The sequence below is a fragment of the Rhinoderma darwinii genome, chromosome 4, assembly GCF_050947455.1.
Source record: "Rhinoderma darwinii isolate aRhiDar2 chromosome 4, aRhiDar2.hap1, whole genome shotgun sequence".
Taxonomy (NCBI): domain Eukaryota; kingdom Metazoa; phylum Chordata; class Amphibia; order Anura; family Rhinodermatidae; genus Rhinoderma; species Rhinoderma darwinii.
In genome coordinates, this window is record NC_134690.1 from 353,774,060 (window position 1) to 353,918,238 (window position 144,179).

The 144,179-nt window shown below is 41.1% G+C and overlaps 1 protein-coding gene across 2 annotated transcripts in view; it reads right to left on the minus strand.

The window, feature by feature from the left end:
- Positions 1 to 3,382, minus strand: part of NKX2-2 (NK2 homeobox 2) — a 13,888-nt gene extending 10,506 nt beyond the window's left edge. Inside the window, exon 1 of one of the 2 annotated variants that reach the window (XM_075864497.1) lies at positions 3,162 to 3,382. The gene's annotated coding sequence lies outside the window, so the exon portion shown is untranslated. The remainder of the gene's footprint in view (positions 1 to 3,161) is intronic. The other variant, XM_075864496.1, reaches the window with a different exon arrangement.
- Between the last annotated feature and the right edge of the window lie 140,797 nt (positions 3,383 to 144,179).

A 144,179-nucleotide genomic window follows, 5' to 3' on the forward strand; every position in this document is an offset into this window, starting at 1 on the left:
CAATCGTCTATCTGTCTTTTCTATATGTTCAATTTCTCGACTTCCTGCCATAAAGTGAAAATAAAAAATGATTGATTTCGGGTCCCTCCGTTTACAGCAGTTCATGCAACCATTTATATTTATAGTCTATAGTAATATTTCCCTAACTCCCATCACACTCATTGCCTCATGCCTCATTTTCCTATCTCATGCCATCTTCTTCTCATCTCTCCAATACTCAGCTCCATCTCTCTCTCTCTCTCTCTCTCTCTCTCTCTCTCTCTCTCTCACCAGCCAGTTCTCTGTCTCTACATGGCTTTATTTCTTAATCTCTCTTAACACCTCTCTTTCCCTTCTCCCACTATTATTTCTCCTATATATTGAAAGTTCCTAGATAATGACCTGTCTTTTTGACAATTGGATTATAACACCGCTAGAGTATTTCAGAGCAAGATGCATTTTTTCCCCATCTATCAGAAGATTATCTCATCTAAAATTCATGACTCCCCTGCATGAAGCAGGGACATGACTGTTTATTTTCCTTTAATGAAACTTGTTGTGACTGCATTTTTATAGCATGATAGGAAACACAAGAAGAGTCTTGTACAAAATCCAAAAAGCTGCACTATACAGGGCACCACCAGAAAACTAACACCCTTTAGTGATGGCTCATGAAAACGACACAATGCCAGTCTGCAGAGTTCTGCCCTTCTCCTGGCATATAGTCATAATATCTGATGTGAGCATAACGGATGTGCATTGATAAAGCTAATGTAATTTCGTTCATTAAAGTGCTCAATAGCATCATTATATCTCCTACAGTATGACATATAAGGCTGACCCGCTGCTCATCACACAACACAGCTCAGATAACAAGCTTCAAGTGGATTAGTCTATTGTTTGAATAGTTCCAAGGTGCAAGCAATTGTTTTCTTTTTCATTCACTTCAGACAAACAAAACATATTACACCTTAACGCTCTGCTGAGGATTACTGAAGCTGACACAAAGGCTTTGTTGGGATGGATACTCTTCTCCATCTAGGACTTGATATTCTGAATTGGTGCAACACTTAAAATCAACTTGGAGGCAATCATAGTCTAGTTCTGCCAATTATTTTATAGACAATATTTGCTAAAAGCACAACAAATGACACATAAACAAGCACAGGTGGAAATCAAAAGGCTTCAATGAAAAGTTAAAATAATAACCACACGATGACACTACTACTGACAATACCTTCAGCTATCTATTAAACTCATAAAAGGCATCCAAAACCAAAACGACCATACAACATAACAGACCATACATTCATTGAGAGTCGTTAAGAAAGCATTTAATAAAATCCATACAACTCTGATAGGATTGTGGCCCTCAAGGGCTGTCTTGGACAACCCTGATAAATCTGTGATTTGATGCCAATTCTCTACTCTGCAGATATAATAGATTGTATTAACTATATACAAACCGTTAAAGACTATACAGGTTTGACTGCACCTTCTATTAGGGGTTAGATCAAATGCATATAAATCAATGCAAAGTAAACTCATTCACCTTAGGCACTTCCCCATGACAAGCTATTAATTATTTGTTCAAAATACAACAATCTAAATTGGAATTTTTATTCTATTTCACCAAAGTGTGATAAACCCATTCTGAGGAAATAAGCTGAGGATTTATTCTTTGTATCAGTCACATTCCATGATGTGGATATATCCTGAGGCTACACAGGAGGATTTAGCTCTGGGATTGCGCATACTGTAGGCTACATTAATGAATGCACCGGCACCAGCTTAATGTATAGCCTGGGTATATTTAAGGGCAAAACTATGGCATAGCCCTAGGGTTTTTATTTTATGTGCTGTCCATTATGAGCGTTTAATATGAAAATCAAACCCTTTGTTTCCCCCAGGCAAACATTTTCTCTTTATTCATCTTCTCCGCTCCAGGAATGATTAAATATGTCACAAGGAGATTAAGCACCGTTATTTTCCCTGCGGAAATAGCCATTTCAAGCCTAGAATGATAAAACTCAGTATTTTATGGCCTGATTTCACGTTTATTTTTCAAAATGAAATACAATGCTTTAAGCATATCCTTATCTAAACGTGGCTGCTACAAAACGATCCCCTGCAGGACATCTGTGTGAGGTTGGAGCCAAACTGTGATAATGAATGAAGGACACAGAGGTGCACATGTTATATGTATTATTTCTGGATAAACAGGATTTGCTATGGAAAATTAAGATACCAGTAAAGTATGTTCTTTTTAATACATGCCGTATTCATAATGATAATTGCTGTGCAAGTCATAAGGGATATGAGACAGGAGAGAAATCATCTTGGTGAAGAAGGAGTCTACCAGAGATGGTGCAACATTACTGATCATCCAGCGGTCTCTGCTGACTCAAAAGAGAATTGCTCAAGAGTTCCCATCACACTTCACTGTCTGCAGAAGGACAGGGTAATACTAGAGGGATCTTGGTCCACTGACATCTTAAAGTGTTCTGCAGGACTCTTAAGCCATTAGCCAACGCAGGTCTACAATATAAGTCAGAAGTATCCATCATGAGCAAGGATGGTGCTTCAGCAACACAGGTAAATAAAAATGTATTTTCACTACATGAAGACCAAAGGAGGAAAATAACCAGCAGCACTAACCCAACAGATAGGATCTCAAATCACATACAGTGGAAGCCCAGACAGAGAAGTGAGCTTGATTTATTAACCAGTTATCTAACAGACCATCTGCAGGCACTAGTGCTACTTGTAATGTATGTCACCTGTCTTCTCCACTGCTCCAGTAAATTACCGGACCCTGGTCAGCAGAAGCTGTATAGTCCATGCACAGTGGCTGAGCCACCTGCTGCCCCACAGAGATGAGGTTTTCCCTGCCAACAATTGTTCAAGTAGGATTTATAAAATGTCATTACTTGTGCATTAAAACCCACATCACATAGCAACAAAATTAGCGGCATCTCAGCCCATCAAAACGATGACAGATAGTTTAGGTTTTCAATCCACAGCTCAGATCAAACGATTTGCAGCCTCTTTGTGCACTTGCAAATAAACTTATCCCTTTAATCCAGTCTTTCAGAGGAAACAACTGCTCAAGAATAGAGATGTAAGACTTTATTTCAGCTAGAGTGCAAAGCAGAGAGACAGCGAAGAGAAAATCAGCTCACCTGGTGGCAGATGAAAGTAGGAAGCCAGTAGAGGAACAGCTGGGGACAGTGATGGGTTTCAGCTTTCTAGAGGTAAGTAAGGAGGAGTTGGAGAGACAGATAAGGTGGCACTCTAGGCACAAGCTCACATACTCTGCTGCACTTCTCTCACTGTGCAAATACATTTATTTGTCCTTCTATTCAGTTGACCCACATGTCTCCTTCTCTCTCACATACAAACTCCCCTCTGCTCATATCTGTCTATTACTCCCTAAGTTCCTCCTGCAGACTGACTGTCACCCACCCCCACTCTCTCAAATTGCAGGATCTATTTGTTTTTCTTCCCTGTGACGTGAGGCAAAATATTGGCCATATGTTCATCGGTAATAAATTGGTTATAAGTGCAAACACCCTTTCTCTCTTGATAGCGTTCATCTGGCATATACCTGTCTATGTTTTCCAGTAGTTGCGCCTGCTTCAATGCATATTGTCACTCTCAAGGACTGTGCACACTGTTCAATATACAAAGGGTTCATAGATAGCTTCATGTCTCACACTGAATAGTTGTGACTTGGATTCTTTAGTTGTGCTTTGCCTGTAATAAATATTTGGGTAGCCAACTAAGTAGCCAGCTGTAGCAGCAGATTTTACTGTGGGGCACAGTTTGCATTAGATTTGCAGATATGACCTGTGCTAGCACATGCTTTGGTAGATATAGACCTATGGTTAGTTTCCACTGACCAGTAGGTATGAGCAACATTTAAGCTCTGTAACTTGGAGCCGAGGAATGATTGTCTGTATGTAGCTGGCTTATGTAAAATCATCTCCAGGGCTGGTAAACAGTGGAAAAGATTGTAAATCCTGGGGTTGCTTTATGTATAGATACCATGGGCATTAAGTTTCAAGTGTACATTATGAATTACATTTCCAAGTCATTTATTACCATTTTATATTATATCTTAAGCTGCTCGTTGATGTAACAATATCACAAACTAAAGATGTCCATACATTGGAAAATGTGTCTCTAAACTGGAGTGAATACCAATATTATTTGCTCTTTTGATTTTTTTTTTAAGGAAAATGGCATGCAGGAAATAGATTTTACTGCTCTATATACAATATCATATTCTTGCATTCTCAAGTTAGATTGAAATGTACCCACATACACATAATATTAATCATTAAGATTGTCTTTTCTGTGTGAATGAATTGTATTATTGTTACTTGTGCACACCATGATACACTAGGTCCAGACTATGGAAGTCTGTTCCCTGGTTTGGCAAATTATTAGACATGATTGAAAATGTTCCTGTGCCCGTATTTACTAACACTACTATACTGAAAAATGGCTCCATCTATGTCCAGCTTTACTAACCAGGCCAAATACAAAAATGCAATCTACCACATGTCATTGCATGTCAGCAAACTGGAGGCTATGATTGTACTACATGTCAAGCCTGTCACATTTGTATGCCAATCTCATGTGTCATTTTGGCCACTTTTCCTGTACAGTAGCATGTAGCCATTTCAGTTTTCCTTGTTGTGTTAAGGACATGTAGTGAACAAAACACCTTGGAAACATGCATTTGAGGGACCAGAGCAAAATAATACTGACTTCAGAAGGTTAAATCACCCTAGTAGATAAATTTTATTATGAAAATTGACTAAGATTTTCCTTTTTAGTTTTGGAAAATTTCTTTATTTGGAACACATTTTGCAATAAAACAAGGCACAGATGATTCCCAGTGTAAATATTGGAACCAGTTGTGCCAGTAGTTTTCCTTCAACTTTTTAGCCACTAAGGCTATATTCACACACTGCGTAAACATTACACCATGGAACCAGTATCTGGGGTTTAAACGGATGCAACTGATGCCAGAGTTAGGGGTGAGATCTGGCCGCTTCTCCCCAGTTCTCCCAAGTCAGTTGGTAAAATAACAGCCGGTTCGCAGAACTGGGAGAAGAAGGATCCCAATCTGGGTCCCCCTGCACTCAATTGTATCCAAATCCCTAGGACATGAATACAATTAAGCAGTTTTACTAGCGCTGGCGAGGCAAGAGAACTATCAGTTCCCTGTCCTGCCATTTGTCGCTTTACCTGTGCTGCAGGTGGTGCAATGACGACATTGCACCACTGCATCATTTTGCTGGAGCAGGCTTGGTTAGAAGAGACCAGGCTGCAGCGCTGGAGGACATAGAATGTGGAAGTGGGGACAGCTGAGTATGTAAGGTTTATTTTTTTTAGTGGGCATTGTGAGTGGGACTATATACAGCCCACACTATGAGTGGCACTTTATACAGCTCTTACTGTTTGTGGCACTATCTACAGGGGGCACTGTGTGAGTGGCACTATTTACAGGGGCGGCTATGCGTGGCACTATCTATAAGGACACTATGTGTTGCACTATCTACTGGGGGCATTGCGTGTGGCGCTATTTACAGGGAGCAATGTGTGTGGAGCTATATACATAGAGAAAGAGACCAGCAGCACATCACAATCCCAGAGACTTATGGAAATAGTTTTGTTCAAATAAGGCATATAACCGGAACATGCCATATCGAGTTGTAGCCAATCCAACTCCAATACAAGTACAGAAAATAGAGAGACCACAGCACACATTTTTTTAAAGTATGGAAAAGTCCTAGAAAGATCCACATTGGGGTCAAAACGTCCCTGTTTATTATTAAAAGTTTTTGTTACTTTTTTGATTCTTTGAAAAAATGTGTACTGCGGGCTATTTTATGGAGCTATATACAAGGAGCACTGTATGTGGAACTGTTTACAGGGGGTACTGTGTGTGGCACTATCTACAAGAGGCACTGTGTGTGGCACTATTTATAGGGGGCATTGTGTGTGGAACTATCTACAAGGAGCACTGTGTGTGGCACTGTCTATAGGGGCACTGTGTGTGGCACTATCTACAAGGGGCACTGTGTGTGGCCCTAGCTAAATGATGCATTGTGTGGCACTATCTATAGGGTGCACTATGTGTGGCAGTTTATTTTATAGGGCACAGTGTGGCAGTATGCTTAGGGGCACAGCGAATGGTGGTATATTCAGGGGCACAGCGTGAGGCACTATATTTATGGGGCACTCTGTATGTTGTGCTTTTTTCACAAAGTGGGACACTAATGTATTCGGGGCACAGTGTGATTAGTACAGATTAGTACTGTAGTCACTGTATGATCTGCCTCAAGATAATGGGTGGTTTCATTCTTTTTTTGTGAAACAGGAACTCCAAGCATATCCTTACCATTGCAAAACTAAAAGTTGCAGTTCTGCATGATACAAACAGGGTATAAACTGAATATTGCAGGGTATGAACTAAATTAGCAAATGATCTATTTACCTAGCTGTATTTGTGGTGGTGCTGCATATATATATATATATATATATATATATATATATATATATATATATATATATATATATATATATATATACTTAGCTCAGATCCTTTTTTTAATTTATGTACCGAGCATTGTTCTGGTGCTGTATTTATGTACTGAGCTTGTTTCTGCCTTTGTATTTATAGACTGAGTTTGGTACTGGGGCTGTATCTATGTACTGAGCTTGGTTTTTGTCCTGTAATTGTTTTATTTAATTATTAGAATTATGATAATTTTCCATGGCACGACATATTGCCCTGGCAAATTAGAGAACCTGTTTTTAAAAATTTGATTAACACCCCTGGCCAGAACTGCTTCCATAGAAAAGAATGGGGACAGTTCTGGCATCAGTTTCTGCCCAACGGGTTTGTACAGAGGGAAACTATGCCAGGTCGCCAGTATATGAAAACGAGCCCTTAATGAGTGGTGAGGGTCACAGGACACTGCTGCCTGTGGAAGTCTATGGGGAGGGGAGCAGGGACACATACACACACACACACACACACACACACACACACACACACACACACACACACACACATGCTTCTGTCCATAGAAGTGTATTGAGAGTGGAGGGGGTGCTAGAGGAGGGAGCAGGAGCAGAAAAAGAGACACAGACACTGCTGCTAATAGAAATCTATGAAGAGGGTAGGAGGGAAAAAGAACAGGGAAGACACAGACACAGACTGCTGCCCTGTCTATTGAGAGGGGAGGGATGATCAGGAAGAGGTAGCAGAGAGAGAGAGAGAGAGAGAGAGAGCAACAGATATAGAGAGACAGGCCGCTACTCATAGAAGTCTATTGAGAGGGGAGGGGCATGCAGGATGACGGAGCAGGAGCAGAAAGAGAGAGATACACAAATGCTGCTACCCATAAAAATATATGGATAGGTAAGGGGGAGTAGGTGGAGGGAGAGGGAGCAGAGGGAGACACAGATGCTGCTGCCCATAGAATTCTATGTAGAGATGAGAAGTAGGTAAGATCGAGGAGACACAGGCCACTGGTAAGAGTTACACTGTGTTCCAAATTATTATGCACATTGAATTTAAGTGTCATATACATTTAATTATTAGTTTTTCAATGAAACTCATGGATGGTATTGTGTCTTAGGGCTCTTTGGATCATTGTAATCAATCTCAGACACCTGTGATAATTAGTTTGCTAGGTGTGCCCAATCAAAGGAAAACTACTTAAGAAGGACGTTCCACATTATTAAGCAGGCCACAGGTTTCAAGCAATATGGGAAAGAAAAAGGATCCCTCTGCTGACGAAAAGCGTGAAATAGTGTAATAGTGTAATAGTGAAATAGTATGAAAACATTGGATATTTCAAGAAAACGTAAGCGTGATCATCGTACTGTGAAAAGATTTATGGCTGATTCAGAGCACAGACGGGTTTGTTCAGATAAAGGCATAATGAGGAAGGTTTCTGCCAGACAAATTAATAGGATTAGGAGAGCAGCTGCTAAGATGCCATTGCAAAGCAGCAAAGCCGCTGGTGCCTCTGGAGTCCCACGAACCTCAAGGTGTAGGATCCTCCAGAGGTTTGCAAGTGTGCATAAAGCTATTATTCGGCCACCCCTAAACAATGCTCACAAGCAGAAATGGTTGCAGTGGGCTCAGAAGTACATGAAGACTAATTTTCAAGCCGTGTTGTTTACTGATGAGCGCTGTGCAACCCTGGATGGTCCAGATGGATGGAGTAGTGGATGGTTGGTGAATGGCCACCATGTCCCAACAAGGCTGCGACGTCAGCAAGGAGGTGGCGGAGTCATGTTTTGGGTTGGAATCATGGGGAGAGAGCTGGTAGGCTCCTTTAGGGTCCCTGACATTGTGAAAATGACCTCTGCAAAGTATGTAGAGTTTATGACTGACCACTTTCTTCCGTGGTACAAAAAGAATAACCGTGCCTTCCGTAGCAAAATTATCTTCATGCATGACAATGCACCATCTCATGCTGCAAAGAATACCTCTGTATCATTAGCTGCTATGGGCATAAAAGGAGAGAAACTCATGGTGTGGCCACCATGTTCCCCTGACCTCAACCCCATTGAGAACCTTTGGAGAATCCTCAAGCAAAATATCTATGAGGATGGGAGGCAGTTCACATAAAAACAGAAGCTCTGGGAGAATATTCTGACATCCTGCAAAGATATTCAAGCAGAAACTGTCCAAATACTCACAAATTCAATGGATGCAAGAATTGTGAAGGTGATATCAAAGAAGGGGTCCTATGTTAACATGTAACTTGGCCTGTTAATTTTTTTTTGATTGAAAGAGCTTTTGATTTCTGTAAATATGACCTCCTGATGCTGCTAATTCAACAAATTACCATTTTAGTTCTCTTTACAACTTTTAAAATGTTTTGATCTCTGTTGTGCATAATAATTTGAAACAGTGCATTTTGAGTTTTTTACTTCTAAAAAAAAATCTGTTATCATTAGGAGATTTGTTCAATAAAATTTGCATTATACTCCAATGGTTGATGGCTTGAAGATTATACTGACTATCATTTGCATCGCCTATTTAGGAAAATCAGCGAAAAATAACATTTGCATAATAATTTGGAACGCGGTGTATATATCACCCCAGTGCTAGATTCTCAACTACACCTATTATTGCTGTATGATGTCCAGTGGCGGATTAATTAGACCGTTGACCCTGGGCTGTTCCCCAAACTTGGGACCCCCTTATCCACTGCCACGCCATGTCTATAGTTAACACCACCTTTCTGTGCGAGCATTGACAAATAGGTGTTTTGAATCCCCTTGTCAAAGGGCTGTCTCTACATACTGTCAGTCTCCAATTATTGCTGACAGCATCACACTGTATAGGGACACATCCTCGTGACAAGGGGAATAGTAACATCCATTTGTATTTTAGTCCTGGACTACACAAAGACTTTTGTGGAATACAAGGATTTCTTATAACAGACATGTCAAGAGAGGTGACAGCTCCTCTATAAATCCAGTGATGTCTTCTCAGGATTCTAGTCGTTCTTTTTCTCTCTACTTCTCCACCTGGTCCAGACCTCATGATGACTTCTGGCCACGACCCATTGCTGCAGCATTTCCTACTCAGATGTCTTCGGTTCCTCACTTTTCCAACATTTCCGCACCTATAAATGAAGATAAAATTCTCATGGTGCCACAAAATGTGCCCCTAAATATAATAGAACATACACTGTGCCCCTGAATATAATAGTACCCATACAATGCACCTCTGAATATAATAGTACCATACACTGTGCTCCTGATTATAATAGTACCCATAAACTGCACGCACGCACGCACACACACACACACACACACACACACACACACACACACACACACACACACACACACACACACACACACACACACAGAGTGCCAGATAGCGCCACTCACAATGCCCCTGTAGATAGTGCCATTTACAATGCCCTCTGTAGATAGTGCCCCCATAGAGCCCTCTGTAGATAGTGCCCCCTGTAGATAGTGCCCCATGTAGATAGGCTCCCCATAGAGTCCCTTGTAGATAGTGCTCCCATAGAGCCCCATGTATATAGTGCCCCTTGCAGGTAGTCCCCCCCATACAGTCTCCTGTAGATAGTGCCCCCAAATAGCTCCATGTAGATAGAGACCCTATAGATAATGCTGTATAGAGCCCCAAATAGATAGTGCCCCCTGTAAATAGTGCCTTCATAGAGTCCCCTGTATAGTGCCCCATAGAGTCCCCTGTATATAGTGCCCCCAGCATTGCCCACTCAAGAAAAAAACAAAAACCCATTACATACTCCCTTGTCCCCATTCCCGCGCCATCCCCCATCGATGCAGGCCTGGTCCAAGACCTCATCCAGCGGAACGACCCAGGCGGCGTAATGATATCATTGCGCTGCATACATCTTTCGTAAAGCGCCGAATGTTGAGGCAGGGAATTGATAGTTCTCATGCCTCGCTAGCGCTATCCTAATTAATGGTATCTGCATCCTAAGCATGTGGATACAATTGAGTGCCCTTCTCCCTGATTCTCTGAACAGGCTGTAACTGATTTGGGAGAACCGGCGCAAACCGGCCAGATCCCATAGGCACCCCAAGAGCCTCAGGTGCTGGGCGGCCGCCAGAATTGGCTATATTGGGAACTGCCACTGATTGATGTCCTCCATACTTCTCCTCCTAAGGTTGAGATAGTGGACCAGGATGTTCTCTGATCTCTGTGTACAGTTTATGGTAGACATAATAGCAGTTAGGCTCCGCCCACTAGCTCAAAGAAATCTGAGAGTTAGAGAGAAAGAGGGAAAACTGCTAAAAATGCAGAATACAAGTCATATAATGGTCAGGAATTGTGTTATTCCTCATGTACACACATATGACAGCTTATTCTGAAAAGTCACCTGAGATGTTAGGTTCACTTTAAATAAACTATATTCCTTGTATAATGAGAAGTTATGCACCTTTCTAATATACTTTGTGTGTCAATTCCTCACCACTAAGATTTATGCATGCTGTCAGTGAATGGAAACATTCCTTTTACATATAGAAGCTGAAACCCTGTCCTGACCCAGTCTTTCTCAAATAGGTGCATGGCTTGTTACATGTGAAACTTATGATGCACTTAACAGGTTGTGCATCTGTGTCAGACATGATCTGAATTTGATGTATGAATCACATGTACAGTGGAGGAAATAAGTATTTGATCCCTTGCTGATTTTGTAAGTTTGCCCACTGTCAAAGTCATGAACAGTCTAGAGTTTTTAGGCTAGGTTTATTTCACCAGTGAGAGATAGATTATATATAAAAAAAAAAAAGAAAATCACATTGTCAAAATTATATATATTTATTTGCATTGTGCACAGAGAAATAAGTATTTGATCCCCTACCAACCATTAAGAGTTCAGCCTCCTCCAGACCAGTTACACGCTCCAAATCAACTTGGTGCCTGCATTAAAGAAAGCTGTCTTACATGGTCACCTGTATAAAAGACTCCTGTCCACAGACTCAATTAATCAGTCTGACTCTAACCTCTACAACATGGGCAAGACCAAAGAGCTTTCTAAGGATGTCAGGGACAAGATCATAGACCTGCACAAGGCTGGAATGGGCTACAAAACCATAAGTAAGACACTGGGTGAGAAGGAGACAACTGTTGGTGCAATAGTAAGAAAATGGAAGACATACAAAATGACTGTCAATCGACATCGATCTGGGGCTCCATGCAAAATCTCACCTCGTGGGGTATTCTTGATCCTGAGGAAGGTAAGAGCTCAGCCGAAAACTACACGGGGGGAACTTGTTAATGATCTCAAGGCAGCTGGGACCACAGTCACCAAGAAAACCATTGGTAACACATTACGCCGTAATGGATTAAAATCCTGCAGTGCCTGCAAGGTCCCCCTGCTCAAGAAGGCACATGTACAGGCCCGTCTGAAGTTTGCAAATGAACATCTGGATGATTCTGAGAGTGATTGGGAGAAGGTGCTGTGGTCAGATGAGACTAAAATTGAGCTCTTTGGCATTAACTCAACTCGCCATTTTTGGAGGAAGAGAAATGCTGCCTATGACCCAAAGAACACCGTCCCCACTGTCAAGCATGGAGGTGGAAACATTATGTTTTGGGGGTGTTTCTCTGCTAAGGGCACAGGACTACTTCACCGCATCAATGGGAGAATGGATGGAGCCATGTACCGTCAAATCCTGAGTGACAACGTCCTTCCCTCCACCAGGACATTAAAAATGGCTCGTGGCTGGGTCTTCCAGCACGACAATGACCCGAAACATACAGCCAAGGCAACAAAGGAGTGGCTCAAAAAGAAGCACATTAAGGTCATGGAGTGGCCTAGCCAGTCTCCAGACCTTAATCCCATCGAAAATTTATGGAGGGAGCTGAAGATCCGAGTTGCCAAGTGACAGCCTCGAAATCGTAATGATTTACAGATGATCTGCAAAGAGGAGTGGGCCAAAATTCCATCTAACATGTGTGCAAACCTCATCATCAACTACTGAAAATGTCTGACTGCTGTGCTTGCCAACAAGGGTTTTGCCACCAAGTATTAAATCTTGTTTGCCAAAGGGATCAAATACTTATTTCTCTGTGCACAATGCAAATAAATATATATAATTTTGACAATGTGATTTTTTTTTGATTTTTTTAATATAATCTATCTCTCACTGGTAAAATTAACCTAGCCTAAAAATTCTAGACTGTTCATGTCTTTGACAGTGGGCAAACTTACAAAATCAGCAAGGGATCACATACTTATTTCCTTCACTGTATGTTCACACTAGCATTTGTGTTGATAATTTTTTACAGATATTTTGTAAAAAAACAAATATAAGGAAAAGGGTTTCATTTATTTCTATCCATCTATTTCCATTAGATATAAAAATACATCAGTTTGTTTTATTTCAGACAGAATTTGTTATTCGGCAGGATCCAAATGGTACTGTATGCTCTGTGTTTTTGGTCTTTATTTCCTGGTGCTTATATAGTGCTAACATATTCTACTACGCTGTACAGAAATGGTCATCACTCCCTGTCCTCAATGGGGTTTACAATCTAATTTCCCTATCTCAGACACACATTCTTAGGGCTCGTCCACACAGAGCGGAATTGCTGCATATTTTCCGTCCGGAATTGCGGATGGAGAATATGCAGCAAGATACAGTAGCAGCAAAGTGGGTGAGATTTAACAAATCTCATCCACACGCTGTGTAAATATTCTGAGCAGAAATTGACCTGCGGTGCGTATTTTTCGTACCGCAACATTTCAATTCCTGCTGTGGAAAGTGGATGAGTTGAGTTGCTGCGTTTTTCAGAGGAGATGTCACCATCTCCTAGCATTGTGAAAAACACAGCAAAATACGCACTATTTTCTCCAGTCAAAAACGCAGGAAATGGTGCGTATTTGCAGCAGCGGAAAGTCTGCTACTTTCAATGGAATTGCTGCAGAAATTTTCTGCAACGATAAACACCATGATGCAAATCAACAGACCCCGTTATAAATAAAAGGAGTTTGTTTTAGGATGTGGATGTGTGTGCGGGGGGGGGGGGGCACAGTCATTTTAGATGTGTAGTGTTATATGTGCCCATAGGGCTTTTCTCCTGGCTATCACAGCTATTGTTGGTTAGAATTGTTTCTAACTATAATATAAGTCTGATACCTACAAAGTATCTGCATTATACACCATATAAAGTCTTGCAGATCTGACTTGGGATAAAGCAAACAGGAGTCAGCATGTTAGATCATATACAAACACTGCAAGGCCGATATCTTTTGGCAGACTCAAGCTTCCACACCTGTGCATAACAGATGGCTACTCGACGCTATTGTTTGGTGCAAACAAAGTACAAAGTTCTTTATCCAAGACTATAAAGATGGGTATCTTTAAGTAGCTGCTTCAATAATAAGTACATATTACAATTTAGTATTCTAAATTATTTTAATATACAAGGATCCCTTCTAGGGATAAGCGAAGGTATGAAAATATACTTTATTAACGTTTTACCGGTGGGCAAATTTCCTATTACGGAGAAGTATTTCACTCTTATCAGACAATGGAGGCTTCAATGAGGATCTGTATTAAAGCATTTTAGCTTCCATTGTCTTACATGGAGGAAAGTACGACTCCATAATAGAAAGGCAGGTGGAGAAAATCACAGATTCACTGATTTCCAAACCCTTACATCTCTTTGACAAAACATATGTCAAAAACATGATATGGACCTAGTCTTAATACGCTACGCATTTAAGAAAATGGCTGCAGTTTTTTTACTACTTTCTTTTACATGCGTTTTCAGTGGCATTTTATAATTTGTGTCTTATTGTACAAACCTTTTTCCTGGCATTTTTAAATTTCTGTTGAGAAGCCTATGGAAAAAAATGGCAAGATACCTAGAGCACGCTGTGTTTTGATAAAAACGCTACTGACCCCAAAAACACCACTTAAAGGCTACCGACTAAAATACTGTGTAGGAAGTCATCTGGTGACTGCGTTTAAGACCCCAAAATACACCACAAAAAAATCTATGAAAAATGCAGACCTATATGTTATGTTTAGTTTAACCCCTTAACCCATTATGATGTAAGTGTACGTCCTGATGGGTGAGGAGAAGTATGTAGCGCGCTCACAAGCTGCGGGTGTTAGCTGTATATAACATTTGACATCCTGCTCAAACGGCCGGGATTTGAGATAACTACGTTCCCAGATGCTTAACCACTTAGATGCCATGGTCAATAGCGACCGCAGCATCTAAGCCGTTAGAAAGAGCAAGACCCACTCTGTCATTCCATTGGCCCCCTGTGGCACGATCATGTGGCGCCGATGGGTTGTTATAGTAGCCAGGAGCTTGGTACTTAATCTGTGACATGGACACACCAAATAAAAAAAATATGTGTAAATTCACTGATCTGTAAACACAACACTGTACATTTTTTCCTTTGTGACACGGAATTTCATTGCTCTGTAGGATTACAGGTTTTTTTCATGTCATGAGAATGGCCAAATGAATAATGAGTGTAATTTGCTGTGTTTGCATCATACAGCTTTGTTTCCAAGGAAAGACAACATTGCCAAATAAATAATTAGCATAATTTTGTGCTTCCCCAAAAAGATTGAGGAGTCTCTGAGTATTTGTTCTCAGCGGAGAGCTGAGTGAGTGAGTGAGGGACGTTGTCCACTGCTGGTCCCCATACTGGTTTAGGATAGGTTTGTTTGTGAGGAAATAATACAGAGAAATCCTGCGGATTTGTCACAAACACCCTCACTGGAGTTCGTGAGACTTGTGCGTGTGACAGGGTTAATCATTAGAAAACCATCTGGTCTGTCTGAAATGATTAAAATCCCCCAATTTATATCTCACACTCACTATTAATCACTCGAATCTGCCCCCACTAAGGTTTGTTTCAAGAGCTAGCACTCTTACAAGAAACCTTTAGTTACTCCCGCACTTTTCTGCACATATGAACCCAACTTAATACTATCCCCCGAACAATTATCTGCCTTAAAATGTAGCGCTATACGTAACTATCTTAGCACATGAATTTAACAACACAAGGCAGAACTTATTAAACGTCGTTTGATATGACAAAAAAAGTCACAATACTTGATCAATAAAAAAAAATAAAAAAAAATTATAAAACACGACATACAGTAATATAATACAAAACAGCTTCTTTAAACAAAAGGAAATAAACCAGAAACCTAACACTTACATTTTTGGTATAGGATCCAGCGCCTGGGGGAGAAAGAAACCAGGACAAATCTTCAATTCGATTGACCCTCCAAGAAGGAATTTCAAAAATATACAGATAGGGAATTTAGATTGTGAGCCCCAATGGGGACAGTCAGTGATGATAACTTCTGTACAGCGCTGCGGAATATGTTGCGCTACATAAGCTACAGAAATTAATAAAGGAACAGAACTAATGTTTAGAAAAGTTAAACCTGAATTAACAATGACCCAGATGTAACCACATCCTATGTAACCAAATAACTATGATACATTAAATGTCCTGTTATATGCCCAGTTTAAAAACTATGCCCGTCCAGATTCCCCAAGCTACCCCCTTAGCTACCCCCTTAGTGAGTGGGAAGATGGATTATGAAATGCTCTGCTCAATCATGGTGAGATCTACACCTCCTCTCTATTCTTTGCCCATGAAGTAACCCATTGGACACCAGGTATGACAAAGTGACCCCCTTCTCTGCCTTAAAACAGGAATATAATAAAGACATTAACCCCTTCTCTATAAACAACCTACAAATGACCATCAATATAAAATCTCTACGGCACCTTCCAAAAAGTAAACCAAAACGAATTAAAAGCAATACATCCAAATTACACACATTTCTAGGAGAATATAGCAGACAGAAGGGTCCTGATCACTCACCCCTAGAAATGGTGACTGTGTGATTGGTTTTCTACCATTGTTACCCTCTATGGGCAGCATGTAACATAATCCCTCAGTGAGTTGATAGTCCGTCTTGTCTTGAGGAGATGGAAAAAGCAGCCCGATAGCATTTTTCTCTAATAAGATATATAGTTTCTTATATTCGCTTGTATTATTGCCTGTTTGTTTATACTATCTTGTCTAGCTACTATATCATGTATCATGTGTAGGCTTCATATGCCCTGCATTTTTGTATATTATGCCTTCTTATTAAGTAATGTATAGGGAGGCCATTTTGGCCATAACATTTGTTACATCCTAAACATGTGTAACTTTTTTTGTGCAATGTCTGAATTAGTATCAAAGTGTGCTTTCCGTTTTATGCAGTTTATGGGTTATATTATCTAAGACCTATACATCTCCTTTATATTTTACTTACTATTACATTTTGTTATTGTTATTTAAATTAAAAAAAAGATAATTGTCTTATTCATACTTCTTTGGGTGTATTGCCTTTAATTCTTCTGGGTTTTGATTAACACTCTTTGGCATCCTTGACCAACAGGGTTTTCCCTAGACCGCCAGAGATGCAAATATTTTTCCCTTTACTGCTCTAGTTATATTTTAATTGACCCCTTCAATACTCCAGACCACAATAGATTTTGGCATTAACTTCTTCTGAACCCTAGACCAGAAGAGAAGTGGACAGTAATGCCTGCACTAATGTAAACTAACAAAAAAGTTGGCATTAACCACTTAACTTCCCCAAAACATTAGGGATTTTGGTATTAGACCCTTCACTACCACAGTCCACCAGGGAACCTGGCTTTAACTCCTTCACTGCCTTAAACCGCCATGGATGTTAGTATTTACCCCTTTACCACCCTTGACCACTGAAATTTAGTACCGTTAAAGGGGTTGTATAGGATTTGAAAAATATGGCTGCTTTTTTCCAAAATAGCGCTACACCTGTCCATTGGTTGTGTCTGGTATTTTAGCTTAGCTCCATTTAATAGAATAAGGTTGAACTACAATACCACACAAAATCTTTGGACAGGTGTGGTGCTGTTTTTGGAAGAAAGCAGCCATTTTTTTCCAATGTTGTCATCCCCTTCACTTTAACTAGACTTATCTATCTGCTGTGTAAAACTATTTACCAGGACGTTATAGCTGCTTTATGGCTGATTGTTTAGGTGCTGTAAAGCAATATTGGACATGATTCACTGTGCCGAGTAGGAAACAGAAGGGGCATGGCAATTAAAGGGCACTTACACTAACTAAGACATGAAGTGATAGCGCAGGAGGTAGAAGTGCACCGCAAACAAGTTGTAGGCTGAGAAGAATTGTGAAAGATCAGGCTGCAGAATTCATGAAATATCGAGTTTCACACATAGTCCTTGGTTTTGAATGAACATACACTGACAGAACTTATAAAACAGGTTTTGGTGGAAAAAGACTTCACATACTGACTACACATGTGAATTTTGGATGGAGGAATCTTCAGAGTTTCTGTCACTTCTTTATGCTGCCCTCAGACAGGGCAGCATAACTATCTGACCAATCCACTTTAAAGCGTACCTAACCTTTCAGGTGACTTGCAGAATAATCTGTCATATGTGTGTACATGAGGATTAAATTTGTGTTAATTATATGACTTAAATTCTGCATTTTTAAACAGTTTACCTCTCTGTAGGCTCTATTTCTATTTCTCTATTTTCCCTGAGTTAGTGGGTGGAGCCTAATTGCTATCATGTCTTCTATACACTGCATACCGAGAAGAGGAGAATCCTGCTCTCCTATCTCTATATCACATATCTAGAAACATCAGCAGCATGGAGGGGATTATACATCAGTAATTAGCAGTGTAGCTGTGATTCTAGCACTATGGTGAGATTTAACACTTACTAGTAGCTGCGGCAGCATGGAGGACATCAGACAACCTCCAGGACATCATACAACATTAACGAGCAGCGTATGTGAATCCAGCACTGGCGTAAGATATAAAATGTACTAGGAAGGTGATGCAGCGTCTGCTCTCCTCCTCCCCCTCCCTTCTATGGGCAGCATGTAACAGAATCCCTCAGTGAGTTGATAGACCGTCTTGTCTTGAGGAGATGGAAAAATCAGCCCGATGGCATTTTTCTCTAATAAGATATATTACATTGTTTCTTATATTCGCTTGTACTAATGAGTTATACAAAATTTGTTGAAAAGTTAGTGATTTAAAAGAAACATAGTTTAGGCCATATTTTGTATGTAGAATAGACGGAAATGGCACAAACTTTGGCAATTTCATTTCCTGACTTTCAGACAGGTAACATTGCACCAAATTTATTAAAAGTCATGCACATTTTATTAGATTTTGCGTAAGCCACTCAAACTATATTCTTTACTTAGTCTGCATACAAAACACTAGTTTTAGTAAAGGTGCGCTACAGTTTGAAATCTAAGGAAATCTTGGCTGAAGCTTTTTCTCTAATTTACTACTTCTGCCTATTATCTATGGAAGATGGGGCATCTTCACATCAAGCTCAGAAAAGGATTGCACACAACTCTTTTTAAATCATTTCCCCCTCAGTCTACTGAGTGATAAATATCCCTTAGTCCCCTGTATATTTCCTATAAAAAGTTTAGTGAGTTAAAGAAGATCTGTCCGATCTTCTGAATAGTCTGTATTAATAAATAATTGTATTCCTCATGAAAAAACAATTCTGGAGCATCTTAGAACGGTGTGTTTTACTGTTCCTCTGTTATTCCTCCTAGAAATGTATGAATAAGTTAGAAACTGAGTGTTACCAGTTGGGGGTGTGTCCCAACACAGACTAAAAATGTCCAATCAGTGCTGATAGATTGACACTGTGTAGGGACACACCACTTTGATAAGGGGGATGGTAACACCCTGTTGTCAATCTATTCATTAACATGTAGGAGGAATAACAGAGGAATGACCCAATGCATGGTTCTCAGAAAAGATGTTCCAGAATTGTTATTTCATACAGAACACATGAGTTTTCCTACATGTCAGGAGAAGCGACAGGTACTCTTTAAAATACACATTAAAATACCACTTCCCTTAGAAATAGGCTGCAGCACAGAACGGTACAGTACGGAGTCTCATCATGAAAATGCCTTTTTAGATTAGAGTCAGCCAACATTCAATGGGTTCGGCTACAGAAACCCTTGAAAATATCAGCTGGTATTGCAGGGGGAAGTTGCGTAGTGCCATAAATTCTACCTGCAGCAGCTGTTGCAGGAAAATTGTAGTATTACATGCCGGCCATTGAAATGATTTATGCCGACTATGTAAATCATTCATGGGATGCTCTTTGTTAGCAGCTCTCCGATTTAACTAGTAATTTGGTATACCCCCTCCATATGTCTCAGATCTTCATATGGGACAAACCATTTAAATAAGGCTGTGGGGGTAGCAGGTTAGGCTCCCCATGAACACATGTGAATACTGATTTAAAGGCCTTGGAAGAGCTGCCGAGTTTATCTTCCGCTCATATCTCCTCTCAATTATTTTATGGTATTTATGTTATACATTTTTTGTGGATCAGAGTCCTTATGTTTCAGTCTATACAATTAAATTGGGTCAGTGTCATTCTTTTCAGTAAAGAAAGAGCCCTGTTGTATGATACCAAGGACAATCATTGCTCTTTGATTCTCAATAGAAACATAGTAGCACTTTGGTTTTCTCAACACATATAAAATCCATTATACACTTGACTTAAGTAATCAGAATTTTCGCCCCTCTTCTGTAATTCTCAACATATTTAAATTACTTGTATAAGAAGTATCAATGAACAAACATGTATTTTATTGGATTTACCAGTGCTCTTATGTGACTTTCATTAAATATCTTAAAACTTTAAACTAAGTTAATTGTTAATTTTGATATTACATTGAATGTGAGTTGCTTCTTGTATAGAGAGTCTGATTTAAAGTTTTAGTAAATAATTGTATTCCCCATTAAATAAAATTTCTGGGCATCTTTTCTTAGAATTCTAGGTTGTGCTGTCCTAGAAATTTATAAATAAATGGACAACTGGGTGTTACAATTTGGGTGTGTGTCCCTACACAGACTGACAAAGTCCAATCAGTGCTGAAAGAGTGGAACTGTACAGGGACACACAATTTCACAAGGGGAATGGTAACACCCAGTTGTCAATTTATTTATACATTTCTAGGAGGAATAAAATAGAAATGGCACAACGCAGAGTTCTAAGAAAATATGTTGCAGAATTGTTATTTCATGGGGAATATAAGTATTTACTAAAATAGACATGTCAGGAGAAGTGATAAGTCCTCTTTAACCTGGCTAAAGATGTAAAGATTTGGCCACGTAGCATTCAGTATTCCTAAATTTTCTTTTATATCCGAACTCTCATTGGGAAAGGGACATACACGACAAGATATTGTAAATACGTTTGTATCATGCAAATATATTGAGCATTTGAATTGCGCCATGTGTTTTACATGGATAACCGTAAAGATAAGACTATGGCTGTAACTTTTACCACTAATGACTTCGAAAAAAGTTATAGCATGAACAACTAGTTTCCGACCAGTCTTAGAACCATATACAAAACGCTTATCATTAATGATGATAAAATACAGATTTACAGAAGAGGAAATCAATATGAGAAAATGTAGTTTGCAACCTACTTACTACCGTGTAACATCTGTCTGCTGCAGTTATGTAATGCAGTGGTAAAAAGCAGCCAAACCTCTGTGCGTGAATACGACCTAAAAATATGGTAAGTGATACTATAACAAGACACCAGTCGTGCATACCTGTTCACCAACGTCCATCTCCTTGACTAACCGCCACCAGTCTTTCCATAGTTGCGCAAGTTCTGGCAGATTCAAACTCCTTTATGATCGAGTCTTTTTTGGCCTTCAGGACTGCAGAAGTTTTCTCATTTTTGTGTCGTCTCATTCCGAGAGCCATTGCTTTTTGTTTTTTCTGTCGCAACAAATGTGCCATGGGTGAAGATAAACTTAAGGTGGCCATACACATTAGATGGATGTCAGCCGTACTCGCCAACCAACCATTTATTGTGTATGGGGCCTACTGATTCTCCCCCAAGAAGGAGGCAGAGGAGTCTGGAGGTGGGACAGAGGTGTCTAAGGGCGACTGTAATGATGGGGGTAGGGAAACAGACAGGTGAGCCCTAATCTACCCGCCACTCAGTCCCTGCCTACTTGCAACGACCCGCCCTAGGCGACGGGGTACAACTGGGCGACGGTCCGTACGCTCAATAAGTGCACGACAGACAAACAGACAAGGGTACACAGAAGCTAAGGGAAATGGGGCAGTTGCCCATGGCAACACCGTGAGCAACAAGAGTGGTGAACGAGCCAAGTCAAACCAGGAGTGTACGAGGTACCAAACGCAGAGCAGGAGAGTAGTGAACAAGCCGAGTCAAACCAGGAGTGTACGAGGTACCAAACGCAGAGCAGGAGAGTAGTCAGTAAGCCAGGGTCAATATGAAGCATGGTCAAATAGTTCAGAAGCTGCAGCAGGGCCAGGAAACCAAACGAGAAGAATCACAAGCAAGGCGGAACAGGAAAGGCAGGTATAAATAGACAGAGGGCGGGAGCTAGCTCCGTCTGGCCAGGCTGTGATAGGCTCTCCCACTCCTAAGCCTGCCATCCTGAGTGGTGGAAGATGGAGTCAGTCTCACAGACATAGAAGCAGGTGCAGACTGATTACCTATGGGTGTTGACACAGAAGCTGTGCCTGGCAGATCCTTTACAGTACCCCCCCTTTTATGAGGGGCCACCGGACCCTTTCTAGGTGGACCTGGTTTATTGGGGAAACGAAGGTGGAACCTCCTGACCAATACCCCAGCGTGAACATCCCGGGCGGGTACCCAAGTCCTCTCCTCAGGCCCGTATCCTCTTCAATGGACCAGGTACTGGAGGGAGCCTTGGACCATCTTGCTGTCCACAATCTTGGCCACCTCGAATTCCACCCCCTCAAGGGTGAGAACGGGGACAGGAGGTTTCCTCGAGGGAGCCAAGGACGGGGAGCAGCGTTTAAGGAGGGAGGCATGAAACACGTCGTGTACTCGAAAAGATGGGGGCAACTCCAGTCGGAAGGAGACAGGATTGAGGACTTCAATGACCTTGTACGGCCCTATAAACCGGGGAGCAAACTTCTTGGACGGGACTTTAAGGCGCAAGTTCTTTGACGATAGCCACACCAGATCCCCGACCATAAACAAGGGGTTAGCAGAACGTCTTCTATCTGCCTGAGTTTTTTGTATGCTCTGGGACGCCTCTAGGTTCTTCTGAACCTGGGCCCAGACTGTGCACAGTTCTCGGTGAACGACCTCTACCTCGGGATTGTTGGAACTACCAGGTGAAACGGAGGAGAACCGTGGATTAAACCCAAAATTACAGAAAAAGGGGGAGACCCCTGACGAGTTACTGACCCGGTTATTAAGAGAAAATTCGGCGAGGGGAATGAATGAGACCCAATCATATTGACAGTCAGAGATAAAACTCCTTAAATATTGTTCTAGAGACTGATTAGTCCTCTCAGTTTGGCCATTAGTTTCAGGATGGAAGGCAGAGGAGAAGGACAGATCAATCTCCAACTTTTTACAGAAGGATCTCCAAAACAATGAAACAAATTGTACCCCTCTGTCAGAAACAATATTGACAAGGACCCCATGGAGACGCAGGATGTGTTTGACAAACAAGGTAGCTAACGTCTTAGCTTTGGGTAGTTTCTTGAGGGGCACAAAGTGGCACATCTTACTGAAGCGGTCTACTACAACCCACACCACCGACTTGCCTTGAGATGGAGGCAAATCGGTGATAAAATCCATGGAGATATGGGTCCAAGGTCTCTGGGGAATGGGCAAAGAACGTAGTAAGCCCGCTGGTCGGGACCTGGGAGTCTTGGACCTAGCACAAACCTCACAAGCGGTGACGTAGGCCTTAACGTCTTTAGGCAACCCAGGCCACCAATAGTTTCTGGCAATGAGGTGCTTGGTACCCAGGATGCCTGGATGACCAGATAGTGCGGAGTCATGATTTTCCCTAAGTACCCTTAGCCGGAATTGCAGGGGAACAAACAGCTTGTTCTCAGGAAGGTTCCCGGGAGCTGAACCTTGATCAGCAGCAATTTCAGAGACTAAATCAGAATCACTAGAGGAAATGATTATACCTGGAGGCAAAATACAAGCAGGATCTTCCTCCGAAGGAGGGCTGGCCATGAAGCTATGCGACAGTGCATCAGCCTTAATATTTTTAGACCCAGCCCTATAGGTAACCAAAAAGTTGAATCTGGTAAAAAATAACGCCCATCGAGCTTGTCTCGGGTTTAGCCTCCGGGCAGATTCGAGGAAAACCAGATTCTTGTGGTCGGTAAGGACCGTTACCTGGTGCCTAGCCCCCTCCAGGAAGTGGCGCAACTCTTCAAATGCCCATTTAATGGCTAAGAGTTTGCGGTTGCCAATATCATAGTTACTCTCAGTGGGCGAAAACTTCCTGGAGAAGTAGGCACAGGGACGGAGATGGGTGAGGGACCTGGTACCCTGGGACAAGACAGCCCCCACTCCCACCTCGGATGCGTCAACTTCCACGATAAATGGCTCCATTTGGTTGGGTGAACCAGCACCGGGGCCGAGATAAAGCATTTCTTAAGGACCTCAAAAGCCTGGACAGCCTCAGGAGGCCAGTGGAGGAGATCAGCACCTTTGCGAGTGAGGTCCGTAAGAGGCTTAGCGATGACCGAGAAGTTAGCAATAAATCTCCTGTAATAATTAGCGAACCCCAAGAAGCACTGTAACGCCTTCAGGGAGGCAGGTTGGACCCACTTCGCCACAGCCTGGACCTTGGCAGGGTCCATGCGGAATTCATGAGGAGTGAGGATTTGACCCAAAAATGGTATCTCCTGCACCCCAAACACACATTTTTCGGTCTTCGCAAACAGTTTGTTTTCCCGGAGGACCTGGAGCACCTTCCTGACATGCTCAATGTGGGAGGACCAGTCCTTGGAAAACACAAGTATGTCATCAAGGTACACTACAAGAAATACCCCCAGGTAATCTCTTAAAATCTAATTTATGAAATTCTGGAAGACCGCAGGAGCATTACACAACCTAAAGGGCATGACGAGGTATTCGAAATGACCTTCGGGCGTGTTAAATGCAGTCGTCCACTCATCCCCCTCTTTGATGCGGATAAGGTTATACGCCCCCCGTAGATCAAACTTAGAGAACCATTGGGCCCCCTGAACCTGATTAAAGAGATCAGGAATCAAAGGAAGGGGATACTGGTTCCTTACAGTGACCTTATTCAAGTTACGGTAGTCAATGCATGGCCTAAGACCACCATCCTTCTTCCCTGCGAAGAAGAAGCCAGCACCTACCGGAGAAGTAGAGGGGCGAATGTAACCCTTGGCCAGGCATTCCTGGATATACTCTCTCATGGCTTCACATTCGGGACAAGAGAGATTAAATATCCTACCCTTAGGGAGGGTAACACTTCGGAGGCCTCCTTAGAGAAAACATCAGCGAAGTCCTGAACAAACTCAGGTAGCGTGTTCACCTCCTCAGGGGGAGAAATAGAATTAACAGAAAAACATGACGTCAAGCATTCATTACCCCATTTGGTAAGCTCCCCAGTATTCCAGTCAAACGTGGGATTATGCAACTGCAACCAGGGAAGGCCTAAAACCAAATCGGACGATAATGTCTGCATCAACAGTACAGAGCACTGCTCCAAATGCATGGAGCCAACAAGGAGTTCAAAAACAGGGGTATGCTGTGTAAAATAACCATTAGCAAGAGGAGTGGAGTCGATACCCACTACCGGGACAGGTTTAGGCAAATCAATCAAAGGCATAGCTAAAGACATAGCAAATTCCACAGACATGATATTAGCAGAAGACCCTGAATCCACGAAGGCACTGCCGGTAGCAGACCTACCACCAAAAGAGACCTGAAAGGGAAGCAAGATTTTATTACGTTTCATATTTACGGGAAATACCTGTGCGCCCAAGTGACCTCCCCGATGATCACTTAGGCGCGGAAGTTTTCTGGCTGCTTATTCTTACGCCTAGGACAGGTGTTCACTTGATGCTTGTCATCCCCACAATAGAAGCAGAGACCATTCTTCCTGCGGAACTCTCTACGTTGTCGGGGGGACACGGAGGCCCCGACTTGCATAGGTACCTCCGAGTCTTCCGTGGAAGAGCGAAGCAACGGAACCTCGGGAGAAAAATGTGGTCAACAAATTTAATATTTATTTGTGAAAAACACCTAAATTTATTGAAAATGTGCAAAGAATAGTATTTTTCTAACTTTAAATGTACTGTATCTGCTTGTAAAACAGATAGTAATACCACACAAAATGGTTACTAGTTAACATTTGACATATGTCTACTTTATGTTTGCATCGTTTTCTGAACGTCCTATTCTACATTTTCTAGGACGTTGCAAAGCTTAGAACTTTAGCAGCAATTTCTCACATTTTCAAGAAAATGTCAAAAGGCCATTTTTTCAGAGACCTGTTCAGTTATGAAGTGGCTTTGAGGGACTTATATATTAGAAAATCCCTATAAATCATCCCATTTTAAAAACTGCACCCCTCAAAGTGTTCAAAACAGCATTCACAAAGATTCTTAACCCTTTAGGCGTTTCACTGGAATTAAAGCAAAGTAGAGGTGACATTTTCACATTTCATTTTTTTGGGCGAAATTCATCTCTACTAAGTTTTTTTTCCTGTAACACAGAGAAGGTTTTACCAGAGAAACGCAACTCAATATTTATTGCGTATGTGTATCTGGTCTCAGACTCACACAGCTTGTAGACCTTGATCCCATACCTTATTGGGCAAATATTGGCGAAACTTCAGCCTGCCCTTAAAGTGCACCAGGGATTCGTCCAGTGAAATTTCTTTGTCTGGGGTGTAGATGTTTGAAAAATTTTGGGAGAAAATATTGAGGAGGGGCCTAATTTTAAAAAGTCTGTTGGAATTGGGGTAATTCTGGGGGACTACGACATTGGGAGTTGTCAAAGTGCAAAAATTTATGGAGGGCCTCAAAGCCGGGTACTGGTCATAGTATTGTGGTACAACGGACAATAATATAAAATGTCCGCCCAGTAGGATCTCAGTTTGGGCTTTTTAGTGAGACCCATGTTGAGTACTAACCCCCAATATTTTTTCATTTCTGCACAATTCGTTGGTTGCCCACGATTGCGCTGGGTATAAAAGCAGTTGGGGTGTTCGGAAGTGAATTGCTGGGAATTGTTGGTTTGGTAAAAGCTGATTACAGGCAACCCTTCCATCTGCACATGAATTCTTGCCGCAGCAGTAAAGTCTGGGATTTGGGGGGTGTACTTGGTTGGGGTTGACCAATCACTTCTGGCAGCACCAGGGTTAGGCAGAACCTGGGCACTAACCCTCCTGCGACTACAAGAAGTTTCCTCACTGTCACTGGAGGAGGATGAGAGAATGAACTCTGGTTCCTCACTGCTCGCTGAGTTCGTATCTGACGCGATCATGGCATACCCCTCTTCAGCGGTGTAACGTCTCACTGCCATTTTATGTGTGTGTGTATATATATGTACTGTATTCACACACGTAGCTCAGTGATCTGTAACAAACAGTTCTATAACAAAGATTTTTTTTCACATAAAACACTAAAAACACTAACGAATGCTTGCTAATGCTAGACACTATTTTTTTTTTCATGTAAAACACTAAACACTAAAATTGACAAACACAATATTTTGTTGTTATTTTATGTCTTTTTTTTATAACAGTAACACTCACTACACTTACTAACTGACACTTACTGATGCTGACTAACACTAACTGAGGCCCCATGCACACGAACGTATTTTTTTCTTGCGTAAATACTGGCGTAAACACGGGTCCATTGTCACATGTATTCGACCCGTATTCCACCAGTATTTACGGACCCGTGCCCGTAAATACGGGTCCAGTCCGGTGTCACCAGTATTCCACCCGTATTTGCGGACCCGTTTTCTCTGCACTAATCGGCAGCCCCTCCTCTCTATCAGGATAGAGAGAAGGGGCAGCCCTTTCAGGCAGAGTTTCCGCAGCATTTGAAAGTAAAAAAAAAGTTCATAAGTACCCCTGCCATTGTCTTGGTGACGCGTCCCTCTTTTGACATCCAGTCCGACCTCACTGGATGACGCGGCAGTCCATGTGAGTGCTGCAGCCTGTGATTGGCCTGTGATTGGCTGCAGCGGTCCCATGGGATGAAACGTCATCCCGGGAGGCCAGACTGGAGGAAGAAGAAGAAAGAGTGCTGGGTAAGTGTAAAGGGAAGTGTCCTTATTTATATACACTACCGTTCAAAAGTTTGGGGTCACCCAGACAATTTTGTGTTTTCCATGAAAACTCACACTTATATTTATCAAATGAGTTGCAAAATGACTAGAAAATATAGTCAAGACATTGACAAGGTTAGAAATAATGATTTTTATTTGAAATAATAATTTTCTCCTTCAAACTTTGCTTTCGTCAAAGAATGCTCCATTTGCAGCAATTACAGCATTGCAGACCTTTGGCATTCTAGCTGTTAATTTGCTGAGGTAATCAGGAGAAATTTCACCCCATGCTTCCAGAAGGCCCTCCCACAAGTTGGATTGGCTTGATGGGCACTCCTTGCGTACCATACGGTCAAGCTGCTCCCACAACAGCTCTATGGGGTTGAGATCTGGTGACTGCGCTGGCCACTCCATTACAGATAGAATACCAGCTGCCTGCTTCTTCCCTAAATAGTTTTTGCATAGTTTGGAGGTGTGCTTTAAGCACAGCATTGTTTTTCTTGTGAAATTCTCGATAAGTTTGATGTGTCACATGACCCTCTTCCCATTAAAAAAAACGAAAGTTGGATACAAAATGGCCGACTTCAAAATGGCCGCCATGGTCAACACTCAGCTTGAAAAGTTTCCCCCCTCCCATATACTAATGTGCCACAAACAGGAAGTTAATATCATCAACCATTCTCATTTTATTTAGGTGTATCCATATAAATGGCCCACCCTGTATATATATATATATATATATGTATGTATATGTGTGTGTATGTATATGTATATGTATATATATACATATACATATACATATACATATACATATATATATAGATATAGTATGTGTATGTATAATACATATAATGTCTCATGAGCCAGAGCTGTAGAAACACAGCCCTGGTCATAAATACGGTGGTAAACAAAGCAGGACAATTAGCATTGCCCTGCTTTGTTTGAAAACCATGGAGACAGGAGATAGTTTTATGTCCTGTCTCCATTTCAAATCTCCCGCACGCACGGACGGTCTCGCGCGCGCGGGATTACGCGCGGGCACTCATGAGTTGGCTGGTGATACATTACCAACATGCCGACCCATCCTAGCCGGGGGCGAGCGCCACTTGTCCCCCGCTGCGAGCGTAACGGCAGGGTTAAATAGCCCTGCTTTGGTACGCTCAGGAGCTGAAGACCACTGCACCAACGAGGAGCAGCTGGGACCTGCCTGCCTCTCACACCACCACGGACCAGCTCACCTCTCCTGTCTTGCCTCTCCTCCAACGATGGCTCCTGCTACTCGCCTGCTTCTGCTCCACCAACGACACGCTAAGTATCAAGTGTAGCAACAGCTACACTTAACCCTCTCTCTCCCTGTCTCCTCCTGCTGTCCCTGGAGTTAACCCTTGCTCTCCCTGAGTACAGTCCTTAAGTTAACTCTTGCTTCCCTGAGTAACCCTTGGTGCCCCTGAGTCCCTGTTAACACTTGGTGCCCCTGAGTCTCTGTAAACCCTAGCTGCCCTGAGTTAACCCTTGCTGTCCCAGAGTCCCTTGCAGTCCCTGAAGTTAACCCTTGCAGTCCCTGAAGTTAATCCTTGCAGTCCCTGAAGTTAACCCTTGCAGTCCCTCTGAGCCCTTGCAGCCCCTGTTTACCCTTGCTGCCCTAAGTACCCTGCAGTGACCCTTGACCTGCACATCCCCAGGTACACAGAAACCCATTCTCCTTTTTTCTCCTTATCCCGTATTAACCCTTAGTGTATAGAGAAAGTTATATTAATAGGGAGTGAGACAGAGATAGTGAGCGTGTGAGAATTACAAGTAACTTATGTGTATTGTAACGTAACTGTATTCATATGTATGTTTAAGTAAGTGGGTGGTGGTATAATTAGGACTGTGATACCGTGTTTATACTGTACTGTGATTAGTTACTGTATTTTATATATGAGAGTGATTCTGTATGTTAATAAATATTACCTTTATTTACTATACGGTCTTATTCCCATGAGTAGCAGCAAAAGCAATTAGATCGACGTTAGTATAAGGAAAAGTTAGGGGAACTAAGCATAACCCTAGTGACCCTGATTATAAAGGCAGTAATAGTGGGTGCCACTAACCAGTGAATCCCGCTATTACCCCACCCCTTTTAACAGTAAGTTAACTTTTAATACTATTAACTCCAGCGGTAGTCACTGTCCTGGGTGCTGAAAGAGTTACTGCCAATCAGTTAACTCTTTCAGCACCCTGGACAGTGACTATCCCCTGACATCGCCTAGCAATGCTCCCATAATTATGGGTGCACACACGTAGCCACCTGTAATTACGGGAGCCCCATAGACTTCTAATAGGACATGTTCTATATTTTTCAACGGCACGGGCACCTTCCCGTAAGCATACGGGAAGGTACCCGTGCCCAATCGAAGTCTATGGTCCTGTAATTTTGGGCCGTAATTACGGCTCGTAATTACGGGCGTTTTTACGTTCGTGTGCATGAGACCTGACACTTATTAACGCTGAGTAACTGATAAGTGACGCAACTGATAGTGATGTATTGACACTGACTAAGGTTTCGTTCACATCTGCATCGGGGTTCCGTTTATGGGATCCGTTGGACCTTTCTGTCAGGGGAACCCATGAACGAAATCCAAACTGAAACAAACGGAAACCATAGGTTTCTGTTTGCATCCCCATTGATTTCAATGGTGACGGATCTGGTGCAAATGGTTTCCGTTTGTCACCATTGTGTAAGGGTCCCGTTGTATTAACGGAATCAATAGTGCAGTCAACTACGGTATTGATTCTGTCAAAACAATGGAAGATGAACAATGCTTCCCCTTATATTCTGAGAAGCGAAGCTAACCGATTGAGCAGCAGGCATTTCTGTTTACTGCTCTCAAATGTAAGCACAGTCCTCACCCTCCGCTCCCTGAAAAGACACCGGATATAACAGTAAGTAGACCAAAGGCAGGGGATTAGGTTGTATAAAAAAAAGTGTAATCTTATTAATAGCAGTGGGCATCGCCCCCCGGCCGCCCTAGGCACTGGCCCTTCAGTACTAGTGCTAAATAAGACCCTGGTAAGAGCCATGAGTATTGCAGAAGATCCGAAGTAACTGGCTGGTGACGGGAAAGAGCCTTGTGGCGTGGATTTTTGAGTTGGATGAAAGTGGAGGAGCCTCCTCGTGAGAGACAGCATGTGATTGGCTGGCGGACAGGCAGAAGCCTTCCTGCAAGCATATTGTAGATAGCCTAAGCAAGAAGTCAAGTGAGAGCCTGTGATTTGAAAAGGACATACTCCTGTGACAGAGAGGAGTGCCATTGTCCTGCACTGTAACTGGTGAGCCAGCATATCTGTACTAAGTTGTACCATGTTAAAAATACTGTGCCTCTTGTGTATCTTGAGAAGTGTTGTGTTGCTGTCTGTTCATGGCAGTGTGTGAGTACTGGGATGTCATTAGGCGAGGACCCAGTAAAATGCAAAGATCGGCAGCCTAAATAGAATTGTAGATCTAAGCTGAGATCTAAGCTGAGTCTGGTATTGCAGGGAGCCATCCTGTATGCAGTTAACTGCTCAGCAGCTGTTCCTCCCCTGCCTCTGTGTGATCAGCATATGTAACAGGAAGCAGAGGCAGGGGAGGAATCATATCACCCTACAGTAGGTCAGTATGTCTTGCAGCTACCATCCTCCAGCATTGCTCCTGCCCAGCTGAGTCTGAATGTAGCTGCCTTTGACACCCACTCCCCTAAGTTGTCCGTTTGACCACCCATAAGACACTCCTGCCTACTCTCACTGTCACCAGCAGCCTGCTGTAACTTTGGCGCTCACCAAAGCTTTGCCCCTTCCTCAACGATCTTGCAACCAGATATAGTCTAAACACGAAGTAGTGCACAAGAACTGCGATTCCTCATAGGCAAGTCTATTCGTGGGCACTGGGATACTCCACCGATTTCTCATATTTTTTTTTTCCTTAGGGAAAGTTTTAAAAAGCGTGTGAAAATTATATATGATCGAGTGACTGGGTGAGGTAGGCTGAAAATCGTCTGACTCCCAGTAAAACTAGGTGAGTTGAGATGTACGCCTTCATGTGCTCTGCTCTCCCTACTCCTCCTTCATGTGCTCTGCTCTCCCTACTCCTCCATCTTGTGCTCTGCTCTCCCTACTTCTCCTTCATGTGCTCGGCTCCTCCTTTATATGCTTTGATCCCCATTCATGTGCACTGCTCTCCATTCTCCTCCTTCATGTGCTCTGCCTACTCCTCCTTCATGTGCTCTCCCTTCTAGTCCTTTATGTGCTCTGCTCTTCCTTCTCCTCTTTCATATTGCTCGGCTCCTCCTTCATATGCTCTGCTCCCCATTCATGTGCTCTTCTATCCTTTCTCCTCCTTCATATGCTCGGCCCCTCATCCTATATATAGTCTACTCCCACTTTTTTGTAAATTTTTCCATTAGGGCAACGCATTTGCTGTTTTTGAGAACTTTTTCCAATGTGGTAATCGTGTGGTTTCCTGCATCAACACTATTTAACCTAACAGTAAAAGTTGGAGCTATGATACAGTGTCCATAGAAATGTATGGGTCTTACCAGACCTCCAATTCCACATGAATGTAACAGGGAAAAACTTGTCCAATGTTTTATTGGATGCCGTATTACAGAGGTATACTCTGCTAGAAGCATTATTTCTTGGGGAGAATAACGCTCTAATACGGTACCACATGGAGCACCATGTGGTGGCACAACAAGTGCCCACCGCTTTATTATAAAAAATGGCAGGGACTGCGTGTGCTGCCTCCTTCACTGCTCTGCCATATGCAAGAGGCCTTATTGTCTTTAAAAGTACACAATGAAATCTCTCTAAAAGACCATCCAATACCTAGACCAAATTTTCTGTGTATATTGACCTCTTCTTTAAGAGGACCACTCCCCTAAAAGTCCTTTTTTTATTGCAATTTTGGTTGGTCATCTCTAAGACGTTTTTACTGTATGCATACTTGATAGATAAATATTTTCACAAGCAATAAAATATATTTCAAGGAAACGTGTTCATATGTTATTTATCACATTCACTTGTATGAGTAATACAAAAATTAAAAGGTTTTGCATTGTCGTTATACTTACATCATTTCAAGGAAGTATGAAAGAAGTTACTACTGTATCTAGACAGGGATATAGAAAACACAGTAAGGTTCATGGTTAACAGCAAAGATGAAGCAGCTCGGCTAGCCCTTCTTTTTCTTTGCACATTATGCATCTGTTAGCATAACACATATTCAATGTTAATCATAATGACAATGCAACGGCTTTAAAAGAACTTAATGGAATTTTAAATTTGAAGTAAAGTCAAGAAAAGGGTTACTTTGCTTTACAAATATAGCGCATAATTTCATTTTAACTGTTGTTATTTTTATTACGGTGGCTCAGTGGTTAGCACTATTGCCTTGCAGCGCTGGGGTCCTGGGTTCAAATCCAACCAAGGACAACATCTGCATGGAGTTTGTATGTTCTCCCCGTGTTTGCGTGGGTTTCCTCCGGGTACTCCGGTTTCCTCCCTGAAATAATAATAATTCCTCCCTGAAATAATGATAATTATGGTGAAGACAATGGCCCTGCAGCAATACTCTCCTTATTTCATGGAGGCAAAAGGGATAATTCTTCAAGAAACACGGAATGGGATTTAGCCTATCTATCTATCTATCTATCTATCTATCTATCTATCTATCTATCTATCTATCTATCTATCTATCTATCTATCTATCTATCTATCTATCTATCTATCTATCTATCTATCTATCTATCTATCTATCTATCTATCTCTATCATGTGATGTTGTTTACTGTATGTCTACTATGTTAGTATTTTGATACATAACTATTTGTAATGAACTAGTCTTTTTTCTGCTTTCCTATATAGATTTGTCTTTTTTTTTTATTTCTTGACTCAATTTCATTTAATACATCATATAGTAACTTTTGTCATTTCTACCATTGAATGCTCAAAAGGTGGCCATGCAAGAAAATATGGCCTCAATGGAAATGAGAATGATGTAGGAGAACATGATTTTTTAATAAATGTGAAATATTTGTTAATCCCAATAATACAATAAGCTTATTGAGTTTTAGACAAAGCATCAACCATATCACACGTGACATTATAAACACACCTGTCCTGTAAGAATGACACTGGTTGGGCATAGAATGGGACTAAATTACCCAGCACGATTCCTGCATGATTTCTAATTATGCATTCCCAAAGAAAATGTAATTAGAATATTACTTTGTATAACAGAAGCGGCGCATAGACAGAAAGCAATGAGCCTTCAAAAAAGAAGGGTTAAATGATTTCTTGCATTGTGGAATATTTTCCTTGAACTTGAAAAGTCAATCAAACTCCCAACATTCATCTTTGAAGGACATCAGGATTGTCATAATCATTTTAAAGAATAAATTTATTAGAATTGAAAAGGAAAATAAATGAAGATGCTTAACATATTACTATATATGTAACATATCACAATTGCATCTTTTCAATCCATCTGCTGCATCTGTTTCCTCCAGTTTTCAATGCACGTTATTGTGAAGATTCAGATATAATCACAGAGTATTAAAAGTAAATTAGCAGAACCATTTTATTTTCGACATATCATTTATATCTAAGTGAGGTTATCAGAGTCAAGTGATTTAGCAATTTCATGTTTTCATTTCAATTGTGTTTATAAATATATGCTGGATGCATTCTTTAATGAAATTTGCAGCATTCCTATATCCTAAGCAAAAGGTTCAAAAGCATCCTCAATTACACGATGTTTAATCTACAGCAAAATATCTAACATTTATCATTTATCTTTTTATGAAATATATCATTGTTGCTGTTTTCAGACAAGATGGAAACCTGACAACATCACTGTAAGATAAACTATAGAGAATGGAAATTAAATTGGTTTTTAGAAGACTTTTTGGAGACACATTGCAGGTGACAATTGTCCAATTTGGTGGCACGGACTTATCTGTGTAGATGTTTCCAAACACGAATTAACTGAGACATATTTATACATTATTTAAATGTAATAAAAATTGTGTAACTTTGTAAATATAATGCGTTACTTATGTTATATTGATTTTGAGTTACAGATTGTATTACAATCTAGAGCCACATTCACAGTTCTGATGGTTGTTATTGGACACAGTCAAGGGAACCTGTCATCTCTGTTATGCAACCCTCACTAAGAGCAGCATAAAGAAGTGACGGTCATGCAGATTTTAGTGATCTGTCAATTATGCGCTAATGTTGAGCAGTTTTGGAGATGTTAAAGTGTAGCTAAACGTTTGATAAACTTCTAACATGTCATAGTGACATGTCAGAAGTTTGGATTGGTGGGGGTCCGAGCACTGAGACCCCCACCAATCGCTAGAACGAAGCAGCTGAAGCGCTCGTGTGAGCGCTCAGCCGCTTCGTGTCTGTTTCTGGAAATAAATTTATCAGTGTACGGACTAAATAGAAAGTCAATGAGCCCGTACTCCGATACATTGGCTTTCCGGAAAAAGCCGAACAGACACGAAGCGGCTGAGCGGTCACACGAGCACTTCAGCTGCTTCGTTCTAGAGATTTGTGGGGGTGTCGGTGCTCGGACACCCACCAATCCAAACTTCTGACATGTCACTATGACATGTCACAAGTTTGTCTCAAACGTTTAGCTACACTTTAAATGGGTTTTCCAGGGACACTAAATTTTCAGGGCTAAGTCATCAGTGACTCACACCTATACCCCCCATGATGGGCTATGCTATAGGGAGGACTGTCTACAAGGCATTAAGGGGAAGTCCTCTGGGCTGCCGCCCGAGGTAATGTAATCCTTCTTCTTTGTCTTCTTGCCATCTTCTTATCTGTAAAATGGTGGCCGCCATTTTGAGCCATTCGTGGCGGTTGAATACCAAAAGTTTTTGATACGTGAAAATTAGAAAATGTAATATATTCGTAACTAATTTGATTAGTGTAGAATCAATTTGCTCATCATTATTATGCATTGCATACTGGGTACACCCAACAGGACCTGCCGTTTTGGAGATGCTCTAACCCAGTCGTCTGTCTAGCCATTACAATTTCGCCCTTGCCAAAGTTGCTAATTTCCTTATGCTTAGCCATTTTCCTTCTTTCAACACATTAACTTCAAGAACTGACTGTTCACTTGCTGCCTAATATATGCCACTCCTTGACAGATGTCATTGTATCTCAATAATGAATTCATCGCTATTATTCACTTCACGTGGTTTAGGAAAGATGGGGCAAACATCCCCCCTAGACCAATGCAACAACTTTTTTAATTGGCTGCTATCTATTGGATTTATTCCAAAGATAGCGAGCTGATTCCAAGTATACTTACATTCCTCACTCCCGGGCTCCTTTTCAGCTCCAGGAGTTATTGCTCTCGGTCCTGATTCTGTCCAGGGTCAAGAGGTGCATACAATGTCCAGACATTTTTTAATTTAGGAGGCCTGATCTGGATTCTGATTTATTTAGGGTGTCTGACCTGGGGTCTGATAAATTAAGTAGACTGGTCTGGCATACGTCCCAACTTTCAAGTATTGCAAAGAGGGACAATTGCTGCGGAACGCACATATTTTCCTTTTAAAGCCACGCCTCTAATCCCATACAATTCCCGCCCGTTCACACCTGCTTCAGCCCACACAGTATCATGATCCCATAGTGCCTCCCACACAGTATAATGCCCCATAGCTGCCCCCATACAGTATATTGCCCACACAGATGCCCCATACAGTACAATGCCCACACAGATGCCCCCATACTGTATAATGCCCCCGTAGCTGCCCCATACAATATAATGCCCCATAGCTGCCCCCATACAGTATAATGCCCCATATAGCAAAATGCTCCCATAGCTTTCCCCATACAGTATAATGCCCCATAGCTGCTCTTTTACAGTATAATGCCCCCAGAGCTGCCCCATACAGTATTATGCCCCTACAGTTTCCCCTTATAGTATACTGCCCCCATAACTACCACCATACACTATAATGCCCCCTTAGCTGCCACTATACACTATAATGCCCCCACAGCTGCCCCATACAGTATAATGCCTCCTTAGCTGCCCGTAGTGCCAGTGACAAAATATAAAGTGCCAGTGCCCACATAGTGCCACAGTGCCCATGTAGATAGCGATACCCCCCTTGTAGCCATTGGGACTCCCTCTATTTGCGGAATCCCTAGCCAGAGCATCGGAAACGCCATGGCAGGGGATTCCGCTCCAGGAGGAGAAACTGACGTCACTTTCCATATTTGGACAGTGATGTCAGGGATTCCCTCTAGGAGCGGAATCCCCGGCCATAGAATCGGCAATCCTCTGGCAAGGGACACTGGGCGTGCAGTGTCAAGGGCGTCTAGTAGGGGGTGACTAAAAAAAAATCTAAACAAAATGAACTGTGACCTGACTGTCCAGTAGTCAGGTCACTCACAGGGGGAAGTGGGTAGACACTAATGTACATAATTGTATCCGCGTCCTTAGGACGCGATGATAACATAATCGCGCCACCTGCGCTGTATCAGGCCTACTCAAAAGAGACAAGGCCTGCATTGCTGGAAGAGAGGATGGTATGGGAATGCCTGCAAGAAGGTATGATCGCTAGTGACCTGGTTACTAGCGATCATTCAGATACTTTTGAAAGTAGGTGAATGACTGCTAATAACTCCTAGCATAGGGACTCCTTTGTATCCGAAGGAATCCCCACACTATTAGGTTAATTTAGTGGCGTACACACCCTGAGATGCGCCAAAATTTTGGCACATCTCGGGTGATCCTGCGCCCCTTACAAGTCTCAGTAAACTAAGCATAGGTTAGTTTACATCACGTGGTGCCCGGTAACTGCAGTTCATTGGCCTGCTCTTAAAAGTAGGCCAATGAACTGAGGTAACCTGGGACCAAGTGATGTAAACTAACAGCTGTTACAGACCCAGGAAAGGTACGTATAACAATTATTTTGCTATTTTATGTGTTACTAATGTTTTTTTTCAATTTGTTTTTCTTTTTTTTTACAGGTTCGTTGTTTGGATTCGAGGACTGCTTTGGTGACCCCATTTGTTTCATTTTCAATAAAATAGTTAACGAGGGTCGTGTGTGTGGGGGTTTATTTCAATAAAATGTTTTCTTTTTTTAAACTATATTACTACTGCCTTAGTATTGGTCGCTGTCTGATTGACAGTGTCCATTACTAAGGTGGAGATTAGTGTTAGCTGGTGAAAAGGCTAATTATAAACCCCTATTATTAAATGGGGGGGGGGGGCCCACATCGCTTTTTAAAAAAAAAAAAAAAAAGCCCACAAATAAATACACTGTGATTCCAAAAGGATGGTGCAAAAGTAAAGGTCTATAGTTAAATTAAAATCAGTTGTGAATGGTCAGTAACTGAAAATAAAAGGAAAACTGGCTTAGTTGCCCATAGCAACCAATCATAGCACAGCTTTCATTTTCAAGAGCCAAATTTGAAATGCTTACACAGTGTGACATAAAATGGCGACATCAAAGCAAGAAAAAACTTTTTGCGTGTTGGAATTTGCAATAACGGGGTCTGTTGTGTCAGTACAGCAAAACTTTCAGAATAAATTTGGTAAATGTGCCCCGCAGAGTAACTGCATTTCGCGTTGTGTGAAGCAATTCTAAACCACTGGGTGTTTATGTCATGGGAAAAGTCTGGGCTGCCCGAAGACTACGGAAGAGACAGTGAACAGGATTCAGCCGTGTATGAGTTTATTCCTAGAAAGTTGTCCAGGCTGACTAGTATGGAACTACAGGTGCCATAAACCACAGTATGGCGTATCTTCCGAAAACATCTGCGTTGTAAGACATACAGATTGAATCTTATTCAGGAGCTGAAACCAGACGACAAACCGAAATGCTGTGACATTTGCATTGACTTGCAGGGCCGATTGGAAGAGGACAAATTCACTGACAGGCTAGTGTTCAGCAATGAGGCTACCTTTCATCTCAGTGGGAAGGTCAATCGCCACGTTAGAATTTGGGGCTCAGAAAAAACATGTGCCCTTATCGAGCACGTCAGAGACTCACCCAAAGTAAACGTGTTCTGTGCAATGAGCAGGCGCAAAGTCTACGGTCCCTTTTTTTTTGCCGTGGATATTGTCACTGGCGACTACTACTTGGACATGTTAAAGTGGTTTATGCCACTGTGTATGTGGTTTATGCCACAGATAGAGAAAGATCTGCCAAACAAAGTCTATCAGCAGGATGGTGCACCTCCACATTTCCATTTGGATGTTCGCCGTTACCTGAATGAAACTCTCCTGGAACGTTGGATCGGCTGCTCCGGAAACAATATTTCACCAATGTTGTGCTGGCCTCTATGATCGCCAGATCTAACACCCTGTGACTTCTTTCTGTGGGGCTACAACAAATGTATCTGCCCCCCCCAGCCACAGGATCTGAATGACCTGAGACAACGCATCACTGAAACAGTGGAGTCCCTATCCAAGGATATGCTGGCAAGCGTCTGGACAGAACTGGACTACCACCTAGACATCTACCATGTCACCAATGGAAATCACTTTGAATATTTGTAGTGTATAGATAAAACTTGGACAGATAGTGTGTCTTTTCATGCTAATAAATTTGTGTTATTTGCTCCTGGTTAAGAATATAATTTTGCACCATCCTTTTTGAATCACCCTGTAATTGAAAAAAATTATGTGGTGTCCCCATAACCAGCTAGATACAACAAAGCAGCAGCAGGCTAGCATTACCAGGATGGGAGGCTCGCAGTTTTTGGGCTTTCTCAGCTTAATAATACCATCATGTGGTTGCCCCAGTACCCGACCATCACCACACCACTGGTGGATGGGTAATAATGGGGGGTTACTGTTAGCCAGCAGCCATTACTAAGGCAGTAGTAATAAAGTTAAAAAGTAACACAGACACAGAAAAAATACTGGATTGAACTAAAAAAAACACACTCAACTCTCGTTAACCATTTTATGATTTCCGTAAATTTGGGAGTTATAGGGGGCGTCAGCACTAAAAGTGCCTAGAGCAGCACCAACTCTACATATGGCCCTGACTGTATGACGATATTATTAGTTATAATGGTATTTGTATACGTCACGATTTTGGGGTATGTGGACGCACTGGGCCGCTCCGCCGTAGCTGAGTGGCAGTTGACCAAACAACAGTCAATGGAATGTCTAAGCACAAGAGTACCTGTATGAGAGTCCAGACAGACACGAGGTATAGCAGATGCTTTGGCACAGATGATTTGTGGCAAGGATGATGCTTGGCGTGGCAGCTGATGCTTGCCGTGGCAGATGACACAGGACATCGCAGATGAAATCGGATGTTGCAGATGACACCAGATGTGACAGATGACACTGGACGTGGCAGAAGACACTGGACGTGGCATAAAACACTGGATGTGGCAGATGACACAAACACGACTCCAACACTAGACCAGCTCAGGAACGAACACAGTTACTGGATACAGGATACGGGAAGCAGGATACGGGAACACTGGGAACAGGATACAACTAAGGGACCATTTTCTTAACTAATATGGGTAGATAGCAATAACGCTCAGGCAAGAAGGAAGAGGGCAGAGTCCTTTTTATATGACACGATGTGTTGGGATTGGGTAGAGAACATAAAACAGGTCCGCGCGCTAGCTGTTTAAGGCCGGGAACGAGTGCGCAAGCCCACCTTAGGGTTCACTATAGGACAGTGTGGCAGCATGCAGAGTGCGGAGATCTACGTGGAGGCGGCTGGCAGATGAGAGAAGCCGGCGGTCCGCGACCACGGCCATTACAGTATAGTAATAGTGTACACTTGTCCCTTACTGAAAAAGCCAGTGTAGGTCTGACCTTGACCATTCAGGTGTTTCTATGTTCCTCTTTAATTTTCCTATTTGTGCCTATTTGTTAATGTTAAACACACAACACAATCCTGTATGATAAATAATACTTTTTAAAGGGGTTATTCCATCATTCGATTTTCATACCAAAAGTCCTGAAACTCTTTTAAACGCTGTTTTCAAGTAATTTGCAGTGTTTGTAGCATAAAAAAATACCTTTTAAAAAAATAAAAAATAAAAAAATTGTGTCCACCTTGGTGCTGCTGTTTATCTGAGCTGCTGGGGTAGGTCTCTGAGCAGAATCAGTCTCCTTCTCCTTCTGGCAGATGATAATATAGTCCATTTTTACTTTCCCTACTCAACAATTCTGCCATCCTACTGCAGAGGCCCCAGAACAGGAAGTGTCAGTCTATTGTGAGTGGTCAGTGTGAAAATTACAGGATTTCGAAATTATTTTAAAATATAGATAATAACATTGAAAAATAAAAAAAAACATCACAAAAATGTTTTTAAAAATATGCTTAACTTGGGTGAACAATAGGTGATTTTCTGCTAATAAATTCCCTTTAAACAGCTATAAGGGTATGTTGACACAGGGCGGGTACGCTGCATAAAATCACACAGTGTATCCGCATTGGTTGCCGCAGGGAATTACGTACGAAAAACCGCACCAAATTATGGTGCAGAATGTCCACTGTGGAAAACGGCACGTTAAAAAAAAGTTTCATACTTATCCATAGCCATGGCGACACATCCCTCTGCCGTCTTGCAGCCTGGCCTCCTGGGATGACGTTTCATCCCATGTGACTGCTGCAGCCTGTGATGGACTGCAGTGGTCAGATGGGATAAAATGTCATCCCAGGAGGCAGGCCTGGACGAAGTAGCACAGAATTCCGTAAGTAAAAGATTTTTTTTCCTGAGTTTGCGATTTTTGTGGCAGAATCACAGCTTTTTCGCCACAAAAATTGCAACATATGCTATTTAATTAGGAGAACCTGCAATAAAAAAGCAGCGAATACGAAAATACAATTGACGTGCTGCGGATTAAAAAAACACACCACAGGTCAATTTATGAAAGTTTTTTCCGCTTATCATTTACGCAGCCTGTGGATGAGATTTTTTCAAATCTTATCCACTCTCCAGCTACTGTATTTTGCTGCAGATTTTCCACAACAAAATCCCTTGCGGAAAATCTGAAGTATTTACGCTACGTGTGAAACCGGCCTTATTGTGTTTCTTTACTTTCTACAGCGCCATGTGTCCCCATCAACAACTTTCTCATCCAGATTGAAAACTGCAGATGACAGATGGCAAGCTGCAGCCTTCCTATCATTCTAATCGTCAGATACATTTTAATTCTCACTTCTACAAGAAATACAGCTTTTCTGTTAAGATAATTATGGACAGATTTCCATCACATTTCTCTTCTGTCAATGCTGTGTGTTTTCTTCAAAAAAAGAAAAGACAAACATAAAAAGATATTATATTGAAGTGAGGCCGCATTTACAATACTGTTTTTTTTACATATATTTTATCTTAAAAACGTAAGCAAATTTTTGACTTATTCCATTTATATTTATGTGATGCACAAGTATCATTTTGCTCTGGGTCTTTTCTATAGGATCCAAAAAAAACAAAACAGCATGGGATCAGTCCACACTGGCGTTTACAATTTTTTTTTTCTGGATTCAATTCATTTCTATGGGAATTTAATTGATGACAAAGTGGATCGTTAAAAAAAAGCCACAAAAATTGAAAACAAAAACACTAGTGTGGACAGAGCCTACAGAGATATTTTTGGTTGATTCAAGAATGTTGACCGATCCCATTAATTTCTGTGAGACATAAGTGAAGATAAAATTAACTGATTCACTTTGTCATCTGTATGCGTTCCTTATAAATGAATAGTATCCAACTACAGATCCATCATGGTCAGTTTTTGGGTCTTGAGAATAAAACCAGATCCAAAAAACTTGTTGTAAAAATTATTGCAAACTGATATAATTTGATTAGATAGATTATATGCATCAGCCGTCCAATTCATTTAAAGTGGTTTTCTAATGCAGACAACCCCTTTTCATATGGGATATTAGGACCCCCTGTACTGCTAGCGGCGGGTCTATCTCCTGCCAGTGGTTCCCGCCGCCGTGTCCTGTACCTTCCTCGGGGGCTTCCCCTGCGACGAGGCTGCTGACATCTTCTATCTTCTCCTGCCCGCAGTCGCGGTGTTCCCAGTGTGCACGCGCTTCGGCTGTCTCGTAAAGGGCCAAAAATCACCCAATCATTCCTGCTGCTCCCCAGGACTACTTAAGGCACCTTGACCATCTCCCAGGTGCCTGAGAAATATTAGAAATACCTAGTATTATCCTGCACAGGTTCCTGTATTCACCTGATCTTGTCTGCTATTGCTACCAGTTATCAGCCTGTATCCAATTATCCGTTATCAGCCTGTAACCTGTCTGCTTTTGCTATGCGCTACCAGTATGTTTCCAGTAATCTGTTACCAGTCTGCATTCAGTAATCCGCTACCAGCCTGCTTCCAGTAATCCGCTAGAAGCCTGCTTTCAGTAATCCGCTACCAGCCAGCATCCAGTAATCCGCTACCAGCCTGCATCCTGTAATTCGCCACCAGCCTGCATCCAGTAATCCGCCACCAGCCTGCATCCAGTAATCCGCCACCAACCTGTATCCATCAATCATCTACCAGCCAGCATCCAGTGATCCAGTGCCAGCATGAATACAGTAATCCGCTACCTGTCTGTATCCAGTTTAGTGCTACCTGCCATTGTCCAGCTACCAGCTACCTGCCTGTCTTCCACTGTCTGCTATCCATCCGTTATCCATGATCAGCAGTCGAGCCTCCATCCATCAAGGTATCATCTACCTGTGCTTGTCTTGCATCTAACTGGCCAGCATCTACTCCGCCGGGACCACCTCAAGAGGTAGTAACCTGGCAGTCTCCCCGCAGTAAAGACCAGAACCCTGTATAGGGTTTAAAGGGTGAAGACCGGGGAGGCTGATTAGACAACGCCCTTAGAGGTGGCCCTAAGGTAATCCGGAGTAGCCCAGTGGGTCCACAAACCAGCTGGTTATTACAACCCACTATGAGCCAGAACAGAGAGCCGCTCTGTAGGAGCGGCTCCCATTCTGGCAGACTCGAGCTGTGCATGGATTACTTGTAGTACCACATTTCTCTTGTAGTGTATAGAATCTAAAACATGCTAGGGAAGAAATTAATCTTTAGTTATAGAAACGAAAATGTAAATTAGTGTTTGGGATAGGTTTAAAAATTGATATGGATTCAAATTTTGCTCAAATATTTGGATGTACATAAGCTCTCAATTGCTGTGAATTGTTATTGTCTCTCCTAACCCAAGAACATGTTTAGCAAAATGGCCCTTTACTTTTTGTATACTTCATTTTATACTTTATTGCATTCTGAAATAGTATACAACAAATTATTTTGTACACAAAATATTCCCGTATCTGTATATGTCCGAGTAAGAAAGAAGCTTATAAAATACTGTTGAAAAACTAAATTTGTAATTCTTTGTTAGAAGTCAACAAAAATGAGATTTTGATTGGGTATGTTTGGCTATGATTGTATATAAAATGGTCAGTCTAGTTTTTTTTTTTTGGGATAAAATAAATATTATAAATGCACATGGACATGTGAAAGAACAAAGAATGACTTCTGGACAGACTTTTTCCTAAACACACATTTTTCCTGCTGCAGGGAGGCAGCAGCATTAAGGGGTTTTTACACTGGGCGATTATCGGGCAGACGAGCATTCACATCAAACGCTTGATCATCTGCTGGTCGTATAGTTTAAAAAAAGTTAAATATTATCTTTGTTGGCAGCACATCTTGGTGTGTAAACAGGGAGACGCGCTGCCTACATGATAATAATGTATGGGAACGAGCGATCGGAGTAACGACCGCTCATCCCCATCCATAGCTCTGTTTGACAGGAGCGAACGAGCGCCGATCGACGATGTCTCGTTGATCTGCGCTCACTGCATCGGCCGATTATCGTCCGGTGTAAAAGTGCCTTTACATGTCGGCCATTCGAAAAAAGAATGGTTTTCCATGTAATGCATAGACGTACTGGGCCAGCCAGAGCGGGAATCGATTTTATAAATTGGCTCTCCGTTCTGGCAAAGTGGGCTGTCCAGAGTGAGAAATCCTCTATGATGATGTCCATAGACCTAGAGACTCGAGAGGGCATATGGACAGGGGTTCTTGTTGTGAGTCAATCCCAGTTTTTTTCAAGGGTCCAAAGACGATAAACTGATCACACGCCTAGCTGTTCGGACCCCCAGTAATAAGCTGGAATCAGTTGGGAGCCCATCAGCATGTTTCCCCGTGCAGCACCACCCCAGGAAAAGTGAAGCTTTAAAGAGTGCTATTAAAATTAATAGTTTGTTTGTGTGACAGCTGTTTGTAGCTGCTCTCTGCTTTGGCTAAGAGATGAGGGTCCTGAATGGGAGATTTCTTTTTCTTTTAATTCAGAATTTTCTATTAAGGTATTTTAGAAATTGGTATTCTATGTTTAAATAGCTTTTATTGAATTTTACAATATAAAGAAAGAAATCAGAGAAGCAATAAGAAGCAAAGATACAAAGCTACATTGTAATATATAAACTAAAATGTACTAAAATAGAAAGAAACAAGTTGAAATTGAGACATTTCTGTGGACTTCTATCATAAGCATCGATAAGTATTATATAAATAATAAAGAATAATGCCCCATGCACACGAACGTGCTTTTGCGGCCGCAATTCCCCCGAAAATCCACGGGAGAATTGCGGCCCCATTCATTTCTATGGGGCCATGCACACGACCGTAGTTTTTACGGTCTATGCATGGCCCGGGAGCCCGCACCGCAGAAAGAACGGACATGTCTTATTACGGCCGTCTTCTGCGGTCCGGGCTCATTGAAAATAATGGCCGTGGCGATTTGCGGGCGGCTTGCGGCTGACAGTACGCTGTCGGCCGACCCGAAAATTACGGCCGTGCACATGGCTACGGTCGTGTGCATGAGGCCTAAGGGTACAAGTTATGAATAATACAATACATTAGAATAATGTTTATTAGAATATATATAATATTTCTGTTTCCAATTAGGGAGATATCTGTAATAACTATTATAAGGAATCTCCTCTCTTTACATCTGCATCCAGTTTAAGTTGAAAAATAATTGATAACAAAATATGTATTTTAGGACAAGGATATTGCACAGTAGACAGTTAAAGGAGCCAGTCCTTTAACAAAAGGGATGATCTGTGATTGGGAGATGCATACACTTTTTCCAGTAAAAAGGAAAAATGGGTATTCTAAAGCAAGCAACCCCTTTAACCCCTTGCCGATCACCCCACTTAGATTAATGGGCTGCAGCGCTGGTCCTTGTACCTGCAGCCCGTTAGTCTATGTGTGCTCCTAACGGAGCGCACAGGCATTTCCCTATGCCCCGGCATCTCCCAGTACAGGCTGCTACTAGCAGCCTTAGTACTAGGGGAAGACATCGGGTCGGATCACTGTGGTGATCCCCGCAGATTAACCCCTTAAATGCGGAGGTCAATAGCGACCGCCGAATTTAACAACGTCGGCACCCTGCGGCGTATTTGCGGGATGCCGATAGTTGCTATGGCAATCGGAGGCCTAACAAAGGCCTCCGGTCTGCCATCAACAGAAAGGGATTAGGACCTGAGGCAGGACCTAATATGCTGCCTGTCAGTGTGAAACTGACAGGTCTAATACCCTGCATATAAATATATACGTTTTGCAGGGTATTATAACAATGATCCAACAGTTGGATCTTCAAGTCTCTTGTGGGACTAAAAAAAAAAAAAAGTTAAATAAATAAAAAATCACCCTTTTTCCCTTACAAAATCCTATGCATAATTGGTATCACCGTGTTCGCAAGGGCCTGAACTATAAAAATATAATGTTATTTATCCCGCATGGTGACCATCATAAAAAAAAAAAAAACTATACCAGAATCGCTATTTTTAGTCACTTCAGCTCCCAAAAAATTGAATAAATAGGGATCAAAAAGTTGCATGTACCCAAATATGGTACCAATAAAAACGACAGTTTATTCCGCAAAAAACAAGCCCTCACACAGCTTTCTTGATGGAACAATAAAAAAGTTATGGCTCTTAGAATATGGCGATGCAAACACAAAATAATTTTTTTAAAACCGTGATTTTATTTCACAAACACCGTAATATGGTATCACCGTAATCACATCAACCCACAGAATAAATGAAACATTTCATTTATAATGCACGGTGAACCCGTAAAAAAAAAGAATTAAAAAACAATAGAAGTTTTCACTGCCTAATTACACTAATTTCAGCAAAAAACCTATGGGATCAAAATGCTCACTATACCCCTAGATAAATTCTTTTTAGGGTTGTAGTTTCCCAATGGGGGTCACTTCTGCGGGGTTTCCACTGTTTTGGTCCCTCGGGGGCTTTGCAAATGCGACATGACCCCCGAACACCAATCCAGCAAACTTGAGCTCCAAAAGTCAAATAGCAATCCTTCCATTCTGCCGTGTATCCAAACAGCATATTATTACCACATATGGGGTATTGCCGTAATCAGGAAATTGCTTTACAAGTTTTGGGGTGCTTTTTCTTCTTCATGCCTTGTAAAAATTGATAATTTCTACATTTTATTGGAAAAAATTTCTATTTCAATTTTTACGGACTAATTGCACTAAATTCAGCAAAAAAATCTGTGGGGTTAAAATGCTCCTTATACCACTCTATACATTTCTTGAGGGGTGTAGTTTGCCAAATGGTGCCTTTTTTGGGTGTTTCCACTGTTTTGGCCCCACAAGACCTCTTCAAACCGAACATGGTGCCTAAAATATATTCTAAAAGGAGGCCCCAAAATCCAATAGGTGCTCCTATGCTTCTGAGGCCGGTCTTTGAGTTCATTAACACACTATGTTCACATGTGGGATGTTTCTAAAAACGGCAGAATCTGGGCAATAAATATTGTATTGCATTTCTCAGGTAAAACCTTCTGTGTTTCAGAAAAAAAATAGATTAAAATGATTTTTCTAACAAAAAAAGAAATTAGTAAATTTCACCTCTACTTTGCTTTAATTCCTGTGAAACACCTAAAGGGTTAAGAAACTTTTTAAATGCTGTTTTGAAAACTTTGAGGGGAGAAGTTTTTAAAATTGGGTGACTGAACTCTAAGTTCTAAGCCATGCAACGTCCTATAAAAACAAAAGTATGTTCAAAAAACGATGCCAACATAAAGTAGACATATGGGAAATGTTAATTAGTAACTATTTTGTATGGAATTGCTATCTGTTTTACAAGCAGATACGTTTAAATTTAGAAAAATGCTAATTTTTGCAAATATTGTCTAAAGTTTGGTGTTTTTCCACAAATAAGTACTGAATTTATTGATCAAATAACATAAAGTACAATATGTCATGAGAAAACAATCTCAGAATCGCTTAGATAGGTAAAAGTATTCCCAAGTTATTACCACATAAAGTGACACGTCATATTTGAAAAAAATCGGCTGCGTCCACAAGGCCAAAACTGTCTCAGTCCTGAACTGGTTAATGTATACTATAAAACCCTTTTAATATAAAACTGGCATTATTTTTGCTATTTACTTAGTGTTTTTACAAAAAAAACTCTTCACCTCAACCACCTGTATTGTATCACCATTGATCAGTGAAAACTTTATCTGTCCCATATCTTCTAGGCATTGAATATCATAAACAACTAAATAGTAAAAAGTGATGGCCAGAAAGTTATTAGCACTGCAAGAAATGAAAAGGTGGCATATGTCTGCATAGTAAAAGAGAGTGATATATTATAGGTAAACATTCATCCTAGACAGAAGGAGCCAGATGACAATGTTTACTTAAAATTTGCGGCATGCTCCAGTGGTTTCTCCAATGCTGATTCTCAGCTGGTTGCCGGGGAACCCACAAACAAAAGGAACCACAAATCAGAAACAATTGAGGGTAGGAATAGAGTCTTTCAGATAAGTTTAAGCATGGGTGCACCAATCTCTCAAAACGCCTCTTATACTGAGCCGCTAAAGCAAATTTTAATTATTATGATCAAACAGACGTGCCTGTGATATTTCGATGTGATTGAATATTATAGCTTACTGCTGGAATTACCGTATTGTGTTTTACAGTTGCGGACATTTGAAGTAGATTTTATTATGGGAGCATAATTTGCTGTCATGTTCAACACTCGGATGTCACTTTATTAAAGCAAATAATGTCATAATTAGTGCAGGCTTATCCAAACATTGCCATCGGGTCAGTACAGGAAGTCATTCAGAATGGTGAAGAACAGCCCTTGATAAACAATGCACACACAGTTCAAGTGTGACTTTCAAAGACTCATTTTATTTCTGGTTTTGAACCCTATGACCATTTTATAAAATGCAGCCTTAAAGTGAAGAAAAGGGGATATTTATTATATTATGGCAGTTGTTTTTCTAGGTGTCTTTTTAAATAAGATACATTTGTTTTACTATATAAATTATTGTACCATTTATTCCACAAAGGCAGCACTGAGCCATCTTCCTTTGTAAATGGCATTCAAAAAACATGCTAAGTACTGACATTTGCCTTGACAACAGATTGAATGAAAGGAATGTACTTGTAAAATCAGAAGTATAATATACTGAAGTGCAGCAATAAAGTTAAATAATCCATATATTTACATACTTCCTTACTTTGATAGATTCTTGCTGGTTATATGTACAAACAAGACCCATAGGGTTTCATAGATACACCCTCCAGCAAAGAATCTAGATTAGTACTATCCTCCAGGGCTTGTGCACATGATCTCAGAGTGCTAGGCGTACTCCCACCAACTGCTGGACTAAAGTGGCCGAAGTGCTTGGCTGAGTGATATGCCCCATGACTAATCACCTTTCTTTTCTCTCTTGTGAATGGTGGGGTAAACCATGTATGAATCGAATTCGGTCCAAACTTCCCCAAATTTTTGGATTCTGTAAAATATGAAACTATTGAGGTTTGCATCATACAAATCGTGGGAAACTGGCGGCCGTACTTTACAGATTAGAAAAAGGATCACATGACAACAGACAAGTTTCACCGTAATGCTTTGCAGGCAGCCTTCCCAAAATGCACTGCAGTTATCCCTTTTTATAGCACAGCCAATAATGACTATGTGTGTTCAGATAGAGAGGGACCTGCTGCTAGAGTGAACCATACTGTCATAGAAGCTGCATCACAGAGGGGAAAATGCCCAAAACCGGGATGCCTCAGAAGAGATCCCCGTGAGTGCTAGTACCAGGGGAAAATGGAGACAGAGCCCCAAGCTTGTCTGCAGCGGAGAGGCCAAAGAAAAGGGTACCTGGTGTATGGTGTATGGAGAATCTATTAAAGAGGGAGGTACAGACTTCAGCCATTACCAGATCAGTCCCAAGCATCTGCTGCACAGTTGGACTATTACCGTAAGCTGGGATGGTAGAAAGAGGACAGCCCCCAGGAAATAAAGGGCCCCAACAACCAGAAAAGCCAACATAGCATTGATCATACTGATCTTAGTATGGTTCTTGACAGAAAGTAATACCAATATAAAGTGTCCAATACTGCCATTTGGTTTTGACATTCATGAATGCATTTTCATAGTTGTTGAATCAATGCTTAGAGCATTACAATTTTTTGTATGGTTAGAAATCAATTATTTCACTAAACTATAAAATTCAATACCAGATTGGCTCTTTGGCACATGCAGAAAATTGGTTGTCTCCAACCCTTAAAAGTGTTCTCCAGGATTTAGCAAACAAAGTTTATTGAAGATGGGAATTGTAATTTAATAGGAAGGCGGTGTGAAATTCTCATTAAATTTACCTTTTTAAACTTTCCCTAGAATAACATCACTGTGCAACAATTTCTAGTCATGTTAAAGTAGTTTTCCCATTTCATATAGTTATGGCATATTCCTAATATATCAAAATGTGGCCAGGAGTTTCGCTGTGCAAGTGCAAGCGTGGGCTTGCGTGGTGTAAAGCCCTATACAGGGTTGTCGCGGAAAACAATGTATGGAGTCATCAGTCTATACTCAGTCCGGTGTTAACTCCATACACAGCCACAGCAGGTAACAACACTCCTCACAGTTGAGAGGCACAGTCTCTTGGTTTCAACTCTTTGGATCAGGGAGGCTTATGATTTGCTGGGCAGAGTCAAGGGCACTTCTTCATGATATAGGGGACGTCCCCTTAAATTCAGGCTTAGTACGCCGCAACTGGCTGACTGAATTTGCTGTTCTGCTCATCACGCTATCTCACGTGAGGAGGCTCCTGCGGAACACAGATAACATGACATTACACACACAAGGGTAGGCATCTGCCTGTCACATGCTAATGCTTCCGGACCCACAGACTCAAGTCTTCAGCTTGTGTCGTTCGAACCACACTAAGTTTCAGCAGCTCACTCATCACACCAGGCTCCTCTACTTCCACGTGCTCACTGAACAAACATTGGCAGGCACAGTTATCTTTTAAAAGACAGGCGCCGCCTCCAATATCAGGATGCAGCTTAGCCACGCTACTATGTACTGATGCTATTATGGCATTGCAGCACAATAACCATGATGGCATCTGTGCCGTTTCTTCCGTCACCAAGAAATTAGTATTAGCGAGCCAACCACCAATTGCCTTAGCTGCCACAAAACAAATAACGTCACAGTGCAACCTAAAGCCAGACACCATATCTGTACAACATTACATAGCTTTACATACAGTGAAGGAAATAAGTATTTGATCCCTTGCTGATTTTGTAAGTTTGCCCACTGTCAAAGACATGAACAGTCTAGAATTTTTAGGCTAGGTTAATTTTACCAGTGAGAGATAGATTATATAAAAAAACAAACAGAAAATCACATTGTCAAAATTCTATATATTTATTTGCATTGTGCACAGAGAAATAAGTATTTGATCCCTTTGGCAAACAAGACTTAATACTTGGTGGCAAAACCCTTGTTGGCAAGCACAGCAGTCAGACGTTTTTAGTAGTTGATGATGAGGTTTGCACACATGTTAGATGGAATTTTGGCCCACTCCTCTTTGCAGATCATCTGTAAATCATTAAGATTTCGAGGCTGTCGCTTGGCAACTCGGATCTACAGCTCCCTCCATAAGTTTTCGATGGGATTAAGGTCTGGAGACTGGCTAGGCCACTCCATGACCTTAAAGGGAATGTGTTGCCAGAAAAACATGGTTTTTTTTTTTTAAATTAAACATTTAGTGTGTGGGTGATTAAACATTGTTCAAATTTTTTTTATTTTTTTCACGAGTCAGGAAATATTATAAATTAATTCTAATTTATAATACTACCCATTTTTGGTCACTAGATGGAGCTATTCCCAAAATTGCAGCATTGCAACATTGGGTTAAAAGCCCTCGCTCTAGTGAGCTCTCAGCATCCCCCCCTCCTTTATCCTGTCTAGTGCCGGGATAAACGAGGGGTTTGAACGGTGTAACCTCCTACACTGTGTGTCGCCATTTTTTGAGCTAACACACAGTGTAGTAGGTTTACATACAGTAGTAAACACACACAAACACGAACATACATTGAAATCTCTTACCTGCTCCTGCCGCCGCGGCTCCCTCCGGCCCGTCCGCTCCATTTGCTGCCGCTGGTCCAAGTGCACAAATCCGGAAGCCGCGACCGGAAGTAGTAATATTACTGTCCGGCCGCGACTTCCGGTCCACAGGAAAATGGCGCCGGACGGCGCCAATTTCGAATTGGACTGTGTGGGAGCGGCGCATGCGCAGTTCCCACACAGACGCTGTACACGGAAGTCAATGGGACGGGAGCCGTTCGCAGTCCCTATGGGACTGTGGCTGCCGTATTCCATGTCTGTATGTGTCGTTAATCGACACAGACAGAAATGGAACAAAAAATGGCAGCCCCCATAGGGAAGAAAAAGTGTAAAAATAAGAAAAAGTAAAACACAAACACACAAATGAATATAAACGTTTTTAATAAAGCACTAACATCTTTAACATATAAAAAAATAATTTGTGATGACACTGTTCCTTTAATGTGCTTCTTTTTGAGCCACTCCTTTGTTGTCTAGGCTGTATGTTTCGGGTCATTGTCGTGCTGGAAGACCCAGTCACGAGCCATTTTTAATGTCCTGGTGGAGGGAAGGAGGTTGTCACTCAGGATTTGACGGTACATGGCTCCATCCATTCTCCCATTGATGCGGTGAAGTAGTCCTGTGCCCTTAGCAGAGAAACACCCCCAAAACATAATGTTTCCACCTTCATGCTTGACAGTGGGGACGGTGTTCTTTGGGTCATAGGCAGCATTTCTCTTCCTCCAAACACGGCGAGTTGAGTTAATAACAAAGAGCTCAATTTTAGTCTCATCTGACCACAGCACCTTCTCCCAATCACTCTCAGAATCATCCAGATGTTGATTTGCAAACTTCAGACGGGCCTGTACATGTGCCTTCTTGAGCAGGGGGACCTTGCGGGCACTGCAGGATTTTAATCCATTACGGCGTAATGTGTTACCAATGGTTTTCTTGGTGACTGTGGTCCCAGCTGCCTTGAGATCATTCACAAGTTCCCCCCGTGTAGTTTTCGGCTGAGGTCTCACCTTCCTCAGGATCAAGGATACCCCACGAGGTGAGATTTTGCATGGAGCCCCAGATCGATGTCGATTGACAGTCATTTTGTATGTCTTCCATTTTCTTACTATTGCACCAACAGTTGTCTCCTTCTCACCCAGCGTCTTACTTATGGTTTTGTAGCCCATTCCAGCCTTGTGCAGGTCTATGATCTTGTCCCTGACATCCTTAGAAAGCTCTTTGGTCTTGCCCATGTTGTAGAAGTTAGAGTCAGACTGATTAATTGAGTCTGTGGACAGGAGTCTTTTATACAGGTGACCATGTAAGACAGCTGTCTTTAATGCAGGCACCAAGTTGATTTGGAGCGTGTAACTGGTCTGGAGGAGGCTGAACTCTTAATGGTTGGTAGGGGATCAAATACTTATTTCTCTGTGCACAATGCAAATAAATATATATAATTTTGACAATGTGATTTTCAGGTTTTTTTTAAAATATAATCTATCTCTCACTGGTAAAATTAACCTAGCCTAAAAATTCTAGACTGTTCATGACTTTGACAGTGGGCAAACTTACAAAATCAGCAAGGGATCAAATACTTATTTCCTCCACTGTAGTTACATTGTTTGAAAAAAGACACAGGTCCATCAAGTTCAACCTCCTTCAATCAATTATACATCATACATTACTAGATTAATTATAACCCTCTATACCATTCCTCATTAGATAAGCATCTAGCTATTTTAAAATGCTGACATAGTATCTGTCATTACTACCTCTTGGGGTTGGGCATTCCATATTTTGACTACTCTAACTGTAAAGAACCCTTTCCTATATTGATAACTGAATCGTCTATCTTCCACACGTAATGAATGTCTGCTGGTCCATTGTAAAGTTCTTGGATAGAATGAATCATGTGATATTTCTTTGTATTATCCACACATATATACACATGTTAATAAGATCATGTCGAAGGCGTCTTTTTATCAAGGTGAACAAGCCCAATTTTTTTAAGCCTCTCATAATAACAGAAACCTCCCATCTCACTTAATAATCTAGTTGCCCGCCATTAACCCTCTCCAGTTCTACGATATACTTTTTACGATGTTAAACCCAAAACGAAATCCAATATTCAAGATGTGGTCTACAAGGGCTTTATAGAGGGTTAATATTACATTTAAATCTCTCTTTTTATACACCTTGAAATCTTATTTGCTTTTGCAGTGGCTGTTTATGTCCTTCTTCGTGGTAAACACTATCTGGGGGGAAGAAGAGGTCATATCGCCACATTTAAAGATACAGTGTATTAAATTAAATAAACCATTCTGGCATATTATAAATTTAACCCCTGAGGTCCTAGGGATTCTCTCCAAACTCTTAAACCACCATCGACTCATTTACACCCTTGCAGGACCCGATTTCACAGATCTCTCATAGACTTAAAGAGGCTCTGTCACCACATTATAAGTGCCCTATCTCCTATATAAGAAGATCGGCGCTATAATGTAGGTGACAGTAATGCTTTATATTTAGAAAAACGATCTATTTTAAACCACTTTATGAGCGATTTTAGCTTTATGCTAATGAGTTTCTTAATGCCCAAGTGGGCGTGTTTTTACTTTAGACCAAGTGGGCGTTGTACAAAGGAGTGTATGACGCTGACCAATCAGCGTCATGCACTTCTCTCCATTCATTTACACTGCACTAGCGATATAGTTATATCGTTATGTGCAGCTACATACACAAACACTAACATTACTGCAGTGTCATGATAATGAATATATATCACTACCAGCCTGGACGTGATGTTTATTCAGAATCCTGACACGTCTGAATCTTTTCTGTGAGATTCCACCAAGGCAAGCGTAATCTCGTTTGAAATGACAGGTTACATTGCAATCTCGCGAGATTACGCTTGCCTTGCTGGAATCTCACAGAAAAGATTCAGACGTGTCAGGATTCTGAATAAACATCACGTCCAGGCTGGTAGTGATGTATATTCATTATCAGGACACTGCAGTAATGTTAGTGTTTGTGTATGTAGCTACACATAACGATATAACTATATCGCTAGTGCAGTGTAAATGAATGGAGAGGAGTGAATGATGCTGATTGGTCAGCGTCATACACTCCTCTGTACAACGCCCACTTGGTCTAAAGTAAAACACGCCCACTTGGGCATTAAGAAACTCATTAGCATAAAACTAAAAATCGCTCATAAAGTGGTTTAAAATAGATTGTTTTTCTAAATAAAAAGCATTACTGTCACCTATATTACAGCGCCCATCTCCTTATATAGGAGATAGGGCACTTATAATGTGGTGACAGAGCCTCTTTAAGTCTATTGAGGAATCTGTGAAAATGGACCAAAAATAGGACGTTGTTCACAAAAAAAATGCCCGCGTGAATAGCCCTACAGAAGTAAATTCATTTTAATACACCGCGTGACGACCGTTAAAAAAAAACATCCGTCACACGGCCGATTATCCCGTTCGTGTGAAAAAGGCCTAAGAGTCTAGGAAATTGACTGCTGCTCTTAATGTGTGATCAATAACGTAGCGTCATTTACTATTTACCAGCACAAAAGATAATCAGCCTAAAATACTCTGGCTGATCTAACGTTATGCAGAGAAAAACTGAGGGATCACTTAAATTTACGATCCACTAAAGCATACATGTATGCCTCACACAAACATTATTTTCATAGTAACAAAGGGGGTAAACTTATGGCTTTCTTGTCCAAAAAGAGAAGCTTGCAAAATTTTATCTCGTAGATCCACACCGCTACTGGGGACTTGCTGTCAAAAATCTCTGATATAGCCAGCAAATTTTTCACATTTTACCAATCTCTGTATGACGATAGGGAGAACCTCATAGCGCAGATCAATTCCTTCCTTCAGTCTCTTAACCTCCTCACTTTGACGAATGAACAGAGAGATGGTGTCCCCATTCACTGTCCAAGACCCAGCTGAAGCGCTTTCTGATATGCCTTCTAGTAAGTGTCCTGGTCCAAATGGACTTCCAGCGGTGTATTATCATCACCTTTCAGCACATTTTACTCACAAAACTGGCAAAGGTCTGTAATTTTTTGTCTGAATGACAACGTTTACTCCCGCAGTCCTCGGAAACGTATAATTCCATTCCCCAAAAAGAGGGAAAGGACGCGGCAGCTACCATCTGATTTGTTTACTTAATGTTGATGTCAAGTTGTTTGCTAAATTATTGGCGAACAGAATGACAAAGGTGCTATTGCTCTTGGTCGATCAGAAGCAGGCATGTTTTGTCATGGGCAGAGAGGGGAAACATAACACCATTCGTATCGTATACTTCATCTAATTTAGTACACTAACTTTGATTTCTACAGATGCCGAAAAGGCCGTTCTGGCGGACTGGACCTTTATGTCTCTTACTCTAGCTCGGTTTGGTTTCCCCCCTGAGTTTATCCAAAAGATTTTCTCGCTTTAGTCCTCCCCAAGCGCCAAGATTCGGGTCAATGGCTCCTTGTCCTGCCCTTCCAAATGTGTAACAGTACGAGACAGGGTTGTCCCCATGTCTCCTTTGCTTTTTGTCCTTCTTCCCCCAACCTCCGATAAACACAAAACTATTTCTATTCACCAGAGGTGTAGCCAGGTTCTCCTGCACCCAGGGCAAAGATTAACCCCTTTGGGACTGAGCCATTTTTTTATTTTTCATTTTCGTTTTTCACTCTCCGCATTCCAAGAGCCATAACTTTTTTATTTTTCTGTCAATAGAGTGGTGTGAGGGCTTATGTTTTGTGGGGGGAGTTGCAGCTTCTTCTGGAACCATTTATAGTTCCATATAATGTACTGGGAAACTGAAAAAATAATTATTTGTGGGCTGAAGTTGGAAAAAACTGTGATTCTTCAATAGTTTTTGGAGTTTATTTTTACGGCTTTCACCGTGCGGTAAAAACGACAACTTATCTTTATTCTGTGGCTCAATACAATTACGGTGATATCAAATTTATATAGCTTTTTTTAATATTTTACTACTTTTATTGTTAAAAAACATTTTGTTTAAAAAAAACAAATGTTTTGTGTCGCCATATTCTGAGAGCCATAACTTTGATACTTTTTTATCGATGGAGCGGTGTGAGGGCTTATTTTTTGTGGGACGAGCTGTAGTTTTTATCTGTACCATTTTTTGGTACCTACCACTTTTTGATCACTTTTTATTACATTTTGTTTGAGAGCTAAGTTGACCAAAAAACAGCAATTTTGTCATTTTACATATTTTATTTTTTACGGCGTTCACCATACACATTAAATAACACTATATTGTAATAGTTCAGACTTTTACGGACGCAGCAATACCAATTTTGTTAACAATTGAAAGTTTTTGCATTATTTTAGGGAAAAAATGGAAAAGGGGGGTTTTTTGAACTTTTAATATTTTGTATTTTTTTTTCACTACTAAAACTTTTTTTCACTTTTTTCACACACTTTATTAGCCTCCCTAGGGGACTTGAACCAGAAATCATTAGATCGCTAGTATAATACACTGCAATACTAACGTATTAGAACCTATATATAGGGCATACATATGCATAATTTCACATGATAAATCCTCCCAAGTAACACGACTGTACTCCTATTGTATAATATAACACCAAAAACAAGAACCCAGTCTATAAGTCAAATGTAAAAACACAGTCTTTTTATTCCAAAAATTACAACAATTACATATACACAATATTAAAAATGAATCACAGATAACAAGAGGATCGCCAAAAGAGAGTAAGTGTTCAGCAGATGTTTGATTTTACCAGAACAGATATCAATATGGGCCACAAAAAAGTGCACAGTGCAAAGGAGAAGTCAAGCATAGTATTCATACTCTAAACTATGTATATGGGCCTGTGTTATTGGCAGTTACTATCGAGAGTCAAATATAGAACCCATATTGCTAATTCCATTAAATTTACAACTACCGATCATAAAGTGCTAAGTGCAAAAGTTTTTCGGAAGAAATCTAAAGTGGAGAATAGAGTACTGACCCATTTGGCTGGAACACAAGAATGGCAACCTGCCCCAACGCATTTCGGCTTCCGCCTTTGGGAGTGGCACTTACAGATACATCCTTCCTATTTATCCTATACAAGCACCAATTACATATAGATCCGCCAGGTGAACAATATATTAAGTAAATACCTCGTTGTTGGCGTCATGTCCGTGTTTGTCCGTAGCTGCTCATCAAGTGATGTAGGCGTCATGTGCCACGAGATGTACGCGCGTGATTATATCACAGCAGCGCCTCTTGTCACTTGCACATCAAGATACCGACTCGTAGTGAGTCCCTAAGGACGCCTGCGCATGCGCACTTGATCGAGGTACGTTGTCTATGTTTGTACAATCTATTGTGGCTAGTCATGATGTTATAATAAAAGTATTTAAAGAGGCCTATTCAAAAAGAGCTTTGTCATTATCTCTTTCCTCAGAAAGGTTCCATGATAAATTTTGGGATAAACGTAAATAAATGCCCTAGCAGGTGAAAGTATGAGACTCATACATTATAGTCAAGGCATCACATCAATTATAATTCATCAAAGACTATTGCTCAGTATATAAAAATACATAATAACATTGTGAATGAATTGCGCTGATATAAACAAAGCCATTTAATACCCTAAGTAAAAAAGAAAGACATTTTTGTGCAAAAAATAATAAATACTAGACGTGTCATTATAAACAAAAGTCATATATATGAATAAATAATACATTAATACAAGGTGCACATAAGTGAATAATAGAACATATAGGTAAACGTTACATGTTAGTGAAAGAATACCATTTACCGGTATATATAGTATATTAATATTACATTATGTGTGAAAATATATAAATATCAAAAATAGTACAATACATGCCAAATAAATATACATAAATAAATAAATAAGTAAAGTGCTAGTGAATAAATAGGCAAAATGAGTTATGTATATATCAACTCAAGAAAAAAATAAAATATAAAAATATAAAAAAATATATATTTTGTACTATAGACATTAATAGATAATTAACAATAAAATTGTATTTAAGACCATATCCGAGGGAGCGGATGGAAAGCATCTCTTTGATGTCTTAGGGTACCATCTATTGCAATGTTGGTATATCCCTAAGTATCAAGAATATTCGCTACCATCTATATCTAGTGGACTAGGAAGAGAAGAACAACATATATGTTAAAATCATATAATAATATTTCATTACATAATTAAAAAATGCTGCCACAGAGCATACACAAAGACAAAGATCAGAGAAAAGAGGCGTACCCAGGTGATTCTTTCAGGCCCCTCGGCTGCATAGTCCCCAATGTCCAAATCCATTTACTTTCCAGCCTAAATAACTTTTTCATCAAATCTCCACCTCTTATGTTCATTTCCACATGGTCTATTCCCCTTACTTTTAACAATCTGGAATTGCAATTGTGATATAATTTAAAGTGACGGGGGATAGTTTTTAATTTCTCTACTTTATCAGCATCATGAATCTCCTTTGCAGATTCAATGTCACGTACATGTTCCCTAACACACACTCGAAATTCTCGTGTGGTTAGTCCTATATACATTTTGTAGCAAGGACAAATAGCATAGTAAATCACACCACATGTAGCACACGTGATGTGCCATACAATTTGTTTTTTTTTAATCTCTTTCAGAGTTGGTGAAATCTGCAGCACGTTCAATGTTAGGGCATGAAATACAGTCTCCTCAAGGGGAGCAGCCCCATTTAGGCCCTTTTGTTTCAAATAACTTTTTTCCTTGTGATACTGGGGTGTAAAAGCTCTGGACCAAATGGTCCTTAAGGTTTTTTGCACGTCGGTATGTTACAAGAGGAAATTTTCATCTCTTCCCAACACGAGAGTGATACGGTATATTACATCTCACCTCATTACTTTTAGTTGTTCTTGCTGCTGGTTGTAAGAGTTTGTTTCTTTCTGTTTCCTGAGCTCGTTTTTTTTGCCTTTCTAATGCAGCGTTTGCTATATCCACGGTCAATAAATCTATTTTCTAGATCTTTAGCTTGTTTTAAAAAGTCCTCATTTCTTGAACAGGTACGTTTCAGTCTCAGGAATTGGCCTGTGGTTATGGCGGCGATTGTCTGTTTCGGATGTGCAGAAACAGCGTGTAGAAGTGAGTTTGAAGATGTTTCTTTCCTAAACAAATCAGTTTGCCATTATCATCGCATTGTATTTGAATATCCAAAAATTCTACTTTTTTTTTTTGTCACACTTATATGTTAGTCTAATGTTCTGATCATTTGAATTTAATTCTGACCTAAATTGCTGTAGTTGTTCAGGTGTTTTCTGCCAGATCATGAAGATATCATCAATGAAGCGGGCCCAAAATATGACCAGGTCCATTGACGTACCACGATCTGACAGGAATACATTTCTCTCCCACAGGAACAAGTTGGCATATGTGGGCACACATGCAGCCCCCATCGCCGTTCCTTGGAGCTGTAAGAAAAATGACCCATTAAATGTAAATACATTATGTGTCAAGACAAAATCTAGTAATATAATGAGTAACTGAACAAAATTCTCCTCAAGATTGCTCATGCCCAGAAAAAATTTGCTAGCTTGTACTCCATCACTATGTCTAATGCTGGTGTAAAGCGATTCAACGTCGCACGTAACTAGCCACATATCTGAGTCCAAATGGATGCATTCTAATTTTTGTAATAGGTCCGATGAATCTCTGATATATGAGGGTAAGCATTTTACCAACGGTTTAAGATGATGATCTAAAAATGAACAGATGTTTTCAGTAAAATTACCTTGGCCAGAAATGATAGGTCTGCCCGGTGGATTCTTTATGTTGTTATGAACTTTCGGTAATAGGTACAGTGTCGCTACTACAGGTACTGGTACAATAAGTGCATCGTAAAGATTTTTAGTCATGATTCCATCATCAATCGCCTGTTTTAGAATTTTGGCCAGTTGTTCGCTGTAGGAGAGAATTCGATTGAATGTCAGTTTTTTAATAATTTTTTTTATCTCTTAACTGATGATTCGCTTCATTTTCGTACATCACCCTCGGCCGTACGACAATATTTCCCCCCTTATCTGCTGGCTTGTATATAACATCTTTAAGGGGTTTTAGCCTATAAAGGCTTTCTCTTTCATTTTTAGACAAATTATGGTTAACCAAAGTTTTAGATATTGTTTCAAATTCTTTAGATACTGTTTTTACAAATGCGTCAATTGCGTGACATAGAGAAAAAGGGGGACATTTTTAATACAATAAGGAATTGTTCTTACCTGTGTCTCGTCTTGTTCCCCCATAAGTATCTCTAAATCTCTTAGTGTAGTCTGTTCTTCAACAGTTTTAAAGATCTGATCCTTTTCTTTATAGTGCCATCTTTTGAACATCAATGTTCTGGCAAACAGGTTCAGATCTTTTATTGCTGTGAAAGCATCAAATGGTGCAGTTGGTGAGAAAGTTAAAGAGGCTCTGTCACCAGATTATCAAATCCCTATCTCCTATTGAATGTGATGGGCGCTGCAATGTAGATAACAGCAAAGTTTTAGTTTTTTTTGAATAACGATCATTTTTGCCCAAGTTATGACCAATTTTATATTTATGCAAATGAGCTTTTCAATGGACAACTGGGTGTGTTTTCTCGTATTTCCAACTGGGCGTGTATTGTGTTTTTACCAACTGGGCGTGTATTGTGTTTTTACCAACTGGGCGTTGTGAATAGAAGTGTATGACGCTGACAAATCAGCATCATACACTTCTCATCGTTCCCACACAGCTTCTTTCACTGCAGAAATACAGCGTGATGTCACCCACAGGTCCTTCAACCTTGTCGTCGGACAAAGAAGATACATCGGCTCCAGGCAACCAAAAGGTTAATATGCTCGTCTCTAGGGAGTTTGCTATGCTTGCCTGCACATGGTGATGCTGCTGCAAATTCAACTGTACTCTGATGCCTGGAGCGGATGTGTCTTCTCTCTTCCGACGCCAAGGTTGAAGGACCTGTGGGTGACATCACGCTGTGTCTGCAGTGAAAGAAGCTGGCTGGGAATGATGACGTCACCCACAGGTCCTTCAACCTTGGCGTCGGAAGAGAGAAGACACATCAGCACCAGGCGTCAGAGAGTACAGTGCAGGGTATGTGCAGGTAAGAATAGCAAACTCCCTAGAGACGAGCATATTAACTTTTTGGATGCCTGGAGCCGATGTATCTTCTTTGTCCGACGACAAGGTTGAAGGACCTGTGGGTGACGTCACAATGTATTTCTGCAGTGAAAGAAGCTGGGTGGGAACGATGAGAAGTGTATGATGCTGATTTGTCAGCATCATACACTTCTATTCACAACGCCCAGTTTGTAAAAACACAATACACGCCCAGTTGGTAAAAACACAATACACTCCCATTTGGAAATACGAGAAAACACGCCCAGTTGTCCATTGAAAAGCTCATTTGCATAAATATAAAATTGCTCATAACTTGGGCAAAAATGATCGTTATTAAAAAAAACAAAAAAACTTTGCTGTTATCTACATTGCAGCGCCCATCAGATTCAATAGGAGATAGGGATTTGATAATCTGGTGACAGAGCCTCTTTAAACCTTTGCTCAACACATTTATATCAATTACAGAGAATGTATGTTCTGATAGATTTATTACCTTGGGATTACGGTCCGATAATTCACCCAGCCTATTGGTTCTCCTTTTGTTATAACCACTATTTTTGTTGTCAAACTTACGTTTTGACCTAGTAGATCTTTGGTTTAACAGGAGATGCTGTTGCGTCATTTCTTCGTTGTCACTTTGAAGTGACATGGAAGACATAGATGATGATCTGCTTATATTTCCCTTACGTTCTTTACGTCTCCAACTGTATACTCTTTGATGAGATGCATCATTCTGGTCTCTAAGGAGTTTTTAGTTTTTATGCTTTGTACCTCCTTCTCCCAAACTTCAAATTGTTTGTCCAGATCTTGATTGAACAGTAATAGGTTCTCTGATGTGATTACCTCTTTTAGTGTGGCTTGATTTACCTCGATTTCATTGTCTATTGTTTCTAGTGTTCCTTTATTGAGGCCGATAAGTAATTCCATGAATTTTTTTGACCATAGGTTGCAAGCTTCTTCCCAATCAGAGATGAAGTTCTCGCTTTCTATAGGAAAAGAGGGGAATAATTGTATTCACAATCCTCTCAGTATTAACTCTTTCTGTATGTATTGTTCAAGAAAGGCTCTATTCCACCAAATTGCAGTATATTGTCATTTTTAAAGGCTTCTGACCACAGCATTCGAGCAGTTAAACAGCCAGGAACAGTGCGATCGCTGCTCCTGGCTGTTAGTCCCAGGTGTTCGCTGTAAAATACAGCTGACACCTGCAGCATATTGAGCGCGCTCAGCGTGTGAATGCACTCCGAACATCACCCTCCGCTCCCGGACGTAATAGCACGTCTGGGTGCTCGAAGAGGATAAACATCTTTCCCGACATCTCCTTTCTTCTCGCAATGTTTGCATTCTCTACCATCTCTACGTTCTCTACATTTTACAAGCAATATAGTTCTAAAGAGAGTTAACATAACAATAAATTAAAAGAAAATAAATTAATGAGGTCAGTGTGCCTGACTTAAACAGATTTTATAACTGGGGCTAATGAGACTATACGTGACATAATGAACAGCCTTCCCTTGTAGATAGTGCCACACCCCCACTTGTAGATAGTGACACACAGTCCCGACTGTAGATAATGCCACACACCAACTTGTAGATAGTGCCACACAGCCCCCCTTGTAGATACTGCCACACAGACCCCCTTGTAGGTAGTGCCACACAGTGCCCTTGTAGATAGTGCCACATAGCCCCCTCTTGTAGATACTTCCAAACAGCCCCCCTTGTAGATAGTGCCATACAACCCCCTGTAGATATTTCCACACTCCCCCCTAGAAGTTAGTGCCACACCCCCTTTTAGATAGTACCAAACACATCACTCTGTAGATAGTGCCATACACCATACCCCCTTGTAGATACTGCCACACTCCCCTCCTATTAGAAAGCGCCACACCCCCCACTTGTAGATAGTGCCAAACATCCCCCTGTAGATAGAGCCACACCCCTCCCTTGTAGATAAAGCAACACAGCCCTTCTTGTAGATAGTGCCACACACACAACACTATAGATAGTGTCACCCCCCATAGAAAGTGCTACACCCTTCCCCCCTCCCTGTAGATAGCGCCATTAAAGCACCCTCTAGGATTGGAATCCCGAGCCAGAGCGTTGCCAATGCAGAGGAGCCCCTGACATCCCTGTCTATATATGTATCTGGCTCAATTCTATATGTATCCTCCTCATTCTTGGGTTCATGACCAACTCTAGATTTGTATTAGGCGTGAGCGTTGTCTAGAAGTTTGTGATGTATTGTTTTCATTTTCTGGAAATGTGATGATGGTTATGCCTGCTTTTAAATTTCTATTTGGCTCTTTTTATGCTTCAAATGTGCTCCGAACTTTCTTTTTGAGGCTTATGCTCAAGTCGATTCATAATAAGAAATGAGTATTTTGTAAAATTTTATAAAAGTATATTTTAATAGAAAATTTATTTCTACATTTTCATTAATTTCTACAATGCTTTTATATATATTATGTATATATACTATATATATGTATATGTATATCTATATATGTATGTACATATATACAGTGGCGTAACTACCGCCGTAGCAGCAGTAGCGGCTGCTACGGGGCCCGCGGAATGAGGGGGCCCGTGTCGCCCGCCGGCACGGGCCCCCACCATGGCCGGAGGCTCCGCTAGCAGCCGCTATGGCTGCTACAGCGGGACGCCATTGAACACTACGGCAGAGCAGGGAGGTATCTCCCTGCTCTGCCATTAACTGGTTCCCGACCGCTGGCTGTATTTTTATGGCCAGTGGTCAGGGTTCTTAAAACCCGAGCCATAGACTTTCTACGGCTCGGGTTTTAACTTGCTGCCCGCGCGATCGGGCAGCTGAATGTCGGGTCTCCGGCTGTCAGTGACTGCCGGGGACCCTGAGGAGAGGATAGAAGCAGCTTTCGCTGCTTCTTTCTTCTCTGATCACTTGTACACAGCGCTCAATGAACGCTGTGTACAGGAATAGAGACAGCAGCAGCGGCGCTGTCTCTATTCCTCCCAGTGATCATGTGACGGGTCACATGATCGCCAGGTGCCGTTAGTGGCAGGCTGCTGCTGGGTCTTACTAGACCCAGCACAGCCCTATTAGTGACAATCGTCACTATGAGAGGGCTGATTTCCCCTGTAACTGGGGCTGCTGTGCAGCTCCAGTTACAGTGGAAAAACATGGTGTAATAGAGAGAAAAAAATTATATAAAGTTCCCCAAAGGTCTTCTTTGACCTTTGGGGGACAGACTATAGTAATAAAAAAATAATAAAGTAAAGTGCAAAAAAAATGTAAATAATAAATACACATAAAATACCCACCCCCAAAAAAAAACGTTCCCCCCGCCAATCATTGTTGTAACGCTAGCGCTGACCCAATTACCCTAATATAGACATGTAATATATAAAAATTTACGGTAGACAATGACGATCACAAATAAAAGGTCTATTTTAGGGTAAAACTATGTTATTACCAAAAAAAAATAGCTGAAACTTAAAAAAGCTTATTTTTTTACTATTTTCAAACTTTATGAATAAAAATGCTAAAATAGCAAGAAAGGTGTGTATAAAAACGATAAAAAAATGAAACCTGCATTGTCTACGGAAAAAACTTCGCAAAAATCACGTCGTTAACCCAACAAATAAAAAAGTTATAGCCATTTAACTAACACGTGCTAAAAATGGCTAAACGGTGTCTGGTCCTGAAGGCGCAAAATAGAGCAAAAGACATGTATCCCCTCTCCACAGGATCTCCACAGGACATGTATCCCCCCCCTCTCCACAGGACATGTATCCCCTCTCCACAGGACATGTATCCCCTCTCCACAGGACATGTATCCCCCCTCCACAGGACATGTATCCCCTCTCCACAGGATATACACAGGATAGGGGATACATGTGTGATCGCTGGCAGCGATAGGGAGAACGGGGGACTGAAAGTCCCCTGAAGTTCTCGATCACAAACCTCGGACTTCCGGGGTCTGTGTCGGCAGCTCCGTAGAAATGAATGGAGCGCCGGTCGTGCTTGTGCGCATGCGTGACCAGCGCTCCTTTCATTTTTATTGAGCTGCGCAGACGCCAGAAGTCAGAGGTTTGTCATGGAGAACTTGTTCTCCCTATCGCTGCCAGCGATCACACATGTATCCCCTATCCTGTGGAGATCCTGTGGCGAGGGGATACATGTATTTTGTAGGACACACTGTAGGTCGCATTTTTTTGGGAGGGGGGACGCTGTATGGAGTTCCCTACAGGGGGGGGAAAAATGTATGGTGTTCCCTACAGGGGGGGTGGCTGTATGGCGTTCCCTACAGGGGGGGGGGGAGCTGTATGGCGTTCCCTACAGGGGGGGAGCTGTATGGCATTCTCTACAGGGGGGGGGCTGTATGGCGTTCCCTACGGGGGGGGGGGGGGGCTGTATGGTGTTCTCTACAGGGGGGGCTGTATGGCGTTATCTACAGGGGGGCTGTATGGCGTTATCTACAGGGGGGCTGTATGGCGTTCTCTACAGGGGGATGTATGGCGCTATCTACAGAGCGGGGGCTGTATGGCGTTATCTACAGGGGGGGCTGTAAAAAAGGCACTATCTACAAGGGGGGGGGGTTGTGTGACACCCAGGAGAGGGGGGGGCCCCAGTCAAAAGTTTGCTATGGGGCCCAGACTTTCCTAGTTACGCCCCTGCATATATATATATTTGTATATATATATATATATATATATATATATATATATATATATATATATATACTAGTCCCTCTCTATGAATTAGAATATCATCAAAAAGTTAATTTATTTAAGTAATTCAATTCAAAAAGTGAAACTCATATATTATATAGATTAATTACACACTGAGTGCTCAATTTTTAGCATTTTTTTTCTTTTAATGTTGATGATTATGGCTAACAGTTAATGTAAACCCAAAATTTGAATATTGGGTAAAAGTTGAAGATTGTAGACTCATGGTGTCACACTCTAATAAGCTAATTCACACAAAAACTGCTAAGGTTTCCTAAGCCTTTAAATGGTCCAACAGTTTTCTTCAGTAGGCTACACAATCATGGGGAAGACTGCTGACGCCACAGTTGTCCAGAAGACAGTCATTGACACCCTCCACAACGAGGGTAAGCCACAAAAGGACATTGCTAAAGAAGCTGGCTTTTCACAGAGTGCTGTATCCAAGCATATTAATGGAAAGTTGAGAGGAAGCAAAAAGTGTGGTAGAAAATGGTGCACAAGCAACAGGGATAACCGCAGCCTTGAAAGGATCGTCAAGAAAAGGCCATTCAAGTTTCTCGGGGAGATTCACAAGGAGTGGACTACGGCTGGAGTCAGTGATTCAAGAGCCACCACACACAGACGTATACAGGACATGGGCTATAACTGTCGAAATTCCTCGAGACAACGTCAGAAGCATCTTACCTGAGCTAAGGAGAAAAAGGACTGGTCTGTTGCTCAGTGGTCCAAAGTCCTGTTTTCAAATTAAAGTAAATTTTGCATTTCATTTGGAAATCAAGGTCCCAGAGTCTGGAGAGGCACTCAATCCAAGTTGCTTGCGGTCCAGTGTGAAGTTTCCACAGTCAGTGATGGGTTGGGGAGCCATGTCATCTGCTGGTGTTGGTCCACTGTGTTATATCATGTCCAGAGTCAATGCAGCCGTCTACCTGGAAATTTTAGAGCACTTCTTGCTTCCCTCTGCTGACAAGCTTTATGGAGATGCTGATTTCATTTTCCAGCAGGACTTGACACCTGCCCACACTGCCAAAAGTACCAATACCTGGTTTAATAACCACAGTATCTCTGTGCTTGATTGGCCAGCAAACTCGCCTGACCTAAACCCCATAGAGAATCTATGGTGTATTGTCAAGAGGAAGATGAGAGACACCAGACCCAACAATGACAAGCTGAAGGCCGCTATCAAAGCGACCTGGGCTTTCATAACACACATTGCCTCCGTGCCAAGACGCAATGATGCAGTAATTCATGCAAAAGGTTCCCTGACCAAGTATTGAGTGCATATACTGTACATACTTTTCAGTCGACCAACATTTCAGTATTAAAAATCATTTTTGAAATTGGGCTTATTTAATATTCAAATTTTCTGAGACAAAATTTTGGGTTTTCATTAACTGTTAGCCATAATCATCAACATTAAAATAAAAAAATTAAAAATACTGGAAATAGATCACTCTGTGTGTAATGAATCTATATAATATATGAGTTTCACTTTTTGAATTGAATTACTGAAATAAGTTAACTTTTTGATGATATTCTAATTAATTGAGAAGGTATAATATATATATATATATATATATATATATATATATATATATATATATATATATATAAATAAAACAAATTAATCAGGCAGCACTCCCTAAAATTTCAGTGAATAAAAGTGGGGTACTTTATTACCCTAGTGCAACGTTTCATCTCACAATATTGGAGCCTTTCTCAAGGTGCTTGAGAATGGCTCCAACATTGTGAGCTGAAACTTTGCACAGTGGTTGCCACACAGCTCTCCCACCTGTGTGTTGCCACACAGTGCCCCCCACTGTATGTTGACACACAGCGCTCCTCCCCCTGTATGTTGCCACACAGCGCTCCCCCCTGTATATTGCCACACAGTGCTCCCCCCTGTATTTTGCCACACAGCGCTCCCTCTGTGTGTTGCCACACAGCGCTCCCCCCTGTGTATTGCCACACAGTGCCCCCTGTATATTGCCTCACAGCGCGCTCCCCTGTATATTGCCACACAGCGCTCCCCCCTGTATGTTGCCAAACAGCGCTCCCCCCTGTATGTTGCCACACAGCGCTCCCCCTGTATGCTGCCACACAGTGCCCCTCCCCCTGTATGTTGCCACACAGTGCTCCCCTCTGTATGTTGCCCCACAGTACTCCCCCCTGTATGTTGCCATACAGCTCTCCCCCCCTGTATATTGCCACACAGCGCTCCCCCTGTATATTGCCACACAGCGCTCCCCCCTGTATATTGCCACACAGCGCTCCCCTGTATGTTGCCACACAGCATTCTCCCCTGTATGTTGCTACACAGCCCTCCCCTTTATGTTGCCACACAGCGCCCCCCTGTATAGAGCCACACAGCGCTCTCCTTGTATATTGTCACACATCGCTCCCCACCCTGTATATTGCCACACAGCGCTCCCCTCTGTATGTTACCACATAGCGCTCCTCCCCCTGTATGCTGCCACACTGCGCTCCCCCCTGTATGTTGCCACACAGCGCTCCCCCTGTATATTGCCACAAAGTGCTCCCCCTGTATATTGCCACACAGCGCTCCTCCCCCTGTGTATTGCCACACAGCGCTCCCCCCTGTATGTTGCCACACATCGCTCCCCCCTGTATGTTGCCACACAGCGCTCCCCCCCTGTATATTGCCACAAAGCTCTCCCCCTGTATATTGCCACACAGCACTCCCCCCTGTATATTGCCGCACAGCGCTCCCCCCTGTATATTGCCACACAGCGCTCCTCCCTGTATATTGCCACACAACGCCCTCCTGTATATTGCCACATAGCGCCCCCCTGTATATTGCCACAACAGCGCTCCCCCCCTGTATATTGCCACAGAGCGCTCCCCCCTGTATATTGCCGCACAGCGCTCCCCCCCCTAAAAACAGAAAAGTATATATACGAGACCCCATCCCATGCTAGCGACATCACTGGGCATGAGGAGGCCTGTGCGGTCATGTGTGGTCCAGATGGCCATGGGCCCCTGGGAGCCTTGGTCCCCGGGCAGCCGCCCGAACCGCTCTAATGATGATCCGCCACTGCATATTATATATCCTGTATATATGTAATGGTTATTTTTTTAAATTTAAGTGGAAATCCTGTTTAAGATGTAGAAGACAATATACAATATCTGTATATTGCCACACAGCGCTCTCCTTGTATATTGCCACACACTGCATCCAGTTCCAAACATCCGGTGCACAGAGGCAGCCGGAGTTGCAGATCGGTGTGGGGTCCAGATGTCGGATACGCACCAATCATATGGATCATACCGGTGGAGAGGTCATCAGTTTTCAGAGAGTGGACAACCCCTTTAAGCACCTAAATCTTGTGCCATCTACCTTAAATTCCAATTCATAATTACTATAATCTACTGATAATTTTGACAACAGCATTTCCATTTAAAATAAAGAACTAAACTGTAATGACGGGGGTGGGGGGACAGACAAGTGAGACCTAATCTACCCGCCACTCAGTCCCTGCCTACTTGCAACGACCCGCCCTAGGCGACGGGGTACAACTGGGCGACGGTCCCTACGCTCAATAAGTGCACGACAGACAAACAGACAAGGGTACACAGAGCTAGGGGGAGAAAGGGGCAGTTGCCCACGGCAACACCGTGAGCAACAAGAGAAGTGAACAAGCCGAGTCACTACGAGGTGCCAAACGCAGAGCAGAAGAGTAGTAAACAAGCCGAGTCAAACCAGGAGTGTACGAGGTACCAAACGCAGAGCAGGAGAGTAGTCAGCAAGCCGGGGTCAATATGAAGCAAGGACAATAGTACAAGAAGCTGCAGCAGGGCCAGGAAACCAAATGAGAAGAATCACAAGCAAAGGAGGAACAGGAAAGGCAGGTATAAATAGACAGAGGGCGGGAGCTAGCTCCATCTGGCCAGGCTGTGATAGGTTCTCCCACTCCTAAGCCTGCCACCCTGAATGGTGGAAGATGGAGTCAGTCTCACAGACATAGAAGCAGGTGCAGACTGATTATCTATGGGCGTTAACCTCGAAGCTGTGCCTGGCAGATCCTTTACATAAACTCCTTGAGTTGTCTTATTCTGTTTAGTTGTTAAAAAGAATCTGAATCTACTCATTTAGTGTTTCTTAATTTTTAGTTTTGTTCCATTATAGCTCCTATTAGGGTTGTCTCACTGCTTTCTCAGATTGTAATTTGAAGGTAGAAAAAAGAGGGATATAACCACGGCGCTGCTACTCAATAAGGATGCAGGAGTAGATAATAATATTTATTAGTAGGCTACGCGTTTCAATGCCGCACCGGCATCTTCCTCAGGCCACATGAAATGCAGTTAAAACAAGGCAGGTTTATAAGCACCACGCGGCTAAAAAAAACCGCCAATGTGAAAAAGGTCAGGGGGCAGCAATGACGTAATAAATTACATAGATCTCCAATTAGACAAAAGGAGGTGTCTAAGAATAACAATTGAAATTAATGTTTATACAAACACCAAAAATGATGTTGTTTTGACGGGCATTGCTTTTTTCTCTGTTATGTTGCAGATATGTGTTACATACAATTTTAGGCTCACGATATTTGCAATTTTCTAGGTGGGAAATTTGCAATTTTAACTATATTTATCCTTTTACTTATTGATGATTTAATTTCAGTTTTTCCACCTAACCAAATATACATATAAGCAACTTTCATCTTTAGATCCTATTGATTAATCATTACGTAGTTTATAGGGCTTTTTAGATATGTCTCAGCTACACCTATTACAGTAATTATCTTTGGGCTTTTTTATATATATCATCTTTATATATTTTTTTGCTAATTTATTAATATATATATATATTTTTTCTTATATAAAAAAATGTTTTTTTTCCTATTTTATTTATTTTAACCAACTTGTTAACATTATTATGTGTCATTTTTGGTGTTTGTATAAACATTAATTGCAATTGTTATTCTTAGACACCTCCTTTGGTCTAATTGGAGATCTATGTAATTTATTACGTCATTGCTGCCCCCTGACCTTTTTCACATTGGCGTTTTTTTTAGCCGCGTGGTGCTTATAAACCTGCCTTGTTTTAACTGCATTTCATGTGGCCTGAGGAAGATGCCGGTGCGGCATTGAAACGCGTAGCCTACTAATAAATATTATTATCTACTCCTGCATCCTTATTGAGTAGCAGCGCCGTGGTTATATCCCTCTTTTTTCTACCTTCAAATTATCATTATTGTACGGTTACACCTTTGTGTGACCGTTGGGGATTTCGGCAGCAGCACTTTCACGATCTACATTGACTTTGAAGTGATTGACCTTTTCATTTGTGGTAAGCATCCATTCGTCTTACCCTGACCGTCTGGTTGGGCTTACTCACACTATGTGGCGCCGTGTTTGTTTTGTATTCTCAGATTGTAGCCAATCACATAAAGACAGTTTTTATTTGAAGAATACACTTGTGTGTATGAACAGTATGAAATTATAGGATTTCCAAGCTTTTCCATAGGACTGTATATATACTGTTAAAGATAAATAGATAAATTATAGATATACTAGTATAGATAAACAAATCGATGGTAGGTAGGTAGATAGAAAATAGATGGATAAATACTAATCCTTACTGTAGATAGTTATAAAACTGATCCATTCCATTTCACAAGACTACATTGAGGGATTGTTTTTTAGGGACCTGATTGGTCTGCTTCTCGTTAAGAATTCCTGACCTCAGTATTTGGGTGTTGGCTTTAGAACTTGCTATGTGAGAAACTAATCGTGTGTTCCAGTTTAATGTTTTTGTTTTCTCAGATCTGTCTACGTATTTCCTCAGTCTGTGTTTGATTGTGTTGATCAGTTTCATCCTGCTTCATTTTCTTTTATGCCCTGAGATGGCAATTGGTTTGTGCTGTTTTTATTTTCTCTGTTTCCTAGTATTTTCCTAGGACTCTGTTAGCGACAGTGTCTGCAGATTAGGGACTTATTTAAGGACCGCCTTTGGGAAAGTGAGGATTAGTGGTGTGGTGTTAGGATCAGTGTGTAATGGCAGGAAGAAGGTGAAGGGAAAGTGAGCCCTAATCTACCCACCGCCCTGTCCCTGCCTACTTGCAACGACCCGCCCTAGGCGACGGGGTACAACTGGGCGGCGGTCCCTACGCTGTCTAAGTGCACGGGAGAACAAACAGGGAACACGCAAGGGAAGGGGCAGTAGCCCACGGAACGCCGCGAGGAAACGGAGCGGTGAAAGAATAGTCAGGACCAGGATGAAGTTGAGTATACCAACGTGAGCACGGAGAAGGAAGCAAGCCAGGGGCAAAGCGAAGCAGGTTAAGCAGAACTGCAGCAAGGCAGAAGCACGGAAGAAGCAGGCTGGAGCAAGCAGCAGTGGGGCCAGGAATCCAGAAGAATTACAAGCACTGAGGAAGAGAACACGGCAGGTAATAAAGGACAGGGGGCGGAGCTAACTCCGACTGACCAGGCCGCGATAGGCTCTCCCACTCCTGAGCCTGCCACCCTGGTTGGTGGGAGACGGTGTCAGTCTAACAGGTCTGGCCTCAGGTGTGGATTGATTAATCCCAGGAGTATACCTAGACGTAGTACCTGGCAGATCCCTAACACAGTGCTTAGGAACAAATCCAGGGATAGATAAAGGGAGAGTTAGTTAGGGTTAGTTTGTTATAATATATCATCATCCATTTGGTTTCCATCATCTGACTGTTATCATCACACATCACCCGTGGTTACCATAACCCGACTGTTATCATCACCTATCATCTATTTGTTCCCATCATCTGTAAGACATCTTCATCTTGTTCCATCCCTGTCTTCAATTGGTGAGTCCCTATCAGTATTGTGATATGTGCTAGATAAATTCCTTCCCTTAAACTGTCTGGTTGATTCGCAATTTGGCCCTACTATATTTCTATTGTCTTGAGGCCAGCTGGTGTCGAGGAAATTCTAGGTATGCCACATAAGCAGACCTAGCATACCCACTTAGGGCTCCCCAATGTATACCTAGTAGTCAGTCTAGCTTAGTCAAGTTGAATGGAAATGAAAAAGAGTGAGACCAGCAACAAGATGGATCAATAAAATGAAATAAATTGTTACCATGCCCCAACCATTGGGACACCTGAAGATACAAAGAGAAGACATGAAGATACAAAGAGAAGACATGACATTCTAGAGGCAAAAACACTGATATGATCTTGAGTAGTCAATATAGACTTGCAAAAAATAAAAAATAAAACATTTTATTGGTATAAGTAGTATGTTTTAGGCAGTACATTGAGTTAGGATGGGGATCCTCTTGGAAATCTAACATATTAATTTGAACTAGGTTTGAAACATTTTTTTAAATTCAATTAGGAGAAATTATAGTAATATCCTAGGAAAAAAGTAATTACATTTAAAGAATAGAATAACCCGTATACAGTTTCAAATGTACAAGAAAACGAGTAAATGGTTGTGTCAAGAGGGATCATCTTAGCTTTGCAGTTAAACACATGCATCATAATGTCAAGATAAAAACTCTGGAGTGCAGAAACACATCCATTCTCTATCATTACCTTAGTATATTACAAGAAAAAAAAGAATTGAAGTAGCGACAGAAATAAAAAATTTGAAATTTGAAAAACATGTTTAAGAGGTGGCCTTCATGCCTTTCACATAAACTAATTATATTATACCCTTGGCTTTTTTTTTCCATTTTCAAACCATCTATCAAGGTAAAACAGGGCAAGTAATTTGGCCATGTCTGTAAGGAGAAATATTTCATAGTAAATGACAATTTGTATTTGATGTTTTAGATACATCACATGACTGAAGTAAAACAAAGAGTTATGGCAAACAATATTATATGAAGTTAAACATGCAGAAAACCTGAATGCACTCAAATGTATCCTCTGTGTAGGGACAAACAATAATTTTAACATGGCTGATGGGATGCAAAATTTTCCCCTTCAAATGCATTTTTGTGAGAATGTCCTCGAAGCACACTGTGATTAACATGCTGGGGCTTATTCTAACAGACTTGATAACATCATATTACTATTTTTATGACCTAAATGTAGGATGTCTTAGTGAGCATATTCTGCAAATAGGCTAATGTAACTGTATAGGATGTTTAAAAAAGCGGCAATTCCATTTTCCCAATGTGTTAAATGCAGTAGCTATTATAGATGTCCCCAAAAGACTGCCCTTATGGGTTCCGCATTGGTGACTTTCTGTGTACTGTCACAGTTCCACAGCAGGGCTCCCCTATCTGTCTCTTTTCATCTTGTGCTTTCTGGTTCATGAGAATAATGCCAGCACTGGAACTTCTTTAGATCGCATAGTGACTTTGTGTAGACTTTGTGGTGACTACTTTACTCTTAGGGCTCGTAGTTTTTTTAACATGGTAATCTATGGACGACAGATGGCCAACAAATGACATCTGTCACAGCCATCCAGTAAAAAACTTATATGTCAAACATATACATTTTTTTCATATTCGGAGTCTTTGGGTGACAAATGACTTAAATGTTTGTTTAACATCTTGCGCAATACATTTGTTTGGTTTATAAATAAGTTAAGTAAGGACACATCTGTAATTTTTTTTTGCTTTCTAAAGTGGCTCTAACCTGAGGCTGAGGACCTCAACCACTCAGGAGTCCCACCAAGGTCTAACTGTGCCCATGAGAGAGGAAGTAGAGGATCCCTTTTACTGCACAATGACTCCTGCTTCAACACCTACAGGCACCACCGCATATCCCAATGACAGCTAGCCACTACATTTTACGAATCTGGATCCAACTCCAAACAGCCTAGTCGTACCTGCCCACAACTGAACCGCACCAGCATAGACCACTAGTCCTCTAGAGCAGTCTTTAATTAAGCCAATCAGTCCTTGAGAACATTTCTGATACATTGGCTTTGGTGCTGTCACTTTAGGGGTCACTCACTAATATAGTTACAATGCCAAGAGAGCAGACATATAACATGCTTACATTCTCTTTTGACAAGAATGAATCTAACAGCATTGTCACTGATTTGTGGGGAGTGAATTATGTCTGGCCCATACTGCAGAGAAGTTTTCAGTATGGAGGCATGACTAGTATACTCAGCTAGCTACAGTCCAAGGACTTGCTGGGATTCCAGAATAGAGGCTGCACGCACGGCAGCTGCAAATCCAGATCACGGAAACACATTGCCACAGATGGCAGGCAGACAAATAGACGCACATGTCCAATAAACCATGTATATATATATATTTTTAAATATCCTACTATTTTGTGTCTACAGATCCTATGTAGACCCATGTGTCTTCATGGTAACAGACTACAAACAAACTCTGTGTAGTCTGGTCCAGCAGTTGTGCTCCCTTCCAACTGTCCCCTACTTCTTGCGAACGTACCAAATGTATGTAAACAGGTGTATGATATATCTCTAGCTGGAAATGGCAGCATTCTGCCTGCTGCGATTACATGTTTTCATGCAGAAGGTGAAACAGATGAGTCGACTAATTTAAGAAAAGATGTCATGGCTATTCTGTTTTACACTAAATCTGTTTTTCAAAATGAAGTAAAATCCCATTAAATTGGCACCCAAAGGTCAGGAAATTCTGTTAATCCATCATGTGACAAAATTAGTCCCATTCTTGATTATCATAAATCAACCAAATGTCCAAATAATCAGGAATCCCCTCCTATTTTCTTTTTTTTTTTTTTTTTTTTTACATACGTGCCAGCTTCACAAGGCAGACATAGCATGTCTATAGTCATTAATGTTAATGCATGGGACAACATGACTGCATTACATCATTATGTTCTATTCTGCTCTCTTACACTTTATTATCAGGACCAGCTATAAAGCTATACCTCCCGTATATATTTGTATCGAATTCTCATAGTCTCTGTGGTTTTGATGAGGAAATATTAAAGGAATTTTACTGTATTAAGCAGTTAAATGGTTTGGGTGGAGTTATCCTTTAATTCTAGGGAAATAATACATTTTACTGATCAGTCAGAGAGGTGGTTGCGTAAAACCAAAAAGAATACTGTTGGTATTTTGGGTGGAGTTGCATTTTGACCGTGAACAGATTAAATGACTGAAAGAACTCAGTGGCTTTATAGCTCAGGTTTAAGTTTTTATTGTTCAGGTTTTGGTAGTACAAGATATATTCATTTTAACTGGGACTAAAAGACTTATGAATGAGAAATTGGAACAATATTTTTAGATTGAAATTGCATATTTGTTGCGCTTTCAATTTTTATTTGATTTCACCTTGACATACCTTATCAGACTTGTTGAAACTTTTAATTTCTGTGCTTTTATTGCAGTGCTCCAATCAGTATAAGGAGCCTATTATTAGGTATTCTAGAGACTCTTATTGTGTTTTATCAAAGAATTGTATCTCGCTGCAATTTAACTGTAGTTATTCTACTCAGAGAAAATCTTTCATATTAGGTTCCTTTCATCATTTGATGACAACCCTTGAATACATCATTATTCAGTGATGGGTTATAAATTATAATCATTAGTCAATTTTGCCTTATATAATCTGATATATAAACTGTTTCTTTTTATCATCTTTTGATGGAACACGGTAAATACAGCTGTCTGTTTGGGGCTTTTCTGATAGCAGTAATAGAAATGTTAAGTTATAAAAGGCTTTCTGGGAGACAAACATATTTGTAAGAAGTGCGCAGTATTATCATTATACATGCAATTAAACTTGTCCTCTTGTATTCTTGGGCTGGGTAAACATTGATAAAACTTTTTAATAGGTATGTGAAGGTCTTGTTTACTTTCACTCAAACGGAATTCCAGAATAAACTTAAGAAGAATTACAATTTTTACAACTACACAATTTTCATCAGCTCATACATACATTTATTTTTAACAGATCTGACTAAGGCATTACTAAGGCCTCACATAACCAAATATCTCGCCCCCATCTTTTGAACCTCTTATTAGAAAAAAACAACTTTCTACACTGATGAATGGATGGTGTCATCAGTTTGACTGCCAGGCAGGGCCGGCTCCAGGTTATGTGGGCCCTTGTGCGAAAGAGCATCAGTGGGCTCCTTTGCAGTGCAACTCACGTGGCAGTGGCAGTAAAACAGCAGATACTAGACACTGAATATAAAAAATAGTTAGACCCCCTTTGTGCCCCTACCTATTAGCTAGGCTCCCTTTCTGCCACCATATATTAGTAAGGCCCTGTTTGTGCCCTATAGAGAAGTCAGGCCCCCCTTTAGGCTGTCATATAGAAGTTAGGCCCCCAGTTTGTGCCCCGTATAGAAGTTATGCCCCTTTTTGTCCCCATATTGAAGTTAGGCCCCCTTTATGTCCCCATATTGAAGTTGGGCCCCTAGTTTGTGCCCCCATATAGAAGTAAGGCACTGTTTATGCCATCATATAGAAGTTAGGGCCCCAGTTTGTGCCCCCATATGGAAATTAGGCCCGCTTTATGTACCCATAAGAAGTTAGGTCCCCAGTTTGTGCCCCATATAGAAGTTAGGCCCTGTTTATGACACCATATAGAAGTTAGGCCCCTAGTTTGTGCCCCCATATAGAAGTTAGGCACTGTTTATGCCAACATATAGAAGTTCGGGCACCAGTTTGTGCCCCTAAATAGAAGTTAGGACCTCTGTTTGTGCCCCCATATAGAAGTTAGGCCCCCTTTGCGCCAATAAAAAAACAAAAAACTCACCCTGACCATTCCCACGACAAGCTGATTGGTCCTGTCATTCATGTCTGTGTCTTCTTTCTGTGACTCGGCACAGTGACGTAATCAAGTCACCCTGCACTTGCCTGGGTTTGCACCCTGCACTTGCCTGCACACAGCTGCACTTGCCTGGGTTTGCTGTGTGCTGATGCTGTCCCTGCTGCCAGGACTCTCACTGATACTCAGAATGAAGCTTACTTCAAATTTTTCTCCTGCACAGCTGCACTTCCATTAGGTTGCTGTGTAAGGAACTACAAAACAGCTACATTTACTTCAATGTAGCTGTGTTGTAATTACCCACACAGTAGATGGACGGGAGCGCCGCTGCGCAGGGAAAAAGCTAATCGCGCTTCTGTCCCTTGGTTATCGGAATCGGTAGAGGTCCCAGTGGATGGACCCCCACCAATTAGGAAGTGAGGGCATATCCTAACAAATTGCCATAGCATTACAAGATAGAAATAAACCAAGAAAAAAATATTTTATTACATGAAAAAATAATATTAGAGTTACATATATGTAGCTTACTATTAAATGATAGAACCAAATAGCTATAGAATAATTAGTTAGCAGCTAAGTGGATCGTAAACTTGTACTAATGCTTCAGTACTTATAGCAACACTTCAAGCCAGCTTCATCTCTGTGGCAGACTATTATGGTAGTTTAAAGGGAATGTGTCGCTAGAAATGTTTTTTTTTTTCAGTTAAACAATTAGTATTTGAGTGATTACACATTGTTTTATTTTTTTTAATTTTTTTCACAAGTCAGGAAATATTATAAATTAGATTCTAATTTATAACATTTCCATGTGCTGGTCACTAGAGGGAGCAGTTCCCAAAATTGCAGCATGGTCACAGTGGTAAAGCAACCTCATTGATTTATGCTGCAAATTTGGGGTGGACACACTCTCCTCTAGTGTCTTCAAACAATCCCCCCTCCCTTCTGGCTAGTGCCAGGAGAAGGAAGGGTTTGAATCTTCAAACCTCCAACACTGTGTGCCGCCATTTTCTAAGCGACTGCACAGTGTAGGAGGATTAGATACAGGGCTCAGCAGACAGTATCACACAAACATAATACACACATCACATACAAGACCATAAATTACCTGCCGCCGCTGCCTCCGCTGGTCTACGCTCCTATTCCTTGCGCCTGAACATATGGCCGGAAGCTTCCGGTCCACATGAAAATGGCGCCGGATTTCGATCTGCGAACGAGCTTTGTTTTGGTCTGTGTGGGAGCAGCGTACGCTTCTGAGAATGGAACAGCTCCCGATCGCATTCTCTATCAGGTTGTATGTGCCGTATTCCATCTTTGTATGTGTCGTTAATTGACACATACAGAGATAAAAAAAATGGCTGCCCCCATAGAGAAGTAAAAGTTTGAACACAGTAAAAATTAGAACGTGACAACACTAATAAATAAAATTTTTGTTTATATTTTATTAAAAGCAATATAATAAAAAAAAATAAAAAAATCATGACACCTTCCTTTTAAGGTATGAAATTCTACAGAACTTCTCACCTTATGAAACCAATACTCAAACTTTTTTATACATCTTTAACCCCTTAAAAACACAGCCATTTTTTGTTTTTGAATTTTTGTTTTTTCCCGTTTAAAGAGCTATAACTTTTTTATTTTTCCATCAACATAGCAGTATGAGGGCTTGTTTTTTTTCATGATTAGTTGTAGTTTTTAACGGCATTATTTATTGTGCCATATAAATCTGGAAAAAAATCTTTTTGTGGGGTAGAATAGAAATTAAACTGCGATTCCTAAGTTGTCTTTTGGGTTTTGTTTCTACGGCATTCACGATGTGATAAAAACAACATTTTAACTTTATTCTGCCAGTCAACACGATTATGGCTATGCCAAATTTATATATATTTTTTTTAATAAGATTTATCTATTTAAAAAAAAAAAAAAAATAAAAAAAAAAAAAAAAAAAAAAAAAAATATATATATATATATATATATATATATATATATATATATATATATATATATAGCTATATATACACAAAATCCATGCAATGTATGCACATTCTGGGTGCTCCAGAGCGAGAGACACTCTTTGTAGCCACTCTTTGGTAATAGATGGGGATCCTGAACAGGAGACCCACGTTTATTTATTTTAGAATTCCCAAATGGTATATTTAAAAATGGGTCTTCTAAATCCGGACATCCCCGTTAAATGGCCAGCATGCTTCCTTCTAAGGTAGCAAAGCCATACTGGAACATTGTACGCTAAGGAAATTTAACCCCTTAATGACCAGCCTATTTTAAACCTTAATGACCAAGCTATTTTATACACTTTTCCATCGTCTTATTCCAAGAGCTATAACTTTTTTATTTTTGCGCTGACCTAACTGTATAAGGACTTGTTTTTGGCGGGACAAGTTGTTTTTTTTAATAGCAGAATTTTGGGGTATAATTTAATTGATTAACTTTTATTAACTTTTTTGCGGGGGTAATGGAAAAAAACCCATAAATTTCACCACTATTTTTTGCGTCTTAGATTTACGGCGTTTACGGTGTGGTATAAATAACATAACTTTATTCAGTGGGTCATTATGATTGCTGCGATAGAAATTTATATAGATTTTGTATGTTATACTACTTTTACACAGTAAAAATTATTTATTTTTCAAAATTATTTGTTTTTGTGTCGCCATGTTTTTAAAGCGATAATTGTTTTCTTTTTATGCCGATGCAACTGCATGAGGGTTTGTTTTTTGCGGGACGACTGCTAGTTTTTATTGGTACCATTTTGGAGTCCATGCGACGTTTTTGATCACTTTTTATCAAATTTTTTTGAAGGCAGGATGAATAGAAAACAGCAATTATGGCATTGTTTTTTTATTTCATTTTTTACGCCGTTCACCGTACGGGTTAAATAACATAATAGATTTATAGGTGGGGTCGTTATGGACGCGGCAATATGTTGTTAGTTTTTTTTTGTTTTTTTTTCAAAGTAAATTATTTTATAAGGGAAAAAGTGGGTTTTTCATTTTTTTTATTTGGGATTTTTATTTATTTATTATTAACGTTATTAAACTTTTTGATAACTTTCATTTTAGTCCCACTAGGGGACTTCACTATGCGATCTTCTGATTACTTTTATAATAAACTGCAATACTTCTGTATTGCAGTGTATTATTGCCTGTAAGTGTAAAACGTTTTTTCATTGTAGGTTTTTTAAATCTAATCCCCAAATAGTGACCAAACTGAAACAGCAAATTGAAATTTCATATATAGGTCAAGCGATTTCAGTACTTGTTGACATGTTGTTCCGATGAATTTCGTCTGCTGGTATAATTTTTGCGTCAATTTCCTTGTGCTTCCCATAATCTTCTCCTGGATGTCTGCAATGATGATGGGTGTCCAAACACAGGGTTGTCTATTTTTTTTTTGCCATCGGTCATGGATCCTGTGTTCTGCCACTTCGGCGATGAATCATGTATACTGCTTTTTGCTGGAACAGGAATGTCTGGAAATTTACCAGCAAAACAGTCCTGTGTAACTGTGAATAAGCCTGTGTGTACATAGGCCTCCACTATCGCAACTCTTTGTTGAATCGAATATGGTATGTTGGACACACTCACACACACTAGTGCTCTCCATCAACTGTACTACTCGACTGACAGGGAAGTATACAGTTTATTTCTTAAACTGCTCTGGTAAAATGAAAGCTGAGATCTGACTGGTTGCTATGGACAACAAGGATAGTTTTGATGAATGAGGCCCAGTAAGCAATATCCTGAACAAACCAAATAAAAAAGAGAGATAAAAACCTGTGATCCAAATGTAATATTACTCTTTACTAGTCCTTCTCAATGAATTAGAATATCATCAAAAAGATAATTTATTTCAGTAATTCAATTCAAAAAGTGAAACTCATATATTATATAGATTCATTACACACAGAGTGATCTATTTCCAGCATTTTTTTCTTTTAATGTTGATGATTATGGTAACAGTTAATGAAAACCCAAAATTTAGTATCTCAGAAAATAAGAATATTAAATAAGCCCCATTTCAAATGATTTTTAACACCGAAATGTTGGCCTACAGAAAAGTATGTACAGTATATACACTCAATACTTGGTCGGGGAACCTATTGAATGAATTACTGCATCAATGTGGCGTAGCATGGAGGTGATCAGCCTGTGGCACTGCTGAGGTGTTATGGAAGCCCAGGTTGCTTTGATAGTGGCCTTCAGCTCGTCTGCATTTTTGGGTCTGGTGTCTCTCATCTTCCTCTTGACAATACCCCATGGATTCTCTATGGGGTTTAGGTCAGGATAGTTTGCTGGCCAATCAAGCACAGTTATACTGTGGTTATTAAATCAGGTATTGGTACTTTTGGCAGTGTGGGCAGGTGCCAAGTCCTGTTGGAAAATGAAATCAGCATCTCCATAAAGCTTGTCAGCAAAGGGAAGCATGAAGTGCTCTAAAATTTCCTCTAGATGGCTGCGATGACTCTTGACCTGCCTAAGTAGAGTCGTGGGTTAGTGAACCTTCCCTTATCCCTTACTATCCCTCCACCCCCACCTTTAGAAAAGACACGTGACACCGAGGTTGGATGTGAAATGGCCACAGCAGCCGTTTATTAATTTCACAGTTTTATAAAAACAATTTAAATCCGAAACGTTCGGATAACTAATTAGGAATCCACCAGAGAATTCCTGCTAATAATTCACATGACCCAACATGGGTCAGAATCATAAATAACAGTTTTAACGTTAACATTAATCCGAGCAGAGGAAGTCCTTGAAGCCATTTTAGATATTCCTTTTAAACACACCCCGAGTTAGCCATCTGCAACCACCACCAACCAATTACCACCAGCCGTAAACCAGCTCGGAGGCACCGCTCACCTCTGCAGATGGCTCCAACCACTAGAAGTCCACTTCAAAGGGATAACACCCGATGAAGCCTTCAAGTGATATACCTACCACCAGAAGACCACTTCAAAGGGATAACACCCGATGAAGTCTTCAACCATGTACCTTTTTTGGGGGACGCATACCCCCGATGCGACCCCCCCACCATTTTGTACTGACTGGCCTCAAGGACTCCCCCCGCCACAGCGAAACAGGCCTTGACCACCTTAAGCCTGTGAGTTCCGCCACACCACCACCGCCCTTTCAATTCCCTCTGCTATTGCCAGGCTCCACAGATCAATACCAACCTCGGTCAAATGAACCCCATCACTCCTACAGTAATTCCCCACTCCCGCTTCCAAATCCCTGTGCCGCACGCAAATGCCCCCGTTTTTGGCTACAAAACGGGACACCGCCCGATTAACTTTAATGCGTGCCTTATTGACTCTTTCCACTGACCTAGCCAACCGCCAATGTTTTCTTGGGACAATGTCCGACCACACTATTACCAACCTGGGATAAGACACCCACAAACACAACATATCGTGTTTTATATCACGCACCAACTCACGAAAAGGGCGGACTCCCAAGTCATTCCCACCCACGTGCAATACTAATACCTCTGGGACCCTATCAAGCCGGGCATATGTCTGGAATTCTGCTAACACCCTGCTCCATGACATACCTCTAAATCCCAGCCAATGCAAAACCGCATCCTGCCGCGGAATGCGCAACTGGCGACCCTCCGGGCGGACGTCCACCCTCAAAGCCCCCCAATGCACGTACGAGTGACCCAGCAACCACACCAAACACGGAGGCGGATCTGAAACGGAAAAGACAATTAGACACCACCACACAAACATTTTTTAAGCGCTAACAACAAGACTCATAACAGATGGGTGCGAACATAAGACCTAAATCTGTTGGACTCGCAACGACCGATGCGCCGCACCCCTTCGTCATCCAACCCCCAGCGCCCTGCTTCTGTTGCTGCGCCAATCCTGAAGGAATGAGATGAATATGAGCCCGCCGCGACACCAACCGCCGCCAAACATTTTTTAAATACAGCTCCAAACTGAAATCTGGACAAAAATGACCCGTCCTCGTGACATAGCAATGACAACTCTGGAGACCCCCCTCGTGGCTTAAACCCCCGCATGCACGCGACCGGGCACATAGCCGAACCCGGGAGGGCGAACAAAACTATCAGCTTTCCCCTTCCTAATTGGTCAGTTTTTGACCGACACAACCATGCCTCAAGCCGATCAGCATATAGGCTCACCTCCCCCAGTCTCAACCCCCCTGCCTGCTTGGTACTCGGCGACACCAACTCGCCAATTCTAAATGCCCCAAAGAACGCTAAAGAAAAAGCTAACCGAAACAACTTCATCTCGGCCGAAGAACGACAGACCGATGCTAATGAACCACCCAAAGAGCCAAGCAAAGAAAACGACACAGGCCTTCTACGATCCGCCTCCACCCTACCTCGGCGCAAACCCTTCAAAGCCTGTACCACTAAAAATTCCTTAGATACATCCTGAAAGCCCCGCAACTTAAAACCAAACGCCACCGCAGACATGAAACGGTTAACCTTTGCCAATGAAAACCCCGCCTCCCAGGCGTCCCCTAACCAGTACAAAAGTGCCACCAACCTGTCTCTATCCGTGTTGACGTCACCCAACTCTCTTACCCACTCCTCCCACTGCCTCCAACAAGCAGAATAAGCACTCCACGTCGTGCGCGCCAAGGACCTCTTTACCAATCGTTCTACGGGACCGAGACCAGATCCCAAAGATGTTCCGGACAAGCCAAACCGAGACGTTCCGCTCCCGGTGCCAATTGCCGAAACCGGTCCCACTGCGATCGAGAAAGAGCATCAGCGATACAATTCCGTACCCCCGGCACATGCACCGCCACCACCCACGCGTTCAACGACAAGCACACCAATACTAAATGTCGCAACAACTGCACTACCGGAGGAGAGGACGCCGTGATGTTATTAATGGCCAGCACCACCCCCATATTGTCGCAGTAAAAACAAACCTTCTTATCCCTGAGCCTGTCCCCCGAAATGGTCGCCGCAACCACGATGGGGAACAGCTCGAGCAGGGCCAGATTCCGCGTGAGTCCACTGGACACCCAACTAACCGGCCATCGACCTGCGCACCACGGACCCCCCCCCCGTAAGCTCCATAACCGCCTGCCCCAGCCGCATCCGTAAAGATATTTAAATCACTCGTATCCTGCACTGGAGCCATCCATAGCGAGCGACCATTATACTGGCCCAGGAAGTCATCCCATACCTGCAGATCAGCCCGATGCTCCTCCTTAAGCCGCACAAAATGATGTGGCGCTCGCACTCCTGCCGTTGCCGCCGCCAACCGTCTACCAAACACCCTCCCCATTGGCATAATCCGGCAGGCGAAATTCAACTTCCCCAGCAACGACTGATGCTCACGCAGCGTAATTTTCTTTAACTTACAAGCCCGACGTACCTCCTGACTCAAAGCCCCCAACTTATCCGCAGGAAGACGACACTCCATTGCTACCGAATCTATTTCAATTCCCAAAAAACAGATCGTCGGTACCGGACCCTCGGTCTTTTCTGGCGCCAAAGGGATCCCAAAATCCCTCGCGACCTTCTGCAGTGCATGAAGCAGATTACCGCAAACCGGCGAACCCCCCGGGCCGACGCACAAGAAATCATCTAAGTAATGTATCAACGAGTCGACCCCGGCTACTCCCTTCGTCACCCATTCCACGAAGCTACTAAACGCCTCGAAGTATGCGCAAGAAAGGGAACACCCCATCGGAAGGCAACAATCCACGTAAAAAGCCCCATTCCAAAAACAACCCAACAGCCGTTGGCTTTCTGGATGAACTGGCAGCAACCTGAACGCCGCCTCGATGTCGGTTTTTGCTAGCAGCGCGCCTGGACCCGCAGCACGAACCAACCCCACCGCCTTATCGAATGAGGTATACACTACGGAACACAGCTCGTGATCAATCCCGTCATTTACCGACGAACCCTTGGGAAACGATAAATGCTGAATCAAACGAAATTTCCTGGGCTCGCGCTTTGGAACGATGCCCAACGGGAACACCACTAAATCTTTTATTGGCGGATCAACAAAAGGCCCCGCCATGCGACCCAACGAAACTTCTTTAAACAATTTTTTCGACACGACCTCAGTATGCAAGTAGGCCGATTTAAGGTTCCTCCGCGTAACCGGGACCTCATAAGGAGGCGAAGGAATAATAAAACCAACACAAAACCCCTCGTAAAGCAACTTGGCCGCCGCCCTATCCGGGTACTCATTTAGATAAGGAGCCATCCTTTCCACCCTCACCGGTGACAACCCCTTGACCAGCCGAGGAGGACTGGTTCCCTGACCTCTTTTTTCGCATACATTTTGCAGCCCCGTGTGATGCACCATTACACTCTGAACACACGTGCTTGAACTTGCACGTGGCCCCGAACTTACACAGGCCCTCGTTAAATTGCCAGCAAAATCCCAACTTCGCCCCGCCCCATTGTCCGACCTGACTGGACTGGCCCCCTTGGCCAGCGCTCCCGGGAAAGGACTGCCTAACCGGAGCCGTAACCCGTAACCAGAGAGCAATATCCTTCTGGTCCCACCGAATCGCCGGCCGAACCGCTTTCCGCTGACGGAATTGCTCATCGTATCTTAGCCACGCCTGCCCCCCGTACGCCCTATGAGCCTCCCCAATGGCATCAAAATAGCAAAACAACGCCGAACAATTTTCCGGCGCCTTTTCTCCTATTACACTGGCTAATATGGCGAACGCCTGCGACCAATTAACGAACGTCTGCAGGATAATCCTATACCGCCGACGTTCCTCCTCGTCCTTCTTACTCTCGTCCCGCTTGCTCTTATCCAAATTGAATTTTGCAAGCGGCAGGAGAGAAAAAATCTCGACATATTCGTCCTTCCAGATCCGCTCACGCACCTCCTGCTTTAAGTGCGCCCCTAACGGACCTTCGAAGCAAACATACACCTCCCCACGAGCACGATCATCAATACGCACCCGATCGCCTTCTTTTTGTGCCTCAGTCTGTACCGACACCGCGACCGCCTCTCTAGCCGCCATCCCGGGCCGCGCCTGCAACGATCCCCCGTCCCTGGGGCCTTCCCAAACTACTGCCGGGGACACCTCCGTAACTACTGGCGCCGCCGCCCTATCTAGGCGCCCGACCAGCTCCCGCAAGCAACCCACTAAGTCCGCCAGACCTGCGCCGTTGCGCCCGCTCGCGCCACTACCGGCCACCGATGCGACGCTAGCAGCCCCCCCGCCGACACCCGACATAAAAATCGCTGGATACGACAAAGATGGAGTTATACACTCACCGGGCTGCACAGGCGCTGTGTTCCCGTCAGCCGGACCATCCTGACCTCGCCGATACACGTCCAGTTCCCCTTCCTCCAGCTCCTCTCTCGCAGACGACTGGCCATCCCACCGACATCTTCGAAACGGGGATGATGACGCGCTGACCGATGGGCCGGCAACCTGCCGCCCGACCGCAGGGACCCAGACTTCCGACCGGACCTGTTGCCTCGACGTCGCTGCAGGTCTAGGCGTCCGTCTCGACGATCCTGATGAAGCCTGCCCCCTGGCCGGAACATCACCAGGCGGGGCGGCCGTAACTTGTCCTCCAAATCTTGCATCTGATGGGGGAGGGGTGACAGGGAGCCTGGCCTGCGACTCCCTGATAACCGCCGGACCCCGTCGCGGCCGGGGATTCCTGCCAGGACGCAGGGCCTGGGAAGAGGCGGCCCTCCCAGCTGCCTGGCCTGCAGCGTCCATTTTAGGGCTCCCCCTGCGACGCCGTGTCCGCGGGACCACCTCCGGGCTGAGGCGTTCTGGAGGTCGGGACCGCCGAGAGCAACGGGTAGACCCAGCCTGAGTCACCATCACCCCTGGCGACGCTCCCAGCCTGCTCTGAGCAGGAGCGGGTGTTGCCGACTCCCCCCCCGCCGCCATATTACTGCTAGGAAGGGGGCCGGGGGAGGGGAGCCTGTCCCCAACAACAGACCTCGAACGCCGGGCCTGACGTGGCGATTCGGCGTCCGGGATTCTTGTCAGTGCTGCCACGGTCTCCTCCAACCATCCGGGACCGTGGTGCACAGCAGCGGCGCGCAGCTGCGCAAGTATTGCAGCCTCTGACATGGCACACAGAGCGGGGCAACGGGGAGCTTGTCTAGCTGCGTGTTACTCCTCCCGCTGCTTCCGGCTCAATGCCGAAAACAGCGGGAAGCTCAGTAACGGCCCCCAACTCCTCCTTGTCCCTCCTCCACCTCCTTCTAACTTTCCCTCAACACTTAACCCTTTCCCTCCTAGGGCTGTCATGGAGGCTTCCCTCCTAAGCCCTGCAGGCTGCGTCCAGCCTCTTCTGGACTTGATATAACACAGTGGACCAACACCAGTAGATGACATGGCTCCCCAAACCATCACTGACTGTGGAAACTTCACACTGGACCACAAGCAACTTGGAATGATACCTCTCCACTCTTCCTCCAGATTCTGGGACCTTGATTTCCAAATGAAATGCAAAATTTACTTTCATCTGTAAACAGGACTTTGGACACTGAGCAACAGACCAGTCCTTGTAAAGGCTTAGGAAACATTCGCTGGTGTTTTGTGTTGATTAGCTGATTCGAGTGTGACACCAGGAGTCTACAATCTTCAGCTTTTACCCAATATTCTAATTTTCTGAAAGACTAAATTTTGAGTTTTCATTAACTGTTAGTCATAATCATCAACATTAAAAGAAAACAATGCTGGAAATAGATCACTCTGCGTGTAATGAATCTATATAATATATGAGTTTCATTTTTTGAATTGAATGACTGAAATAAAGTAACGTTTTGATGATATTCTAATTCATTGAGAAGGACTAGTATATATCCCTTGTAAATACACATCTTGAATATGGAATTCAGTTTTGGGATTCAAATTGTAAAAAGGATATAGGAGAAGTGGAGAGGGTTCAAAGGCGATCAACTAGATTATTTAATGGGACGAAAGGTATCTCTTACAATGAAAGGCTAGGGAAAGTGGGCTTGTTCAGCTTGGAAATAAGACACCTTAGAGGTGATCTTATTAACATGTATAAATATATGTGTGGTCAATACAGAGAAGTAGCACATAATCTGTTCTTTCCAAGGTCTTTACAAAGGACCAGTGGCCATTCATTGCGTGTGAAAGAAAGACGTTTCAGATATCAATATATGTGTAAAGGGTTTGCCAGACACAGGTTCTGTGTTGACGCCCGGGGTTAATCAGCCCTCATCAGCTCCAAGGTCTGCTAGAGTGACGCGATCTGTTACCACTCAGGCTTGCAGGCTGAGGAGAGGGAGAACCTATCACAGCCTGGCCTGACAGTTCTAGCTCCCGCCCTTGGTCTATTTATACCCTCACTTGCAGCATGCTCCTTGCCTGTGATTGTCTGGTTTCCAGGCTCTGCGATTCCTGCTATTCACCCGATTGACCGCTGTTACTTGTTGACCCTGACTTGCCTGACTATTCTCCTGCTCTGATTTGCTACTACGTACTCCCCTCATTTGATTCGGCTCGTTCACCATTCCCTGTTGCTCACGGTGTCTCCGTGGGCAACTGCCCCAACCCCCCCTTGCTTCTGTGTGCCCTTGTCTTGTGTGGCCTGTCTTGCACTTACTGAGCGTAGGGACCGTCGCCCAGTTGTACGCCGTCACTTAGGACGGGCCGTGCAAGTAGGCAGGGACTGAGTTGCGGGTAGATTAGGGCTCACCTGTTCCTCTCCCTACCCCGATTCATTACAATAGGAAAGGATTCTTTGCAGTTAGAATAATGAAGGAAAGGATTCTTTAGAGTTAGGGTATGTTCACACGTGCACGTCCATTACGGCTGAAATTACGGAGCTGTTTTCAGGCAAAAACAGCTCCTGAATTTCAGACGTAATGGCATGTGCAGGCGTTTTTCGTAGCGTCCACTACGGACGTAATTGGAGCTGTTTTTCTATGGAGTCAATGGAAAACGGCTCCAATTACGTCCCAAGAAGTGACATGCACTTCTTTGACGCGGGCGTCTTTTTTATGCGAAGTCTTCTGACAGCGGCGCATAAAAAAAATGACCGTCTGCACAGTACATCGTAAAACCCATTCAAATGAATGGGCAGATGTTTGCCGACGCTTTCAAGCAGTATTTTCGACCATAATTCCAGGCGTAAAACGCCTGAATTACGTCCGTAAATAGTGCGTGTGAATATACCCTTAGAGTAGTCAAACTATGGAACCGAAAGAGGTAGTTATGCCAGATACTGTGTTAGCATTTAAAAAAAACTAGATGTTTACTTACTGACGAATGGCATTAATTTTAAGGGTTATAACTAATCTAACACTGAAAGGCGTGTAATTGATTGACAAAGGTTAAACTTAATGGACCTGTGTCTTTTTTAAACCTATCTAACTAAAAATATGTATTGTTACTAACTGCAGTCAAAGTTATCGTTACTAACTGAAGTCAAGGTTTCGAAGCATCATTTGGATCATCTCCATACAATGATTCAGTATGAACCTTAGTCTACACAGTCAAGTGCATCTTATTGTATGTAACCAATTGGCAAGCAAGGTCATGGACCAAGGTTACAGAGATTTATTTTTCCCTATACACCATTCAAAAATACCATTAAAGGGAATGTGACGCTAGAAAAAAATGTATTTTTTTTTTAGTTAAACAATTAGTGTATAGGTGATTAAACATTGTTCTAATTTTTTTAATTTTTTTCACGAGTCAGGAAATATTAGAAATTAGATTCTAATTTATAATATTTCCCAGTGCTGGTCACTAGATGGAGCAATTCCCAAAATTGCAGCATTGCATGTGGTAAAGCAACCACATTGCTTTATGCTGCAAAATTTGAGAAAACTCACTCGCTCTAGTGAGCTCTCAAAATCCCCCCCTCCTTTATCCTGGCTAGTGCCGGGAGAAACGAGGGGATTGAACGGTCAAACCTCCTACACTGTGTGTCACCAATTTTTGAGCTAACACACAGTGTAGTAGGTTTACATACACTAGTAAACACACAGTAAAACACTTACATACACAGAAATAACTTACCTGCTCCAGCCGCCGCCGCTCCCTCCGGTCCGTCCGCTCCGTCTGCTACCTCCCGCTCCAAGTGCACAAGTCCGGAAGCCGAGACCGGAAGTAGTAATCTTACTGTCCGGCCGCGACTTTCGGTCCACAGGAAAATCGCGCCGGACGTCGCACAGTTCAACTTGGACTGTGTGGGAGCGGCGCATGCGCCGTTCCCACACAGACGGCGTACAGCATAGTGGATGGAACGGGCCCCGTTCGTATTCACTATGGGACTGTATGTGCCGTATTCCATGTCTGTATGTGTCGTTAATCGACACATACAGAAATGGAAAAAAAAATGGCAGCCCCCATAGGGAAGAAAAAGTTCAAAAATAAAAAAAAGTAAAACACAAACACACAAATAAATATAAAAGTTTTTAATAAAACACTAAAATCAAACTGATGTAAATTTTTTTTTTTTCGTGACACTATTCCTTTAAAGCTACTGACAGGTGAAGAGAATAACATTAATTATCTAGTAACAATGACATCTATCAAGGGGTGGGATATATTAGGCAGCAAGTAAACAGTCAGTTCTTGAAGTTAATGTGTTGGAAGTAGGAAAAATAGGCAGGCATAAGTACTTTGATAAGGGCCAAATGGTGATAGCCAGATAACTAGGTCAGAGCATCTACAAACTGGTAGGGTGTTCCCGGGGAAAAGTGGTTAGTACCTACCAAAAGTGGTTCAAGTAAGTAAAACTGGAGAATCGGCAACAGGGTCATGGCTCATTGATGCGTGTGGGGAGTAAAGGCTAGTCTGCCTGGTCTGATCCCACAGAAGAGCTACTGTAGCACAAACTTCTGAACAAAAATGAATGCTGCATATATTAAAAAGGTATTCAGAGTACACAGTCAATCACAGCTTGCTGCTTTTAGGGCTGCATAGCCACAGACCACTCAGGGTGCCCATGCAGATCACTTTCTATTGGAAAAAGTGTCTACAATGGGCAATGTGAGCTTCAGAACTTGACCATGGAGCAATGAAAGAAGATGGCCTGGTGAATCACGTTTTCTTTCACATCATGTGGACAGCCGCGTGCGTGTCCTTCGCTTTCTGTACCTGGAGTATGTTGGTGAAAATGGCATTAGGATACACAATGGGAAGAAGGCAAGCCGACAGAGTTAATATGATTCTCAATGTTTTACAATGTTCTACTCTGGGCAATGTTCATTTGAAAGTTTATTTGACATCTACTGTACCACCTACCTAAACAATGCATGCCCCTTCATAGCAACGGTATTCCCTAATGACAGGGGCCTCTTTCAGCAAGATAATGCACCCTGCAAAACGGGAAAAAAAAATCAGGAATGATTTAATATACACAACAAAGAGTCCAAGGTGTTGCCTTGGCCTCCACATCCCCCAGATCTCAATCATCTTTGGGATGTGCTGAAAAAGTCCAATCCATCTAGGCCCTGTCTTCAGAGGTCTTATGGAGTCCATGTGGACTCAACGGGTCAGAACTATTTTGGGGGGATGATTGGGATGTACACAAATTAGGCAGATGGTTTCAATCTTATTGCTGAATGGTGTAGGTACGTCCACTTGACACCTGGTGGATACTGCACCTGTCACGTAAAAGATTAATTTAATTATTCAGTCAGGAAATTTGTACACTGCAGACCAAGCAGTGTACATACAGGATATACTATGAAAACACTTCTATTGTGTGAACTACGGTCCTGCAAACTTGTATTGCTTATCAAAAGGCTAATTTCCTAATTCATTTCATTTAGATGCTCAGATATTCTCTTTTTATGCTGTGTTTTTGCAAAACCTTCGTATTCAAGCCTACATTATATAATAATCCCAAAATGTGATTAGATTTCAGCAGAAATGTTTTTATCTTTTCTCCTGCTGGGATCAGAAAAAAAGAGAAGGAAGTCTAGACCTCAGCTTTACCTATGTAAATGAGTCCTTAGACAATTAAGACATGTAATTAAGGGCTCATACACACTACTGTATGACAACTCAGTACACCCTCCAAGTTGTACGAAGCCATAATACAGAGCCCGTAGACCTCTGTGGGGCCAAAATGTACATCTGTATGCTTCCAATTTTACACAGATGCATACAGAGGTTTTTTTTTTGGGGAGGATTCCATATGAATCAGACAGAAGAAAAATTGTGACATGCTTCATCGGATGCCATATTATGCAATAAGGGGAGAGTATCTGCTGCACATGGCAGCAAACAGTGTGCCTGTGGGACCAAAGTAGGGAACCACAGGGACACTGTGTGCCTCCATACGGCTCTGTGCACACAACCTGTGCCATGTGCATAATGCTCTGGACAGTGGAATCAAAAATACAGAAGAATACTATATTGAATATTACGTTTCTCACTGTAGATGTGAACCATTTAAGCCACAAACAGTTGGAATAAAAAAAAAATTGTGAGAAAAAAAGGGCCCAACATGCTTGTCATAGATTAAGTTTATGGGCAGCCCTTCAGTGTGTAACGCTGTTTGGGTCTTCATGGCATTTGGCTCGCACCACTTCCCTTCCTCTTAATACTTCTTATGTCCTTTCTCTAAATTACGTAAATATCGTAATATAAGAATAAATGGTGAGCTTGGAACATTTATTTTGTTAGTAATAATCTATTTAACAAATTTTAGATTAGGCTTGATCTCTTACCTAGGTACAGGGCGCATGCTCTCTCCTAAACCGACTCTGCGCAGTACCGGAAGTTGTCATGGTATAGTTCCTGTTTTGGGCATACTGGTGCTCATGGGGTCTGATGCTGATGACATGAAAGGTCTGTGCCGACCGGGACCCCAGATGTGACATACGCCATTTGATACTGTCATCAACCGTTAGTGTTTAAACCATGTGAGCAGTAGCCTTCACATCTCCTGACAAAGGTTGCAAAACTCGCGTTAAGTGCTCTGTGGGGTGACTTCCCCCTTTATTTCACCATGTCTACCACAGGTAATTCATCTATGTAATATTTATTATGGTCTGCTGCCTTAGGGCTTTATTCCAGATGCATAGCCTAGTTCATGGCATGCCTCAATTTACAAATGACTTTTTGAGTACTACTGACATGTTGTGATGGGTGGATCTCACCCCAGAGTGATTTTATGTTCTAATTTTGTCTGTCTTTGGGGGTAAATTAACTTTTGTCTATATGTATTTATTAATAAAGAGAAACTTTTTTTATGTGAAACACATTGTCTTTGGTATTTATTATTGGCAAGCCTGGATAATGTAGGTTTAGCAAATCTATGGGCACACTGGAGGTATTTTAGATTCTTGTGGTCAATTAATATGGTCACAGGAAATTCAGTATTGTCCAAGAAAATCACTGGCAGCAATTCCTGATCACCAATGTGCTAATTGTATTCTAGAGAATTTCTTACAGAAGAAGCCGTTCTACAAGCACTTATTTTGTTTCTTGACTGCTGGGTGAGAACCACACCAACACCAATCGAGGAGGCATCGACTCATAGAAAAAATTGCCTATTGTGATCCGGATGATGGAGAACCAGAGCAGGCAAGAGAGGACTTGAGATGACTAAAGGCTTGAACTGCAGAAGTTGGCCAGTCTTTAGTATTTGCTCCTTTCCATGTAAAAGCAGTGAGGGGCAAAACTACCTGTGAGAAATTCGGGATGACTTGACGGTAATAATTTGTGAAGCCAAGAAATCTCTGAAGAGCCTTCAGACCCACAGGTTGATGCGAGTGATGAAGCGCAGAGGCTTCCCAGTACCCAGAAGAAATAATGTAGGTCAGGAGAGGAAGCTCTTGTTTTTTAAAAATAAAAACGCTTCTCCAACTTGGCGTAGCAACACGGAGCAGACATGCTGTCAATGGCTCTTCAGATCCTTGAAGTATACTGTATAAGGATATCGTCTAGGCAGACTTACACATGTTGGAACATTCCTGAAGATATTGTTTAAAAACTGTAGACAGCAAGAGCAATTCAACATAGGGCATCACTAGATATTCATAATGCCCTAACGGAGTGTAGAAAGAAGTCTTTCACTCGTCTCCCCCTTGAATCTAAATTAGATTGTAGACCCCACGTAGATTTAATTTGAAGAAGTAACAGGGCAGAGGCTGTGTAAGAGGAATGGCCAGGTTCCTCGAAGACTCTCCAAAATGTAGTCAGGAAGAAGATCAGAAAAAACTTGGGTAGTTTCATTCCCAAAAGGATGATGTCCATGCCAGAGCTTCTCCTGAGAGAAACAAAATCACAGAGGACACCTTACTTTGGTCAAAGTGGAATTGCTGAAAACACAGTTCAAAGTGTATAGAACACTGGTTGATAAACCTTAGACAGACTTTATGATCCCCATTGAACCGTGGGCGTACAGAAAAATGAAGCGGAGGGGCCAAAGTGGAAGGCATAATGTAGATTTTCTAGACCATTGATGATAGATGATTAAAAATTCCTCGGAGTGCCTGTATAATTTCTTGCACTTGTTTGGCAAGTTCGTAAAAATCTACAGTCTGTGGACATGACATTGCAGTGCTTTTAGGATGCATGGCCTGCTGATTCTGTTACATATCTCACCAGAGATGTGGATCCTCGGTTTGGCTCTGGCTATACTGTATTGCAGAGTCTAAGGAATCTCTTTCTTCAGGCTTAACCCCCGCAAGGAGGTATGGACTTTCCCGGTCTGATTCCAAGGTCAGGGTTCCCAAAATAGTCACCAATTGGTGGCAGGAGCGCTGAAGGAGCAGTAGCATAGTCAGAAACGTAGCCAAGGGAAGAGGTTAGAGATGTGAAAGGCCAGAGGATGAGACAAGAGTATAGTCAGGAGATAGCCAGTGGTTAAAACCAGGAGTTATACAACAGGTACTAGGCAAAGAATTCAAGACTAATGTCAGGGTCAAAGTCAAGTTTATGTTCAGGTACAATATAGATACAATAAATAAATGCAAGGAAATATCATAATCAGCAGGTAGCATTTGGCATGGGTTGCCATGGCAGATGGCAGGGAGGAGGAAGAGGGCTGTGGCCATGAATTCTAGAGCTTTGGGAGACAACAGTGGCAACGCTGGAGCGGCGGAGAGGTGAGTCAGGTGTGTCCTGCCTGGAGCGGGGACCCAGTCATGCAACTGGAATAGGTGAGTAACACTGAAAAGGCTTACACTGCCATTTTTTTGGGGGGGATTATCTACACATATGTGGTTTTACAGTGCTTATACTTTGTAATACATATTAACACAATTATACCACTAAGAGGAGCTCAGAAAAACTGGAATGAACTGCTTATACTCATTTCTATGTAGTAAATTCATAAACATATGTCTCTCAGGACAAATAAATGGCTAGGCGATCCCTGAATCACGTATAATGCCTCCGTAGTGACTTTATTAGAAACTCCAAATATAATTTGCATACAAGAAAGAAAGAAGGGAGTCACTATAAATAGTATGAAAATAGACAAATCTAATTTTTTATTAAATACATGGAAACAAAGTAGTTTGAAATACACAGGAGAGCCAAATACGATTAACTGTATAAGGGCCATACAAAAAGACAAGACATCAATATTTTGGATTAATGGTCATGTATGGAAATACATAGCAAGTCAAAAAAGGAGAGAGTGATGTCAATAGTCTAACACAATGGGTATAAAATACCATGTATGGGACACAAATGGTAGGTCATCATCTGAATGGTGGTAAAAACACATAAAGATATAATATCAAATAGTGTGACTGGACAGAGTGGTAATCTTTAAGTATATCCACAGCATAAGGCAGACAGGGAGTAGTGTTTGTTAAGTATGAGTAGTCAGCAACCACAAATGAGGAAAATGTAAACCAAGAGTTATATTAAGCACTGCACAATGGCCGAGACTGAGGGGCCCCCATGCAGTCTCTCAAAATATCCAAAACCTGCCAAGTCCCATAAGGTATCAAAAACCAAGTATTTAACGCATTAGTATGAAGTAATCAATGTGCCCAGGAAGTGCCACGATGCGCGTTTCACGTAATTAGCTTTTTCAAGGTGTCATTTCTATGTAGGCAGCTCCATCCACAGAGTTGCAAATATGCACGCGACTGAAACTTAGTCTTTGACCCCCTCTCAATCACAATATCTTGGAACTTTTCGCTACATCATATATTTGACATAATAAAATATATCTTACAATTTACACTGTTTATGACTATCTGTTTATAGTATAGGCCCCCGTTAATGGAAAACTCCAGTCATAACATAGTTTTACAATGATGAGGATAAAATGGAGGAATCCTTTGCTTTTTTTTTTTTTTAAAGGCTGTGTACACCATAGAAATCGTTTTGGTTTTTTTTCTAACTAAAAATCTCTATTAGTTAGTTTGGTGCAACTTACTATATACTTGTTATTAAAAATGATTTTTACTTTTTGAGATACAGCTGCTTTGTATCCTGTATACAGAGCAGCTGTATCTTGCGCTGAGACCTGAATCTGCAAGGTCAGCGGCACTGACAGGTTCAGTGACAGCGGGTCCTACGTGTCATCTGTTATTGATCACATCTAAGTTATCACCCGCTGACACTGAACCTGTCAGTCCTGCTGACCTAAAGGATACAGGATTCAGCGCTGGATACAACTGCTCTGTATACAGGATATAAAGCAGCTGTATCTCAAAAAGTAAAAATTATTTTTAATATAAAATATTTAGAAAGTTGCACCAAACACACTAAACATTTGTATTATAAAAAAAAAAAAAAAAAAGATTTAAAAGATGTACATAGCCTTTAATACAGACAAGGCTGAAATTACTGGTACCCTTGCATTTTATTCAAATAATGAACAATTCATCCTGAAAAGTGTTGAGATGAGAAGATCCTTGGTCATCTACACATACATGTGCTTAATTTGCAGTGGCACAAAACAAAAACAGTCAAATTCTTGTTTATTCTAAAAAGACATTGTAAAATGGCCTGAACAGTATTATTTGTAATATTTAGAAGTCATATGAACAATTGTTTTGTTGCCGTTCTTGCTATAGACGATCATCTCATTAGTGTCTGTAATATTATAATCACTCATTCTGACAGTTTGAATGAAGAAAAGTCTTTTCTTAGGTAGGAGTTTTCTGTGGTGGCGAGAAAGAAGGCAAAAGCCAAGTATAGTCAAGGTAAAGCCTTCAAAGACTAGACCATCATCTACAAGGAGTTTGATATTTTCTTGACTGTCATTTCCAGTATTATTGAGACAAACACTGGAAGAAAAAACAACTAAATCAAGGTTCTTCAGAAAGGCTGTTCAGACATCGGTGGAAAAACAAGGTCAACTTTAAAGAGGCTCTGTCACCAGATTTTGCAACCCCTATCTGCTATTGCAGCAGATAGGCGCTGCAATGTAGATTACAGTAACGTTTTTATTTTTAAAAAACGAGCATTTTTGGCCAAGTTATGACCATTTTTGTAGTTATGCAAATGAGGCTTGCAAAAGTCCAAGTGGGTGTGTTTAAAAGTAAAAGTCCAAGTGGGTGTGTATTATGTGCGTACATCGGGGCGTTTTTAATACTTTTACTAGCTGGGCGCTCTGAAGAGAAGTATCATCCACTTCTCTTCAGAACGCCCAGCTTCTGACAGTGCAGATCTGTGACGTCACTCACAGGTCCTGCATCGTGTCGGCCACATCGGCACCAGAGGCTACAGTTGATTCTGCAGCAGCAGCATCAGCGTTTGCAGGTAAGATCGACTTACCTGCAAACGCTGATGCTGCTGCAGAATCAACTGTAGCCTCTGGTGCCGATGTGGCCGACACGATGCAGGACCTGTGAGTGACGTCACAGATCTGCACTGTCAGAAGCTGGGCGTTCTGAAGAGAAGTGGATGATACTTCTCTTCAGAGCGCCCAGCTAGTAAAAGTATTAAAAACGCCCCGATGTACGCACATAATACACACCCACTTGGACTTTTACTTTTAAACACACCCACTTGGACTTTTGCAAGCCTCATTTGCATAACTACAAAAATGGTCATAACTTGGCCAAAAATGCTCGTTTTTTAAAAATAAAAACGTTACTGTAATCTACATTGCAGCGCCTATCTGCTGCAATAGCAGATAGGGGTTGCAAAATCTGGTGACAGAGCCTCTTTAAGACAAATTCCAGCTGACTTACAAGCTCAGAGTGCAACAGTTCCAAGTTGTACTATGTGTTACAGTGTGAATTAAAATGAGCTCCTTGATAGAGGACCCAAGGGAATCCCTAAAAACCCTAACTGCAGTTTGTCAGAAGGCATTTTGAAAAGTTGCAGTCTTTGCGAAAGAAACATCCTTTTGAGGAAATTAAACAGAGTTAAAGTAGTCGTTTTTAGCAAATGTCACAAATTCTGTAAATGTTCACATGAAACAAAAAAATGCTTTAAAATTAATTCCCCATCAATTCTGTGAAGCTCACTGATGTTCAGAGGATGCTTTGCTGTATCTGGCACTCGGTACATAAAATTTGTGTAGTGTAAAATGAAATTATAAGACTATAAAGACAGTTTGGAGTGATATATACTTCCCAGTGTCAGAAAGCTGCATCTAAGTCATAGGTCTTTGGTCTTCCAGGAGGATAATGAACCAAAACATTTCACAAAAAGTACCAAAAGATGGATGAGAAAAAACATTGACCATTCTGATGTGGCTTGCTATGAGTTCTTTGAACTGAATCCTATGAACATCAGTGGACCAAGCTGAAACTTCTGGTAAGAAAAGGAAGCCATAAAACCTGAGAGATCTGCAGGAATTTACAAAAGAAGAGTTGACCAAACTACCAGACATTTACAAATCTCATTCTGAACTGCAGTAAGCACTCCATTGCAGTTATTGGCCCTTATTTATTAGTCAGTTTACACTTGATTTGGGTAGAAAATGCGCAGGTTAAAAAAAGTCACATCTAAGATTACACAAAAAGAAAACAGATGAGAAAGGTGGACGTGCTCAAGATGAAAATGTACTTTTAGACCATTTATCAAAGGCAAAGTTTACAAAGGCGCATATTAGTGGCACAAATGAACGGCTGCTCATAGAGGCATAGAGAGAAATGCAAATAGTCAGACAATTCCAAATGCACCAGATTTTATCAAGAGGTGCGCGCCAACTAACTTTTTCCATCTCATTGGGGTAAAATAAGCCATTATAATACATGTTGGCCTATATCTCCAGAGGCTGACAAATAAAACCTTCTCCTGTTGTAGAGAGTTTATGCACATATGGGAATTCAACAGTATAACTACGTATAGAGCAGAAGTTTCTGGAGATATATAGTGACAAACGTCATCATCACGTCAGTTGAGGACAGTGGACAATGAATAGATTTTTGTCACATAGGGTCAAAACAAAAGAATCACCAGAAAGAAAATTAATGTTAAAAACAAAAAATTCACAATGAATATTGCCAAGTCTTTACACACTATATCAAGGTCAGAGGCAGGGATGTGCACTTCACTTTCTCTTTGGATCTATTCAGAGATTTAGCAAAAGAAAAGCAAAACAAATGTGGCTTCAAGCACGATCCATGAACCCGACCCTATAGACTTTTCTTCCTTAAAGGCTATATTCACCTTGGAAAGAATTTTAATTTTAATTTATTTTATAAAAATGAGTATCAGTTTGTTTGGTGCAACTTTCTAATTAGTTTTTATTAAAAATTATTTTTACTTTTTGATTTACAGCTACATAGTATTCTGTACACAGAGCCACTGTTTCATGCGCTGAGACCTGAATCCGTCAGGTCAGCGGGACTGAGGGGTTCAGTGTCAGCAGGTCCTGCGTGTCAGAGATCCACCTGTAATCGATCACGTCTAAGGCCTTATTCACACGACAGGGTCCCGCCCGAGCCCGAGTGTCGGCCGATAAAATCGGCCGTTTTTCCCGGCCGGTTTGCTTTCATTTTGCATCCGTTCCGGGCCGGGCATATCTGGACAGTGACATCAGGGGCAACTCCTGAAGGGGAATCCCTATGTGGCCGGTGATTCCACTTCAGGAAAAGCCCCTGTTGTCTGTGTCCATTTATGGACACTGAACGTTACTGGCGTCGCCTGGTGTGGAATCCCCGGTCACAGAGTGTTCGGGGATTCCGCTTCAGGAGTTTCCCCTGATGTCACTGTCCAGATATGGACAGAGACATGAAGCGCTCTGTCCAGGAGCGGAATCCCCGAACACACGGGGATTCCGCTCCTTCAGTGAGCTAAAGTGGGGCTAGCACATAGCAGAGCAGGGAGATACCTCCCTGCTCTGCTATAGTGGCGTCGCTACAGCAGTAGCAGCTGCTAGCGGCGCCATCGGCCATGGGAGGAGTCGCCGGGCCAGGGCGATTTTAAAACAAGCAGGGGAAGGGAGCCAGCGCAGTGCTCCCTTTCACCTGATGTACACCCAGACCCTGCCACACAGTGTATAAACTTACCTCTAGCGTACAGCCATTTAGTCCGAATGGCATAAACTCCCCCTCCTCACATGCACTCTGCGCTGTGAGGAGGGAGCGAGCGACGGAATACTTGGCCATCACTCGGGACACATTCCGGTGATGGCCGTGTATTACCCGGCCCCATAGACTTCTATGGGAGCCGGGTGGCCGGGTAAACGGCCGAAAATAGGGCATGTCCCATTTTTTGACGGCCATGTTTCCCGGGCCGTCAAAAAATTGGTCGTGTGAATAGCCCCATTAGGGGTCTATTGTTCCTACTGCAGCCGGGTGACGGCCGTTTTATGAACGGCCGTCACTCGGCCGGGAAACCCTGTCGTGTGAATAAGGGCTAAGTTATGAACTGAGATGTTATCGATTACAGGCGGATCCTCTGTGCTGACACTGAACCCGTCAGTCCTGCGGACCGGACAGGTACAGGATTCAGCGCTAGATACAGCTGCTCTGGATACAGAATACAAAGCAGCTGTATCTCAAAAAGTAAGAATAGTTTTTAATAAAATGTAATTACAAAGTTGCACCATACACATTTTTATTCCCAAAAAAATAAATGTAAAAAATCCACTTTGGAAGGTGTACATAGCCTTTAAATGTTCTATTCAAGTTCAGTTACAGGACCTTTTCCAAGCTCTTGATAGATAAATATAGCACAGCAGGGTTTTAGGTAAATGTAGATATAGATAGAGAAATGCTGCCATCTACTGGACTGTTTTTAACAGATCAACCTAACTGAGCTAAGGGTAATGAACTGTAAACTCATCATCAATTTTGTTTTAAAAATTAAATTAAATAAAGAATATGAAATGTTTTGGTTTTTAGCGACTTAAAAGGTCTTTTAGCCGATACACTACAGAAACATTGGATGGGAAAGATGGTAACTTATTTTAAGATACACATATAGTTAAGATACTATATATATATATATATATATATATATATATATATATATATATATATATATATATATATATATATATTAAATCTCTGACCTCAGACCATGAATCCTGCATGATTTACAATCTAATCTTCTATTCTAGACACACAAACATGTGCGCACTATGACCAATTTCACAGGAAGCCAATAATCCTTCCATACGTACTCTTCATTACACGTATGCATCTACCATATTATATTTCTCATACATATTTTGGATAAAATCAATTGCATTGATAGTTCTCAGAAAGAAAATGGCTATCATGTTTCCTACATTTGCATGAACATTATCTCCACATATAAATAGATACTTTGTTGGTGGGGGAGGGTGAACCGAACAGTAACAGCAAGTGTAAGTACTGTAGAACAGTCTGATTATATTATTTATAATTGGTTTTATTTTTCCTCATCTAGTATTTTTGGCTACTGGGCTTTCTAAACACCCTGTTGTTAGAGGAGCAGATCAGTGGTTAAAGTGTAAAAGAAAATAAGAAGAGAGGCAAGGCACAAAGATTAGGGTCATTGCAACTATAAATTGATTCAATTCTCAGGGTTAACATCAGGCAGTAAAAGAATACCTCCCGGCTATGTTCACACAGAGTTTTTTGACGAGTTTTTTGACGCGGAAAGAGGCGTCTTTTTCCCGCGAGAGGTAAAACCATCTCGCGGGAGAAAAAAGGGACGTGCCCTATCTTACGCCTATGTTTACGCCTCAGACCTCCCATTGACATCAATGGGAGGCAGAGAAAGCGTAGTTTGCGGTGTTTTATGCCCGCAGCGCTCAATTGCCGCAGGCAAAAAATGCAGAGAAAAACGCAGTGAAAATCGGCATGCAGGGAGAGGAAAATTCCGCCTGCAAAAAACTTTGTGTGAACATATAAGCTCCACCCCCTATTCTGTCCAGTAAGGCTGGGTTCACACAGAGTTTTTTGCAGGAGGAAAATCTGCCTCAGAATTCCGTTTGGAAGTTTAAGTCCGATTTTTCTCTGCCTGCACGCCGATTTTCGTGGTGTTTTTCGCCCGCGGCCATTGAGCGCCGCAAGCATAGAATGCCGTGAAATACGCTTTCTCTGCCTCCCATTGATGTCATTGGGAGGTCAGAGGCGTAAACGCCCGAAGATAGGGCAGGTCCCTTCTTTCTCCCGCGACCCGGTTTTTCCGCTCGTGGGAAAAAAAACTCCTCCTCCTGAAATCAATGGGAGGCATTTTCGTTCATTTTTTGGCACGTTTTCCGACGCTGTTTCCGTGTCAAAAAACATGTAAAAAAACTCTAATAGTCCAAAAGGCCACGCCATTTGAGGTCGCTGGCCCGGCGAAAAACAGGTATGGCATAAGATCTATATCTCAGACAGAGTTTTTCATGTAAATAATGCTTTTTTGTTGAATAAGAATAAAAAGTATATGCTACATTTTATTATACTTTTTGTTTCAATTCATAATTTTTAAGAGCCCTGCTTGCTGTCAGTTTTTTCTTTAAAATACAGGGCTGAAAATCAATCTTGATTATGTCCATACCAAACCCTCAGTGACGTTCCGCCGAGCTCCTACACTAAAAAATTGATTGGCCCCTAGTAGAGTCCGGCAATGGACCATTCCAAATCACCCGGTTCCCCTGACGTTGAATAAGGGGAGCTTCAAATGTGGCAAAAAAAGATGTCTATGCGGCAACATCATCAAACATAAAATCACGACTTTTTCTTCCGTTCATTCAGGGAAAACTTTTGAGATTGAATATAAACTTACCTGTAAGTCCAAATCAGTTATTGATCTATTACAATGCTCTTGCCCGCTCCAATACATTGGGAGAACCACACAGCCTTTACACTGTAGGCGGAATAAACACCGATCAAACTGCATGAAAGGTTTCATGCAACATAGTGTATCGAGGCACTGCACATTACAACATAACAAAGATTTTGACTGCTACACCATCATACCTATAGATCATGTAGATCCATCAATGAGTAACAGCCTTGACACCCTGAACAAACGTGAAGTCTTTTGGATGTATAAATTAAACGCCTTCTGCCCCATAGGCCTCAACATCATTACTGAAACCATCATATAATATAAACATTTAAACCAGCCACTGAAATCATCTTCGGCTTGGATATCCCCTCCCCTTGTTATGTGACAGATAAGTGAGAACAATTAAACAGACACTGCTTTTTGCATTTAAAATGTAGTTTGGAAATCACCTTCCTAGAATGTAAGAAGCTTTACATCGATAACAATTTTTCTGATTTTTGTGACTGTTCACACCAAACAACTGATAACAGTAACCGCTACACTCGGCAATGCTCCTAATGATTTTAATGTGTTTTTACAAAAACGTTTGATTTATTTTCAACTTTGAATGTATGAACTCTGACCCAGAGCCTCTTTGTGGATTCACGACGGGCTATATAGTTTCTGTCAAAGGCGAGTTACCGTCATTGTGTTTTTTTTCTGATGAAGAGACCGGTCCGGTCTTGAAACGCGTAGCATTCATTTTTATGTATTTTACTTCACAAAAAAATTCAATAAATGGTTAAAAGATCTTCTCTGTAGCAATCCATGAATTTATTGAAATCCACACCAGCAGTTCTATATCGAAGGAACCTGTCGGACCTATCTTGTTTGCATTTGGGAGGAACAGCGCCGTTCAGTGGGATTCCCTCTTTTCTATCGAATACCTACAATTTGTGTCAACGGAACCCTACGGGTCACCGGAAGAATCCCAAGCTGCAGACCCCCCCCGCCCCCAACTCTACTACTAATAAGGACGTTGTGCTCCCAGCACAACGCTATCAGGTGAGCACCATTCCTCATTTAACGTTACACTTCAATCACCTTGGGATGATGCACCATGTGCGACGTGTACTTTTTTATCTTTTTCTATAGCCACAAACACAGGTGTGGACACAAAACAATGGAGATACATCAGTCTTTTATTTATACCTTTCATTCCTGTTCGATTCGATCCACTTCTTGCTTTAGCTTAAAAAAACGTAACTAAAAAATGCAAAAAAAAACAACCCAAAAAACTGCATCAAAACTGTGTTCCTGGAATTTGACTGGAATTTTTTTGTCATTTTAACAGAAAAATCTGAAAATATAGCAAAATGTCTCATGTCAACATACCCTAAGTGTTTCAGAGTTTCTCTTGTTAGGGTATATTCACACCAGGCAGAATTGTTGCCTAAATTTCTGTAACTAAACATCTGCTTTGTGCAATCTGCTTTGTGCATCTGATAGGTTTCAATGGTGACGGATTTGGTGCAAATGGTTTCTGTTTGTCACTGTTGTGTAAGGGTTCTGTTGTTTTGACGCAATCAATAGCGCAGTCGACTACGGTACTGATTCTGTCAAAACAACAGAACCCTTACACAACGGTGACGAATGGAAATCATTCCCACCGGATCCGTCACCATTGAAATCAATGGTGATGCAAATGGAAACCTATGGTTTCTATTTGTTTCAGTTTGGATTCCGTTCATGGGTTTTCCTGATGGAAAAGTCTGACGGAACCCATGAATGGAGTCCTGACGCAGATGTGAACAAACCCTAAACAAGATTATTTCCACTCACTTTACATTACTTTTTTATAAAAAGTAATACATTTGTGCCACCTACTGTTCTAGCTGTAGTACAACACTTTACACAAAATATTTTTTTTATTTTTTTTTAACTTACATGTAAGTCTATGTACAAACAAGTATACACAACACAGCTACTAAGTAGTAGCCGGTGCAGCCATTGCTATTTGTTTTGCTCAGGATTACAATATAAATTAGGTCTGGAGTTCGCACTATTAACAGCTATTATTGTTCATTCTCTATCTATAACTGTGCTGAGTGGCTGGGCTCTTCCTTGTGTGATGTCAGAGCTGTACTGTGTACTTTGAGATCAGCTGCCTCTCCCTGATGCTCTCTCCCCCCTCTCACAGCATGAGTCTCCCACACAGGCTGAGACACAGAGACTATAAGGCAGAAAGACTATAAGACTATTTTCACATCTGCATCAGATTTGGCAGGAAGAATAGCGCTGCATGAAAAGCTATTTTTTCCCATCAAAACAACGCATACCCCAACATAACTCGATGCACCCCATTATAAGTCAATAGGATCTGTCCGGCGCACCAGTAGAATTAGTCATGTGACAGATCCAGCACTGCATCCTGGTTTCTGAACGGAGCCTAACGTGATTCTCTTCTCCCATCACAACACTGAGGTAGATACTGCTTCATCTGCCACCTTCACACCCCACTTCCCTGTCTAGTATTTACTATTTTACTGAAAACTGATTTGTTAAGAGACTGAGGGTGTTTCTGAACATTTACAGAGAACCTGCAGACAGGGAAAAGGTAACAACAGGCTGCTTTAAAGTGAATAAGCAAGAGGTACTTTTTACTAGGTGCCATTGCTACCTGCTTCTGTATTATTTGTACATTGTACTATTTAGTTATAATCAAAGTCCTCGCTTTAAAAAGAACCTGTCACTAGGTCATATAAGTTTAACTGGTTTACTCACCTGAATATCTCTCTCTCCCTGATTCCAGTGCTGTTTTTCTTTTTTTCCTGGGCCCAGCCATTCCAGAGATATGGCCCACTGGCTTTTCTATTAGCTCCCTATATGCTAATTTGCTGCAGTTAGCCAACAGGGTGGAGCTAGCACCCCTGTCTCCGATGCTAACCAATCACCGTGAGGCAGATTGAGGGTAGTTCATGCCCTGTTGGCTAACTACAGCAAATTAGCATATAAATAGCCAACACAACAGTGGCCCATATCTCTGGAACGGGGGTCCAGAAAAAAACAAAACAGCGCTGGAATGAGGGAGACAACACTATTCAGGTCAGTTACCAAGTTCAACCTATACGACCTAGTGACAGCTCCTCTTAAAAGGTATTTTCTAATGTTTAGCAGTGATAGGATATACCTAGAATTAAGGGCTCTAGAAGAAGTACAAAGGGGCAATGGCCATTTTTGCGGGTTTTTTTTTGTCCATATACATTTCTGGCTGTCACAGAAAAGCTGAAGGGGCCATGACATTCCACTAAGTGCCTTAGTCACTTAATCATCATGATATTGTTGGTCCCATGGTCTGTCCCCCAGAAATCATATTATGTTATTCTTTAAACATGGTATCATTCATAAAAGTCAGAAAACCTGTTTAGGGCTTGTCCACACGGAGTGGAATTGATGCGTATTTTCCCGTACGGAATTGCGGACAGAAAAAACAAAGCAGAATACAGTAGCAGCAAAGTGGGTGAGATTTAACAAATCTCATTCACACGCTGCGTAAAAATACCAAACAGAAATTGACCTGCGGTGCGTATCTTTCCCAGCATTGAGAAAAACGCAGCAAAAATTTTCTACAGCCAAGAACGCAGGAAATGGTGTGTTTTTGCCACAGCGGAAAATCTGTTACTTTCAACAGAATTGCTGCAAAAGTCTTACATGTTTTACCTGCGGACTTAGTGTTTAACATTGGTTATAGCAAAGCAGATGTGCACCTATAATAATCAGCGGTCACTTATACCACCTTCAAAACCCTGTCCTTGCCATTAAATGTAGAGATACTGTCTGACCAAAGTGAATGATATAGTACTACTAATAAGAAACAGAGAATCACTATAGGAAAACAAAAAATAGCTACTCTCTATTTTCTTTTTTTCTGTTAACAGTTCTACTCATTACTTTCTATAATAAAAACAAACACATGAAAAACAATTCTGATATTTGTTCATTTTGAAGACATTCACGGCTGATATAGATTGAGGCTTTTACAAAATGCAGCTTGTGAGCAGTAGGTGGCACGAGAATGCAAGGTTTATGAAAACCATATGTGGTTACTGGAAAGGGAAATGAACAAAATAAATAACGTTGTCTCTCATATACAAAACTACAAGCTGGGCTGGATTTCCTGTACACAGGGTTCAGCAGAGAACGCATGCGACATGCGCCGCAGAAGAGAAAATAACAGAGATGAACGCAGTAAACCTCTCATATTCCGTCACACCTTACATTATCAGCACTGCTGCATATGGCTTATTAATATATAATAGGGAAACGGTAGACATTGGTTTGGAGGAGTATTCTAATTTACGGTATGTCAATAAAGATTATTTATTATATAATGAAAAGTTCTCAAACTTTCTATTATACTTTGAGTTCAATGTCTCACCAATGTCAAGATCTCTGCTTGCTGTGATTGGAGACGGTCGTTCCATAGTCAGCAGGTACAAAGGCGTAACTTGAAGCGCCTGGGCCCCAATGTAAAATGTATCACAGGCCCCTACCTACCATATATAATTTATAATACTGGTATCTTCTTATACGGCTGGGGGTCATTTGGACCACCTCAGGTTCCAGGGCCCAGGTGCAACTGCTACCTCTGCATTCCCTATAGCTACGCCCCTGAGCGGGTATCAACTGACACCTCACTGCAATGGCCGGGATCGGTGATAACTGTGATCCAGGCTGTTTAACCACTTAGATGGCATGGTCAATAGCGACCGCGGCATCTAAACCATCAGAAGGGGGTGGTCCCGTCATCAGCCCATCTTTCCCACCTACAACTTCATTGCCGGTTGCCATTTGTTGTCATGGCAACCTGGGGGCCTACTGAAGGCCCCCAGGTCTGCCATCTGTGTGCTTCTATAATTCCCTGCCAGAGGCAGAGTTTAATAGCAGCTGGTGGAAAACACAATATACTGTAATATATAAGTATAAGCGATCCAATGACTAGTAAAAAAAACAGTTAAAGAGGCTCTGTCACCAGATTTTGCAACCCCTATATGCTATTGCAGCAGATCGGCGCTGCAATGTAGATTACAGTAACGTTTTTATTTTTAAAAAACGAGCATTTTTGGCCAAGTTATGACCATTTTTGTATTTATGCAAATGAGGCTTGCAAAAGTCCAAGTGGGCGTGTTTAAAGTAAAAGTACAACTGGGCGTGTATTATGTGCGTACATCGGGGCGTTTTTACTACTTTTACTAGCTGGGCGTTCTGACGAGAAGTATCATCCACTTCTCTTCAGAACGCCCAGCTTCTGGCAGTGCAGACACACAGCGTGTTCTCGAGAGATCACGCTGTGACGTCACTCACTTCCTTCCCCAGGTCCTGCATCGTGTCGGCCACATCGGCACCAGAGGCTACAGTTGATTCTGCAGCAGCATCAGCGTTTGCAGGTAAGTAGCTACATCGACTTACCTGCAAACGCCGATGCTGCTGCAGAATCAACTGTAGCCTCTGGTGCCGATGTGTCCTCGCTCGTCCAACACGATGCAGGACCTGGGGCAGGAAGTGAGTGACAACACAGCGTGATCTCTCGAGAACACGCTGTGTGTCTGCACTGCCAGAAGCTGGGCGTTCTGAAGAGAAGTGGATGATACTTCTCGTCAGAACGCCCAGCTAGTAAAAGTAGTAAAAACGCCCCGATGTACGCACATAATACACGCCCAGTTGGACTTTTACTGTAAACACGCCCACTTGGACTTTTGCAAGCCTCATTTGCATAAATACAAAAATGGTCATAACTTGGCCAAAAATGCTCGTTTTTTAAAAATAAAAACGTTACTGTAATCTACATTGCAGCGCCTATCTGCTGCAATAGCAGATAGGGGTTGCAAAATCTGGTAACAGAGCCTCTTTAAATAGTGTTTTTGTTATATAAAAAAATGCTAAAAGTAAAAAAAAAAAAACTCTTTTCGCATTTTTCCCCTAAAGTGATACAAAAAAAAAGAAAATAATAAACATAATTGATATCGGCACATCCGTAAAAACTCTGGACTTTGACAATATAACCATATTTAACCTGCACGGCAAACGCTGTAACAAAAATAAATCAAAAACGCAAGAATTTATGTGTTTTGGTCACCACCCCTCCCACATAAAATGGAGTAAAAATTAATTAAAAGGTCGCATGTGCCCCACAATGGTACCAACAAAAACAACAGCTTATTCAGCATATAACAATCCCACACAGCTCAATTGACGAAAAAATAAAAAGTTCTACCTGTCAGAAAAAAATTTGCAGCAATCAGTTTCTTCTTTGTAAAAGTAGTAGAACATAAGGCTGGGTTCACACGTGGCGGAATTTCACTTAAATTCCGCTGCGGACACTCCGCAGCGTTAATCCGCAGCGGAGCCGTTTCTGCATTGACTTCCACTTCTATTTAGAAGTGTTCGTTTAGACGATGCGTAACATTCCGCTGCGGAGCATAGGCTGCGGAGCGGAATTTGATGTCCGCAGCATGCTCTGTCTGTTGCGGAGCAGTGGCGGACTCATGGCGGAATTTCTCCATTGACTTCAATGGAGATTCTTAGTTCCGCAATGAAGTCCGCAGCTGTCATGCACATGTTATGTGTGCTGCGGATGCGTCTTGCTTTTTTGTCATGCCATTTCTTCATTCTGGCTGGACCTATGTATTTCTAGGTCTACAGCCAGACTGAGGAAGTCAATGGGGCTCCCGTAATGACGGGAGCGTTGCTAGGAGACGTCTGTAAATAGTCACTGTCCAGGGTGCTGAAAGAGTTAAGCGATCGGCAGTAACTGTTTCTGCACCCGGGACAGTGACTACCGATCACAATATACAGCAACCTGTAAAAAAATATAAGTTCATACTTACCGAGAACTCCCTGCTTCTGTCTCCAGTCCGGCCTCCCAGGATGACGTTTCAGTCTAAGTGACGGCTGCAGCCAATCACAGGCCAAGCACAGGCTGCAGCGCGGTCACATGGACTGGCGCGTCATCCAGGGAGGTCGGGCTGGATGCCGAAAGAGGGACGCGTCACCAAGACAACGGCCGGTAAGTATGAAATTAGTTTACTTTCACTAGGGAAAGTGCTGTCCCTTCTCTCTATCCTGCACTGATAGGGAGAAGGGAAGCACTTTTCCCGCAGTCCGCAGCAGCTAGTCCGCATCAATTTTCTGCACATTTTGTGCAGATCCGCAGCCGTAATCCGCAACCCGGATTAGGTGCGGCATTGATGCGGACAGTTGCGGAGGAAATCCGCCACGTGTGGTCATGCCCTTAAATAGCAATATAAATGTAGTATTTTTGAAGGTTTAAGAAAGCGTGGGAAATAGCTGTTGCATGTGATAATCACTGTCTGTACCCGGTAGTTTTATGCTGAGCAATAAAGAGAAGAAAAAGTCGACCTGGGTGAATGGCGCTCTTTCTTTCTTCACTTGTGTGTATTGGATTTGTTGGTCTGAGTTGAGAACCCCCTGACTGTAGTCCCGGAATCTGCTGGGCATCGAAGCAGGAATTGGTATTGCAGAGGGGCTTTAAATTCGAGCAGTGTCGACCCCTGCCTCTCCCCATTGTAACAATATAAATGTAGTATCACCGTTTTCGTATTGACCTGCAGAATAAAGTTAACATGTAATTCTTACCACACGGAGAACGCCATCAAAACTTTTTCCAATTCAGTTCTCATACAGTTTGCATACTGTCGGTAGCACAATCCCTGTTTACACGGGAGACATGCTGCCGACAAGCAACCATTTATCTTGTCACATAAAAGATCCGATCAGTCAACAAACAAGCGTTTCATATTTGGGTCTGGATTTATTCTTTTTTAAGGTCTGGGGTCTGTTTTCATTAATTCTAGGTGTCTGTCTCAATTATGGCACATCTCTAACAAATGTCTGATACATGCGGTCCCACCTCTGTCAAGCACTGCCACCTCAACAGGCATTAGGAACCGGCGTTCTCATAGTAGGTGCATGTCCCATAGGTGGAACCTACACCTATCAGATATTTATGGCATTTCCACAGGATAAGCCATAAATGTCTGAGATGGGAAAACCCCTTTAATCCTGGGGTCTGTCCTTATTGGAGGGCTGAAGAAGTGGTTATGTGCACTGCCATACTGGTGATCCAAGGGGTATTGGGTTGAGTGGTTTGTGGGTGTGGCCTATATAACGGGATTTGGAATGTGTCTATAAAAAACTGAAGCGGCGGCAGAGAGCAGGTAAAGCTGATGGTCGATCTAAACAATTTCTATTGAGTTTTGACTTTATATTTTTAGATACTGCAACTATGTACTACGGAAGGCACACATCATTGCACAAAATGTCAGCGATGGATGTTTGCATCTGTATTTGGACAATATTTGGCTTCTTGTACTGATACAAGCACTATTGACCTCAATCATCTTGGCATTGCTATAGCATTGAGATTGATGTACAATGTTATACTCAGTGATGTATTTTCTCAGTAAGCCAAAACAAACGATATTCAACAAGAAGAAACAAGCCTTCCACCGAGACTACATTAGCTTTCACTACGGCTAAATTTAAAATGTACCAATTTAAGATCGACCAATGACATGGAGTGCTGCTGATTAACCCCTTAGTGACCAGCCTATTTTAGGCCTTAATCACCAAGCAATTTTTTGCTTTTTTCCACCACCGCATTCGAAGAGCTATAACTTTTTTATTTTTGCATCGACATAGCTGTATAAGGTCTTGTTTTTTGCGGCACAAGTTGTATTTTTTTAATAGCACCATTTTGAGGTACATATAATTTATTGATTAACTTTTATTAACTTTTTAGGGGGGTAATGGAAAAAAAATGAAATTTCACCATTCTTTTTCGTGTCTTAAATTTACGCCGTTTAACCGTGTGGTATAATTAACATAATAACTTTATTCAGCCTCTGTCATTGCCTAGCAGGCATTCACTAAAGACATACTCCTCACTCTGAAACTACTTAGATGCGGCTGTCGCTATTGGCAGCCCCATCTAAGGGTTAAAACAGGTGGGATCGCTGATTTCGATCCCGCCCGCTAGAGCAGGTGCCCGGCTGTCTTTAGACAGCCCAACACCCGCTCCAGCCGGCACGGGACACCCATGCAGGCTTATGTCACAGGGCTGCCTTTTCACTGGGGCATAAGTACGCTTAATGGCTGCAGTGAAAACACGTATGGTCAGTCATTAAGGTGTTGAATAGTGTTTTTTGTTTTTACATTGGTACATTGATCCATTTTCAGCACAGATTTTTATTGTAAATTATGTACAATATTTTTATTTAAAAGGTCTAAAAAAGATTTATCGTATTATGAACATTATGCATTAGACCCATAGTTGTTTATGATTTAAAGGGGTTGTCTCACAATGGCAACCCCTGTCCATCTTCCCTATTAGGGTAGATGGAGATTGTGGGGGGCTATCCCCCACTATGAAACCAGATGGAGAGCAGCTAAGTATGAGCAAGCTGCGCTCATTGCATTGTTGTCACAGGGAACAGGGCTATAAGACCCATTCCAGACCCCTGTAACTGTCTGCATACAGGTAACATCCCACACAGCAAGATTCAGGAGAGCTTTGAATATACACACATATATATATATATATATATATATATATATATATACTTTTTAAACTAGAGGGAACAGCACTCAGACCTCTTCTTTCTTCTTCCTTGTCACTCCCTCTTGATTTGATAACTTGTTGTATTCCACTGTAAGTTTAACCCATAGATTGAAAAACACACTACAATGCATTGAAAATAGTTCAGTTTAATCAAGATGTGTCTTGAATTTTCAGTTTCGGTGTAAAAACATCAGGAAGCTGCAGTGAGGGTAGGAACACACACAACGTATTCAGTGCGGATACTGAACACTGCAGGGAAAACACTCCGGAAAATGGCACCACATTGTGATTCGTTTTTCTTGTGGAATTTCCACTGCGAATCGGCGCCGGAAAAACCCCCCAAAAACATTCATACATACTTACCCCCTCCCTCTTCTCGGCGCGTATTCCGGCCTCCTGGTATGACATTGTAGGCCATGTGACGATGTAGCCTGTGACTGGCTGCAGCGGTCACATGGCCTGCAACGTCATCCAGGGAGGCCGGACTGGAGAAGAGGCAGGGACTCTGAATAAGTATAACTTTATTATTTATTTATTTACTTGCGATTTTTTGCGGAGCAATCGCAACACACACACACACTACTATGTTGCGGGTATAAGCACCCCTTTGAATTCAATGGGTAAACCCGAAACAGAAGTGTTGCGTATCAGCAGAATTAATTGACATGCTGCAGTTGAAGTAACCGCACCGCAGGTCAATTTATGTCTGCAGTGTTTACACTGTGTGTGTTCCTACCCTAAAGGTCTTCTGAAAACTGAGAATGAGCATAAAACCTCAATAGATTATTTAAAATGGACCTGAGTGTCTCAATATCATAACATTTTTTATTTATATGTTGGGTCAGCTAGTCCTGAAAGGATAAAGTTATTATTAATTTGTACTTATATGTATCAATATGTAAGGATTGAACATGTTACTTATACTGTGACACAATAACAAACTTTCTTGCATCCATTTCAGACTTTGAAAAGTCTGGGATATTTGTTAGCTTTTTCTTTTTTTCTTTTTTCGTACCAACAGACTTAGACTACTCAATAATTCTCACAAGTCACAGAAAAAAGTTGACCACAATCATACAGAAAATAAAAAAAATCGAAAAAACATTTCTTGCTCGTAAACATTGTGGCTTAATAATAAGACAATTAATATACTGGTAAGAGTACACCATGAGCGCATCAATCATCACACCAGGTTCTATTTATAAAAGTGGTAGAAATTTTTTGGCAAACTGCTCTACTAGGTAAACATCTATATTGTGAGTGTCAACATAGTAATATTCAATTTGAAATTCCTGTGAACTGATATTCCCTGGATAACTAAATATTGTATGTAATATGTAATGTTTAAAAAAACGCCAACTAAATCAACTAATAATTTGCCAACCATAATATAAGAATACTAATTTCCAGCTGATGTGCTACTTTGCGTTTAAGCAATTTCTTGTATGAACCATATTATCACCTAACACAGAAGTTGAATAAATACAAATATTGTATTAACATGATAACCTAATTTTCTTTTAAGATAACATGCATAAATGTGCATATTTTTTTTTTGTTATGCTTTGACAAATTCAACATTTTTAGGAAGAGACTTATTTCTCATGGGCACATTATGGGCCATAAGTGGATGGGATGATGCCATCTAATTCAGCTTTGATAGGGCATGCTACAAATATCCTAATCAGAATAAAAATATCTAAAATAATAAAAAAAATTATCCCCTAAAAGACATACTTGTTTTGGCCTTTCAGGACGCAGCAATTTTTTTACAGTTTTGCATAACCAAATTTTGAGAGTCATGACAGGGGGATGTTTAAAAGCCATATGACGTCTTGTGTTTTGTAGGACGGGTTTATTTTTTTAGTGGCACAATTGGAGTACATATAATGTATTGATTAATTTTTCTTAACTTTTTTTGGGGGGGGAATGGAGAAAAATCTGCAGACCTGAAACTTTTTTTTTTCAGACTGAGATATCATCCATGGGTTTTGGTTCCAATCTAAGACAGAACATACTAAAAAGCAGCAAGTACACAAGAGTTTAACAGTACAAGCATGTGTGAAATAAAAAGTAGCTAATAACTGAAAGAATATTTCAACTGGGTGGGCCTCTGCCACCTCGGACTCAAGGAAAACAAAATTTGAGGTCAGCACATATTTCTCTTCTTTATTGTCCAAGGCAACATCCATAGGACTTAAAAAGCTAAGACAAGAGAGGAATATTTTGCAATGTCTTACTGAGAACGCAACAGCCAAAGGTTAAATACTCTCAGTAGAAGCAGTGTCCAGCTTGTAGTGTCTTAAGAACTTTAGACATATTGTCCTTTTTAAATAGGAAATTGTCCTACTCTGAGTCTGAATTGTTAACTGAGGTGTCAGAAGAAGAAACTGCTATATCGGGATAGCTAGACTTAACTTCCTCAGATAGAGATGGCTCTGTACACTTAGCAAGAGACATATCAATTTTATGCTCTTATATATACAGCAGTAGTACCCAATCAATCACCCATTTAATAGGGCTGTGATTGGCGTTTGCACTCCCACACTAACAGCTAGTATTGGAGAAAACTATAATTTAGTCCATTTAAACCCCTTTAAAGGGATATGCTATGGAATCACGAGTTGAGCAATTCCCAGGGTGGAAGTTTATGGGATTGCTAGGTGAGTGAATCCCCAAAGGCTGCTGGAGACTGTCAGGAATGAGCGTGCAAATAAATCTGCAACCCCAAATCCATCACAACTCTGATCAACAGAATCTAAGGCAACTCCATGGTTTTTGCCAGAGCCCACCACAAGGCAGGTTGAACTTTGCAGCATAGAACCCAGGTTGCTTTAACAGAGTTTGGTGTTGGATAAGAGGTGCAATGCAGGCAATACCAGAGCAGAAAACAAGACAACCCGAGGATAAAAAGAAAGTACAAATCATAAAGCTAGTGGATATCAGGGATTGCAGAGGTCAAAACCAGCCGGGAGCAGAAAGTCCAAATCAGTAAATAAAGGGTAATCCAGAGAGGCCTAGGTCCAGTTCCAAAAAGGGCAAATAGTCAAAGGTACAGGGTATAGTCAGTAGCTTGATCAAATACATGGAAACAAGGAAAATCACAAGCATGAAAACAGTACCAACTCAATCTGATAGGAAGAAAGACAGAGAAGTGGAATAGGCTCAACAACTAAAACCAGAACCGCCCAGAAGCTAGACTAGTAGTCATGGTAATCTTAAAGGGACAGACGTTTCCTAACTGGATGTCAAAGGGCTACCTTTGTTACTTGCCCTCCCGAAGAGTTTATATGGACAGACTAGGGCCTAACAAATGCCCTCAAGCTCCAGTAGCAATGCTTGTCAGGACATACCTTAGGTACAGTATGGCCTAACAGATGCCTGAGCATTTTATTCGCACAGTAATAATGAACTGTCATAGGGAAATAAGACATTACATCATAAATGTAAAAAACATGTTAAAAAAACATTCAAAAGTAAAAATCCCCTAACGGGACGGAAATTATTTTCAAATAAGAGCAACATTTTTATTGTCCTGAACCCCTTAAGGAGAAGCCAATTTTGTCATTAAGAACCGAGGAAATTGTTTTACAAAAAATAAATTTTTAGCCCGTTAAGGGACTTTCACTTTTTAAGATTTTTGCCTCCACTTATTCTGTCAGCCATAGGTATTTTGTAGCTATTTTAACTTTTGACATATTATATATTACACATTTAAGGTATTATATTTGGGTACATTTTTGTTGGTGCTTAATTTTTACGAATTTTTCATAATGCCAGAATGAATTATGGCCTATACAACTCCCCAGCAGGGTACCACGACTTTGTAAATTATATATTTAGAGATTTTATAGGTAAATTTATGGTGGAATATCTTAGTAATATTTTGATTCTTTCTTCTAATCTGGTCAGTCATGTGTCGCCTGTACATAATGTGTTACAGAAGTTGCGAGAAAATAATTTATTTGCTAAACGAGAAAAATGTGTCTTTGAAGTACAGGAGGTCTCTTTCTTGGCATACATTATCACAGTTGCAGGGTTCGGCATGGATCTCGCTAACACACAGGCAATCCCAGATTGGATCCATCCCAAGACTCTATAAGGATTACAGATATTTCTGGGTTTTGCCAACTATTACAGTAGATTTATCAAAGGATTCTACGGGTTGGCAAAGCCTCTTACTGATTTGACTTAAAAGGGGGGAATGTGTCGGAGTGGAAGCCTGAGGCCGTGAGGGCTTTAGTGACACTGAAAGTGTCCTTTTTGTCAGCTCCGGTGCTTGTGTTGCCTGACCCACACCAGCCTTTTGTCGTTGAGGTGGATGCCTCGGAGGCAGGGGTCGGAGCTGTCTTGTCCCAGGGCCCACCAACGTTGCATTCCTGTGCGTATTCGCGTCCTAAGGAATTGATTGTCCACAAAAAAAATCTAAAGTGGAAAATTCCATCTGCAAAATAAGGTCCTAAGTATAAAGGTCCATATGAAACTCTAGAGGTGATTAATCCTACCGCTTTAACTTAACTCTTTGTATCCCTGAGAATTCTGAATGTTTTTTTATAAGTCCAACCACCGGGCTAGCTAGAGACATCAAAGTCCTGGGGCCAGTTAAGTACCTCCTCGACCCTAACCAAAGTTTTGGGAAAGGGGGTGCTATAGACAGGGGCGTTGCTAGGGTCTTAAAAGATATGGGGCATGAGCCCCGAGACATATATTTACCCCCCCCCCCCAAATAAATAAATTTTTACATATATATCGGAGATCGCATATCTATAAGACTGAGGCTCCTATAATTACACCGCTGGATAGAATTGGATGCATTGTCTCAGCAGGCAGCATCATACATGATAGGCTTAGATACATGACCCCAGCAGACAGTATCATACATGATAAGCTTAGATACAGTGCCCCAGCAGTCAGTATCACACATGATAGACTTAGATACATGGCCCAGCTGACAGTATCACACATGATAAACTTAGATACAGGGCCCCAGCAATAAGTATCCTTGTACTAACATATGTTCACCCCCCCAAATAAAATGTGTGTATGTGTGTGTGTGTATATATATATGTATAGCACTACGACCCTATAGGTATGGATAGGCTTACATGGCCCAGCAGACAGTATTACACATGATAGCATTAGATATAGGGCCCAGTTTGCTGACATTGCGGCTCCAGCCCTGGACCCAGGAAAGGTAAGTATAAAAATTGTTTTGCTTTTTTGTGTTACTAATTTTTTGGGTGTATTTGTGTTTTTTAACAGGTTTGGTTGTTGGACTACATCGGATTCGAAGACTACTTCCATTACGGCTTTTGTATTCTCAATAAAATGGTTAATGAGGTGGGGGTTTTTTATTTCAATAAAATATTTTTTCTATGTCCTTGTATTTTTTTAAACATTATTACTACCGCCTTAGTAATAGCTGCCGGCTGGTTGACACCGTCCATTACTAAGGTGAGTCTTAATGTTAGCTGGTGAAAAGGCAAACACTAACCACGATTATCACCTGGGTACCCACCGCAACCATGGGTGCAGGGAAGAGCCGGGTATGATCCAGTACCCGACCATCTGTAGTGATGGTCGGGTACTGGGGCGACTGCAGGCTGGTATTATTAAGCTGGTAAAGGCCAAAAACAGTGGGCCTTCCCACCCTGGTAATGCTAGCCTGCTGCTGCTGTATTGTATCTGGCTGGTTATCAAAAATAATATGTTATTAAAGTGTGCAAAATGGGTCTTTTATATGACAACTTGTATGTAAAAAAGGTAGGAATGCTTTAATAGAAACCCAGAAAACTCTATCAATTCTTTTTCTAGTACTATGTTCACACTACCTTTAGAGGTTCTGTTCAGATTCTCTGTTGACAGTTCCCTCAGCTTTGGACAGTGACGTTGGGAGCTGTGCTGAAGTCCCCGTGCAGAGCATCAGCTGATGCTCTACTCGGGTACTCTAGCGATAGGAAACTCCTGATGTCACTGTCAATATATGGACAGAGACGTCAGGAGCAGTGCAGGAGTCCTAAGCAGATGGTCTGCTTGGGGACTCCAGCTATAGGCAATGTGACAGCCCCTTGCAGCCATTCGCTTGATAACACGGCGACACGGACACCAATTCACCGGGTTTCAACTGAACGATTCAGTACAAAATTAAAGATGAAAGTACATTAGTAAGTGACTTCTTTTCACAATAAAATATAAATCCAAAGCAATTTTTGGTCCTCGGATAACCCCTCTAAGCTGTCATTGGTTAGTTTACATCCCTATTTTTAAAAGTAGGCCAATGAACATAGGTAACCGGCCATCACGTGATGTAAACTAACCAATGACAGCTTAGAGCTGTCACTGCTTAGTTTACTGAGCCTTGTAAGTGGCGCAGGATCACCCGTGATGCGCCAGAATTTTGGGCCATCTCGTTTGCGTGTGGCACTATGAACCTAGTGCTGGACTCCTTTAGATAGAAAGAAGTCCCCGCACTAGGAGTTACTAGCGTCGACCCGGGATCACCATTTAAGTTTGCCGTTGATGCAGGCCTGGTCTTTTCTGATCGGGCCTGCTCCAATGGAACAAAAAAAGCGCCAAAGGCCGAGGAATGGAACTGATAGTTCCCTTGCCTCGCCTACACTTTCAATTGTATTTGCGCCTTAAGAAACGCCTAGTGGCAAATACGGGCCTGGCTGTGGCTTCCGTTATAAATGGAAGCCACGATGCAAGTTTGAAAAGATCCTTAGATTAAATTATTTGTTGCAATTGTTTGCCTTGGGCAGAGTGGTTTACTTTTATTTGCACGAGTTTATATTATCCATCCCTAAAATGTGTGCGTATCTACCTGACTTTAATGTAATTTATTGTGCACACTATAATGTCTGGCAGCATTATTACTTCAATTAACCTCTAAGGCCGGGACCACACACGCAGTATTTCGTGCAGTTTTTGGCTCAGTTTATTTAGCCAAAGCCAGAAGTGGATCCAAAAGGAAGGAAAGGTATAAAGAAAAGACTAATACATCTCCTTTCTTTTGTGTCCACTCCTGTGTCTGGTTAAAAAAAACGGAGCCAAAAACTGCATCAAATCTGTGCGTGTGGTCCTGGCCTTACCGCACGATGCTGCGAATGCTTATCATGGGTGTAAGTCAGCTTCTATACCGTGATGAGCATTTTCGCCATGGTGCTTGTGCTGGCACTGTCACTACTATATAACAGCTGCGGAAAGGGCATAGACAAAGAGGTATGTATAGGTAGACAGGCCAGGGTCCATTGATGAAACACAGGGATGTCTGGTCATAGATTTTATGCCAGAACGTTATAGTAAAAAAATAACAATAATATAAAAGCTCCTTTGGGATTAAAATAAATGTAAAAAAAAAAAAAAAAATGAGATAAGTAATGTAATGTTAAAATCAGTAATATCAGATATTATTAGTAATAAAAATAACACAACAGGAATACACACATTTATTTTTTTTACAATTAATTAAATTTATTATAAAATAAGTCCCAAGATCACCTAATATAGACATTTGGTTTCCCCACAACAGTAACAACCTATAATACATTTATAACATCATTTATGATGAATAGTGTGCTGCGTAAAAAAATAATAATTTTGTTTTCTGCATTTTTCCCCAAAATAAAAATGGATGCAAAAAAAAATGTACAAACACTAATTTGTATCAACGCTAATATACACGCTCTTTGGAAAGAAACTCCTGCACAAAAGGTCTCATTCAGCTATGACAACCTAAAGATAAAAAGTAATAACCGCTCAAATTCAAATAAACAAAATTTTAAAATTCTCCAGGTGTTCAAGACCAAAATTGGGAGGGTCCTTATGGGGTTAAATAGTAATTGCAATAATTGTTAAAAAATTAAAACAAGAAAAAAAAGAAAAGAAAATGTTAGACCCTCCCTGAGCAGTTCCACCACTATATGTTATAGCAGTCATCATGTTCATTAGTTTGCTTAACCAAATACCATACCGTCAACACCCCCATCCGGCTACGTGGAAGTTCCGTGGGAAAAATGATCGCATGCACAGGTAGAAAATAACAGAAGATAACTCTCTGTCTGGCTGCTGTTGCCTTATTCTATTTCCACACATAACATCTTTATATTTTCAGATGTCTAATGAAGATAGTGTCATATCTGCATGCTGCCTTCCATTAATATGCTATGAGACCTATCTCCGCAGGTTATCATGGATCATCCTCATTGTGCCTTTTCTGTCATTTATGCAACATGTTTATTTTACATTCTCACCTAAATGCCATATTTATTAATGCACTTATACACAGAAATATATAGAAAAAAAATACATTTCATTTGGCAGGTCTGACAGGTTCCCTACATCTGCAAATGATATCAGATGAAAAAATTCTAATAATGTATTTTGTTGACTTGAAATAATAAATAATGGAATATTTCTGGACATCACTCAGCAGAGGAGGACGGGAACATCTGACAAGTTCATCTTTATAGAAGATGTATTCGTGTTATATTAAAGATGTGTGTAATTCATTTTAATGAAGGAGGATCCATTTTCCACTAATATATTTCAATTATACATTGTTATATATTCAGTTTATCCTCTTGTGATAAATTGAATGACTGTTATTTTTACACTATGTTTCTTTTTCATTTTTAATTTTAAATGGATGATTTGATTTATTTAGATTGTATAGTGATTCATGAATACACTTCCATTCTGGGTGAAGTGATTTATTTGAATATTATTCCATTATTATATTTATTTATATTTGGATATATCATTTGTTTTGTTGTAGCGCAAATAAAACATTTGTTAATCATATTTTTATTTGTAAGATTAAAGTAACATTTATAATTACAACTTCAGACAGCTGACACATAGTGTTCAATGCATGCAAAAAGTTTAAAGAGAGTATAATATACTATGGGAAAGAGATAATATAATATATATAATATAATATACTATGGGAAAGAGATCAGACCTTGTTGTGCTGATCAGAACGACAGAAGGTCTATTTTTTTTTTGGGTGGGAGTTCAGGTTCTATTATAATGTGCACCCAGATGTTTCTAAATCCATGCTCCAGACCTTTACCTCTCATCCATTTTTTCACAAAGGATCGAGGCGGAAACTCACATAGTATTCAGTGATCTACATTGTGTAACAAGCACCTGTGCACACAGAAGCTAAGAAGAAGGAACTCAGAGCATGTCCTGATTTTCCTTCTTATTTCTTTAAATGTGGTTTATGTTTATGTGTTTTTAGTTATTTCATAGTGATTTGTGATAAATTTGTATTTAGAATGTTGTTGAGTGTTTTTGACTTGTCATCGGTTGCGTAACCTCCATGGGTGTCGCTGTAGCAGCCATAGCAGCTGCTAGAGTGTCTGGAAGCTAAAGGGGCTGCAGGTGTGTCGTTAATTTAGAGGAGAAACAAAATGTTGGTGACAATCTATTGTGTAGATTAACGATGTTGGTTTTACTTTGAGCAGATGATCTGCTATTTGGCACAACTATTCATCCCATGATGTGAGAATTGTTTTGCTGCTGTTTGCATTACTACAGATTAATTGACTTTTTAATAAGGTATGGGATCATCCCAGAATTTGCTATGGGTTCCTTAGAATTCTAGTTACACCCCTGGTAACATCCTGTAGTTCTATGGGATATTGCATGGTGACTGTAGAATACTGTTCCTTCTCTTGTCTTCTTCTGTAGAAAGCTGTGTGGAGAAATGACGCCCTGTTGTGCAGTTGTTCAGGAACAGACTACACGTGTGTTCATCATAATAATCATGTAGAACCTCTACCAAGTGTACGTTCACCTTTTAGGGACATAAATTCATATATTAGGGGATCAGATAAACAGGCATTAGAAAATAGATCTTAGGGCCTGTTGATATCAGCGTTCGCTTTCCGTTCAGGGGTTTCCGTTCGTCACCATGCCGGCAGGTTTCCGGTTTTCTGACGGAATCAATAGTGCAGTCGACTCCGCTATTGATTCCGTCGTTAAAACAGAAACCTGCCGGAATGGTGACGAACGGAAACCATTAGCAATGTTTCCGTCACCATTGATATCAATGGTGATGGAAATGGAAGCTGTGGTTTCACTTTCACTTTCCGTTGCGGGGTTCACCCGACGGAAACCTCAGACGGAACCCCGGAACGGAAGGGAACGGTGATGTGAACAAGCCCTAATATATTATAAGAATTTGCAAACAGGAGCAATCTGAAGATACGGTCACAGTGCAGTGTTCTATCTATCTGTCCGTCCGTCCGTGTTCTATCTATCTATCTATCTATCTATCTATCTATCTATCTATCTATCTATCTATCAAAAAAAGGAAGAGCTACACATATAAATACACATACACAGGACTCCAATTCACTGAAAAAAAGGTTTATTCACCCATACGTCAGTGCAACGTTTCAGCCCACATGCTTGAGAAAGGCCCATGTGGTCTGAAACGTTGCACTTGCATATGGATGAATAAACCTTTTTTTCACTGAATTGGAGTCCTGTGTAGTGCTGCCTATTAATTTGGAAATATCTATCTATCTATCTATCTATCTATCTATCTATCTATCTATCTATCTATCTATCTATCTATCTATCTATCTATCTATCTATCTATCTATCTATCTATCTATCTATCGATCAATCATAGCAGCACTCAAGAGCAAATTCCAATATGGGTATGGGTGCCCAGCAGATAATCCTGATCCAAGGACTGTGAGATATATATAAATAAATCCTGAAGCACTCCAATGTAGCAAAAAGTGTGGTTCATTCAATCAACAAAAGGATGCAACGTTTCTGTCCGCTTGAAAAAGGTCCTAAGGTTGGACAGAAACGTGGCATCTGTTTGTTGATTGAATGAACCACACTTTTTGCTACATTGGAGTGCTGCAGGATTTATCTATCTATCTATCTATCTATCTATCTATCTATCTATCTATCTATCTATCTATCTATCTATCTATCTATCTATCTATCTATCTATCTATCTATCTATCTATCTTATAACTTTCTAGGACATTTTTGCAATTAGTACAGATCTAGACACTTTTCTCAATTTCTGACTTATCACTTAGGTATTTTGTTATCATATGGATACATCTCACCTCATGTTCTTTCATTGATTGATTAATTGAATACCAGAAGCATGATATCATTATGATAATTATTTCCATGATAAATATTGTCAGCCTTTGATAGCTGTACCTCCTATGGAGCGGAGGCTTATGTGGCTGTAAAGTTGATAAGCCTAGACCAAGTACAAAGTCAGTATGAAGGTAAATGTTAAGCTTCTATATTACGGACAATTAACTCTCAGGAGACATAGCACTGGAGACAGGATTTAAAATTGATCAAACAGGATTTTACGATTTTGACTTCTCTTGTTTCTAGTAGAATAATAAGTGTTAGACTAAAATTACTAATTTTAATATTCAGCTTGAGATAAAGTATAAAATTTAACTTAAACGTTAACTTTTAATGATCAGGAACTACATTAAAATTTGAGTAACTTTGCAAGTATTTTGCTTTACTGTTTTTGTATAGATTTTCAGTTATGACATGAGATTTCTTTCCCATTCGTATATATACTGTAGGTGTTTTAAAAATTCTGGTTGACTGGCTTTTTCCATTGGTCCTGTAGACTTCAATGGAGAGAGATACACATAAGGGCGGCCACCTATTCATTGAAGCCGAATGTAACAGGTGGTCTCTGACAGCTGATTTGCATCGGCAAGCAAGAGACAGCCATTCTCCTGACATGGTGAGATTATTATTATTATTATTATTATAATAATATTTGAGATGCTGTATTGTCGATCGGTGGTCGTTTAATGGGCAAAATATCCATAGATTGCTCTGCATAAAGATCAATTTTATAAATTTCGAGTCATGAGTGTAGCTATATGGGGTACAGCCAAGCATGTGTATCCCAAGTTTTCAGCTCAGGACACATTTTTTTAAAATGTACCTCCAACTATGAACATTTCATGTTTAGGTCCAAATTCTTTGTTGTAATATAATAATATCTGTATGAGGTTGAAACTCTGTTTTTCTCTTACAAAGCACCAAGTCCCCTTCTTCGCTTTACACAGCAGTAAATTATAAACTGATGGCTTCTTGAAGACAGATTTATTATTTGCGAATTCAATGGAAGCTGCATAAATCTGTATGCGGTATACTCCCACTAGTGGTGGCTGCAGGAAGCCAGAAATTTGTCATTAAATCTCTATGGCTGTGTAAGGGAAATCAGGGGACTTGGAGCTGTGTATCAGAAAAACAGAGCTTGACCACTATAAAGAGATATCATGAAATTAACCTGCCCAGATTTTTGGAGCTAAAAAAAATAAATGATAAGATATTAAGTCAATTGAAAAAGGATTTAACATTATGTATACAATGTACAAAACACTAAATGGTAATGCCATAGAATCTATTTAATCATCAGATTCATTAAACAGTGATAGCACATAGAGTTCCAGACAGTGAAGAGCAATGTCACAAGCAGAAATGCAATTAATGTGTCTCTCAAAAGAGCAATTGCTACATTTTATACATTGTAAGTGAATATATCTGTCATCACAACCATTTGTGAAAGTCATTCACTTGTCATAATGTTTCACACCCACAATGCACATTCATATACAGTACCAGTATGCTCCTAAGTCAATGTGATCTTGTTGTATTCATCAATCTTTTGTTGTTTTAGCTGTTTTTTTAAGATTTAGCATTGTGGAGTATTTTGTCTTTCTGGTATATTTAACAAAACAGAAAATAACATCGCTGTCTTGTTGCTAAAATAGTGTTTCCCATTCAGTGTTCAAAATGCTTTGAAAATAGGATACAGATTGTTGTCGTAAAGAAATAAATCATGCGAACAAAAGAATGTCTGCTAGTCTCTGTCTGTCTAATAGAAGAGAGCAGTTAAACCAAATTGATAGTTGATGACAGTAGCATCCAGAAGACTGGTCTCTATTTAAAACGTTGCGTGCAATTTGCAGGTAGAAAAAAAAAAAAATACAATTGGTTGCTTATTCCCTTATTATATTAAGTAGCTATTTACATGGGTAACAGATACTAAGTACTTGCACTGGTTAAGCCACAATAAAATGGATATATCATAGAATACATGTATACTATAGCAGCATGTGCAAATTTACTCTAAGTGGTGCTGTAACAGATGATCAACAGACCTTTTTGGTCCTACAGAAGATGTCACTAATATTGTCACCAGTATTTTTCTTATAACCCACAATATAACAGGTCATATTGACTAATGTTATTGCACCACCAAGTACTGCACCAGTATTTTCTATGCAGCATGCGTCATATTTATTAATATAGTGCATATCGTGTTAATGCAAATGGTGCAACTACTGAGCTGCCACACATGTCTCTGTCTGTCATAACTCACTGCCACTTGTAGCAGTATTTCCTTTTAAATAAGTCATATCCACTTATTCTATCATTTTGCAATGTTCATGGCTTAATATACTGCTTAGTCTGAACGCTATTCTTTTCAAAGCATGTACATAGATTAATACGCGCTATTATATCTTGTACTATCCAGTGTGTAGAAAAGGACCAAAAGTAACCCCAGGATGGTCTTTAAATGAGAGAGACAATAGCATTCAACAAGTGTTTAACCCATGCTAATCCACTAAATCTAACCTTTTCTACACTGAATCTTGATAACTAAAATAGGTCATAGTTACCTCTGTCTATGCAATGTTTTCAAGGTTTGGCTCCAGAATATTTCTGGCATAGAATAGTTGCAAAAAGGGGCAAAAGTCACAATTTGATTGGTCGGCTCATGACCAGCTGAAAGATTAAACAAATTTATTAATAGGCGTACATTGTGCATTGTACTTATGAATTCATTAAAAGTCAATTATATCTATCTATCTATCTATCTATCTATCTATCTATCTATCTATCTATCTATCTATCTATCTATCTATCTATCTATCTATCTATCTATCTCATATCTATCTATCTATCTATCTATCTATCTATCTATCTATCTATCTATCTATCTATCTATCTATCTATCTATCTATCTATCTATCTATCTATCTATCTATCTATCTCATATCTATCTCATATCTATCTATCTCATATCTATCTATCTCATATCTATCTATCTATCTATCTATCTATCTATCTATCTATCTATCTATCTATCTATCTATCTATCTATCTATCTATCTATCTATCTATCTATCTATCTATCTATCTATCTATCTATCTATCTATCATCAGCCTTTGTAATTTCATGTACAATTATATTGTTACATTACTCGTTGCTGTTGCATGGTACTGTGGAATATGAAAATAAAAATTATATTAATAGCAACAAATAGCCAGTTACATACAGTATAAAATGTAGAAATTGTGCAAATTATATTTGATAAATAACCTAAATCTTGTTAAAGAGGCTCTGTCACCAGATTTTGCAACCCCTATCTGCTATTGCAGCAGATAGGCGCTGCAATGTAGATTACAGTAACGTTTTTATTTTTAAAAAACGAGCATTTTTGGCCAAGTTATGACCATTTTTGTAATTATGCAAATGAGGCTTGCAAAAGTCCAAGTGGGTGTGTTTAAAAGTACAAGTCCAAGTGGGTGTGTATTATGTGCGTACATCGGGGCGTTTTTAATACTTTCACTAGCTGGGCGCTCTGATGAGAAGTAACATCCTCTTCTCTTCAGAACGCCCAGCTTGTGACAGTGCAGATCTGTGACGTCACTCACAGGTCCTGCATCGTGACGGCCACATCGGCAGCAGAGGCTACAGTTGATTCTGCAGCAGCATCAGCGTTTGCAGGTAAGATCGACTTACCTGCAAACGCTGATGCTGCTTCAGAATCAACTGTAGCCTCTGCTGCCGATGTGGCCGTCACGATGCAGGACCTGTGAGTGACGTCACAGATCTGCACTGTCACAAGCTGGGCGTTCTGAAGAGAAGAGGATGTTACTTCTCATCAGAGCGCCCAGCTAGTGAAAGTATTAAAAACGCCCCGATGTACGCACATAATACACACCCACTTGGACTTGTACTTTTAAACACACCCACTTGGACTTTTGCAAGCCTCATTTGCATAACTACAAAAATGGTCATAACTTGGCCAAAAATGCTCGTTTTTTTAAAATAAAAACGTTACTGTAATCTACATTGCAGCGCCTATCTGCTGCAATAGCAGATAGGGGTTGCAAAATCTGGTGACAGAGCCTCTTTAAATATTACTAGAAGAAGGTAAATAAAACAAACTGACTGCTTTATGAGAGTACCATTTATTTACATGTATTTACTTCCTAGTGTAGTAATATAGAATCTAATGACTAACTGCTCTGGCTGTCAAGTGAATCTAATGATTCCGTCACTTTATACTTGCCTGGCTGCGGGCCTGTTCTGCAGCCAAAAATTTGAGCATGTCATAGAATGAGCATAAGACCAGTACAATGTGCTCACATGGTACAGAATGAAAAGTCTAAGACATCTGTCTTCATGTCTTGTCTGTGTGACTTATGCTATCACAAAAACATACATGTATCAACATATTTGTAAACTCGGCTTGTGGAAGGATCCAAGTATATCTCTTTATTCTCTGCCCTGACTTTATTTGCTCAATATCATGGATGGAAATGTAATGAGACCCAATAAATAAAACTCTTCATGGTTTTTGCATTTTGCTGCATTCGCAAACACCCTTGTCAGTTGAGATACCCACTAAACTTGAAGGGTGTGAGTGTTTAAACACTGTATTACACACCTTGTTGTGCTTTGTTGCTGACTTGACCCATTGCAACCTGTGGTAGTCAACTGTTTGTCAACCTTTGCTTTGCTTTTCAAAGGCTGATTTTCTATTTTTCCTTTTGTACAAAAACATTCTTTTCATGAAATAAAGTAAATCTTCACTGCAAAATCTGGTTTATCCTGAAGACCAATAATCCTTTATTGTATTTTATATATTAAAATGCAGCAAGGATGTTGCGATAGTTAGCTTAAAGTTATACCACGGACAAAAGTTGAAAATACAACTATTGTCTGGAGTGGAGTTGATCAACCCTGCCCCAAAGCCTTACATATGTGGTCCCCGCTGATCGAAGGATCCACTAGAGTTTTCAGGTAGGCCGCTCCTGCAGCGGTTGTCATGATGACCTAATCGGCAACCTGTATAGGAAGAGACTCACTGTAAAATCTATGCATGGGGACCACGTACGTTTTGGGTTAGACAGCGCACCACCCACTCCCGACAATAGCTGTATTTTTAGGTTATGACTATACTTTTAACACTCAAAAAAACCAATGACAATAATGTTTGAATGACATTTTTGAAACACCTACATATTTTTGATATATATTAAGAGGACCTGTCACCTCTCCTGCCATGTCTGCATTAGTAAATAATTGTATTTCCCATGAAATAATTCTAGAGCATCTTTTCTTAGAACTCTGCGTTGTGCCGTTCCTCTGTTATTTCACTTAAAAATTTTATGTCCCTACACAGACTGACAATGTCCAAATAGAGCTGATAGAGTGAGACTATGTAGGGACACACCCCATTGACAAGGGGAATGGTAACTTCCAGTTTTCAATGTAGTCATAAATTTCTAGGAGGAAGAACAGAGGAATAGCAAAAACGCACAGCTTTAAGAAAATATATTTGCCTTTTTTCTTTTCTCTGTTAAAAAGTGGATTACGTGCTCTCCTCTGATGTGTAGGTAGCAAAATATACTATATTAGAAGTATGCTTACAGCGCGACTAGATGATTCCCAGGGGTGGGTGGGGGGTTTATGTATTTTTTCATTTTCCCTGTAGCATTGACCAATAGAGTGTCCATACATGTCATATTGCTATGACATATTTCACAGCATTAGCACAAAACACTTTTGGGCACAAATTTGTAAAGTAGACAAAAGGGCATATTGCTCTGAACAAATGGGGCAGGGCTAGTTTGAGTAGTTTGGGACTATTGGCTTTTAATTGGAAAATGAGGGATAATTGTAAAATTATAACATGGAATTCACTTAACATTAGTGACTGTTTGTTCTTGTGACAAACGCATGTAAGGTGTGAAAAGAGCCCTCTTAAGAAATGCTGGACTTTAGAGACATCATGGCAAATATGGATGCTGAAGCGTACAGTGAGCCAGGCTACCATGTGTAGATAAGTAACAAAAGTTTTTGTTTCAAGTTCCAGTTCCAATGTGATGCAAAGGACGGCATCAGTTAAACCCAGGAGGAGATGTTAGGTGTGCCAGAACACCAAATGTGAATGTGACGTTGCTTTTGTTTATTTCATTGCCTGACAAGTTCAGGACTAAGTATATGGCTGGAGATGTTGGTCTTAGCAGCAGTACTATGTAATTTTAGTGCGTTGCTGCGCCTTAGTGACCTTCTCCATTAGCATTTCATATTGTGCTGTTATGTGCTATGTAGATAGGACCTGTGGTCACATGATCAGGATGTGCAGGTTCTTAAGTGAGCAATATACTGAAGATGCTGAAGTTGGCAGACTGTTGTAGTGCTCCCCTGAAGTTGGGGAGGTGCGGGCCCAGACACTATTACTAAGGTGGCAGGTCCCTCTGCAGTTTGTAGAACATGGAGGCGTGGGTACGCCGCACTTGCCCATTCAGGAGACGGGGCAAACAGAAATTTACAAAAGTAAGTACCCTTGACACCAAATGTGTATAACCGTTTGTGACGGAAGGAGGTATCTGTCAGTGATCGGGTCGCTAGTGGTGACGCAGTGGGTCAGGCCAAATGGGGACCAGAGACATAATATTGTGAATGGAAACTGAACGTCTGACACTAGTAGTGTAAGAGGCGCTGCACTATCCCGAGAGACAGGTGGATGGAGGCTAAATGCCGTGATGCTGAGCCACTGCCAGACACTAGGAGAGAACATTTAAAGACACCACAGTCAACCACCGTAAAAAGTTGTTTGGAAGGGACTGCAAGTAATATTTCTATTGTGGAACCAGCAAGCATATTGCGCCTAAGTAAATACCAATCTGCAAACCGCTGCATGCATTGTATGTAAGTCTGCAACTGTATGATAGACTATAGCTGTAAGCTTGTTGAACTGTATATTTATATATATATACGAAACCATCAAGCTTGCATTGCCTGAGTACAAGTTAAAATGGCTGCATTTGAATTTTGAGCCCGCCTGCCTTTCTCCTGTGCCATCAAAGTTTCTGTCGGCAGGGCGTCGCCCCCCCCCCACCTACACACATTACGTGCCCACCAGTGGCGTATTAAGTAGACCATAGGCCCTGGGCTGTTACCCAAAGTTGGGCCCCCCTTCTCCACCGCCGACCTGTAACTATTGTAACACTTACTTTTTGTCCAAACATTAACAAACGGGTGTTACGACTCCTCTTGTCAAAAGGCTGTGCCCCACATACTGACAGTCTCCAACCATCGCTGACAGTATCGTACCGTGTAGGGACACATTCTCCTGACAAGGGGAATAGTAACACTGAGGGTATGTTCACACGCTGAGTCAAAAACGTCTGAAAATATGGAGCTGTTTTCAAAGGAAAACAGCTCCTGATTTTCAGACGTATTTTGAGCAACTCACATTTTTTGCAGCGTTTTTCGCAGCGTTTTTTATGGCCGTTTTGGAGCTGTTTTCATTAGTTTATGACAAACGGCTCCAAAAACGTCCCAAGAAGTGACCTGCACTTCTTTTTCATGGCCGTTTTTTTACGCGGGCGTTTTTCAAAACGGCCGTGTGAAAAAACGGCCCGTTGGAACAGAACGCCGTTTTTCCCATTGCAATCAATGGACAGATGTTTGGAGGCGTTCTGCTTCCGATTTTTCGGCCGTTTTTCGGGTGCCTGAAAAACGGACGAAAATAGGCCATGTGAACATACCCTTATTTGTCTATCAGTTCTGGACTGCACAAAGACTTTTTGTGAAATACAAGGATTTCCTATAATAAACATGTCAGGAGAGATGACAGATTCTCTATAAATCTAGTGACTCACAGGGGACCTATAAACAAAGATAAAATTATCATGGTGCCACACACTGTGCCCCTAAATATAATAGCCCCAAACACTGCGCCCCTGAATAAAATAGTACCAGACGCTGTGCCCCTACATATTATAGCACCATAGACTGCGCCCCTGAATATAATTGTGTCAAACACTGTAAAGTAAAGCACCACATACACACAGCCCCTGTAGATAGCACCACACACAGCCCCCTGAACATAGCGCCACACACAGCCCCTGTAGATAGCATCACACACACATCCCCCAATAAATTGTGCCACACCCCCCCTATAAATAGCGAAACACCCCCTGTAGATAGTGCCTCACACAACCCCCTGTAGATAGCGCCTCACACAACCCCCTGTAGATAGCGCCACACCCCCCCTGCAGATAGCGCCACACCCCCTGCAGATAGCACCACACGAAGTCCCTGTAGATAGCGCCACACAGACCCCCCTGTAGAGAGCACCACACACAGCCCCCTGTAGATAGCTTCACACACAGACCCCTGTAGATAGAGCCACACACAGTGCCCCTGTAGATAGCGCTACATACAGACCCATGTAAATAGCGTCACACAGCCATCCACCTCTTGTATATAGTGCCACAACCCCCCCTCTTGTATATAGTGCTACACAGCAATCCCCCCTTAGATATAGTGATGCACAGTGCTCCCCCTTTTATATAGTGCTATACAGCAATCCCCCCTTGTATATAGTGCCACATAGCGCCACCCCCCCTTGTATATAGTGCTACACAGGGCCTCCCCCCCTTGGACCTGGAGCTCTTGTAACTGCTCAGTATAATGTCCCCCATAGCTGCCCCCACAGTATATTGCCACCCATAGCTGCCCCATACAGTATAATGCCCCCCATACAATATAATGCAGAACATAGCTGCCCCATACAGTATAATGCCCCCATAGCTGCCCCATACTGTATAATGCTCTCCATAGCTGCCCTATACTGTATAATGCTCTCCATAGCTGCCCCATACAGTATAATGCCCCCTATAGCTGCCCATACAGTATAATGCCCCTATAGCTACCCCATACAGTATAATGCTCTTCATAGCTGCCACACAGCATAATGCTCTTCATAGTTGCCCCATACAGTATAATGCCCCATAGCTGCCACACAGTATAATGCCCTCCATAGCTGCCCTATATAGTATAATGCCCCATAGCTGCTACACAGTATAATGCCCTCCATAGCTGCCCCATATTGTATATTGCTCTCCATAACTCCTCCATACAGTATAATGCCCTCTATAGCTGTCCCATACAGTATAATGCCCTCCATAGCCACCCAATACAGTATAATGCCCCCATAGCTGCCACACAGTATAATGCCTCCCATAGCTTCCTCATACAGTATGATGCCCCCATAGCTGCTACACAGTATAATGCCCTCCATAGCTGTCCCATATGGTATAATGTTCCCCTTAGCTGTCATATACAGTATAATGCCCTCCACATGTATGTACCTAATAAAAAAATAATAACATAATTACTTACCTAATTCCGTTCCCACGACAGGTGGAGGATGCTTCTCCTCCTCTGCACTGTCCCGTGAGTGACTCGGTGCAGACAGGCGCGATGATTTCACTACATGGCACCTGCCTGCACCGACTGCTCACGGCAGAGTGAATGCTGGAGCGAGGCTCCAGCATTCAATCCAACTGAATCGGCGTCCTGCGGACGCAGTTTCAGTTGGAAGCGGGACCATAGTTTTTTAAGATTATGTGCGGTTCGGGCGGCCATGGGCCCCCTGGGAGCCTCGGGCCCCAGGCGGCCACCCGAACCGCCCATATGATGATCCGCCATTGGTGCCCACACATGCCTTGTGCATTTGTCTAATATACCATGATTCCCATCTTATTCTTAAACTGGTTTCTCTATGATGAGCCTCCTTAACACTGTCATGTCCTGCATCAATAAGATTTTTTATGGTGTTCAATGCTTAGCTCCTGGGGACCTAGTGTATTTAAGAAAACCCATGGTATCGCAGAAGGTAAAAAATATACTTTTCATGATATACCCTCACTATCCCTAACATTCAACAACTAGAATAAAAATTCAATTTGTCTAATGGGCTTAATATTATTCATGATACTAGTGGGTTTAATAATAATATCTATAGTATGTAGTGAGTTTTTTAATTATTATTATTATTATTATTATTATTATAATAATAATATCTTTATATCTTGGTTTTAGAAGTAATATACACGAGTCTAGTGAGTTTGATAGTAATATCCTTGGTGTTTACTGTGTTAATTAGGGTATGTTCACACAGATTATTTTCATCTGTTTTTCGGGCCATAAACGCCTCGATAAATGGCTGATAATACGGAGGCTTAACGCCTCCAAACATCTGCTCATTGATTTCAATGGGAAAAACTAAGTTTCGTTCCGATGGGGCGTTTTCTTACACAGCCGTTTGTAAAACGGCGTGTAAAAAACACCCTGTACAAAGAAGTGCATGTCACTTCTTGAGCCGTTTTTGGAGCCGTTTTTCATTGTCTCAATAGAAGAATAGCTCCAAATACGTCTGTAAAAAAACGCATCAAAAAATGCTTAAAGCTTTAAAAACGGCTTAAAATCAGAGGCTGTTTTCTCTTGAAAACAGCTCCGTATTTTACAGCCGTTTTTAGTTTAGCGTGTGAACATAGCCTAATACTATCAACTGCGCCCACTGTGTTAACAATATTATCCCAGGTGGTTTTATGATCATTTAGGCTGTGTTCACACCCTTACTAAAAAACGTCTGAAAATACGCAGCTGTTTTCGCAGCGTTTTTTACGGCCGTTTTTGGAGCTTTTTTCTATAGAGTCAAAGAAAAACGGCTCAAGAAGTGACATGCACTTCTTTTTCGCAGGCGTATTTTAATGTGGCCATTTTTCAAATCGGCCGCGTAAAAAAACGCCCCGCCGGAATAGAACGCCGTTTCTCCCATTGAAATCAATATACTTTTTTATGGAGCATTTTTTTATGATAGAGGTGGGGCGTCGAAAGATAATTTTGCACGGGGCGCCATCTATCCTAAGGCCGGCCCTGCTCACAGCAATGGCTGCCTGTCTAGCTAACACACTGACTGACTTCTATCTCTCTCTAAAATCTATCTCTCTATCAAGTTATTGTAAATCTAACTATGTATTCTCTTCTTTTTATTATGAAACACACTGTCTGAGACTAATCCAATCTATCTGCAGCAGCATTTCCAGGTTTAGGCTTCGTTCACATCTGCGTCGGGACTCCGTTCATGGATACCGTCTGAGCTTTCTGTCAGGGGAACCCATAAATGAAATCCATACTAAAACAAATGGAAACCATAGGTTTCCGTTTGCATCACCATAGATTTCAATGGTGACGGATCCGGTGCAAATGGTTTCCGTTTGTCACCGTTGTGTCAGGGTTCTGTCATTTGGATGGAATGAATAGCGCAGTCGACTACGGATTCAGGTCTCAGCGCATGATACAGCTGCTATGTATACAGAATATAAAGCAGCTGTATCTCAAAAAGTTAAAATAATTTTTAATTAAAAGTATTTAGAAAGTTGCACAAGATACACTGATAGACATTTATATATATATATATATATATATATATATATATATATATATATATAAAAGTAATAAATAAATAAAACTAGTCCTGCAAAAATCAAACCCTTAATTTTCCTGTGCATAGCGATGCTAAATATCTGTACATTGTCTAACATGCTGTTATATCATGGAGAGAACCAAAAATCCATTTTAGATTTAGGCAAGTGCTCTGACCAGGAGTTTTACAGACAAGACACTAATATTTCAGCTCATTGTTAGGCTATGTTCACACAGGGCGGATATGCTGCGTAAAAGATTCCGCCCCGGAACATGCAAGGAATTCCGTCCGAAAAACCGCATCAAATTGTGGTGCAGTTTTTCTGGAGTGTCTGCTGTGGATAACAGTGGTTAAAAAAAAACAAAAAACCTTATACTTCTCCGTAGTCATGGCTATGTGTCCCTCTGTTGTCCTTGCAGTCCGGCCTCCTGGGATGACACTGCAGCCCATGTGACTGCTGCAGCCTGTGATTGACTTCATCAGTCACATGGAATGAAACGTTATCCCAGGAAGTCGGCCTGAACGGACAACAGAAGAACCCGTTGCTATGACAATGCCCGGGTGGTATAAACCTTTTTATTCATTTTAAATGACAAAAAGCTTTATTTTTTTCTGTGTTGCGATTTTTGCGCAGCTTTTCCGCCGCAAAAATCACAACATTTGGAAATTGTTGCGGGTTTTACCTCCCCATTGAATTCACTGGGGAAAAACCGCCACAGAAATGCAGCGATTCGGAAACATAAATTTTTATTTTCTGTTTCTGCCCGATTTTGACGGTTCATGGGTCCATTGGCAGCTGAACTAAGCAAAGTTCAGAAACTACCTGATCATATCGAATAGATTTTCTTTATACCAATGTCTTTGTGGTTTGCTCCCACATCAGATGCAGCAGAATTTCAGCAGTATGGTAACAAACTCAGTTACATCGAGGAGGTTAAAAGATTGACCCATTTATGTGCAAAAACAATACCTTAATGGATTTCTCTGCTTTTGACATCCATTTATCCCTGTTTGTTAGAGGACAAACAAACCCTGAGTAGTTTGATCCTGTAGTCATATTACCGTCCCCTAATTCTTACTAACATAAATTTGACTTGTAAGCAAAAGTAGAGTTTAGATGGATAGCAATATGACTGCAGGATCAGACTACTCAGGGTTTGTTTGTTGTCTGTTGCTATGGAAACATATTGGCCTATATAGGAGCTGTTGACGCAGAGTTATTGGACATTTTTTAATAAAACGAAGCACAAAGTTGATTTAAATTACCGTACATTTTAGATGCATTAGAATAATAAAAAAAATTGTTTGCGAAAGTGTACATAGCTTTTAAAATGTTTGTCTGCAGCCTTGCACTTCGGCCCTGCTCCTCTCACTCCCACAGCACTGTGACCACCTAATTACTAAATTAATTCATGTAAATTAAATAAATTAATTAAATTAATTAAATATGAAGACACACTCTCACCTCAGGGCTGCCTATAGGTCGGCCTACCATGCCTAATAGGTTATTTGGCCCTCTAAATATAGTTCTGATAGGGCCTACAAAGAGAAAAATAACAACAATGAATAACAACGAATGGTAAATGATCTTTTTCACTATGTAAGTAACTATGTAACATTTAAAAAAAGTGGTTTATAAAATTATCTGTATGGACTATATTCTGTTATCAGCTAAGGAGGTGGTTGAAAAATTGTGTTACTTACTGACCATATATATCAGCAACCTAATATCCCAATTCTGGGTAATACATGTTTACACACTGTCATGTTCAATACCGATAATAACATTAATTTATCCTCTCCCATGAGAGTCAATGTGATTTAATGATGTATCTCAGCAGCAGAAACACCGGGATTAGTGGTACAGGTGGAATGTCATATTTCATATCTTTAATATTACTAGGCATTATTACACAACTGATATGACAGATTAGGCAAATTACCACTTGCACAACACATGAAGATTAATGTTACCAGAGAGGAGGTTACTTTCTATAAGTCTACATCCCTTATATTTTTCTTTGAGTGTTAAAAACTGAGCCGGAATAATTTTTGGATTTGGGCCAGGATCTGCTACAGACCATTTCCCTTAACACACACTGGTCTCTGTGAAAACTAGATTCTGTTTGTCATTTAGTTTGCTCTCCCAGCATTGTGTCATTATGATGGTAATGTTGATGGATTTCAAGCTTGCCTCATGGAGTAACGCACACGGTTTTCATAAGCACATTAATCTTGAAAGAAAAACTGTCAGCTAAACAAAATATGTCTGTGAATGAAGCTAAGACACTAGAGTTGCTTCATTTTATCATTTTATCAGTCACTTCAGAGTAAAACTCTATCATTGATGCCGAGTCAAAGTTTTACCTTCTCTAATTTGTAAGTTCATTTTCAAAGTTGGAAAGAAATTAGTTTATTCGAAGCAATTTTTAAGGACGCGTGATGAGAATGTAAACGCTGTACCGTAAAATAATACACAAACATCAAATTACGCTGATTTGTCCATATGCTCATTTAAACACTTCCTCGTTGGGCTCCGATCCCCGAGCTTTAATGTGGTTAAAAAGTATTCCAAATAGACACCGATAGAGCTATTAAAGCACTTTACAGATGAAATATCTCATTTCATGTGTCTCCCCCTCTCCGCATTAGTTCGGTCAGATAATGATATTTTGCATGGCCTTTGTTACGTTGAATATTTGGTATGAATTTAACATCTGAGATTGCTTTGGGATTTTACTTTTTTGAAGTTGTGCCAGGTCCTAGGCAAGAACAAGCTAGTAGCTGAGCTTGTTTTAATTTAACGGTGTTAAAGTGTTCCACTGCAATTAGGTATCCCAGAATTAAACAGAAACAGACCGGTCTATGGAGATGTAGTAGACCATAGCACATAAATTATTTGAAACTTTGAAAGTCTAACAGAGTGTGTTTATGATAGCAATGGGGCATTTATTCATTATGAAGAGTTATTTTAGATGATACAACTATAATCCTATCACAAGAACGCCTACTGTTGCTCAGTTTCTGAAAGATTTAGTGTCAGGGAGATAATCTTGTGTTATTATAGCAGTTGAAACCATGATGTTTTGATCTTTTCTACTTAGATGTGGTTCACTTTTTTCTTTACAGTTGCCAGCTGATATTCCATCAAACTCATTCGGTATTTAGGAAAAGTCAGGGCAGGAATGTAACCGTTTACACTGTCAGACCTTTATAACTACACTTATATACAGGCTGTATGTAATATAGATATAGCAGTTATAAGTTATACTATTATGCAATCTGTTATAAAGCTGTTTTTATAGCTTATCGAGTCCTATGACAAAGGACAAGCAGGGTCCTCCATTAGGCCCAGATTCTCACAACATACAATGGCCCTGCTTTTGGATCATATGACTTTTGGGGTTATTTCACAAATATCCTATCTGTCCTATTTGATGATTTCACCTGTGTGCGATGATAATAGGCAGTGGAAACTTCATGGTAAAGATCAAAATGGGACCACTATTAAGGTGCCAAGTTTTACCACCAAGGACAAAATGGCCTAGTGTTTGCTTCCCGCTCCATACCCTTTCTGTGGCCCTTTGGACAATTTGTCACCCCTATGTTTACTAACAAAGCAGTTCCATTGGAGAGGGAATTTTAACCCCTTCAAGACCAAGCTATTTTTGGCCTTCAGGACCAGACCCATTTTTTCAAATCTGACATGTGTCACTTTATGTGGTAATAACTCTGGAATGCTTTTACCTTTCCAAGCGATTATGAGATTGTTTTCTCGTGACATATTGTACTTTAGGTTAGTGAAAAAATTTGGTCGATAAATTTATTGCTTATTTGTGAAAAACACCAAAATTTAGAGAAAATTTGAAGAAATTATGATATTTCTAATTTTAAATGTATCTGCTTGTAAAAAAGATAGTAATACCTCACAAAATAGTTACTAATTAACATTTCCCATATGTCTACTTTATGTTTGCATCGTTTTTTGAACATCCTTTTATTTTTCTAGGACGTTACAAGGCTTAGAACTTTAGCAGCAATTTCTCATATTTTTAAGAACATTTCAAAAGGCTATTTTTTTCAGGGACGAGTTCAGTTCTGAAGGGGTTTTGAGGGCCTTATATATTAGAAACCCCCATAAAACACCCCATTTTGAAAACTTCACCCCTCAAAGTATTCAAAACAGCATTCAGAAAGTGTTTCAACCCTTTAGGCGTTTCACAGGCATTGAAGGAAAGTAGAGGTGAAATTTACAAATTTCATTTTTTTTTACAAAATTCATTTGTAATACATTTTTTTCTGTAACACAGAAGGTTTTACCTGAGAAATGCAACTCAATATTTATTGCCCAGATTCTGCAGTTTTTAGAAATGTCCAGCATGTGGCCCTAGTGCGCTTATGGACTGAAACACAGGACTCAGAAGCAAAGGAGCACCTAGAGGATTTTGGGGCCTCCATTTTTTAGAATATATTTTAGGCACCATGTCAGGTTTGAAGAGGTCTTGTGGTGCCAAAACAGTGGAAACCCCCAAAAGTGACCCCATTTTTGAAACTACACCCGTCAGGGAATTTATCTAGGGGTATAGTTAGCATTTTGACCCCACAGATTTTCTGCTAAATTTATTCGAATTAGTCTGTGAAAATGAAAATCTACTTTTATTGTGGAAAAACTTAGAATTTTCAAATTTTTGCAAGGAATAAAGGAGAAAAAGCACCCCAAAACTTGTAAAGCTACTTCTCCCGATTACGGAAATACCCCACATGTGGTAATAAACTGCTGCTTGGACCAACGGCAGTGCTCAGAAGGGAAGGAGCGCCATTTGGATTTTGGAGCACTGATTTTACTGGAATATTTTTCGGTGCCGTGTCGTGTTTGCAATGCCCTGGAGGGACCTAAACAGGGGAAACCCCCCAAAAGTTACTCAATTTTGGAAACTATGCCCCTCAAGGAATTTTTCTGGTGGTATAGTTGGAATTTTGACCCCACAGGTTTTTTTGCTGAATTTATTAGAATTAGTCTGTGAAGATGAAAATAGACTTTTTTTCTGAAAAAACATAGAATTTTCTAATTTTTATAAGGAATAAAGGAGAAAAAGCACCTCAAAATTTGTAAAGCAATTTCTCCTGATTACGGCAATACCCCATATGTGGTAATAAACTGCTGTTTGGACCCACGGCAGGGCTCAGAGGGGACGGAGCACCATTTGGATTTTGCAGCTCAGATTTTGCTGAATTGGTTTCCGGGGGCCATGTCACATTTGCAGAGCCCCTGAAGTACCAGTACAGTAGAAATTCCCCAGGTGTGATCCCATTTTGGAGACTATACCTATCAAAGAATTAAATTAGAGGTGTAGTGAGCATTTTGAGCCCTCAGGTGTTTTATAGATTTTATTAGAATTGGGCCGTGAAAAAGAAAAATTATTTTTTTTCCAATAACCTATAGATTTAGCACAAAATTTTTCATTTACACAAGCAATACAGGAGAAAAGACACCCCAAAATGTGTGACAAAATTTCTCCTGAATAGGGAAGTACCCCATATGTGGTTGTAAACTGCTATTTGGACATACAGCAAGAGTCTAAAGGGAAAAAGCACAATTTCGTTTTTGGAGTGGAGATTTTACAAAATTTCTTTTTTACTCCATGTTGCATTGCGCTGAGGTACCAGTACAGTGAAAACCCCCGAAAAGTGACCCCATTTGGGAAACTACACCCCTCAAGGAATTCATCTAGAAGTGTAGTGAGCATTTTAATCCCAAAGGTTTTGTAGAAATTAGTGCACAGTGGATGTTGCAGATTTAAAATTGCCATTTTCCACATATATGCTATTTCAGTGCCCAATGTGTTGTGCCCAGCTTGTACCACCGTAGACACACACCCCATAAATTATTGTTAAGGGGTTCTCCAGAGTACAGTAATACCCCATATGTGGTCATTAACTGCTGTTTGGGACACTGCCAGGGCCAGAAGGAGCTCCATTTGGCTTTTGAAGTGTAGATTTTGCTTGGTAGTAGTTTTGTTTAGTATTTTACTGGTGTTTCAGCTTATAATATGGGGGCATATGTAAACTGGGCGGAGTGCATCAGGGTATATGTTAGCTGGGTGGAGTGTATCAGGATATATGTAAGCTGGGCGGAGTGCATCAGGGTATATGTAAGCTGGGTGGAGTACATCAGGGTATATGTAAGCTGTGCGGAGTACATCAGGGTACATGTAAACTATGTGGAGTACATCAGGGTATATGTAAGCTATGTGGAGTACATCAGGGTATATGTAAGCTGGGCGGAGTACATCAGGGTATAGGTAAGCTGTGCGGAGTGCAACAGGTCATACTTCGCACTTCTAAAGGGTGTCCGTGGTATTGTACAAAATATCCGCACTTCAGCATTGTCTAATCTTTGACTTCACTAGCCCCATATGTAGCACAGACGCCAAAATTTCATAGATTCCGCTGCATTTACAGGGTCTACAAATGGGGGCTGCAAATGATGACGTGGGGTTTTAGGTGAAGAACTGCTGCACATATAAATTAGTCTGGGTCGTCGTTTTGCATTATTGCGTTCCAAGAGTCATAACTTTTTATTTTTCCGTTGACGAGCTGTGTGAGTGATTTTCATGTGATGACCAAAAAACAGAAATTCTCTCGCTGTTTTTTTTAAATCAATTTTTAACGGCGTTCTCTGTGCTGCATAAACAACATGTTTGCTTTATTCTGCAGTTTGATACGATTATGGCAATACCAAATTTATATAGTTTTTATATGTTTTACTACTTTTACACAATAAAAACCCTTTTTATAAATAAAATGTTTTAGTGTCACCATATCCTGAGAGTCATAACTTTTTTATTTTTATGTCGACGGTGCTTTGTGAGGGCTTGTTTTTTGCGTGACACACTGTAGTTTTTATTGGTACCAAGTTTGGGTACATGCGGCTTTTTGATCACTTTTTATTCCATTTTATTGGAAACAACGTGACCAAAAAAGGAAATTCTGCCATTGTTTTTTATGGTATTTTTTTTACGGTGTTCACCGTGCGGGATAAATAATATTATATTTTTATAGGTCACGCCGATACGAACGCGGCGATACCTATTATGTCTAGTTTTTGTCTTTTTTTCCCTGTTTTTTTTCTAATTAAAAAGGACTTGATCAGGGACACAAGATGATTATTGTTT